Source organism: Aricia agestis, chromosome 11, assembly GCF_905147365.1.
Source record: "Aricia agestis chromosome 11, ilAriAges1.1, whole genome shotgun sequence".
NCBI classification, from domain to species: Eukaryota; Metazoa; Arthropoda; class Insecta; order Lepidoptera; family Lycaenidae; genus Aricia; species Aricia agestis.
In genome coordinates this window covers 13,304,671-13,448,849 of record NC_056416.1, presented here as the reverse complement: position 1 = coordinate 13,448,849, position 144,179 = coordinate 13,304,671, and the positions used below count along the sequence as shown (strand labels likewise).

Sequence of the window (144,179 nt, the reverse complement as noted above, 5' to 3'; positions counted from 1 at the left end):
CGGGGGTCGCGGGTTCGAATTCCGCCGACGGAACAAAAAGTTGTCAAAGTTCCTTGGATGTGTATTAAATATGTGTATCATAATAATATAATAAAAATGTTAAATATATGTATAGTATAAAAGTATTAAATATATTTCTGTTGTCTGGTACCCGTATAACAAGTCCTTCGGGTACTCAGCACGAGGTCAGACTGACGTGGCCTGGTGTGAAGCGTCCATAGATATTATTATCTCTTTTTTCAGTATATTGTAGGCAGAGACAAAACATTTAGAAAAACTGTTCGTTATTTATTAGGCGAATTTATAATAGACTTTCACAGTAACAAAAGAAAGTAAATGATGCATTAAGTTACAATTAAATGCAATCGGTAGTTATTAATTCCGATGCAGAAAATCACTTAGTAGAATCAGAGAACTGAGAGAACTCTTGATTCTTTATAGATACACAAGTTGTTGGGGAGTTCCGGCGTTGTTTTATAAACAGAAATCATATTATGATACTATGTAAAATACATTCATCATCATCATCATCATCACTACCATATAATACCATGCATCGTCCCATGATTATGAGCCTATTATGACCCTGTTATTGGTACTTTTCATAGTCTTTTAGATCGAGACTCGAGTTTGTCAAGCGTATTTAAGAAATCTATACCATAGAGTAATAAATATACTTCGGTCAGTTTTAAAAAAACTTTCAGTGATAGATAGCTCATTTATCGAGGAAGGCTATAGGCTATATATTATTACGTTAAGACTAAAAGGGCCAAAGAAACAGAGGAAAATGTGGGAAAAAAAAGGGAAAATTATTAGAAAGGGTTTATCTCATTAACTACTGGAGCAATTTTATGTTATTTGGCACATATATTAGAGTAGTCCACGTAAAGGGACATAAGCAATTTTTTTGCGGGAAAATGTACGGTTTCCGTAAAATTCCATTTACGCGGGCGAAGTCGCGCGGGACATCTAATACTAATATAAAACATTAAATATTGAATTAAGTAGACGAAACAGTTACAAATTGGTTACATTTTTTGTATCAACTATTACATCAACTATCACTAATGACAGTGACTCAGGACTCAGGAGTCAGGACATTCACAAGTTTTGAACATTACTAAAGTAGTATTTTAACATGCCTATCAGGCTGCAAGTCTTTTCAAGTAAATGCATTATAGGACTTCGAAACTATACGAACAGACATAATATTTGACGACCTCTGCAGCTCAGTTGGTGGGCTCAAGCCGGGGGTCGCGGGTTCGAATCCCGACGACGGAACAAAAAGTTTTCAAAGTTCCTGGATCCTTAAATAATATATTGCATAGTAAGTATAAAAGTATTAAATACAAGATGTTAGTGTAAACACCGTTATCCTTGAAACCATCAAATGAGCCCGTCAAAATGAACAAGTTTTCTATGAGAACAATGCTGGCAACTCAAAAAAATCCGTCTTCATACCCATAAAAATTGCCGATCGGGCAATTTGTATGGGTTTGAAGACGGCTTTTTTTCGGGCTCATTTAATGGTTTTAAGGATTACGGTGTTAAACCTAACAGCCTGTATAACAAATTGCCAAAGAACTTACCTAGTCTTCAAAACCAAAGTGGTTAACAGAAAAAAGTTTTTATATTATCCAAGAATATATGAATTATAATAATTGAAAATGGCTTTATCATTTGATTACTTATCTATATATTAATACGTGAGCGAAAAACTTTGTATCCCTTGTGACGAAAAATGCAGAAACGTAGGTGAATGAAATTTTGCACGGTTATAGTTGTATGGTGAAGGAGTGCATCGAGCTAATATTGTTTTGGAATTATGCTTTTATCATACATTTTTTTAACAAATAAAACATTACACACACTACAACACACACACTAGGAGATTTTGATTGACAAGCCTATACACACGAATTGTACTCTTTTATTTATGGTTGAAGTCTGTTGTCAAATTGAAAATAGATTTAGGGCCTGTTTCACCACTTTCTGATATAGTGCCTAATAGGCTATTCACAACATTTTTGACAGATTCTCCATACTTGATATGTCAAGTTAATTGGTGGATAGCCTTATTAGGAAGTGGTGAAGCAGGCCCTTAGTTTTTTATTGAATCTTAAATACACGACCAGTCTGTCTGTAATTTTGTGATTCTATAAATTAATTCTCAATTATTTTATGTTTTTTTTTACTTTTGCACGCCACCTGGATGGCAGAATGTTTAGAACAGTATTTTATAATTTGAAGACCTATGTTATGTACTATATTCTTGTAATAAATATATTTCATTTCATCATCAGCTTACTGACTGACAATAAATTTAAAAAGCATAATTTTAATGTAATCTTTCAATACGTGCGTTTGGTACAGTACACGCCACCATGAGGTAGCCCGAAGTAACAATATTCACTAAGCATCCTTACAATATAATACTGCTACATCCTAGAGAAATATCCGATACGCTGGCTTTTGTCTGTCACTAAATAATACATTGACCTATCGTTTGTCTCTTTCCCCCATAAAAATGCTCACTCGTTCTATCGCGCGAGGAAACTAGATAGCATCGTGTGAGAAAGGGATAGCTAATAGGCCATTATACATCTTTTTATTCGTGACAGAACTTTAGCCTATGTGAGAGCATTACCTAGTAGTGGGCGGCGGCGACTACTCCCCTTATATTTTACACACTCCTTATAAATAATACGAGTATTCACCTATATCTAAACACGCCACAAACTGACAACTCAGACTTACTGTAAAATAAAAATAGAATATTTTTAATTGATTTAAAAAATCAGAAATTAAAGAAAATTTCTTTCATATCATCTTCAACAAAATTACATAGTAAAATATAAAAAAAATAAAGAAATCTGTAAGTCTGCGTTGTCAATTTCTCCCCATCTAGAGCCTAGACTTATTATACAATCAGTCTTCCAAAAATTTATTTCTAGGCTCGTCAAAAATACAACGAAACAATTCACCGGTCACAGTAACGAAAATCCGTAATCGCAATTTGCGTTAGTGTGGACCGATTAAGGCTGTTTGCACACGAACACCGTGAAACGCAGAAAAATAGAGCGCAATATAAAAAGGAATGAATTTGAATGAATACAGTTTTGATTTGGCGGGCGACGAGAGTGCATCGAATAATGTATGTTATTTTTATGGTACATTCATAAAATGTCAAACCAACGTCAAACACGTTCTGATTGGTCGACTCCAAAGTGAATAAATTTGTTTGAGGGTTAACGCCTCTAGTCCACCGTAGCTGCGAACTGCGAAATCTCTGCGAAACATCAATAGAGCGAGATGCAATATAACGCTCTGTCGTGTGGCAGATGAGACAGTAAATCGGTTCGCCGCTGTTTCGCAGTTCGCAGCGTCGGTGGACTAGAGGCGTTAGAGACTATTTGGTAGAATTCTTAGAATTCTGCTGTTTGGTAGAATTTGACCTGAATCAAAGTTGTATTAACTTTTCCCTGAATCAGGAGGCCTACAATGAAACCGTTTTGAGACACAAACGATCGAATCGGAATGCCGCGTTTCATTCTAACAACGTAATTTCACGTTTGTTAGAGTGGGACGGGGCATTCCAATTCGTTCATTTGAGTCTCAATACGGTTTCGTTTTAGGGCCCCTGGATACTGTTTTTTAAACCCTTTTCTGCGGTTTGCGTCAGTGTGCAAACAGTCTATTATGACATTGAATATGAAACAAAGCAAGTGACAGAACATGGTCGCGCCTCGCGATATCACAGCCGACGGCCGCCGCCGCCCAACGATGACGAATACTCAACGCGAGCCCCATTCACTACCTAGCTCGTTCAGTGACCTAGCAACGAAATTACTCCTAAGTTTCTATCCGCCCGTCTACGTGAGGCATACAGTTGCAATAAATGACGTTTTAGAATCTACAACCGGTCCTACAACTATATTGTTAATTATGATTTCATATGGATTTAATAGATATACGTTATTATATTTTTCTAATAAATATAGTGAATAAACATGTCGAATAAGCTATAAATGTATAATTTGGAATTTCCTCTATATAAATTGATACATAATTTTACAACATGATCGCAAGAACGTTAAACGTTTCATATTAAACCAGTGAGAAATTCAACAAACGGTCACTGTCACATTTCGCTACTTCACACTACACCTTCTACGCACGCACGCTGCACGTATACGCATACGCACTTTGCGTACATTTCAATTACATTTTAATGGTACACAGTTATTTACTTTAGCACTTAAATACGCTAATTAATGTTACTTAAACATGTAAACAACGAGGCACCAACTTCAAGTTTCGCATGTAATTGAAAATCCCAACTTTTGGAAGATACACCGGAAGCGAAGTGACTCATTCAGATAAAGAAAATACATCAATAGCGGTTGGAAGTCACTCTTACTCGCTCATAAAGCGAACGTTACATCTCCCAAACTTATAATAACGAGCGAGAAAACGTTATGACATCGTGCTTTCTTCCTTTTATGCGCGAGGAAGCCAACAAGTAAACATTACACCGTCATGCTTGCTCCCTCACACATATAGCATACTAGCGAGAACAATATACGACCGCCATGTATCTTTATCTGAATTCCACTACGTCTTACAGGGTCTGCGGCGTGTGTTTGGACGGCTGCCTCCGCAGCCGCCGGCTCGGTCACTGTCAGTTATTCTTATCGAAGTTATGGAGAGCCCAGTTGAACGACGCCGTCCAAGAATTCTTCACTGCCTCAATAAATTTGAGACGAAAGTGCTCCATTGCTTTCTCCTCTGATAAATCCATTACCTGGTAATCAATGTATATTGATTAGTGATAATAACAGTTGTAATACACCATATTAAAATATACTTTTGAGTTGTTTTGAGTTAACTTGATTAATGTTTAAAAAATTTCATAATCACTTGAGTCTTGGTAAAACTTTTCCATTAGGGTTATATTACAACAAAATTGAGTTTAAGTATGGCGCAAGATATTTACCAAGGTCTCCCTGAGATACTGCAGGTCCTTCTCGGAGCTGAGCTCGGGCAGGCCGGTGGAGATCATCATGGAGAACAGCGACAGTATCAGGTGCCCGTGCTTGCGGAGTATCTTGAATGCCTGTTGGTACAAATAAACATATTACCAATACAGAAACATCATCAGAGTTTATGTGACTTACGATGTGCCCATACACTAGCTGAAACATTTGGGAAATTTTATATTGTTACTAGCTGACCCGGCAAACGTTGTTTTATAATAATAATAATAATAACGTTTATTTAACATAAGACATCACATTACACTACCAAAAGACAAAACACATTACAATACATAAAGAAAAATAAAAGAAAAATAATTACAAAAATAATAGCATAATAATATCATGAAGAACGGTACAAGTAGTGCATTGTCATGTCTACGGCCAAAAAGGACACCACTCAGGCGTATCACCGTGACGTACACCACAGTGCCTGGTATTATGTGGTTCCTAGTAAACCGTCATCTGAAAACAGGGACGGATAAGCACTCAGCAATACATTGTAACATACATTACATACAAAATATTATTTTATATATAAATATAATATATGGATTTCTATAAAATTATAAGATACTTACAATAATTAATATGAAAATATAATATAAAATAAGTACTATAATATTATGAGTAGTGCGTGTGACTCAGTGCTATGGCATGGTTATGCGGCGGACCCGTCCACCCGGCCTTTTTTGCCATATAAATTACTAGAGGAGGAGGAGGATTATCGCGCGGGAACCGTACATTTTTCCGGGATAAAAACTATCCTATGTCCTTTCTCGGGACTCAAGTATCTCCATGCCAAATTTCTGCAAAATCGGTTAAGCGATTTAAGCGTGAAGAGGTAACAGACAAACAGACAGCCAAACAGACAGACAGACGGACAGACAGACACACTTTCGCATTTGTAATATTAGTATGGAAGTACGGATGATAGTAAAGTTGACTACATAACGCCCGCAACCCCGTTGCGCCTAAATTAATTTATCACATTTACATTCTTCCGGGATAAAATCTATCCTATGGCCTTTCTCGGGACTCAAACTACCTCCATGCCAAATTTCAGCAAAATCGGTTCAGCGATTTAAGCATGAAGCAGTAACAGACAGACAGACAGACAGACAGACAGACGGACAGACAGACACACTTTAACATTTATAATATTAAAGTATATAGTATATATATGAAATAAATTGGGCTTGGGCGTTGGTGCGTAATTATGTGTATGCACGTGCGTGTATGTGACAGCGCTTGCTTGTACGCAAATAAAGACACGCGTACTTGACGTGTTTCGTTCACGCACGTACTACCAGAGAAGTCGATTCATAGGCAGATGACGGACCTGTATAATTTGGTCGCGTTATGTCAAACCCAGCCGACAGACCACAGTTGCCATTGAATTGACAATCTAATCAAATGACGTAGGTCCGTCAACTGCCAATGAATCAAATTTTTCGATTGTACAAAAGAACGTACATGTATGCGTAAATATGCGTACACGTTCATACACGTGCGTGCATGCGTACAAACACTTATTTGTGTATGTAGATTGTAGGTAGGTATATGTAGGCAGTACTGACCGTCTCGCACAGCTCTCGGAAGATCTTAAAGTCGAGCTGCTCGCTGACGCCGCCGCGTTGACCTTTATTGATGACGTGTATGAAGTCGTGGGTCAGAACAAACGGCACGCGCTCGCGCTTAAACCCGTACTTCTGCTTGAAGTGGCCGAGGAAATGACCGAAGTCTATGTGGAATAGCTGCGAAAAAAATATCCAATAATTAATAAATAATCTTCGGCATTGATGGTTCAATTAGACAAAGGGATTGAGCACGACATTTCCGGTGAAATATTATGCTCTGTTAGCCTTAATTTAACACATGTAAAAAGTAACAGAAGCTAGGTTTAAACCCTGTACTCACCTGACCAGTCTTCTTGACCATGATATTGTCGGGATGTCTGTCCGCTATACCCAACACGTAGGTAGCGACGCAGTAGCCCGCACAGCTCATTGTGAACTCCTCCACCGCTTTGTTGAACGCGTCCTCACCCGGGTTCTGTTTGCGCAGCCATTCTGTACAAAGAAACAATATTTTGTAGTGTTAAAACTTCTAGTTTTTTGACCCAATAGTATGTTTGTTTTTTTTTTATTTATTTAATTTAGGGCCGTCTATGGGCTCTGCGCCCATATCCTCTTTTTGCTATCTTTGTATTGTTTTTCGCACCAAGGATAATTGAAATAATATCATTAATAATTGTAATAATTGTAGTCCATCACGCCATGGACATTTTTTTTCTTTCTTTTTTTTATATATAATAGAATATAATAATATAATACTTATATATGTAATAACTAATAACAATAAATATATAATATATATACATACTTATATATATTTTTGTTTTATAAATTGCATAATAATAATAATGTTTTGAACGGTGTGGTTCCGGTGTGGCGGCCAGTAGATCCGACATTTTTAGATTTCCTAAGATATTATGCTGCTCCACTCTTTGTCTTTAGATGTTGTGACATTAGCTTGGTGGAGAGGGGTCACTCAAGCTGGGTGGAGTTTCTAGGGTATTGAAGAGATATCGTTCTGTGTCGAATCTATCAGATGCCAACCAGAGGAATATGTGAAATGCTTGGGAAAGGGCGAGGCTCTGTCGATCCCGCTGACCAGTCCAGGGTCCACACTTAGGTTTTAATAATTTATTTAGGACTTTTATTTCTGCCGATCTATGTAGTATGTTACAACCCGGTCAATACTCAATATATCAGTAGACCGGGTTGTAATATTATCGTCTGTACTAACGCCAATTTTGGTAAACGGACAGTAATATTATTAAAAAACTAGCTATCCCGGCAAACGTTTCTTTGCCATATAAAGTATTTCGCCACTATTATTTTATTGAGGTGACTAAATAAGTATGTCACCATGGCAACGTCCATCGCTATCCCGTCGCACAAACAATGGTCGCCGTCAGTCTCGAGTTGTAATAATTTACGATTATTTATTCAACAAATGCACTTATCAATATTAAAGGTACCCAGTAGCCGATTCTCAGACCCACTGAATATGCATATATAATTTGGTTAAAATCAGTAAAGCCGTTTCGGTATCTAATATTGTGACACGAGAATTTTATATATTAGATTACACGATATAAGTATAATGTTGTGTCCTTGTCTGTCAAGCCACGTTTCTATGATAACGGACAAAACGTCTGTATACTTGGTGTAGTTGATCTTTAACACGCCTTTATTAGCATAGGCTATCTTTGAGCACGATTTATATCTCCAGTTATAGTCCAATTAATTCGAAACTTTGCATACGTATGAGCCAATCTACGAATAATAAAAACTAAGGAAACGTAACCCCCATACGATTACCGTTTTATTTGGTTCCTTTCGAACTGTCATGTAACGTCAGGCTAACCGCTCAAGGCCACATAAATATTGCAAATGTATAGGGACGGTGCAGAGCGATGACACTGCCACTAGTGACGAGTAGCCGAAACTTTTACGAAAATTTTATTGACAAGCTCAAGTCAAGCTACGGAAAATTAAAGGATTTCTTGAGAAATTTGAGTATTTTCAAGCATTGTTGTATTCCCGGATGTTCTAATACATACAAGAAAAATAAAGGCAAATCGAACGATCTAAAATTTTACTATTTTCCTGCCAAAAGTATTCACATGCCATGGCTTATTGAAAAACGAAAGAAATGGATAAAAGCCGGTAAAACATATGTAAGTATTTAAAAATTTCCATGAATGTTATGTGTAGAATAGTAAAAACACTGAATTTTGTAGATTATAACCGTAAATTCATTTAGATGAACACAATATGAACGTAACCTATAACCGTTGCTTCTTTCAGTAAACATCCAAACTGGCTTCCAAGTTCCATCTAAATTTTACGTACCTATGCACCGCTCATTTAATTGGCCAAGATCGGAAAATCCTGTACACCCGGCATATAATATACCTACCTACAATTTTTCCTGGAGAAGAAAATAAAATTAACTCTTTTAAAAAAGAATTTCAAAGACATCAACTAGAATGCAACAAGTTGCATCAAAAGTAAGGATAATTTGGAGAAGTCCTGCCAGGAATTCAACACTGAGGCACAGAATATAATATAAAATAGTACTCCGTAATAGTGTTTATCTTGAACCATCTTGTCAAAGTGTTGGTTCTCAAAAGGATGATTCTTAAAGTAGGAAAACTATTAATAGTGCAGTCTTTGTGTGTTATTTAAAGAATACTTATATAGTGTTTGCACTGAAGAGGTACACTAGTTAAAAATAGTGACAGACAAAAGTTGTAAAGATGGTATCGAGCGAATCGCAGAAGGTTGATGAAATAAAAGCATTTATTTTAGTGCACTTGTTTTATTTTATTAATCCACAAGCATTTTCAGTAATTATTATAAATATTTTGCATCTTCATTATTTTATTGCAATATTTATCAAGTTTTTACTTTCTATGCTGACGGATGCTACTAAGTAATTACTTTTTCAGATATTTTCTTAGATAACTAGATAAGCTTTAAACATTTTTATTCACGCTTTCGTTCTTTGTTTACGGTTAGAAACTCATCCATACTCAATATTATAAATGCGAAAGTGTAGACGTCTGTTAGCACTTCACGCCCAAACCTCTGAACCAATTTTGCTGAAATTTGGTATGGATTTACTTTGAGCCCCGGGAAAGGACATAGGATACTTTTTATTCCGGGAAGATGTACGGTTCTCGCGAGATAAATGATTTTTGGCGCAACGGAGTTGCGGGCGTCATCTAGCCTTTTACTTTAATCCTTCGATCGCGGATTCTTGGAAATCTGTTGTTGGTCTCGCGGCCGCATGTGGCAACTTGGGAGTGTAAGTATTAAATCATTTTATAGTCTAAAACATATAAAAAACACTTATAAACTAGCCGGGGTCAAAGAGAATGCGAAGCCAAAGTCACTCACAAGTTACTTCTTTTACTCGCATCGTGTCGCTGCTGTCGAATTACGACGACCTCTATAGTTTTTGCACGGTCCCTATTGAAATGTATACCTAAGGTACATTTTTTTGAGAAGTATTGTAGAACAATATGTTTTTTGACATAGTTACTTTTCCTTATTTTTTATTATTCATAGGAGCCAATGCAATAATTTATTAAAATATTTACTATTATTATATCACTAAGGTCTTAGGAGTTAGGGTGTTACTCTTAACAATAAGTACATAAATTTACTTACGGAACAAATTGGCCTTCGATATAGTGGATGCGGCGTTGAAGAGCGCGCTCTGCTTCTGTATGTTGGCGACCGTCTCCGCGTCGTCCACAACCTCGATCATGCCCACGGCGTACTCCATAGATATGCAGTTGTACGGGTTCAGTCTGTATGTAATAAGTTTATAATTATTAATAATAATTTAATACTATACATGGTGCCATTAAACCTTGCGGACTCCTAATGATACCTAAGGCCTAAAAAAATAGCAAGATAGGTTTAATTGCACCCTGTATACAGTGCGACACCTTGTTAATAGCCACCGTGTTTAACGTAGTCATAACATAATGAATATGTCTGTATAATTCTACTGTACTTACTATTTCATAAAACGTTTTAAAGATAGGTTTCTTGAATTCAAATCAAAGAAATTATGTAATTTTACAGAACCACACATAATATGTTAGTGTAAGTTATCGGTTATACGTATTATACATTCGTATTTTTTAAAAGCGATCTGTTGAAATCCGTGCGTACCTACGTACTTGTGTACGTACGTGTACGCTTACGTGCGTGTACGCTCGTGTTCGTACGTACGTGAACTGTTCTCTGACCTACCTAAAGTCATATCCAGCGTTCTTCCACAGTCTATCCATGATTCTAAGCATCTGCAACGTGAACATATCCTGTCTCAGATCATCTCCTATCTTCAGTATGATGCGGATGTCAGAGCCGGTCGGGTCTACATTCTCGAACTCCAACAGTAGGGGCCGCATCTTGCTGTCCATCACTCTACACCGCTCCGGTCTGCAAAAAATGGTTATCTTGGTAAAGGCCTACAATGACCTTTTGGTGCTTGGCAAAAACTTTTCAAATGACCACTGTTGTGAACAGATAAAACTCTTGTCATAGGAAGGCAAGTCGTAAATTTGATTGCAACACTTTTAATTTTGCATGCATAGTATTATAAAGACGTTAGGACAAAAAAAATATAGTCTGTCAAGAAAGTGAAGAAATTAAAAAGTAGCAATATCGTAAAATCATCCCTTTCAAATCAATCTAAGAAAAAAGGGATGACACTACGATATTGCTACTTTTTAATTTCTTAAATGTACACAAAGCAAAAATATATTATGTAACTAGATGACACCCGCAACTCCGTTGCGCCAAAATTCGTTTATCGCGCGGGAACCGTACATTTGTCCGGGATAAAAATATCCTATGTCCTTTCTCGGGACTCAAAGTATCTCCATGCCAAATTTCAGCAAAATCGGTTCAGCGATTCGAGCGTGAAGAGGTAACAGACAGACAGACAGACAGACAGACAGACAGACACACTTTCGCATTTATAATATTAGTATGGATATGGATTCATTTGAAACAAAAAATAAATGTGCTCGAAAGAAAAACTATTAACAGTTTTTCTTTCGAGCACATTTATTTTTTTGTTCAAATGACTTATCTAACTAGAAGATGTTATTCTCAAACATATTTACGTTCTTATGGATAACCTCAGTAATTATTAGAAAAAAATTTGACATATTCTTGACGTTTTTTATGCACGTTACTCACTTGATACGTTTACAGAGCAGGCTGGGTATGAGTGGCGAGGCGAAGTCTCTTAACGTCTCAACGCAGTGCTGCTCCTGTAAATGCTGTTGCAGCGCCGCGCGCGCCTTCGATATCTCCTTCTTCTTGCGCACGCATTGACTCGCCCCTGGAGAAACATATTGATAAGCTCTATCATTTTCAAAAAATACTACTAGAAGCTTTGATATGTTGTGTACAGTTCCATCGTCACAGCCTCAATGCTGCGTCACTTTACATTATCGTTTATTATATGAAAAAATGCTCTAATTGGCCGAAACCTTTGTGGCGGCGCATCTCTAGAGGAGCGGTATTGTTTCAGCATGAGCATGGTGCGTTATTGTGTCGACACTGCGTCTTAGATACAGGGATACATACAATAAGTTGTTTCGTCGAGACGAATCGTTCTAATATATTTTAGTAGTAGAGTCGCTGAATGAGTTGCTAAGCGCAAAACTTGAGAACGGTTGAACGGATTGGGCTGATTTTAGTCTTGAAATATTCATAGAAGTCCAGGGAAGGTTTAAAAGTGACCTGTGACACGAAGTTCACCGGGACAGCTAGTTTACAATAAAAGTCAATCGACAAATGCCCTACTTCGTGATTGTACAGTGTTCAAGTCGGTCTACATCGTGAGTCGTGACTGTAGTCTCGAAGTAGGTCTACATCGTGACTGTAGTCTATCTTAGTATTGACTTCATTTATATATTTTTTTAAATGAAATAAGGGGGGCAAACGAGCAAACGGGTAACCTGATAGAAAGCAACTTCCGTCGCCCATGGACACTCGCAGCATCAGAAGAGCTGCAGGTGCGTTGCCGGCCTTTTAAAAGATAATAGGGGAGGGTAGGGAAGGGAATATGGGGAGGGTAGGGAAGGAAATAGGAGAGGGTAGGAAAGGGAAAAGGGTAGGGGATTGGGCCTCCGGTAAATTCACTCACTCGGCGAAACATAGCGCAAGCTTGACGCCGGTTTTCATATTAATTCCGGCCAATACTTACACTTGAGTTTGTCGAGACAGGTGATCTGTCGCATGAGGCTGGTGATGTGGTCCTGGCAGCCGCGGCAGTACGCCTCCAGCACCAGACCGAAACGCACCGACACTGACGGCACGTGCATCTCCGACCTAAGAACAGTAAATATTAATAGATAGTTATACGGTCGACAGACCTATACTCCGCGCTCGACCGCCGATTATTTATTATATTTATTTTTTAGAAATCCTCTTATTATATATTTTTGACAAATCCTCGAGACACGAACAATCTTTAACTGCAGGCTTAGCATGGCCGCTATTGAAAGGACTTACGGTAAAGTAGACAAAGTGATGGAAAAACAAAGGAAAGCTGTCAGTTTGTCAGCATAAACTGTCAGCGTTTCTATGCTTTCGCATTTCAACTGTGGCTGGGATAAGCCTGCTGGAGTGATATGCCTGACAATATAAAATTAAATAACGCATCAAAGCGAGTGTGTCAAAGTACGAGGGGTGGAATGTGCTTTTTTAAGAAGACTTTACTCAACCGTAAGACAGAAAAATTTAGTCAATAAGTTATAGAGGGAAAGAGAGGTTAGAGGGAAAGAGAAAGAAATAGAGAAAACATTTCTCTATTTCTTTCTCTTTCCCTCTCTAGCATTGACACTCACCTGAGATGCCAGAACAGGTAGTGTCCGATGGTCATGTTGTTGAATGCGCGTTGCAGCAGGAACACGGAGAGATCACACATGAGGTAGGACTCGTGTTTCAACGCCTGGACTAGCTGCAGCAAATATAGTAGGAGGTCCTCGTCACTGGAATAACATGTTTTGTTAGCAAAAATACGTTACACTCGGCTTCCTATCCACACATATAGTTAAAAACGTATTTAGGACGATTAGTAACAAAACCACACAGATAACAACTATTACTAGTCATACAACTTCATATATTGTCTCTTTCAATCAGAGTGTCGCACTTTTTCAGTGGAAATGAGTAAGCAAAATATTAGTGTGCAAGTGAAGCAACAGTCTTTTACATTTATTATCATTTAGACATTACTTTAGCCCCCAGATTAGTAAGGTTGACACGTGTTAAAGACAAATGACAAAAATCCACAGAATATCAATAAACATACCTGATAGTAGACAGACAGTCTACTGCGAAGCTTCTCACTGCGGCGTCGGCGTACGCGTAGTCGAGGAGCTCGAGCGCCGCCTCCACACGTAGGCGTGGCCACAGCGCGAGCGTGCGGGCGACGCGCGCCGCGTCCGCGCGCTCCGTCCACTCCACGCACGAGAGTAGTTTGGGTAGCAGGTGGGGGGCGCGCGTGCGGAAGAATTCTCTGGGAAAATAAATACATAAATAAATAAAGTTTTTGCTAAGTAACAATATTAAACCTCCTTACTTAAAAGGATATTTACACAGCCTATTCAAGGTACACTGTCTTCGTCTGTGAAGCTACTTTTTATTACCCGACTGCCAGGAGGGTTATGTGTTTGGCGCGTATCTTGTATGTTTGTAATATTCTTTATTACCTTGTATCTCCAGAACCGCTAAACGGATTTTCGCAATTGAGGTATCGTTAGATTTGTCTTAATGACCCAAGTGTTCTTAGATAGGTGACATTTAAAAAAACCAAAATGGCAGATGTTTGACGCCATATTGTGAGATAAAAAAAAATCTACCAAGCATATCGAGTGGGGTATCAAAATAAAGGATTTTAAACACTGATTCTAAATATGCATATAACTTGCAGTTTTAATATTAAATGGAACGATAAATCTACACTAATATTATAAAGTGGAAAGATTTGATTTTTTGTTTGTTTGGCTCCGAAACTACTGGACCGATTTGAAAAATTCTTTTACCATTGGAATTCTACATTATTTTTGCTGAACATAGGCTGAATTTTATTTTGGAAAAAATAGGGTAAGATATTTGGATTCTTCGGACGCAAGGTGTAAAAATCAACCAGAAAAGTTACTTATTTTACATACGCTGCCTAAACTATAAAGGATAGAACCATAAAATGTTCTAAGTATTTGTAGAACTTATAAATATCTACAAAAAAGTTCGCGACACACTATACGTATCTATGTCGAGTAAGGCACAATAACCATTTTTTTATTTAAAAATCTTGAATATTTTTGCACTACATTTAAACGCGTTTATTTTACTCATTCTTTTCATTATTACCAAAAATAATTATTCCATCACTAATTACAGTTTATGTACTATCAGAGAAGTTGATTCCTATGCAAATCGGGGACCTAAGTAGTTTGGTTGCGTTACGTCAAACCCAGCTGACAGATCACAATTAACATTGAATTGACATAATCGACCAAATAACGTTGGTCTGTAAATTGCATAGGGATCAACTTCCTCGATGGTACATAATATTTGGTCTTTGAATGAATAAAATTAGACATTTGGTTTTGAAATTATGGCGAAATTAAAATATTACGATAGTTGGCGTCACCAAGGCGGGAGCGCGTGCGGGAGGAAGACAATCTGTGCAGGGTGCAAGCCTGCGTATATTAACTGCGTCGTCGATGTCAGTGTTGGAGTCTGTGAATTGACCTGGGAATAATTTTGCTGACCGAGTCTTTCCTGGGTATGCTTTTTGCAGCGCTCACCGACATCCACGCGGGCGGAGCCGCGGCCAACCGCTAGTAATAAAATAAGAAAAAACCAAAATCCGCCTGCATGGATAAATACATACTTAATTAAAAATTAACTTACATTACTGAAACAAGATGAAAATTCAATGACAAAGTTTTAAAAAAACAATGATTTGGTACTTAAAACTAGAAACATACATTGAAACAGTACCAAACCTATGTACCTACGAGGGCTGCTATTTATGTATCCGGAATTAAAAAAAGAAACAAACATATATCATTTAATATGGTTTTATTGCTTTTCAAAATATTCGCCGCGATGATCGACACACTTTTGCATACGCTGGAACCAATTTTCATAGCACTTTTTCCATTCTGATTGAGGTATCTCCAAAACGTGCATTTTGAACGCATCAACAGCCTCTTCGCGGCTCGAAAAACGTTGACCACGTAATTTGTTCTTCGCGTATGGAAATAAAAAGAAATCGTTAGGTGCCAAATCAGGGCTGTACGGCGGATGACCAGTCAATTCGATCTTTTGACCCTCCAAAAACTCAGTTGTTTCAGCTGAGGTGTGACAGCTAGCATTGTCGTGATGTAATATGATTCTGCGTTGTCGGTTGTCCTTTCTTATTTCTTCAAAGACTTCTGGTAAACAAATGGTCGTATACCATTCAGAATTAACCGTTTTACGATTCTCTAATGGCACTGTAGCCACATGTCCATTAATTCCAAAAAAACAGGCGACCATTTGCTTCAAAGTACTTTTTGCACGAGTAACTTTTGTTGGTTTCGGCTCATCTTGGAACACCCACACCGTTGACTGTTGTTTAGTTTCGGGGTCATATGCATAGATCCAAGATTCATCACCTGTGTAGATATTATAAACGGCTTTTGACGTACCACGGTTGTATTTTTTTATCATTTTTTTGCACCAATCGACACGAGCCCGTTTTTGATCGATTGTCAAGTTGTGCGGAATCCAACGCGAACATATTTTTTTTACAGCCAAATGTTCGTGTAATATCTTATGTATGCTCGTCATACTTATGCCTAAGGACGCCTCTATCTCGCGATATGTAACATGACGATCACGCATTAGTAGTTCCCGCACAGCATCTATATTTTGTGGGACAACAGCTGTTTTTGGGCGACCTTCTTTATTTTCATCCGTGAGCATAGACCGCCCACGATTAAACTCACTGTACCAGTGATAAACAGTGGTTTTTGATGGTGCTTCATCTCCAAAAGTTGCGGTGAGCTGAATAAAGCACTGTTGTTGATTTAGCCCACGCCGAAAATCGTAGTAAATCATTGCACGAAAATGTTCACGCGTTAAATCCATGGCAAATGAAGACACGCAATTTTCAAAATGACGCCACAATGGAAAAATAATTGACAGTCACATGAAACAAAATGTATTCTTCAACCAAAGAGTTCTATTTTCAAATGTTGTAATTACTTTTTAAATATTGTTCTTGTAAGTGGCCAGTTCCGGATACATAAATAGCAGCCCTCGTATTATAACGTATTGTAGGTACACTTAGAAATATCAGCACGGTAGTTTTTCAATTTTGTATTAGATTGATTGTCGAAATAGTTAAGATGGCTACAACTAAAAAGTCGAAAATAAATTAATTAAAAATCAAAAAACCCCGACTGCAAAAAATGTTACTTAACTATAAAGAACTAAACAAGACCTAATTCTGCCGGAGGCATCGAATCCATGTTTTAATTGATACTACTCTTGCTTACGAGTTTCATGCCAGGATAAATAGAAGGTTACATAGAAAAATGTAGAAGAAGAAAGTGGATTATAAAATCAGTCGGAGGCATGTCGCACCAAGTTTAACATTAATTCATAAATCATAAAATATTATGCCTCCAACTGCGTTTTATAATCCACTTTCTTCTTCTACATTTTTCTATGTAACCTTCTATTTATCCTGACATGAAACTCGTAAGCAGTCGGAGGCATGTCGCACCAAGTTTAACATTAATTCATAAATCATAAAATATTATGCCTGCCATTTTTTTCCGTCGGGGTTTTTTAATTTTTAATTAATTTATTACATGTGTGCATAAAAAGACAAGCGCAAATTTCATCAAAATAAGTTAAATGTGAAGAAATAAATTGATAAAGACCTTCTTCTTTTTAGGATACACGATAAAGGAAGAGAGTCAATACAGTTTGTAATTTGAGTTAAAAAAATCATGTCAATGCTGTAGTATTTAAACTTGTAAAAAATGTTGTACACACCTGGAAGCCCATATATCCTTCTTCTCCTGTTCGTGCATCTCATACATGGGGTCCTTCTCCGCAGTGATGCACAGTTTCTCAAAGTCCTCGCTGAGTCGCGACATGGCTTCCGATGTCCCGTTCTCTAGCTGCTCGCCGTAAGCCTTCACTAGCTCTTGGTTTGGAAATAGGATCGGGTACTGACAGTCATAGCTGTGAAAAAATGTATTATTATTTAAGTAACAGCTACTACAAGTTGTGATTTAAAACAACTCTAGAATTGCATAATATAGTGCGAGCGTACGCAATGCGTACCGTACGCACTTTTACGTGCTCAGAGCTGAATTCAAACCGAAGAAAACTTCGAAAGTGTTTGTTCCTACTCACAATACCTAATGTTTGTTTGTTAATCTGATATTATGAAAAGCAAATATTTGTTTCATTGCATTGGATAGGTTCCGGAACCATTGTTCTAACTTCGATAATATTTGGCTCTATGCCGAAACAAAATTACATATTAACGCGGGAAAACGCACGATTCACACGGACTTATCTTCTACGTAAAGCAACTACTCTTAGGGGCTGCTTCACCACTTACGGATAGGTGCTAGATAACCTATCCACAACTTATCTAGCTCTTCACAATCCACAACTTATCTACAACTCTATCTGAGTCTATCTTGTGGATAGCCTAGCCTATCCGATGCTTATCAGTAAATGGTGAAGCAGCCCCATAAAGTATTGTCTACTCACTTTGAAAACCGCACTTGCAGCGCCGCACACTCATCCGAGTTGGGGTTAGAGACGACCGTTCCTAACGGATGTAGCAGCAAGTCGTCGCCCTGCGTGCCATCCGCGACGTGCGTCCACATGAATAGAGTGACACCGTCCGTACGCAACTGCTCCTTGTAGTCGAATATCATGGTGTTCGCCCACGCTAGACGGTTTATTGCATCCTGAATTACGAGAAAATGTTTAAAATCACTGGTATTATATTATGTTCTTCCTAAACTATTATTATTGAATAATTAAATCCGGTCGCTAAGTTTTGTAGTTTTGTAACAGTGGGACTGTATCGAATCAATATCGAAAATTAATAATTAATGTAAGATTATTTAGCAAAATCAACAGACAGATATAATTTTCGCATTATTTAAATGCATTTTTCATAAAATTTATCAGCTCCTAATATCCGGTCGCGAAGTACAGCGGGGCTAAAATGGTCACATTTAGCAATTCCTCTCAATCAATTCAGCAAATGAATTGTCAAAACTGTCAAACTGACAAATGTCAAATTAGTACTAATTACTAAATATGAATTGTAAGCGAACTTGCATTTTGCGATTTTCAAACAATGAATCATAACATGATTCATAATATGATTCTTCAAAGCGACCATTTTAGCCCCGCCGTACGTAACATACGTAACGTATTTAACGTTCATTGATTTCCTATCTCTTTCACTCGAAAACATTGCTATTGTTTATACAAGATAGCAATATTGTAGTGCACAAATGAAGCCAACTAGCGATAAAAATAATAATGAGAGATATTTAAATGTAAGCTGTATTTTATATTTATACTTGGGAGTAACAGATAGAATTATAAAACTTACCTTACTATCCTTCCCTCTTCTCTTGTTCTTGGCTTTAGATATCTCGTATATAACGAAACAGAGTCGTGCCATTCGCGGCACGTTACACACTTTGATGGGAAACGTTAGCTCCTCGTCCCACTGTGCCTCGCCTTCTTTAGACACAGTGGTGACTTTTGTTTTTTGCGGCTCACATAGTGATTTGCCCCCATGGTAGATACCGGCCTGACAGACCACCTGAAATAAAACGAATAAATGAATTATTAAAATTTAGAATGTGTTTAAATTTTTTATAATATGAAACAATAATTAATATTAGGATTTTGGGATATTATGTGTCAATCTTTACTTAACATTATGTGTCATCATATCTTGATACGATAGCTTACGCCAAAACTCGAAGTGGCTATTTATATTTAAGATAAAACTATATTGCATATTATCTAAAAATGCAGAGCCGATGCTCTTACATCGTCGCGCCACGCAACCCAGTGCAGCAGCAATTCGAACGCAAATCAATGTTTTTTTTTATGTAATAAGGGGTAAACGAGCAAACGGGTCACCTGATGGAAAGCAACTTCCGTCGCCCATGGACACTCGCAGCATCAGAAGAGCTGCAGGTGCGTTGCCGGCCTTTTAAGAGGGAATAGGGTAATAGGGAAGGGTAGGGAAGGGAAGGGTATAGGGTAGGGAAGGGAATAGGGTAGGGGATTGGGCCTCCGGTAAACTCACTCACTCGGCGAAACACAGCGCAAGCGCTGTTTCACGCCGGTTTTCTGTGAGAACGTGGTATTTCTCCGGTCGAGCCGGCGTGCCAAAGCGTCAGCTCCCACGTCAAAAATCGCATCTACATCGCATACAATCGTATCGCATCTATACATCCATACTAATATTATAAATGAAAAAATATATTATGTCTGTTTTACTGTTACCTCTTCACGCCCAAAACTCCGAACCGATTTTGCTGAAATTTAGTATAAAGATAGTTTGAGCCAAGTTAAAGGACTTATACTTTTTATCCCGGTAAACACCGGGAGAAAAAGTAAACCCGGTTATCGCGCGGTAAAAGTCATCTAGCCGTAAATAAAAATCAATTTTAAAGTCCTCCTGTTGCCGTGAAATTGCTTGCCTTAAACTTTATATGTAATAAGTACAGTAAAATATTTACCTCAACCAGTCTTCCTGGATCCACGTTCAGTCCACCCACAGTTCGAACTGTACATGAGTAATTCTTCTCTATATTCCATGACGACTCGTTATTCTTCTTCTTTCTTATAGTATTTGACTGTTCTGATGTAAGTCTTCTTCTCTCAGGTAATAGGTAGTTTTGAGTTTCGCTGGTTACTGCAAAAAAAAAAACATTGTAACTTTAATTTTAAACCATTGTAACTAAAATTTTTGCCTAGTATAAATACGTGAAATACTTAGGAAACAGTACAGTATTCAGTACTTACATAGTTTAAAACATTATTCTATATTATTTTCTGTGACTTTAATAATTTATAACAAACTTCATGTTAATCACTTCAGTGATTTAGACGTGAATTATTCATTGTCTTTTATACAAGATATGCAAGTTTCATTCTGTATTATACAGACAGTAAACTTGCATATCTTGAATAGAAGTATGAATATTAGATAACTTACGTGATACTTTATCCATGCTGACAGTCATGACTTGCGGGACTAGATCCTTAGCCAGTATCTCCTGGATATATAGGTACTGTATTAGAGGATGGTCGCCCAGCAAGTATTCCTCCCTGCCGCACACTTTGAGCACATAGTTGCGAGGGTTTTCCCCGCGCATGTTCAGCGAGTTGGCTTTCTTCCGTAGAATAGTCTCGATGTGCTGCTGCGGCGTTATATTCACGTGCACGTTTGACGAGAATGTAAACTGAAAAAAAAAATGTTCTATTTTCAAATATTTACTTTTTTTACAACGATAGGCGAACGAATTTTATGAAAAATAAATAAGACAATGCCAACCAGTATATTATAAGTTTATGATGCCAACTATTGTCACTCAAAACATTGTCATTCCAATTGTGAATGACAAAAATTCCACAATGTTGAAATCTAATATTGATCTACATAATATTGACGATAATACAATCGAGCCTCAAATTGAGCCTATAATAGAAGAGGATGAGAAAAAATCTGAAGAAACATTGAAGGAAGAAGACAGTGAGGTTTCGGAGCAAAGTGTAAAGTTAGAGTATCCAGAAAGAAAGTTGCATGGGTCTGAAGTCAGTGTCCGTCTTAGTTTACTAGGGAAAACAGCAGATGGAGATGGGTATTATAGCTAGAACTACACCTTATCGACACACCACCAAACGACACCACCAAACGACACCACCGGTGGTGTCATATGGAATCTCTAACCAAATGACACCACCGGTGGTGTCATATGGAATCTCTAGTCTATATGACACCACCAACTATTAGTGTTGTTACATAGTTGCTTAGTTGTTGATATGAAGACCCCAATTAAGTTCAAGCCATCCGGTGGTGTCATATGGAATCTCTAGTCTATATGACACCACCAACTATTAGTGATGTTACATAGTTTCTTAGTTAGCCGTCCGGTGGTGTCGTTTTGGTAGTGTCAAGTAGAAAGAAGGGACCTTATTCCATGATTAGTGCTAGATGCAGAATGCAGGTATTACACAAAATAACAAATAAAGTCATATCCAACATTATAAGTAACAGAGACCTTAAAACAGTGAATTTAGGTTTGAATTAACAGCTAATTTTTGTTGCTGGACAAATGTATTTAGAATAAATGTGTGTAATTTCCTATGACCAATCAGGCTATTCCCCTAATATAAAGATATGTTCACAGGTACACTTATTTGAAAGCTAAATGCACAGGAATGAAATTAACCGATATTTCAGCAATATGCGCATTTAAACATCTGCTTTACGTGGACGTTTCTGACAACTTTCTAACTTTAGACAGCTTGCAAGTAATAACTACTCTACCATATCTTGTTCTCATACATGCAGATAAAAATTTGCTACAATCTGCTGCATTAAAACCTATGAAGTACATGCAAGTGATGATACTAAATAACAATGAAATAACATCAGTAAATGATGTTTATCAACCTGAACTATGCACCTTGGAGGCTGGTTATAATAAAATTGAAAAAATTGAATTTAACAAAAGAATGGAGACAATAAAAGTATTAGATTTCAGATACAACTTCATCAGTGATCTATCTGACTTAGATTTTGTAAACATGGACAGCCTATACCTGGCTGGAAACAAAATAAGAAGCCTTGAAGGTATAGGAAAATTAGTGAATCTAAGAATACTCCATGTGAGAGATAATCCAATAAAACTTTTAAATGGTTTTGAGCCGGACATGAAAAAACTACAGTATGTGAACCTTCGTGACTGTAAAGTGATGACACATAAACAAATTAAGAAATTGAGAGTAGGTAACATTATTTTATGTGCTTGCACCATCTGAGTTGTATTATATACTATTAGTATTATATATAATACATAAACTATTGTAATAAAATGAATAGAAATTGTACAAAAGATCACTAATAATCCAGATTTGTGCAAGAAAGTCTGAATTTTATATTCAATTTAAGCATATTCAATCATAATTTTAGGTATTGGAAAGCCTAGATACAATAATATTGAGAGGTTGTCCAATCATGGGGGCCATAGATGATGATGCCGAGGTTGAAGAAGACGGTGAATTGAGGGTAGAGATCCTAGCTACTCTTCCTCGACTGAAGAGAATTAATAAGGGCATAGTTACCGCAGAAGAAAGGTAACATTCTTATATGACATTAATATATTATAGTTTACTTTAGTTTTGTTATTGAAGTAAAATGGGTGTGGTGTGTCACTTATCTTATGTAATAAACTTTAAATTGTTACACAAGTGACAAGCTATAACCATCATCACCTTCCATAAAAAGATGTCTACAATTTTGGTGACCAATGTTTTAATCTTTATCTCACAAAACTTTTAGAACTGAAGCAAACAATTTACTGAAAGAATGGATTGAAGAGGAAGAAGTGAATGAAGAGGAATCAGAGGGTGAAGAAGAACTAACAAGTGAAGAAAAGTCTCTAAACATGCCTTAAATTCTTAAAAATATGGTTCCCACACATAACTGCAAATTAGCATCACATCATAATGTTAATTTTTATATGAGTTTTGTAGCAGATATTTGCGATATGTGTGTCGCAGATATGTGTGGGAGCCCATAGTAAAAAATGTAAAAAATAAATATTTACCTCAGTATTTGGAACTTTAGTATTTAATATAAAATTATTATTATTATTTAGATGACTAATAAGTGTCTTGGGTACAGTGGGACGATCGGCAAGTCTCGGTGGGCAGTGGTAACGTAGCTTTTCCAGTCTAGTGCTCTGCATGCGCTTTATCAAACTCTCCTCTGCTAAATACCTCATTCTCACACGAAAGTCATTCACCTCTGAACTCCGTAAACTGTCAAATTCATTTAAACCTAAAACAAAAAAAACAGATTTTAAAAATACACAAAAGCTCTAGTTCAAATAAATTATTTGTAATGAAGGTGAATTATACTCTTTTGAATATTTTCTAAGTGCCTATAAGGCTAGTTAACAAATACTGACCTTTTCCAATTAAATGACTAATTTGGTTGTTCAGTAAATGCTCCCCCGGCCTCTCTATAGATCTTTCTATTATGATCAGCACTCCGAACACCGGTCTGATGTCTCTCACACGCTTATTCTCATCATCAACCTCTTCTGGTACAGCCAATGAGTTTATAAATTGGAATACATATCCAGACATCTCATGCAGCATACCAAATAGAGGTAGTTTGGCTGCAAGATCCCATAGCTCCTAAAAAAAAGAACATTGTTGAACATTTATTTATTTTTCCTCATTTTTTTCCACTCTCATTCTAAACACAATTCATATTATATATCAATGTCATTGTTTGTATCACTGTAAGTGCATGTGATTGTCACAATAAACAGTTTAGTGAGTTTCTATAACAAACCCCTTATCTGTTGGTATGTTACACAATAGTCTGACCCAGTTCTCTTGAGCAAAACAATGTCTTGATGGGTGACTCACAGCCTGAACGAGTATTAACTAATACTAACCTCTTTTACATCCTGTAGTGTTGCATCCCAACTCACAGTGAGTGGGAGATATATGGAGTTGGGCATCAGGCACGTCAGCTCCACATAGTCTGACGGCGTGGCCGTCCAATAGTCCCATGTATTGGGACAGCTCGGAGCAGGAACCATTGTTTAGATTTTTTTGACACTCTATGTAAATATTGTGATTACGATCATCCTAAATCATTATTTGCGAACGTCCAACACACACTGAGTGAAGCATTATTGCCGCCTGCAAATAAATTCGATAAACATCATCGATTAGGCAAAGCCGCGATGTTGAATCACTGCATTTCCTGGTATTTTGATGGGGTAAATCGCCATTCGAACTAAAACTGTCACTGTACACAACTGTTTAGTAATTCTCAGAAAACCGTAGCATTTTACCTTTTTGATAGCAGCTTACATTTCTAGTGTTATTGCTTTATTTAATTCAAATAAATGATTTATTTTGTAATAGTAAATAGAAAGATTACGTGCAATAATTGAGGCAAGTGAATGAATTGTCTATGACTATTGACTATTGGCCTCTTTGGCCTGACTTTGGCCTATGGCATTTTATTGGTTAATTTGTCTATGCTTATTGCTAGTGATGTCCTAGATTAAATTCGACTTGTTGCTTCACGCTTGTGGGCTGTACTACCGTCCTTACGATAAGTGCAATAAGTTGAATTTTTGGCAAATTTAATTTAGACCTTATGAATTCAATCGTGAGGTCTAAATTAAATTTGCCAAAAATGTACACTGCCGCAGTATAGCTTGCTTGTGCTGTTGTGGCATCATGGCATGTGTGATGTGGGCAAATGGCAATGGTATTAGCCGCCTTACGGCTTAAGGGGTTCATAGACGATCAGACAGCTTGGCGGCAAGCACGTATAGTCCGTCAAGAAAGTGAAGAAATTAAAAATTCATTATCATCATCCCATTTTTCTTAGATTGATTTGAAAGGGATGACACTACGATGTTGCCACTTTTTAATTTCTTCACTTTCTTGACAGACTATAGACTTTTGATACTGGGCGTTTTGTTTGCTAGATGCTTGTAGCTTGAGTGACTTGACTCTTGGCTACTCTTGAGTCTTGATTCAAGCATTTAGGTACGTGCTTGCTCCGCGCTTGATGTGTTTTTATATTTTTTTCTTGACGAGACGGCTCGACGCGGCGTTTTAACGATGTTGAGTGTTGACACTTGACAGTGCTATGCTGGATCAAGTTGCTTGACGGGCGATGCCGACAGCGGCGCGAAGAGGCGCGGCGAGGCGCGGCGAGGCCGGCAGAGGCGGCTCGCGTCGCCGCGGGTGGTCGCTTGTGGACGCTCGCGGCCGCTGGCGGCCGCACGCATCCTTCACAGCGCCGCACAGTGGATCGAAAATCGAGTTTCATAGACATAGGAACTTGAATTTCCAGATGTCATTTTTTTGGGCTGAAATATGTTTTCCTAGTTGTTATTACATAATAAAATATTGTAAAAATAATAAAATGTAAAATAATATAAAAAATAATATCTCTGGAATCGCATGGTTGGCCGTTATATCCTCACACACTATTATAGTACTAATTATTACTCACATTTTGGCATATTTTGTATTACGGCACCATTTGTACTTCATTTTGGTTAATTAAAAACTGTCCATTGGTACTTTATTTTGGTTAATTAAAAACTTAATTCAAATAGAAAGAAGAAAGAAATTATTATGGCGATATAATGTATCAACCCTCTCTTTTTCCAGTGTCCCCAGTAACAATTTAAAACTTCCAACTGAATTAAATTAAATTGTCTGGAACTACTTGACACATTATATTGTTTTTTTGTTAAATAATTCGTGTTCTTTACTATCATAAAAAAATTGTAACTCTCTTATTATTACACGTAGCTGCGTCTTTTTACATTTTATTATGTAATAACAACTAGGAGACCATATTTCAGCCCAAAAAAATGGCATCTGGAAATTCAAAATCTTATGTCTATGATACTCGATTTTCGATCCACTGTGCACCGCACGTCCGTCGGCGGAAAGTGCTCGCGGCACCTCGCGATGCCTCGAGTCGCGACGGCGCGCGCGGTCGCGGGAAGCCGCGAGCACTTTCCGCCGACGGTCGCGCGGCGCCTCGAGCACTTTTGAAGTTTTCAAGCGATACTAGTAGTTATAAATATGTAAATAAAGTTTAAAATTATTTCACACTAAAAGTGCTCTTCGCGCCGCTGCCGGCCGCTGCCGATCCGGTGCGAATTGGGCCTTATTTTAGAGCGCCTTCTGTTGTCAACTTGTCACATATTATATTAGAAATGCAGTAGGAGTTCTAAAAGATAAGATAGATTGATTATTATTTTACCAAGTGATAATATTATTAAACATAATATTCTAACGTATTAAAAACTATAAACAAAAACATAATAACTAATAAGTATGATTAGTTCTATGTTACAATGAAGTAAAAAATAAAACGCCATCTGTTGAATCGTATTAGAACTAAATTGTTCATTGCATCGATATATTTCTGGATTTTTTATAATAATATTATACTTACATAAAATATATTTAAGATTTTTGAAATATTATTTTAATACACATCCAAGACCCAGGAACATTGAAAACTTTTTGTTCCGCCTGCGGGACTCGAACCCAGGACCCCCGGGATGAGCGCTGGCCACGCGCAATGCGAATTAATTTTCATCGATATTTTCATGGAAATAAGATATTTTCCCACATCAAAATGTAGCCTATATCCTTTCTCAGACTCTAGAATAACTGTGTACAATGTTTAAAATTATGTCGCCTCCATCTGTTTCCTTATTCATTGGTCATGTTCTAACAATTTCTGCATTATTTATTGTTATTTGCATTATTATTTTATAAGAATAAACCCTCATTTTTGTCAGATTTTTAGAACATGACACTCACACTGACACAAATTTTTAACTTTGCGCATGCGCAATGTACATTGAAAAACCAAACTTGTTTATGATATGTTTTTACGTTTGTGTTCGCATATCTCTGGAACTACCATTCCGAATTTAGTAATTCTTTTTTCGTTATACTAAGTATTGTTCAACTTAGGGAATAGTGCAAGTTTCATTAAAATCGGTTCAGCAGTTTTGGAGATACATATGATACATATTTTAAAAATTATTCATTCCAATTTCCACTAGACAACGCCCGCAACTCCGTTATGCCAAAATTCGTTTATCACGCGGGGACCGTACGTTATTCTGGGATAAAAAGTATCCTATGTCCTTTCCCGGGACTCAAAGTATCTCCATACCAAAATTTCAGCAAAATTGGTTTAGTGGTTTGGGCGTGAGACGTAACAGAACGACAGACACACTTTCGCTTTTTTAATATTACTGGATATACACTTTTTAGTCTGTAAATCATCGACAAAAGACTTTTATTGGCTATTGTGATTGTCAAATGTCAAATTTTAAAAATGACATTTATCTCGTGACGCGATTTGACATATGACTTTTGAGCTATTGTGTAATTTTTTAAGGTTATAAACAAAAAAATGTTGAGGACACTATAAAATGTTCAATCATTCGATAAAAGTTCCACGACATTATAAAATAGCAGCAAACATATTCAAAAAAGTCGCAACGGAAGGTGGAAGCGTAAAAACATTGCTATACGACGATAAACTTCGACACTTTGTAAGTCTAACTTAATATTATCATGTCTTTTATTTGTTGAAATCAAAGTAATTGCAAAGAATTGAAATTCGTTATGTAACTTAAATAAAAATAAATAGGCTACTTAATTTTTATGACATGCAATTTAACTAAACTTGTACAAATAATAAGTTTATATACCTATCAAAAATTTACAGAGAACCAATGTGCTTTTCGCACTAATTACTGAAACTATCAAACATGCTACCCAAATAGACAAAATATTAGAGAGTTCTGGAATGCTAGAAGCTGAAACTCGGTTTGATCCGTGGTTGGCTAAAGTTCTCACTGCTGAGCTTTTGTATGGCAAAAAGTCACTACCGGGAAAGAGCAAACCAGAACAGACTATACTATCTTATAAAGATAAATTCGAAAAGTATATTAGTGAAAATGGCGATGACACGGAGACTAAAGGTAATTATTTTCTTTTTCAGATATAATTCAAATTGTCATACTAACAATGGCAGATAACGATGGTCCACTAGTACCGAGTCACACCAAATTCGCTGCATTCGCTTTAGCAACCTTATTTTTGTACAGTGTGGCAATGTTCACCCTACCATTTGTAGCATTCTTTGGAGTGCGGCATCTTTTAACTGATTATTATCCGGTAGAACCTTTTACAAGAACAGTTTGGTCTGTAATTGCAGCGGTAGTTGTAGTTAATGCTATAATATGTGTTTATGCATACAAAGCATACCATGAGAAGGAATATGACGAAGACGGCAAAGAAATAGACCAACATCAGTACAAACCAGCAGAGTCTGAAAAGAGCTCTTTAAACTTAAAACAAGATTAGCAATTTATACAAACATTCCAGTATTATAAATAGGTCTATAGTGTTAAGTTCAATACAAGGATTGTAATTTCTTATTTGAATTGCATTTATTGAATTCAGTATGAAATAAATTATTTTGTGACCTTATTTATACACTTTGAATGATGCTGTATAGAAACAGGCAGCATTGTAAATTCTTAAAAATTTTCAAGTTTTATTTTTTAACTACAATGAGCTCAAAATAGTTCTTAAATTGATTCTTACATATTGTATTGTAAATTAATGCTTAAAAACAATAAAATACTTAAAAATATTAGAATTTGTTTATATTTCTTTTTTATCACTCACACAGAATTTATTGTAAGTACATCCTATTATGTCAGCTGGTAATCAGCATTACTTTTTGCATTTAAAAAGAGATATTCAACAAATAAATGTACAACAATAATGAAACATAAGTTAACTTTAATTATTATTATCATATTTTGAGGTCCACTAAATCTTAAGATGATGATGATTTGAGCTTTAAATATAGAGAAAAAAAACATTGTGTACAAAGAAAATTACAATTATTTGATTTCAATTAATATGTTCTATAATTATTGTATTATGTATCATTTCAGTTGTTAGCCGACCACGCTATGTGCGTATAAACACTAACTTGCTGACAACATCTGATGCCATTAGAGCATTCCAAGATGAAGGCTATAAATTCATCCGCTGTACCTCTGGCTCCTACGATGATTACCTGCAACAGATACAGAATCTCACAGAATATGATTTTACACAAGACTACCATGTCAAAACAATATTTGTTTTCTCTTCCGGCACAAAATTTCATGAACATGAACTGTACTATGAGAATAAAATTATTTTACAAGATAAGGTAAGGCTATAAAGCTTTAAAAAGTGTGATAATGAGAAATAAAATTTAATCATATTATTAGATACAGTTAGATATATACCTTAGTATGAAACCGCCATAGACGACGCGCACCTGGCCGCAACGCGACCAGTGGCCAGACCATACTTTCGATGGCTGCCGAGACCTGGCCGCTAGTGCGCACCCGGGTTTACTCCTCATTTAAAGATAGGCAGAGATATTTTAAATGTTGCACAATTAACTTCAGTACAGAGGTTTATTGATTTCATAAAATTTGTAGTGAGAAAATATTTTAAAATCAGCTGTGCTAAGGCTAAGTCGTTTGATTGGAAGGTTGAAATCCTCAATGCTTTAGTTTGCTATTTATTGTACTAGACAAGCTTAGAGTTAAACTCATAATAGAAGTTTTACCTTCCAGGCAACAGCTATGGCTGTCCACCTGCTGGCTCCACCGGCTGACAGTGTGATTCTCGACATGTGTGCCGCGCCAGGTATGAAGACTACACAGCTTGCAGCTTACATCAGAAATCAAGTAAGAAGAAATTTCATAAAACATTATTGTTATAAATAAACATACCTGACATCTTTGAAAAGTACATGAAACAAAATACATTATTATGTTTCAGGGGAAAATATATGCAGTTGAAAGGAATAAGGAAAGATTTGACACACTTTGTGATTTTGTTGAGAAAACAGGATCGAAATGTGTTCAAACACTTCATCAAGATGCTTTGGAACTAAAACGTGGCGATTACGACGACGTGGAGTATATCCTTCTTGACCCCAGTTGTTCGGGATCTGGTAATTCATTCAATAATCTCAATTTTAAATTGACAATAGAATTTTATAAGGAATTGCATAGAAGTCTCTTTCTTCTTTATTTCCTGAAATGTATTTTACACTAATATAGTTATGGAAGGGCGAGTCCACCTGACACAAGTGTCTCAAGACACTCACTAGGTGGATCTCATCTCTTTTGTGTATCATGTACTTAACAAAATTGTGAAATAAGGAAATAAATTATTTATTAAAAAAATTGCATAGAAGTTTATTAGTTATCACATTGGTCTCTAGTCTGGGTTAAAGTTAATCTTGGTTTAAACACAATGTTATATCTGTTGCTATTTGAATTTATTAAGAAGGCATGATGTTTTTAAAAACTTAACTAGAGCTCAGATTGTCACAAGACACAGGTTTACTTAAATGATTGTATTTATTCTAGGTATGCAGTTCAGTGTTCACAATTACGTCGAAGATACAAGAATGGCTCGACTTACTTCACTCCAGGAGAAATTTTTAAAGCACACCATGAATGCATTTCCAAAGGCAAAGAGGATAGTATACAGCACCTGTTCTCTTTATCCCGAGGAGAATGAAAGAGTTGTTACAAACGTTGTAAAGACATCTAGGGCCAGATGGAGAGTCCAAGATGTTAAAGAGTTACTCAAAGGGCAATGGAATAATTTTGGCTCGGGAATGTATGGAACCATGGGTGCGAGATGCCTTTACGCGAAGCCTGAAACAGACTTCACGACTGGATTCTTTTTAGCTGTGCTTGATAGAGATCAGAGCGATATAGACAGAAATCAAGGAAGCAAAGTGAATGATAATGTAGAAGCCAAAAATAGTACAAAAGAATTTAATAAAGCGGGACATGATGATTCAAAGGAGGCAGCAAATAATCAAATAGAAGAACCACAGAAAGAAAAGAAAAATAAGAAAAAGAAAGAAAAAAGTGATGATGTATCAGAAACAAATTTAGGTATGAATATCGAAGAAGGGGAGAGTGAAGTAAATAATGATATCACAAAAGAATCAAAGAAGAAGAAGAAGAATAAAAGTATTACTAAAGAAGAAAATGGTATTCTTGAATCAGTCTGCTCAGATGAGTCTAACGACATAAAACGAAAGAAAAAGAAAAAAGATAAGAATGAGATCACTAAAACCAATGGTTTTGTTAATACACCAGATAGTGATATAAGTGACGTGCCAAAGAAGAAAAAGAAAAAAAATAAAGAGCCAGTACTCTTAGAGGAAAGCCAAGACAGTCAAGTTCATGAGTCAACTGAAGTGCCAAAAAAGAAAAAGAAGAAAAGAAAAAATAACGATGAATCTGTAGCAACAGAAGACACAGAATTTATAGAAACAACCGAAAATTACGACTTGAATGAAGTGCCTAAAAAGAAAAAGAAAAAAGATAAATCAGAAAAACCTGATAATATTGCTACAAATGAAGATGATAATTTAAATGTATCAGTAAAGAAAAAGGTAAAGAATAAGACCTTTGTAGAACTACACTTTGATCATGTTGTGGGTGTCAATGATTTGCCTAAAAACATTCAGCTGAGACGCAAACACGTTAATTAAGTTTTTTTTATTTGTAAAATTGTTTCTTATTTTTTATTTATGAAACTTCATTTTATTATTTCAGAAAGCGCCATCGATCGGGGAGTAGCGCAGCGGTGGGAAACTTTTATCTGAATCCTTCCCACAAATTTAAAGATGCTGGTTTGGAATGACCGTTTTGAAAATCAATAAATTTTACATGTTTCGTAAAAATATTTTCATTCACCTTAAATGTTACCCACCTCTGATCTATCTGAAAAAATAAATTGATAAAAAAGTGTAAGTATTTAGTTTTTATGGATGGTTTTGAAAATGCACAAAGCCTGAATATTTTTTGACTATGTGTTTTTAAAGACTGATATGGTTTAATATTGTATTTTAGGGCTATATGCTTATATATTGTTCTTATGATATCGCGAAAGTTGCAATATAGAAGATAAATGATAGCTTAAGTATTTGAATGTTCTATAATAATAATATAATACTCCCCACACCGGTTTCGGTGACGGTGGCCGGTTTCATTGAAACCAGACCAGGTACGCAGGAGTAATTTTATAGTGCCCAAGTGTGTGCGCAGTACACAAGAGCACTCTCTATTCCTTTACTCTCATAACCCAGTGGGACGGAAGACCAACACGACCGGCGAGAGATCAGGCGCAGGACCGACTTTTTTACATGCCCATCCGACGCATGGATCATCTTACTTGTCAGACAATCAGGTGATCAGCCTGCATTGTCCTAACCAAACTTGGAAATAACATGTTTCCAATGCGGGAATCGAACCCACGACGGTATAGAGCGCGGCTCTTGACTCGGAGGTCGTCATGTAAAAAAGTCGGTCCTGCGCCTGATCTCTCGCCGGTCGTGTTGGTCTTCCGTCCCACTGGGTTATGAGAGTAAAGGAATAGAGACTGCTCTTGTGTACTGCGCACACACTTGGCCACTATAAAAATTACTCCTGCGTAGCTGGCCTGGTTTCAATGAAACCGGCCACCGTCACCGAAACCGGTGTGGGAGCTATTAATGTTCTATACAACACTAATAAGTGGCATTTAAAAGCTATGAGTTCTTAACCCATTTCGATGGGGTCGTAGATTTTAGTTTTCCACATAATAAGTAGTAGTATCGTGGTAGAACTAGGAAAGCTACTTTAGCGCTGCTTGTGTGAAAGCCATGGTCCAGGACCGTTGACGTCCGCCCTTTTTGGTAAGTATAGGTATTATCAGAGAAGTTCATTCATAGGCAGATGGCGGACCTATGGCTGTTTACACATACGTCGCAGCGTGTGTGTAAACAGCGTATCACCTACGTAATTTGGTCGCGATATGTCAAACCGGTCCGACAGATCACAGATAAGATAACATTGAATTGTCATAATCCGACCAAATGATGTAAGTCCGTCAACTGCCTATGAAACAATTTATTCGATGGTAGATACTATATTTTACCAGACGACGCCCGCAACTCCGTTGCGCCAAAACTCGTTTATCGCGCAGGAACCGTACATTTTTCCGGGATAAAAGTATCCTATGTCCTTTCCCGGGACTCAAAGTATCTCCATGCCAAATTGCAGCAAAATCGGTTCAGCGGTTCGCGCGTGAAGAGGTAACAGACAGACAGACACACTTTCGCATTTATAATATTAGTATGGATAGTTGCTCTTTAATTTCTTGTAATTTCTAAAAATATAGCTCCCTTAGTAATAATTTATATTCCATCATTACGTAGCATAACAATATTAATCTTATATCTAACTAGCTGTTGCCCGCGACTTCGTCGGCGTGGACTTCAGTTTATAAAGCGCGATGTCAACAAAATTGGTGTCAAAAGCTTTTATAAAAAAACCCTGGTACCCCTTAAATCAATACAGCTGTGCAGTGTGCACACAATAAGTATTTCATTTTTTATATTAAACTTTATATTTTATGGCAAATTTTAAAGCTTATTTAGCCCCCCAATTACATAACTTTACCCATAAACTATTTATCATTGATAGGTTTAAGGTTACGTCACTGCACAGATAAAGTACTGAGTTTTTTAATACCGTAGAATAAATATAAAAAAGTAGCCTATGCCCTTTCTCAGGCTTTAGACTATCTGTATACAAAATTTCATTACAGTCGGTTCGGTAGTTTTGGCGTTTGGCGTGAAAGCGAGACTGACAGACAGACAGACAGAGATACTTTCGCATTTATAATATTAGTATAGATTATGTGCACACTGAACAGCTGTTTTTGGGTATTTTGATTAATTAAGGGCTGCGCTACACCGGAATGGCAGCGGCGAGGCGAGCACTTTCAGCGCTGCCATTCCGGTGTAGCGCGGCCCTAAGAGGGGTACCACTTACCAGGGTTTTAAAAAGTTTTTAATTTGACACAAATTTTGTTGACACCGCACGCTATAAACTAAAGTCCACGCGGACGAAGTCGCGGGCAACAGCTAGTAATTAATAAGTATGATTAGTTCTATGCATAAGCATAATATTGTATCATGACTACAGGGTGTAACAAAACTAAGTGATAATACTATAGGGTGTGTATGAGTTCAATGTATAGAGTTCACTGTAAAAGTAGCAGCACTGAAAGAGTATTTTTTTTTACTTTTGTATGGGAAAATTCCTGACGCTGGGGCGCTTGCCCATACAAATCACAATAAAATTTTTGCTTTTCAACGCTGCTACTTTCACAGTGTACTCTATGGTAGGTATTACACGCATCAATATTATCACGATTCCGTGATATGGATGGTGTAATAGGCCGAATTCGCAGTTTCACAGTACACTTGTGAATCGCGTGATACTAGAATCAGGATAATATTTCAATGCCTATAGGTAATATAAGGAACACGTACACACCCTAAAGTATTATCACTAATTAGTTTTGTTACACCGTGTATTTTATACAATTTATAATAGTACAGACAGCAGACTACAAAGATTTTCTTTCGATTCGCCGCTGCCGACCCTGCAATTTTAGGGCCGCGCTACACCGGAATTGCAGCGGCGAGGCGAGCACTTTCAGCGTCATAATTATGATTTTAAACTTTATCTTAATTATTGTAATACATATAGAATCGCTTGAGAAATCGCGGCCGCCGGCGGCCACCAGCGGCCACGTGCGGCCACGAGCGGCCGTAGACTTCTCAAGCGATACTATGTATTACAATAATAAAGATAAAGTTTAAAATCATATGACGTTGAAAGTGCTCGCCTCGCCGCTGCCATTCCTGGTGTAGCGCGGCCCTTACTCTATCAAACACATGTGCTGTTACTTTGTTTTTCGAAGCTTAAAGTGATTATACTTATTATTATGGGATATGGGCGAGTGGCGATCAAAACAAGGACGCACGACACAGTTCGTGACGGAATAGCGTGACGAAGGTGCCGGAATCAATATTTTTCTAATCTATGCCTTATGTTCAAAACCATAAGGGTTATATTATAAACCGATGATTTTCCTTTAACAGATGGCCAGACTTTGACTAAATACAGTTATAATATTTGCCCTACTTATCGTTCACTTTCTTAGAAAGAAAATCGCCTAAGTTTTGCGAATTTTTCAGTTCGTTTACGACGATCTTTTCGTAGTTTAGTGTTTGGTACATTGACACAAAAATGTAACATTTTAAGTGGCTACTTAAAATGTTACACGCGATTCACAAGTGTACTGTGAAACTGGGATTCGGCCTATTACACCGTCTATATCACGGAATCGTGATAATATTGATGCGTGTAATACCTGCCATAGAGTACACTGTGAAAGTAGCAGCGTTGAAAAGCAAAATTTTTATTGTGATTTGTATGGGCATGCGCCCCAGCGTCAGGAATTTTCCCATACAAAAGTAAAAAAAATACTCTTTCAGTGCTGCTACTTTTACAGTGAACTCATACACACCCCATAGTATTATCACTTAGTTTTGTTACACCCTGTAGTCATGATACAATATTGTGCTTATGCATTGCATCTTTCTTTCAAGTTGCAACACAAAGGCTACTATTTAACCTGAAATGGTAATCCGTTCCGTTGGGCCTGCCGCGTGTGGGTCGTGGGATGCTACCAAAACTCCTCTTGGCCTCCCTTACTATTGGTAAAAAACCTGCCAAGTGCCACGCGAAATATAGGGTTCCGTAGTATCACTAGTTTTTGTTATTGTTTATATGGTCAATGAATGCACATTTATATCGTGTTTTACACTACTAACAACATCATTTCAGTTACGTTCAAATAGAATTTTTAACGAAAAGTTCCTTTGTACTTCTACGAATACATTTTTTTTTAGTTGATCGACTATTACTCAATAATTTATGAAGTCTTCTTAGCCGCGATAGTTTTCCTTTTAAATTCAGCATATTTTCTACTCCTGTGAATTTTTTCACATTTCCAGAAGCGACCATTTAGTTGGTAGAAGGAAGGAACACTGGACTCTAACGATTTTTTCCACTTTAAAACTTAATATTTCACAAACGGAACCCTAAATCGGAAAATGATTAATGAATACTCATAATATTTTTTAAAAACCTATCCAACAACACCCCACACGATGGGGTGGACGCGAAAAAAAATATCATCCCCGCTTGATGAGTAGGGAAGGTACCTACTATAAAAAAATATTTTTTTAAGATTTCATGTACCATTTTGTCGGCATCGTATATGTGCATTCATGCCAAATTACAGCTTTGTAGGTCCTATAATCTCCGAGCAAAACCGCGGACAGACAGACAGACCGAAACTATAAGGGTTCCTTGTTCACTACGGAACCCTAAAAACCGGAATAAGGTGAGTTGTTAAATATATTTTAAAAATATTCAAGAATATCTTATGAAGTGTGCTTCTAAATTAACAATTTACATAGACTTATATTAGTGTAACCTATCTTGGTACAGACTTTTTAACACCTTTTGATGTTTCTTAGAAAGAGTAGAAGTACAGTATACTTAGTAACTATTCAAAGTAGAATTTAAATCTTGTATTAGTATATTTACAAGTTAGGTAAACATTATATTATGTATGATTGTTAGAAATTAGTCATTTTTGCAATATTATGCATAATATATTATCTTGGGCAGCTATTACATAGCCTTATAGCCTTTTTATTGATAAAATAAGAGTTCTATTTGAAAACTTTAATTATACTTAGGTACGTGAAAAATTATCCATTAACGATGCTTTAAAAATATAATTGTGGAAGTCAAAAGTGGGTTGTGATCATGTGATGAAATAAATCGAAAGCGCTAACTGAGGGGTGAGCTTGATGTGAGATGAGTAACTATTTTATGTGCCTATTCTGTCCCATTACTGGGCAAAGGCCACCCCCAAGGTGGCCCACCCCCTTCCATTTCTCCCGTTCTAGCGTCATTGTAGGCCAGCCTGGTAACCGTAAACCAGCCTGGGAACCATAGGCAATATTGGTGTAACGGGTAGCGTTACTGAAAATAATTTGTATTAAAATTTTAATAGCTATACATTTGATTTTCGATAACGTGACGATAAGTGATAACGTAGCCTCAAGCCTGTCTAAAAGAATTCTTGCTCTCCCCTCCGGTGTCATTGTAGCCATAATCCAACCACTATCCGATGTATGATTAATGATTATATTACTCTATGTCAACCACAAAACACTTAAATTGTAGTTTGTCTAAAGAATTGGCAAAAAATAAAGATTATGTCTACTTTAAAAAACTCTTTTCGGCTATGATGTTCCGCCTAATATATTTGAAGGTTTTAAGGTTGTAGACCACTATTTTAACGTGAGAGTGATGTTTAGTAACTAAAAAGAAATAAACGGTTGTATTCGAATATGTTTTTGATATTTTAAAAGTTCCAACGTAAATAAAACACTTGTGCCATCGTTAAATACCTACAGGTTGTCAACAAAATCCGTTGCTAGGCAACGCTCTCATCTGGAAGGGCGTGTCCTAGGGCGGCGCTTCTCCATACAAAACCGTCAACCAATCGGAAGCAGATGCGCAATTATTATGACAGTGTCACTCAGGGCCTGTCACAACTCAAATTAATGATACACACAAAACTACACCCTGTTGTAATCCCACAGAGCTTATAATCGCTTGTGCGTGTCGTAAAGCCATTAGCCTATTTATTGTACCTACTGTTATCTAGAGGAAAATTATTTTATTATACCCACATAGCTTTCAGTGATATTAATTTATGGAGATTAATCATGAAAGAATTAATGAGTAGTGAGTACTATGGAGGTTTACCGTAGTGCTACGATGTGCTACGCGGCGTAGCGGCTCCGTAGCATATATTTTTTTGCGTTGAATAGGTTTACTCTTTACAAACTACTGGGTTGATTTATATTATGTAACTAGGCACAAATTTAGAATAGACCAGGGAATTTTAGCGCGAGTGTTCTTTCCCGGTACTCAAAGTATCTCCATACAATATTTTAATGCAGCGGTTAGACATACAGAGGGCAAAATACAGACACACTTTCGCATTTTTAATATTAGTATTTATCGTTTACCTACATACTATTTGATCTTTGTATTACATACAATCTGGTGGTCCAAACAAATTGATAATAAACCCTTATAAACTGGATCCCCTTGCGCACTGAACCCTAGAATTATCCATCTACTTTTATCGAAGTTCTAAATAACTTTAATTATTTTAACTAAGTGTGTGTCGTGCACCGTGCCACGCTAAATCTTTTATGCAAATTCCGTTATAAAATGAGCGCAATCATGGAGGTACGTATTTAAATAAAATGTGTATAATTACCGTGTAATAGAACCTATGCACATGTAACACTTGAAGAAAACTTCAGGGTGTTTTTTCTCGAAGAAATTACCATATGACCGACATTTTATTAGTTATTTAAGTGGGTAAAGGTAATTACTTATTATAAATAGGTCGTAAAATATAGTCGTTAGTTCAATTTTTTTAATCAGCATTATAAATGGAATTATTTTATATTCATACCTTTGCGTTTTATACAAATGGAAAAAAAATCGCACTATCCTTTCTATGTTGTTAACTAGTTGTTACTCGTAACTTCGTTCGTGCGGAAATTCGTTTGGAAGCCTTAATTTTTTTTTTCACATTCAAAATGTTGATTTTATATAATCCCGAGCCCATAATACATACCATCAAAAAACTTTATCAAAATTGGGTTAGCGGCTAAGCGGGAAAAAGTAATAGATAGAGACAATTTTGCATTTATAACATGCATATATTTATAGTATATAGATGACACCTTCTAATTACTTAGGTATTTTATTTGAGTAATAACTTAGCCAACCTTGGGTCTGACCTCTGAGCTACCCAAACAAAGCCAATTATTTCTTGATAGAGATTGATAAAATCGTTTTTCCGAGAAAACTGCTTGCGTCCAATTATGTAACTTATTGAATTTCGCTGTAAATGTGCCTAACGTGATTGGGAAAACGCTATTTTCATATCAATCTTGCCTATTAAACGGTTTGGTGAATTTTATTTTAGGTCAATTAGCGAATGGCCCAAAGTAGGGGTGCCATCACCTTTATTGCCGTCGCCGGTCTAGCACGACAAAAATCCCGGACATTTGGCCGAAATATGGCTGTTTCCCCGGACACCCATTAAAAACTACTTACTATTACGTCCCAATTTTTTCAACAAAAATTTGTAAAAATTTGATTAACTTAAGTATCTTAAATCGTACCTACTTGATTTTGATCAAAGAAGAAAGAAAGTGTGTATGCTTAGCGAGTTTTTATCTTTCGTTTATTGCTGCCTGGCTAAAACGTTGGATTTCTCTCAACAAAAGTCTCCGGATTTCACCCGGACACTTTTCAAAAACCCGGCCGAACGGTCCCCGGGCGCCTTTTAAACTAGGACAAATCCGGGGAAATCCGGACGGATGGCAACCCTAGCCCATCATCAGACGAAAGAAAGTCTAAACTTGAAACTAAACTCTAATGATTTGTAAAATGTTTTACCAAATGTGACATTTTCAATGTACGAATTTCACTACATTCTAGATATATAATTAGAAAGAAGAAATTGAAAACCACAGTGGTAAGTTTTGAAGTAACAAGGGATATAAATATTATAAAATCATCGCAAAGGACACGCTAGAATACATTGCTACTGCTTCTAATTAAGAGGATACACCAGGGGCTAGAAAAATGAATAAAAAGTACGTGTAATATCTATAGCTGTCTGTCTTCCTTACCTATACCGCAGAACGCGATAGAGACAACTGCAGAAAATCCAGAAAATCAACGATTCCTTGTCCCCTGATTCCTTCTCCAAAACTTAACCGATTTAAATACTTTTTTCACTAAAGATTAAAGATAGGCTTGAGCTATGTTCCTATGTTTTGCTTTTTTTGTATAATCTAGCCAAATCTGTTTTCTAGACGTTTGAACACAGCGGAAAATCTGGCCATTTTTTGGGTTTTTTAACGTTCATATCTTATTTAATAATTAAATTATAAAAAAAAAAAAGAAAACATAGGGACATTGTATTAGTGGCCGTAGATATTCAGGAAAAAAATTATAACTTTACTAGCATTATCCAGGGAGGAAACAGGGGACAACGTTTGTATGGAAAAAAGGGCGGTGTGGATTCCTCTTAAGAAAAACTAAAGTAAAACGGTAGGTAGTTTTGAGCTCTGATGCTACACTGTACACAGTACCTACCTAGGTACACGCGTAGGTATACCCGTACAAAACAAACTTTTCGTTTGTTCGTTAAAAAGAATAGCGCATGCCAAATTTATTAAAATTTAATTGTTAGTCGTTTATTTACAGATCTAGTGTATTTAACCTCATTTTACCAATGTAGGTAATTTGGTTCATAATGAAGTACTAACTAGTACCTAACTACATTCTAACAAACTAGGCACTAAGCAAGTAGTAAAACCTAGGGTTATTAGGTGTGCGACTAATGATTAATAGCATTTTGAATAAGTTGAACAATGCTATTTACGTGTAAGCTGCGGAACAGATTTAAATTAAAGGTACCAAAATAATTTGGGTCCTTCTGTAAGTTTAAAACAAAGAGGATGTAAACTACTTTAAAATTGAAATTAAATAATAATAATTATTATTAAATATTACAAATGGTCATTTAAAATATATTTTTGCAACGCGGTAAAACCACGTTATAAGATAATATAATATCATTCAAGTTTTTGTACGGAATACCACACATGTATTTTGGTAGAGCGTTGCATGTCCTGAGCACGCCACCACACATTCCAAAAGTATAGAAAATATGTGACCACTTATTTAACCCGTACCTAATTATGAAAATGTTTATTCCTAATACAAATTACCTACATTGCATATTTGATTAAAGCTGATTGTTTCCTTTAAAAAACGCTTAGCGAAAATATCGCGAAAGGTTTAACGTGGGTTTAACCCAAATACTTAATATAATTTGTGGGTATATTTTTTTATTATTGAAAAAGTTTATCAGGAATTAGATTTATTAACCCTTTTTGTCTAGATTTTTATCATTTAGTCCTACATGCGTATGTTAGTCCTTTCGTGTAAGACCTACATTTTGAAATGAGAACGCTCGCGAGGGAGCCGCGCCGCCATTCCACGCCTCTCTCAAAACAAAACCGGACGGCTATACGACTACAAAGAAAACTTATTACAGTAATAGTGATTACTTTTGTGACTACCGTGATCGATTTAATATGAGTAATGGTGATGCTGCTGCACCCCAGGTTAGTTGTTTTTGCATATTAGCAATCCATTAATTAAAAAAAAATGAAGTTTTAAAAATAGAACGGAGAATTTCGGCAATTTCTCGGAGTTTTTCTGAATGAAAAAAATGTGTTAAAAATTAAGCAAATTGTTTAGAATTAAACATTATTATAGCCAGGAGTTCGTTATTTTAACTGGATTAAATTATTTTTATGTTAAAATTTGCATGAAAACCATTATAGAAAAATAATTTTGAATAAATACGTACTTACCTAATTGAAAATCATTAACTATTTTAACTGTATCAGCCTGGTAACATAATTTTCATTTAAAATGTCATTATAGGTAAGTACCTAATTTTTATTCATTTTCATATTTTTATATTGATTACTTACAAAAAGAAATCGAATTATTCGAAACTAAATATGGCTATTGATACGACTTTTTAAATTCAACTTTGTTAAAGTATTCTGAATTGCACATAAGTAGGTACGTGATGTTTTTTTCAGTTTGTCAGAATAAGTTCTTCAACATTTTCTACATTAGACTAGGCATTATTCACCCTAGTCATTTTTCATCGTATACAATTTGTAGTAAATAGGTATGACGATATATATTAAGCTAGTTAAGCTTTTGTTTATGCTATTGAGCGAGTGATTCATATTGAACTGACCCTTGAAGGGTCACCCGATCGTGACTCAGGTCATTAAGTTATGCGATAAATAACGTAACTACAGCCCTATCTCATGTGCTATCCTATATCTATGTTCATTATTAACAGAGAGCGGTCGATGACCTCAAGCTTGGAGAATCGTTGGCTCGAGTCTTGAACTCTGGCAAGGTTTTACTAGACCTACCGATTATTCTGTACTACAGCGAAGTGGTAGAAAACAATTTTTAAGCCGAATTTTCAGTAGCACAAAAATAGTGAAGAAAACTTAATAGCAATCTATTGTTGTATAAAGTCACAAGACAAATCCGCTTTATCACTTTGCGAGAGTTTTTTGGCAAAAATATTTGAAACTTTAACTGTTTTTATGTTTTTTAATTTTTTGTCCACCCAAGCTAAGTAATTAGTAGATATTGATTAATGATTTAAACTGTTGATTATAGCAGATTTTGTACCACTAAATTACACAATTATCTATGTATATAAAACTCAAAGGACTGACTGATTGACATAGTGATCTATCAACGCACAGCCCAAGCCACTGGACGGATCGGGCTGAAATTTGGCATGCAGGTTGATGTTATGACGTAGGCATCCGCTAAGAAAGGATTTTGATAAATTCCAACCCCAAGGGGTTCAAATAGGGGATGAAAGTTTGTATATAAAAATACTTCTTAACGCGAGCGAAGCCGCGGACAAAAGCTCGTTATTGGTATAAAATTATTCAAATAAGATTATTCCTTAGAATGATTAATGCTTACAGGATTTCTGTAACCATCAATCATAATTTTCCCTAGTGAGTTTCTGAGTGTAGGTGTAATGTAAAAGTTTATAATGCTTGGTACTACTAATATATATTCTGTGATAATGCAGTAGTTTCATTTAGAGCAGTATACTCGTACGCACTCACTTACAATCTATATATTATAATTAATATTATAAAGTGGAAGAGTTTGATTGTTTGAACGCGCTAATCTCAAGAACTTTTTTTAATATGTAATAAAGGGGCGAACGAGCAAACCGGTCATGGAAAGCAACTTCCGTCGCCCATGGACACTTGCAACATCAGAAGAGCTGCAGGTGCGTTGCCGGCTTTTTAAGAGGGAATAGGGAAGGGTAAGGAAGGGAATAGGGTATAGGGAAGGGTAGGGAAGGGAATAGGGTAGGGGATTGGGCCTCCGGTAAACTCACTCACTCGGCGAAACACAGCGCAAGCGCTGTTTTACGCCGGTTTTCTGTGAGCCCGTGGTATTATTCCGGTCGAGCCGGCCCATTCGTGTCGAAGCATGGCTCTACCACGTTAAAATTGGTCCGGTTTGAAAAATTATTTCGTTGTTAGATGGCTCATTTATCGAGGAAGGCTAATGGCTATAAATTATCACTCTAAGACTAATAGAAGCGAAGAAACAGCGGAAAATGCGGTAAAAACCGAGAAAATTATTTTAAGGTGCTTATCTCGTGAACTACTTGATGAATTTTTAAGTTATTTGGCACAGATGTAGAGTAGACCATGACGTGAAGGAACATAGGCTATTATTGCGCGAAATTGTACGGTTTCCGTAAAATTTCTCATTTATGCGGGCGAGGTCGCGTGGAACGTCTAGTTAAGTTATATTAGTTGTATAATATATAAGAGTTCAATGTACTCTTGCTTCGTAAATAATGGTAGTACTGTTCCATATTCCATAACACCTTAGCCTAATTCCATAAAAATACTTACGGAATTAAGTAATATTAATCATGAATGGAATCTAAGCTACGTATCTATTGATGGGCGGGCGGCGCGGCGGGCAGTCGCGTGCGGCAGACCCATGCGTTATGTCGCGTCGAGTGCCAAGTAAACGCCTGCAACCTCTCCGTTCGCAGGTTGCGCCGGAACCCCCGCCGCCAGAACCCGCGCAACCGCCGGAACCGGAGCCGCAACCGCCGTCCGACGACGAGAAGGACCACGAATGGCGACCGTCACGAGCCGCCTCTCCTCACCGACCTGATGATATATCGGAGGGCTCCGAAGTCAACGCTCGACCTGTGAGAGCGGAACCGACCAGTAGATACGCGAACCTCAACTACTGGAAGGCCCGAAGAGTTGTCTTCTACAGAAATGGGGATCCGTTCCACCCGGGAGTTGAGTTCCGGTTCAAGCTGGGGAGAGACCTGGTTTCCATGGATGCTCTGCTCGACCGCCTGTCGGAGAGGCTGGAGCTGCCGAGAGGAGCAAGATTCATCTTCGGCATGGACGGAGACAGGAAATACCGGCTGGAGGAACTCGAAGACGGCGCCTCCTACGTCGTGTCCTCCTACAAAACGTTTAAGGTAAGAATTTGTAATTTTACAAGTTTGTTTGTGTAATTAAAAGTAATGTGCCACGCAACGTTTTTAACCGGCCTAGATTCGAATGGGTTGTAGCGTTTTTACAAATCATAAATATTTTTTTATTAATTAAAAATCACACTTGTTGTGACATGAAATTTTGTGTAAATTAAATTATGTATAGTTTATGAAGGCGCCCTTAATTGTAGGTTATTTCTAAAATATGATCAAAGGGTGGACAAAATATGATTAATTTCTAGGCAGTAGGTACAAATCCAGGTTATATTGTGTTATATGGAACTTTTAATACTGTCTTATCATAAACCCATTTCTTGTTTATCAGAATGTAGAATTACTTTATTACTTACTAACGGTTACGAAATTATAATTTATACGACTTATATCTTTAGCATTATTATTTTTACTGCCATTTTGTATAATTTGACGTAACGTTACACAAGGTCGTGTCCTTGGCTAGATGTAGGTCGGAGGATAAGACCCCTAGATTTACCCCAACCCCATACCCTTTACCCCCATCTACCCCCAAACGCATTTACATTTTGATTACACCAAAATTCGGCATCCCGATAAAGCGACTAATTGCCACAATTCCAAATAACCATTCCGCGCAGGAAATTAGAAAAAAAAACTAGTGATTCAAGATTTTATTTAACGAAACAAAATAACTAGCTAACTTGTTATTTTTGATAGACATGGAAGCTTCTATATTACTTGGATTTTAAATCATTTAACAGGAATTTGTCTTTTATTTTTAACGCGATTAAGCGTTCAAAAATAACTAAAGAGTTTAATTTTTTCACATTGTTTTTCGTTACCACATCCACTACATCTGTGTCAAGCACTTCAAATCCAATTAAATATGCATTTATGATACTTATTTGTCATATATTAATTTCTTCCACATAATATTTACATGTTTACAGTACATAGAGTTGGCAGTTGGCACTGGGCGCGCGGGGGCAATGCACTACCTTGCACTTAGTATGCATGAAGGCAACGTATTAACCCAACGTATAATCTTTCGCAGTAATAAATGGAGTAAACAAAACGTTGGGATATAATTATATGAAATTTTAAGGTGAAAAATGATATCTAATATCAGATGATAGCATAGGAAGAGTTTTGTAAGGTGCAGTGTGTAATGTGTTATAATATCCTAAGACCCGACCGTAAAATCCTGCAGGAATCGTTTTTTTCGATCAAATATATTTTAAAATAATCTTTAGAACGTATAGAATGGATTAATGTTGGGTTGCCTTGTCAAAAGTAGCCGCAAGTACCTCTAATTAAGTTTAATGTTCATGAGATAAATGCATAAATTTGCATGTATATTTTTTTTCAATAAATTTTATATCATCTGAAAGAAAATGACGAGACAAAATAAGGTATAAATGGCCGCAACCTAGGGTTGCCAGCCTGTAAACAGACAGTTGTTCATCAAAATTGAAGCATCGTTTTTTTTAATAATTTTGATAGAGAATTAAATTTTTATGCATTTTGTACATGGATATCCATGGTTGCCAGTTCCACGATAGCCGCAAACTCGGGTTGCCATCACTTTCGTATACGACATCGCGTGAGGTTAGGAAGCGCAAGAGAAAAGAAGCACGCATTGTTACTTGCGACTTTAAACAATAAAGGTCCTGTAGACCTTTATTGTTTAAAGTCGCAGTTTGGCGTAATATGCGCATATTATTGATGCCGACAAAATTGTAAATCTTTAAAAAATATAATATGGTAAAAGAAAAACTATCACGGCTAAGAATACTTCATGATTGAGTAAATAGATGAAACCCGCAACTCGTGCGTTTATCGCGAATGAACCGTATATTGTTCGGGGATAAAAAGTATTTTGTCCTTTCCCGGGACTCAAAGCATCTATAGATATACCAATATTCAACAAAATCAGTTCAATGGTTTGGGCTTGAATAAGCAACAGATAGTCAGACACACTTTCGCTTTTATAATATTATAGTAAAAGTGTATAGTATGGATACTCGTTCGTTTAACACAAAAAAGTAGGAAGTATAAAGGAACTTTTCGCTCAAATTCCAAGTCAATTTCTGTTTTGGACTTTTCCATCCACAAATATTTGTTGACTAGGCTATCAGTGTCGCAGCTGCTATGCAATATCCTCATTATCGCAAGTAACAATGCGTGCTTCTTTTCTCTTGCGCTTCCTAACCTCACGCGATGTCGTATACAAAAATGATGGCAACCCGAGTTTGCGGCTATCGTGGAACTGGCAACCATGGATATCCATGTACAAAATGCATAAAACTTTAATTCTCTATCAAAATTATTAAAAAAAAACGTTGCTTCAATTTTGATGAACAACTATGTCTGTTTACGGGCTGGCAACCCTAGGTTGCGGCCGACTTAGAGCTGGCAACAATTTATACCTTATTTTGTCTCGTCATTTTCTTTCAGATTATGTAAAATTTATTGAAAAAAAATATACATGCAAATTTATGCATGTATCTCATTAACATTAAACTTAATTAGAGGTACTTGCGGCTACTTTTGACAAGGCAACCCAACATTAATCCATTCTATATGTTCTAAAGATTATTTATTTGATCGAAAAAACGATTCCTGCAGGATTTTACGGTCGGATCCAATACTATAAGTATTCGCATTTCTAGTTACCGTATTTAATATACTGCTAAATAAAAATCAGAATTTAGGACACAGTAAAGCTATATATATAAAGCATAACAATTATGTGAAAAAGATAAAATACTCAGATTAATCATTATTATCACTCCTAGCTTACATAATAATATTAGGACTATTGAGCATCGACGGCTATAATTTTATGTTTTCAATGTTTATTTAGATGATGTAATTGATATAAACAGGTACAAGACCAAACAAATTATTTTATGCCAAATAATATGCGACTGAAACAAAAGTCATAAAGTATTAGTCACAATTTCTAGATGAATACAGTCATTACTATAATAAATAATCACAACTGTGAATGTATGAATAATAAGTAAACAGACTTGGGGCGTTCACATTTTGTTTTTTACATTGAGCAATCGTCGACTTGACACGCGAACCTTAGCAATATTTATTCTCTGAATCTGATTCACAAAACGAATTTACAATATGAAAATGTAAGACTTTTTTCAAATACTAATTAGTAATTAGTATCTACTACCTTGAAGCGGAACAAAAATAATATATTTTTGATTATTTTACAACATTTGATAACATTTCATTTGCACTGTCGTGCTCAAAGACTTTTAATGGTTCCATTAACTTTAATAAAGATTTTGACACAAGCTCCACACATCTTATGAAACTTTTCTTTAAATTAAAGTTATGTAAACATAAACAATCTCTGAGTGTGGCCGTAAGTTACATTCAGTTTGAGCTTAGCTCTAGGCTAGACGAGCAATTTTATTGCGCAATATCAAGTAGGTATTGTCTAATATTATTGACCGTCTTTGGTTGACATTGAACATCACGCACCTTCAATCTAATTGTCAAATAAACTGTTCAATAAAATTGAAGCGTGATATTGACAATACAATTGATCGTCTAGGGGACGGCTAAAATCTTATTCGTAGCTGTTCGTAGCAGCGCGTAGCCCTGCGTAGCGCTTGCGTAGCGCCTTCTTTTCGTGCACAATGCACATATTTTTACATAAAATGATGGAAAAGGCTCACTTGCTAGACTAAGGGCCTGTTCCACCACTTTCTGATAAAGTGCCTAGTTATAGGCTATTCACAACTTTTTTGACAGATTCTCAATACTTGATCTGTCAAGTTAATTGGTGGATAGCCTTATCAGGAAGTGGTGAAACAGGCCCTAATTGTTAAAAAAAGTAGATTATATCTAGTATGAAAATACAAGTGTATTTTCCACACTAGATAATATATTCTACTAATTCAATAATAGTATACAATACTAGATTTTAATTATTGCCAAGGCAATATAAACGCATGAAGTACACCATTAAAACAATAACTTCATTATAATAAACATTATAAACTCTATACCTGCAGTTTTATTGGTCTCGTGTTTACGACCGATATTATTTTCTTGTTTATGTGTATATATATTTCTCAGTATACGCCGCGTCACGCTAATCGCAATCTCATACCGCTAATACAATAATGCGGCACCTTAATGACTTCTCAACTATGTTACATGACCTTATGACCCTAAGGGCTAGTTCACATTGCAAGGTAGGCGGTCGTGCGGTGCATTTATAAACAATTTGAAATTTGGAACAAGCAGACAAGCACCTCGAGTAGCAAGTATCTTGTGTAGTAAAGTTCAGTTTTTAGTGGATCATTTAAAATTGAGTTCATCACATTTATACGTGGGAGAGCCATGCTTTGGCACGAATGGGCCGGCTCGACCGGAGAAATTCCACGTTCTCACAGAAAACCGGCGTGAAACAGCGCTTGCGCTGTGTTTCGTCGAGTGAGTGAGCTTACCGGAGGCCCAATCCTATTCCCTTCCTTACCCTCCCCTATTCCCTTCCCTTCCCATCCCTACCCTCCCCTATTACCCTATTCCCTCTTAAAAGGCCGGCAACGCGCCTGCAGCTCTTCTGATGCTGCGAGTGTCCATGGGCGACGGAAGTTGCTTTCCATCAGGTTATCCGTTTGCTCGTTTGCCCCCTTATTTCATAAAAAAAATTACGTCATACATCATCGACGCGCCATGTTGCTATTCTTAGAGTCTGTCAAAACACAATAATATGAACATTTATTATACACATACAAATATTTTGTATCTCAACTCTCAAGACTCAAAAGTCTTGTATCTCAAGGGTGTTTTGTATCTCAAGAGACTACCGTATTCTTACTTTCAAGTGAAACCGCACCCTGCGGGTTTTAAACATTACGATATAAAAAAAACAGATATTGAAAAAATGCTATTAGGTTCAAAGCATAAGGGTGTTTATCGTATCGGGTACCGTACTGTGTAAAAGTCCTAAGAGCCGGTTTCACAATCGTGCATAGTGACGCATAGTCTAGAACAGCCATACTCAACCTGCGGCCCGCGGCCCGCTGGGATTTTATCAGTGGCCCAAATGAAGTTAAGCCATTTTAAATATCATGTCCACCGGCAAAATATGTTATTTGTACCTGAAATTTTTCCAAAATTTTTGTTGCGGCCCGCAACACCAAGACCAAAGCGTGTTTTTGGCCCGTATAAAAAAAAGTTGAGTAAAACTGGTCTAGAAATTTTGTCTCTACGAATGTGATTATATATTTATAAAATATTTCTCATTTCAATGGTATTTAAAAGCAAAGGTTTAGATACAAAGTCGTATGAAATAAAGTCTATACACTTTCTATTAATGTCTTCATTTAATAACTATAAACAATCGTTAAATATGAGTGCTGTCGTAAAACTTTTTTAATTTCATACCCTTTTTTTAATGTAACGTGACTGTGAAATCGTATTTGCCGGAAGTGTTTATTAGGTTTTATTGGCGCTGTGCATAAACTGCATAAATGGCCGTTTGGGCGGGGTCAGGCGATCACCCGATCGAATTGGGTCAAGACGTACCCAATTCATCATCATCATATTGCCTGCGAGAGTCGGTTAGCAGATAAAAAAATATTCATTACAAAACGGAACACTTATTGGATCACTTTCTTATCCGTCTGTAAGTTGTCACGCGTTGAAATTCATAATATTATCAAAATGCAAAGCCGACGCAATGAAATAATACAGCCGAAAAACTTGTACGAAGTTTTGAACAAAAATGAAAAATCGAAAAGCGTTTAAGTTACGATAGTGAAAATATTTTTTATATTTTGTGCGAAACCCTCGGTGAGCGAGTCCAACTCGCCCCTGAGCAGCTTCTTTTATTGCTCAAATTTTAAAACAATGTTATTTACAATTCTTTATTTTAAATTATTTTATATTCTTTATGTTTTTATCACGAACAACAAGATTTTTTATTGATATAAAAGGTGTAAATAACGCTTATTAGGCCCAAGGTCGCCGTTGCCTTCGCCCAATTTAATCCCGAACGTGCGTGTCGTCGGGCTAAATTGTTTTTAGTCATAATTACGAAGCCAGGTCGACCGATGAGTATCGGCCTGACGTTTGTAACGCTAGGGTCGCGTGGCCTGACTGAGACTGACCTTGGGGGACACTAAACGCCGTTTTCGAATTCAAATCGTGTCCAACTCACAAACGTGCTATACGCCAGCCGCGTACACCTTAAACGCTGCTGTTAGAGTCAATTTTTGGTTAACATGCGGCGGTTAAGTCTTTTCTATTTGTGTGTTGACGACTTTGTTTTGCTGGTGCGGCTTTATCAGCTGTTAGGGGTGTAGTGGCTCATATAGCGTGTTGGAACCACCACGTATCTGTTCTAACTTCTATCTTGTCGTAGTGCACAGTGTGATCCAGAAAGTTCGGTTAGAGTTCGAAAACTTTGTGCGACGATTTTGGTAGTTTCTAATTTTTTTAATTATGTTCTTGTTTTAAAACCTATAACACCAACGCAAAAGTTACAAATTTGTATTTGGAACCTCAAAAAATAATTATTTTATGTTTCATTGATTACTTTCAATGTTTTATTTTTAAATATTTGAAATTATTATTACGTACCTAATTATTAAATGTAGCTGTATTTAATTTAATTTATTCATTATAAATGCGCTTAAACAGTAAATATCACAACTTTAAAATATTTTAAAACTTTTCATCCTCACCAATCCATCTATAAAATAAACGGCAATCTTAACTCTAATTTTTAATCTAAGAGAGAAAAATCTCTACTAAAACAAATACAAACAAAGGAAAGCTAAACGTAATTTAAGTGAAAAGTATTGTGAATATTGTGATGTTCAGTCATTTGGTAGTGTATTCCCTGGTCTTGTAATAGCATTATCTAATACAACTTGTAAATCAAATCATATGATTTTAAAAGCCTAGTTACAAATCAAAGATGTATGGGATTTGACGAGCGTTAAAAGAGGAATTCGCGATGTGTTATACCAAATCCCATACATTTTTTATTTCTATTTTTTACATTGCAAATTGCATACGATAATGCAATTCGAATCAGCTACGAAATAAATTGCGCACTCAAAAGGAACCCGTACATTTTGCCGCGATTAATAAAATTCATATTGCATTCTGTGTCTTTTCTATAATCTGAGGCCGTACCGCCCGTAGCCAAAGCCCCTTTCGTTAAAAACGATGACGAAATTCTTTATCAAAATGTATGGGATTTGACATTAATCTTCGCAAGCAAAATTTCATTTAGCGATGACTTATTTCAAACCGCATACATTTTGATAACGAATTTCGTTATCGTTTTTAACGAAAGATACTTTGTCCAAGGGGCTTTCTATAAGTGTGTGTATAAAATCGGGGAAGAAGTTTTGAAATCAATTTGGGACAAATACTTTATCTTCTTTCATCGCTTCACAGCAATTTGATTACGCGCGGGCGTACATTTTTTCGAATAAAAACTATCTAAGTATGTATTCCCGAGACTCATTAACTATATCTCTTTACCTAGCAAAATCAGTTCAGTTATTAAGCGTGAAGAAAGAAAAAGCGTGGAGCACATAGACTGACAGCATTTTTGCATTTGTATCGTATAAAATGTGTTTAATTATAGATGACGCCCGCAATTCTTGCGCCAAAATTCTTTTATCGCTCGGGAACCTCCCGTTCCGGGAAATGTCCTTTCCCGGGACTCAAAGTATCTCCATACCAAATTTCAGCAAAATCGGTTCGGCGGTTTGGGCGTGAAGAGGTAACAGACAGACAGACTTTCGCATTTATAATATTAGTTAATATTACAGTTTATACAAGTCGTGTAAATTTCACATATATTATGTAACGGTTATATACAAGGTTTACATATTATAACGTGACGGTGTCGCGTGCTACGTCGACAGCAACGCACACCAATCGCAGACCTCATATATTTTGTGATATATAGCCATTACCCAACAATCAACATTGTATGCCCACACCTGATTCTAAGGCTCAGTTTGCACCGCGCGGAATGGAATGGAAGCGACTTTTTACAACGAAACTGCAAACGCACAACGAACTTCTATCAACAGTATATAACACAAATTAAACACGAGCCAAAAAATTGGACGCGCCTCTTCTGCGGAATTCTAGAGAATTCTACGGTGCCAATTCTCTCGTATGATGAATTGAAGCTTTTTTTTTATGAAATAAGGGGGCAAACGAGCAAACGGGTCACCTGATGGAAAGCAACTTCCGTCGCCCATGGACACTCGCAGCATCAGAAGAGCTGCAGGTGCGTTGCCGGCCTTTTAAGAGGGAATCGGGTAATAGGGGAGGGTAGGGATGGGACGGAAAGGGAATAGGGGAGGGTAGATAAGGGAAAAGGGTAGGGGATTGGGCCCCCGGTAAACTCACTCACTCGGCGAAACACATTGCAAGCGCTGTTTCACGCCGGTTTTCTGTGAGAACGTAGTATTTCTCCGGTCGAGCCGGCCCATTCGTGTCGAAGCATGGCTCTCCCACGTATAAATTCGCTTCCATTCCGTTCCATTCCACGGCGGTGTAAATTGAGCGTAATAGGGTCGAATATTACATTAATGGCATAGATGTAATTTATAAAGCGGTCTTTATTTATGACTCGATGACGCCCGCTCTCCATTGCACCGAAATTAATTTATCGCGCTGGAACCTTACAACCTTGCCGTAACCGTTGTTTACCCTTTAATTAATTTTTTAAATTGTTTTTCATATTTTATTCACATAGTGCAGTTTATACAGGTGTGATCTTATTAGACCTGGATCCCAGAAGGATAAGACATAACTTACTTTCTGATGGATGAAACCATAGGTTCTTAGTAGTGCCTCGTGTACTTAGAATACCTGCGAATTTGTGTAACTCTACGTGTGACACCTGGTCAGGTACCAGGTAACAAAGTGGACTAAAAATTAGTGTGTACACGTAGAGCTACACAAATTCGCAGGTATACTAAGTACACGAGGCACTACTAAGAACCTATGGTTTCATCCATCAGAAAGTAAGTTATGTCTTATCCTTCTGGGAGCGAAAGATTAAACTTTTATTTTATAAAATTAATCATATTATAATATCTAAATACCATTCTTACTAGATACCCTGTAAGAACAGTATTCTAAACTTTATTCTTAACAAAATTGATCAACGTTCAACCTTCAATGTTTTCAGGCAAACATACTAAACAATAGCCCAAAAACAAAGAAAACCGTTGAGTAGGCGTTCGTAATTACAGAAACAAGGTCACACGTGATACACCATACTGTAACTGCAGATTAATATCATCATCATCATAATATGTTGTTAATCAACACCCTACGACGGGTTTACAACTGTACATGTATATTGTATACAAGTAATAATTTTTTGTGTCTCCGAATGATTGTTTCGCCTGAGCATTGATTCTGAATATGTTGTTACATTGAATAGTTTTCTTTAAAAAAATTGCGGTTACGGAATTGATGAAACTATTGTGTAACCAAAATTTAAGGGGTACGGATTTCTCTATGATCTACATTCTACACCAAATTTCGTCAAAATCATTTGAGTCCCGAGACTAATAATAATATTATAATCATGCCAAAACCTACGATTCCTACGTGAATACACGAATCTCAGAGTAACAAAATTACGGACAGTCTCTAGTATTAAACATTTTATTCTCGACAGAGACAAAATTTCTAAAATATCTAACACCGCATTCAACGTTGCCATATCATTACCGTACATTATCGTGTATCGCAATTTAAAAATGCACTATACAATTTGATTCAACCATACATTTTGATTCAACCTTCTAACAAACAGTACACGAGGCCATAGAATCAAACCATAATTTAGCACAAATCATATATCTCCCCGGGCGTATGCAAATCGCTGACGTCGTATGCAGTCGATGCGACAGCTAGGTAGAGCTAGTGTTGTTTTACCTTGAGTTTACACGAAAATGGTCCTTATGGCGTTGGCATAAAGTCCTGTTAAAGGTATTTTAGTTCTGAATGCAACAATGCATATGCAACTAGCTACAAGGCTAGGGTACTTGAACTTGTGAACGCTTCTGACATTAAACTAAGGAATGTTGAAAAGTTTTTTTTGTGTTACTATGGACAATTGAACAAAATCTAAAAACGTAGTAAATCTATGCAGAAATTAAGTAATTTTTTGTTGTTATTAGTAAGGTTTAGCTTAAGAAAATTGGTAGACTTTTTATCACTTGTAAATAGGAGCAAAATGTATGAATATAATATGTTTTATAAAAGCCGCCTTTAAACATTTTAAAACACAGCATTTCTCACTGGCACTATTCAAATTTCAAATAATTTTACGCACTTTTAACATCGTAACAAAGAGTTTTATCAACTTACAAAAGTCGACGAGTTGCTCAACAAGTTGACAAGTCGACAAGTTGCCCAATGTGTTAAAGAGACTATACAAAAGTGTGGCGCACCAAGAGATTCTTTAACTCAACAACAACAACAAAAACTCTATTACCGAACAGTCAAGTAGTTGCTCAACAAGTTGACAAGTCCACGGGTTGGCCAACGCGTTGAAGAGACAAAACACAAAAGTGTTGCGCACCAAGACATTATTTACCCGCAAACTCGAGTTACCGAACAGTCGACGAGTTGCTCAACAAGTTGACAAGTCAACTGGTTGCTCAACGAGTTGATAAGCTCAACGAATTCACAAGTGGGTTGCCCAACGAGTTGAAGAGACACCAAAGTGTGGCGCCCAAGCCGAAGACGGTGGCTGTCGTCGGCTCGCAGCAGCATGGACAGCGACGAGGAGTCCTTCACCGTGATCTCGCTGCCAGTCAACACTCCCGAGCCGCCTGTGAGTACCTGACATACCTATCATATAGCCAGTTACCAGAACTAAGGAGTACCTCGACTTCAAACAAACGGGTGAATATATTATACGCGAGTTGGGCGCGATTGTCACTTTCAACATGTTGCACAATGCTGAGTGCATTATTAATGCCCGCGCAGGCCGATATGACATATACTAGGTCAAACGTATTTTCGAGATCTCTTCTGAGTCGGCCTACTTGTTAGTTCTGTGTCCTTTGATGTAGCTGGGGAAGTCGCACTTACATTATGTATCATCGAAGAAATTGATTCATAGACATCTGTCTACCTACGTAATTTGGTCGAGCTATGGCAATTCAAAAAAGACAGATCACGATCTGTCTTTGACGTTACGAAATCAATTATATAAGTCTACCATCTGCTTGTAAATCAAATTCTTTGATAGTACAAAATATATTGTATCTGATTAATTATGGTAGTGTTCGTAAAGGTTGGGCTAAAACAGCAAAATATTCTGTCGGTCAGGGCTAGTGGTGGCTTAGTATAAATTGCGAAGTCCTGCTATGCAGTGTGTATATCAACGGAATGCATAGTAAACTTTTCTTACTGGATTTAGGCAGACATTGTTCACTGTTGTGTAATATTAGGTAAATAAAGTACCTGTAGTAATTTCATGAAGTAATAATAATAATATTATTTATTATGATTTTTGTTAAAAAAATACACACAATTTTACCACGTTTACAACGTTTGCCTAAATCTGTTGAAGAATAGGAGAACTACTTGTGTTAGAAAAAAATAGGCTGTATCAACATTAGGTCATAAGTCACTGCACATAATAACCTGCTTATAGATTTCACAATTAAACAGCTTAAGCCCGGCCGCACATTATCCGAAATTTCTGATGAGATAAATTCGGACGCCCGCCGGAACGCACTCTGTTCATTTTGTTGAAGTCCCCGCATACTATCGGAATTCGGATGAGTCAAATTGTATGAGCGGGGCGGGGCGTCCGAATTTTTCTGATTAGAAATTCGGGTAATGTGCGGCCGAGCTAAAACTTAGGCCTAGACTATCGTATACCATTATAATTTTGCGTCCTCATTTCATACTTAAAAAGTAGGTAAACCACAATTTCTTTTACATGTAAAGCATCTCGTGTGAAGTCCACTTAAGTGTTATTACAGTCAATTATTATTTAATATCACACAACAGTTCTTTGTATTTGTTTTGCTCATGAATATTCATGAGGCGTACTCAGATAGCCCTAACACAGTCCCAAGGAAACGTATTTCGCATGAAATATAACAATTATGATGAATTGTCGTGGTATTTTTCATGTTACTTCGAAGTGGGACTTGTTCAAATATTTAAATATGCTAAATGAATTGGATAGCTAGAAATAATATTAGTAGTATTCTTGTGTAGGCTGAAATTAGTAGACATTTTGTTGGTTTAATTGTTTGAGCGAGTTACCACTATCATGGTCTCTGCCATTATATAAGTTTATATACTGGTACTTCATATTCCTATTTTCTTCTGATTAATTTAGTTCGGGGCCTAGGACAGCTTTAGCATGCCCCTCGGGCTCCCTGAGATCATGTCAAAGAGTTGTTGGATATCGCTGTCAATCCTGGCGACACAGGAGATAGTGGTGGGAATGTGTGGCGGGCCAAAGCCCGTTTAAAAATATATACATTTATTCAAACAAACACCAAACTGAACATTTATAATTCAAACAAAATTAGAGTGACTGATTGGTCAAAACTTCAAAAGGAACTTTTGGAGTTTTGACCAATCAGAACGCGTTTGAAATTAGCTTAATATTTCATTACAATAACTCCGTAATTTAATAGAAAGCAGACTGGATCGAACAAAGAACGAAGTAAAATAGTAGAATTGGAGTACAGAAATCAGAACCCATTAAACTGCGTGAATGCCAAACTAGAAAACTCTAGAACTAACAATTAAATTGAGGAATGTAAAGAACGAAGCCTTGACCGTAAACGATGTACATTGTACCATTCAAAAAGCGTTTGGCAGAACAACAAAACACCGCAGTTCACTTGCTATGCAGCAATGTCCGCCGCGGCCTCGCCCGCGACACACTCGTACACACTTGCACACACTCGTACACACTTGTGCACACCTGTACACACTTGCACGTCCTAAACCTCCCCCGAATATTGGTCACCTGTCAGGCCGAGGTCACAGTATCGCACGCACGCGACCTTGAGGTGGTATCAGCCAAGGCCGCGTTCGCCGACGCCCGCCAGTGATTTCCCGACGCTTGTTGTAGCCGGAACTCAAAATATCGCGAATCAGGATCCGGGTTTACGCGAAAAGCGCGGAGAATTTGCGCATCACCGACAACCTGGTGAGTGCTTTGGATGTTTAGATATAGATGTATTGTCAATTAAAAATATGTAAGTGAAAAAAATAATAAATTCATAAGTTACACTAGTTGTGAATTAATTATTTTTATCACTCGAGGAGTGCTACGCTGTAGATTGCTTTCGTAGCAACCATTCGTAGCGCTGCGTCTACGCCCGTAGCATGCGCCTACGTCGTAGCTTCTCTACGATGATAGTTCATTTTTTTTTTTTATAATCTTTAGACTTTATCCATTAATAATAATTTAATGTTTACATGTTTTTTTTTAAATATTTAGCGACATTTGTACAGGATAAAATTCGTGATAGACGAAAGTAAACAAAAATTTTGTAAGATTTTCGTCAAGATAAAACTAACACGTTCGACCTGGATTTGTAACCTATTTACGCATTAATTGTACCTTATGTGGGTCAATTATTGTTTATTTACTTGCCCAAGTCTAAAAGTAAAAGGGTAACTTTATTGTGCAATAAATGTCCGACAATAATTATTTTACATGTTTTTCCAGGGGTTTAAGAACATTAATGAAACGCAAAGTCGGAATGGGGTCGAAATAACTGGGTCAAAAATACCGTCGGTGGTAAGAAATAACAAAAAGTGGTGGTGGTCTGAATTCCAGTAGTAAAATTGTGGCGATAAAACTTACGTCAGCGTCGCACGCATGTGTGGAACTTGCATTTGCATAAGTCCCAATATACTTAGTTTTTTAATCCTCGAAATGTGGTAAAAGGAGTTTCTTCGAAAGTTGCGTGTCAGTTTAGTTCTAATTTAACTTAGTCGTTATACTAGTTTTTTCATACTCGAAATGTATGTAGAGATGAATATTTCTTCGCAAGTTGCGTGTCACTTTAATGCTAATGTAGCTGTAGATTACAGCTATAGAAAGATGGAGATAAAGTCTGTTCTTAACAAAGATTACAATCAAATCTAGTACTTTAGCCTTCTGCGCATTGCTCCAGATTAAATGTTATGTGTATAGAAATTTTGTCTATTAGAGCTGTAGTTTGACCTCAATTAAATATTTTTTTTATCGAATTTAGTAATTCAAGGCTTTCAAATTACAACCGCTATTATACTAAACTCTCATAGTGGCCGTACTTACAGCAACCTTACAGGTTTAATAGCATTTTGGATTCTCTAGGTCTTCGGTAATATCATGCAGGTGCAGATAGTAAATCATATACAGCCTTCGAGTGGCCGGCTCGATTTACTGTTGACTGAGTTTTGTACACGAAATCGTGTCAGGGGCAGACTATACTGTTGCCAAATTGTAATGATTAATGAATATAATATATCATAGATTCTTTATTGCCAAATTCTTTTAAAAAAGACCTGCTTAATAAGTGTCTTATTAATAGCTATGAAACTTATTCTACGTCACTTGTAATTGATCGAAAAATAATCGTTGATGGAATATCAAACACACTTTTGTAAATTTTTAAATAAGGCAAAGATACTATGAGTACTATAACATTACGAACTGTAGCCTGTAGGTGAAGTTTTAGTAACATTGTGATTCTTATTTTGTCTTTTGTCAGTCAATCTTAGACCATTAAACCAACTGGTAACTTGACTTACGCACGCGCTAACGGTCTGACCCTCGCCACAATGGATATTAACTAGACTAACTAGAGTTAGTGTGTGGCATCTCTGCTGCTTCACACTTCTATAAACTCTAAACACCTCTACGTTCACACTGCTAAAACCTTCACCCCAAATACCTCCATATCCCCAGGCCGCCAGCTACGGCAAGAAGAACGGCATGTGGTACGGCGGCGGCGCGACGGGCGGCGGGTGGTCGCGCGGCGTGTCGCGCAAGCAGTCGGTCGCCGAGTCCGACGCACCCCCACCCGGCGGCGGCAAGGCCAGCGGCAGGGTCATCCGCATCGTCAACAACATGGACCACTCCATACAGGTGAGTATCAGATGAGGAGGTCGATGTCAAGCCCAATCCACAAGATTACAATGTATATATCAAACTCAGAGTAGGTTCACACGGCACAATCCTGCACGTTTTTTTGCAGTCTTAACATTCTTAACATTCATACGCCGATTGTACTGTAACAAATCGTGCAGTACAATCGACGTGTGAATGGTTCTATAACTATATGCTCCAGAGGTTAACTTAGAGCGAAGACCATGTCAGTCATGGGCGGCAGCGTTTTCGTGATAGAGAACAAAGACTTAGGGTGTGTCATTTTTTCATTTTTTGCACGTAAGGTAAAAGCACCTATTACCGTGGTAAATCGCCGAATTTGACTTTAGAGTGAAATATTTCGTAATCAAGACGGTTCTCCGCAAATTAGGATTTTTTTAAACGTTTAATAGACATTTTGTATGGTACCCTGTTAACTTCTTTTTATTTATTTTAAAGCGTTGTATTTATTATTATATTTTTTTGTCAGGAATACGATTTCCCCTATTACCGAGGCATGCCCTATGACTTTATCTATTACCGCGGTATGCGCCTCCTAATACCGAGTGTAGAAAAATAAAATACTATTTTATCCTGATGGTTCTGTATAAAATTAAATAGGTATATTAAAATTAAATTTAATAAAATTAAAACAATACATAAAACATTGAGATCGACTTTATTTCAAAAACATGATTAATTAATTAAGTAAACTATTTACTCACAGAAACAAAATTGGCGGCAATATAGTAACTTTCAACCTACCTTAAAAACGATTTTCGGGTATCATTTCGCATAAACAGATTTAAATTTTCATGGAAAATTGTATTTTTAATCACAAGATATGCCGCATTTTCAATCTTTTGTCAATTCAATATTGCAAATGTTTTTATGACGTTTTTGGCACCCAGTACAAAACCTATACTTTAAGTAGCTGTTGTTTTTCAAAAAATTAATGACTTTTAATGGATTTTGAATACATCGGAAATTGATTTTTTGTTTTTAGAATTCATAAGGACAGGCAGATTTTTCAACTTTTACTACAACGACAGTTAATTATCATAAATATATATAACAAAATAGAACCCTCAATATATCCATTACCGAGGGTACCCTCGGTATTAGATGCTACTCCCAATTTTAAGCATCTATTACCGCGAATTGTATTTCTCAATGTAACTAAGTATTTATACTAAATTTCACCATGAAAAGTACGAGATAATACTCCCATAAAAACACAAAAACCAGTAAACAATATCCATAGTCAGTTATAAAGTGTATTACTTTTAAATAACGTAACAAAAATGTGTATGCATTTACATGAATTGGCACGTGATTGTATGCACACAACCTGCTCCTGCGCTGCCGTCGCACAAACTAATTATTTTTGATCCGTTCATAGAGTGATATGCCAACTAGCGCTCATCAGTTCGATGTAAAATACTACAAGTTAAAACATGTCCGAAATAATATTGTGCTAAAGTTATTGCTATTCAATTAAAATACGAAAATACGAATACATCGGTAATTGATGCCAATTTTGCATACCGCGTTAATAGGTGCCTTTACCTTAATAGTTTTTATACCTATAATACATTGTATGCGCCACTATTTATTCGTTAAGACGTATACTGCAAAAAAAAACGTGCAGGATAGTGCCGTGTGAACCTAGACTCAGCTCATAGATTAGATTACATTGACCAAAAATTGTGAGTAGAGCCACCGTAATATCATGGCTAATCAATGATTGAAAATAAAGGTAAAATTGTTACCTTTATTTCAAACTAACCTAACCTAAAAATAATTCACCTTTCCTTGGCGGCATAAGCATTAAGCGTGCCGTCTGGCCCATCTTACTGCTAAAAAAAACAATTGGGTTAGGCCAAAGTGAGATCCTTAAAGCTTGTTACATTTAGCAGTTGAACAAACCATTTAAGTGGAAAAATGGCGCCTGTTCTAGATATCGTAATAATTCGATAAAAATCCGTAATGTAACAAATCAAAATGTAGGGATCTGTAGCAATTAAAAAGTCGTTTAAAATGCAATTAAAGTGTTTTGAATGTTGAAATCTGTATCGGCAATCAGCAAAGTGGTAGTAATTGCATTTAGTGAAATCGCTCCGTTATTTGGTGTAATGGTGCTGTTCCGATGGAAATCCTTGGCTGGATCGCATGCTCTCGATACTTTACACGGTAATTGTTGGACGTTTTTAATACTTGTAATGCTATTACTTCTTAGAATTTTTCATGAGCTGCGCAGTGCACTGTGATTTGTATAGTTTCAAACGCTTGAAATATTCTGAGACATTTGTGGCGGTACTCCCACATATTTGTTTTCATAAATAAAGGTAGCTCTTTTGTATGAACTTAGCATGAACTCTACAAATGATTATTATCCATTATAGATAATACCTTAGTAAAAGATTATAATATTATTTATCTTGTTCTTCAATATAAAAGAGACGTAGCCCTGGATAAACTAACGGAGGGAAAAAATAAACAACGTAAATAATATAATACACCTTTTCACAGTGTCGAGTTCTACTGAACTTACGAACAACGCAGCCTTTCGAAGAGGTTTTAGAAGATTTGGGGCAGGTTTTGAAAATGAGTGGGGCCAAACGAATGTACACGATCACTGGACAAGAGGTAAGTTTGAGTTTTGAGGTGTTTTGGTGAGGTGAGAGTTTTTAAGTTTGAGGTAAGTTGATACTTGTAATATTACCATAAAACAATATTTGTTACGTTTTATGGCAATATTAACAAGTATCATATTAATCAAGTGCTGTATTTGTACTTGTTGATTTTTACTTTTGACTCTATATTTCGAGAGTTCTAAAATTGAACACCTGCGTAATAATAATAATATCTATGGACGCTTCACACCATGTCAGTCTGGCCCCGTGGTAAATACCTGATGGACTTGTGTTACGGGTAGTAGACACCGGAAATATATTAAATACTTTTATACTATACGAGTACATATTATATTTAAGATTTTTACTATAATATGATACACATATTTAATACACATCCATGACCCAGGAACTTTGAAAACTTTTTGTTCCGTCGGCGCACTGATCTCCATTATACAAGTACGCTGGATCTATGATACCCACTTTTTTTTGTGCCATTTGAAGCGGAATCAGCGCTCCCATTATTAGGGTAGAGAACTAAATTTGACGTAACCATTATTAACCATGTATGTATTTTAATTCTCTATGCTTAATCGTTCGAATTGTTTTCGTGTTTTTAAAGTTCGAACTCGCGACCCCCGGCTTGAGCTACCAACAGCCTACCAACTGAGCCACAGAGGTTGTCGTAATGTTTATCTATATTTTGGAAGTTACTTCTTTATTCTATTCTCATATATTCCTTTCACAGGTGCGAAGTTTCTCCCAACTTCGGAATGAGTTTTCTGACGTGGAGACCTTCTACCTGGGCACTGTGTTAGCTGCGCCGGCCATCAGTCCGCGCGTCAGCGCACCGCTGCCCATAGACTCACCTATCAGAAGGTAATATTTATACCTACACTATAATTGAGGAGAATATTCCAATTTAACGAAGACATAACGGAATTGTGTAATTTTCTGACCGGAGAAATGATCCACGAGTTGGATTGGCAGGTAAAAAGTCTATCCAGTGCATTATTATGTTCTACAACTTTTGTCAGTTACTCACCCATTGCTTATGGTTAATTCACATTGGAACATGCCTCATCGATGCAATGAGCTATTTAAAACCGAACTCTATTTACTAAATAAGAAGATACACATTGAAATGACAGACTTGACATCCGCGTTCAGCTGTCTGTTCCGAATGGCCTTAAAAATGCATCCCGACCTCTAGCGACGATCAATCAGAATTGACCTTTACTACACTACATAATATGGTTTAATCTCACAGATCAAGATCACGAGGCACCTTAGCAGCCATCCCAATATCGGACGACACTCGCGGCCGAGCGCGAGCGCGCAGCAAGAGCCGCCCGAGAGTGTTGTACGCGCCTGAAGGAGAAATTGTACGGAATTCGGGTAAGATTTAAAATTCATACATGACGTACTACGATTTATCAACGAAATGCCGCTAAGGTTTAGATAACTAAATGAAAATTCGTTTATCTCGCGGGAACCAAACCAAAAAAAAGAATCCTATAGATGTCCTTTTCCGGGACTCAAAGTGTCTCCATACCCAGCAAAATCGGTTCCGCATTTTGGACGTGAAAAGGTGACAGACAGACAGACACACTTTTAACAAAATTAGTATGGTTAACATTATTTGAAGGTCTCTGGATGTTATTTATCATCAGGGAAATTAATTCATGGTGGACTTACGTTATTAATTATTATGTGGTCGGATTATGTACAGTCCAATTGGCAGATCACGACTTTTATTAACTTGACATAACGCAATCAAATGACGTAGGATAGGTCAATAATTTGCCTACGAATCAACGTCACTGATACTATTTGCTACATACATCATAACTCTTTAAACCTCACACAAACACCCAAATTCACATCTGTCTCTCAACAGACTACACCCTCCTAGAGGTACTCAAGGAGGAGCCGATCCGCGTGACGATCCGCGGTCTGCGGCGCACGTTCTACCCGCCCATACACCACGCGCCCATAGACAACTCGCCGCCGGATAAGAAGATGCAGCTGGACTGGGTGTAAGTATTGATGCTCTTAAATTCAGGATTTGTAGTCACACTGGTGTCATATGCTGCTAAAACCCAAAATAATTAAAATTGTATGATAAATATAATTTTAGAAACGACTTAATGTACGCAATGTATGCATTCGAAACGTTGATTCGAAAGCAAAACACAACAGTTTTCGCGTCTTCTGGACGAAAGTCACGTCCATTTCATTCAGTGATGATTATGGTGACTTTCTGAATCTGATGTCTAGACTATTGTGAGTAGATTTGAAATCACTACAACAGCTGTTAACACACTGAGACTGTAACTTGTCAAAAAGTGATAGAGCTAAACCGAACATAACATACATATTGCCCTTTGACGTGTGAGAGTAGATGCTCCTCTAGTTATTTCGCCCTTCGTGGGCTTCGCGGTATCACTGTGCTACTATCAGAGGAGTTGATTTACAGGCAGGTGGTGGACCTACGTATTTTGGTCACGTCTTGTCAAACCCAGCCGACAGATGATGATTTACATTAAATTGACATAATCCGACCAATTGACGTAGGTCCGTCAACTGCCTATGAATCAATTTCTTGATTGTCATTTGATCGGATCCTGTCACTTCAATGTTTGGCTGGGTTTGACGTAACGCGACCAAACTACGTAGGTCCCCATCTGCCTAGGTATCAATTTCTCTGATAGTACAATCGTTAAACACCTAATGCCCAGGTACGGTTACCGCGGCGTGGACGCGCGTCGCAACCTGTGGGTGCTGCCGACGGGCGAGCTGCTGTACTACGTGGCCGCCGTCGCCGTCATGTTCGACCGCGACGAGGACGCCCAGCGACACTACACCGGACACACCGAGGACATACAGTGGTGTGTAGTAGTCTGTATAGTGTATAGTGTAGCGACATACTTGTTGTACTGTAGGGAGGACGCGCCGTCTTGATCAAAATTACACCTAATCAAGTTTATATAAAAAGGGTATCAGACGTGCGAGTAAGTACGCGGACTTATGGCTCGACGATCTTAATCGCCTGTGTGTCAGCAAAGAGCCGCGAGCCGCGAGCCTGGGGCATGGTAATATAGAATAGAATCCAAGAAATTTGTTACAAGGTAGTGTTTGAAGGTGGTACAAGTTTACTGTGGTTCAAAATTTCTGCCTATCAGGCGTGGAAATAGTGTCAGGGTGAGCGATTCTCGTGTGTTACCGACGCGAGCCGAGTAAGTTCGCGAACTTAAAACTCGAGTTCGTACGCGGTACGTCTATCAGGCCTTTAAAAGCGAAGATAACGAACATAAAATTGTGATATCGCGGTTTCGTAGCACTCCGCTACGTGTAGTACTGCCACGGACGTTGTAGCGTATGTGCTACGCATACAAAATATCCAATCCTGAAGTAAATGCACAAACACAATGCAAAAACAGCTTAATGGAGTATACCGAGTTGCTTCGCTTCATTCTTCGCTGCATATCTACCTTCGCAGCATCATTAGGAATATTCTATATTTAAACAATAAAGTTAATATACCTAGCGGAATAGAGAAACAAAGGCCAAGCGAGATGTCACCATCAGTAACACTGCATGGTAAAAAGAGACGTGTGATACATGACAGCAGAACCAATATTTTTCATCTGTTTGACGTCCAGTCGGCACTTATGTCTGTTTGACGTATAGTCGGCACGTTGACAATCTAATTTCTTAGAAAGATGCTTGTGCAAGTGTATACGTAAACAAATTTTTACACACAGATGTAAATCAATTTCGGTCTCGTTTGACAGCTCGAGATTGTTGCTCTTTTCCGCTAGGTATTATTAACTTTATGATTTAAACCGACTCTCAATTATCAGCATGGAGCTCCACCCGTCCCGCGAGCTAGTGGCGAGCGGTCAGCGCGCGGGGCGGGGGCGGCGCGCGCAGGCGCACGTGCGCATCTGGAGCACGGACACGCTGCAGACGTTGCACGTGTTCGGCATGGCGGAGTTTGAAGCTGGAGTGTCGGCGGTGGCTTTCTCGCAGCTGGTCAGTACTTTTTGGGGGTTAAATAGAATGGGGGTAGGGGTATTTTAGAGTGATAAATGCGTAAGAAAGATTTGATAGAGCGAAGTCATGCACGTTCATTGCCAAAGCATCAAAGTAAACTAGAAGATTGACGACTGTAATTGACAAATTGAAATGGATTGTAAGGGACAAAGATATTATTAGTCGTCTTTTAAGAAGCAAATGCCACACTTCTTTAATACCATTCCAAATTAGGAGTTTTCTACGACAACTTACAGATGATAATAATCGTCTACCTTAAATTGCCCTATTCAACTTTTATTTGACCAAAGTGAAGCCAGAAGAAAAGTCTAGTCCGATTTTAACATCTCTAGTCTAATATGTTCTTATATTGTAGAATGGTGGCAGCTACGTGCTGGCGGTGGACGCGGGGCGGGAGAGCATCCTGTCCGTGTGGCAGTGGCAGTGGGGACACCTGCTGGGGAAGGTCGCGGTGAGTATCATACACACATACTATTAGAGAAGTTGCTTCATAGGCAGATGGTAGGCCTTCGTAATTTAGTCGCGTTATGTCAAACCCAGCCGACAAATCACTAACATTGGATTGACATGATCCGAACAAATGACGCAGTTCCGTCAACTGTCTATGAATCAATTTCTTCGATGGTACATCGCTACATTAAACACATGTAACAATTTACGTCCTATAGTTTGAGTGGTTCGAACAAGAAAACAAAAATTTCCGGGACAAAAAATACCGCTCTCTGAGCCTCAAAGTGTATAAGCGTTGAGGGAAATAAAGATGAATTGCAATATTTCCACGTTTTTTGTACGAAGTACAAAGAAATTTAACCACGTTGATATCTAAACTTTTATCTCAACTATCACTTATGTAAAATAATGTTAACATAAGGCACCCCAATCTCAAGGTCCGTCTGGCACACGTCGTCGCCGCCGGCGCTGTCAAATATATCTGCACATCGCGATACGATACACGAAACCAGTTCATAATTAAGGTGACGCCGCGTTAAAGTAAAAAACCCTGTTGGATATGTTTCAGATTGCTTGTTTTCTATGAAAGGCCGGTCCTCCGGCCTCTCATAGCAAACAAGCAATGGAACAGCAAAAATGGAAAGGGCGCGACAAAATGGTCTTTGTCGCGTAATTACAAATCATAAATACATTTCATATAAGCTATGGGCAAATTAAAGTGTATGCTTGAACCAATTTATGTACAAATTTTGGAAGCTTAAATCACTCTCTAATGGCAAAATAGGAATCCCTTTTTTACAGAGGTCTTTTTGATTGATTATTCTGTGTTATAAAAGTTGACCAATCGTGTTATGCTATGGGTAATTCAAAGACAACGACACGATGAATACTGACAATGAACTATAATTTCTTAGCTTTAGTCATTGCTAAGAAAAATCGATATCGCTACAGCCAAATTATCAAGGCGTCGCCTTAAATCACAAGGTTCCAGGGTAAACGAACGAAGATGTAATGATAAGAGTTGAAAACGTGTAGATTTTGATGCATTATTAAGAAATAATCACGCAAAGAACGTTAAATCAATGTCGTTTTCTCGTAAAACGTGAAAAAATTACATAGAGTAGAGTAGCCTTGTTTCTATGACCTTACGAATATTGTAAGATCTATGCGAAATTCTATGTCTGTCTGTCTCCGTCTCATTATGTCTGTTCGTTTAGACTCTCGAGCTGTCAAACGAAACCGAAATTGGTTTTCATCTGTGGGTAAAAATGTGTGTACGTATACACTTACACAAGCATCTTTCTATGAGATTAAATTGTCAAAGTGCCGACTGGACGGCAAAAAAAGAGTTCTGCTGTCATGTATCACACTTCTCTTTTTACCACGCAGTGACTGATAGTGACATCTCGCTTGCCCAGGCCTTTGTTTGTCTATTCCGCTAGGTATATTAACTTTATGTTTTAAACTTAGTTTAAACTAAATACTTACTTACATAGTTTTATATAAGAGATTCGGAGAAAAATTTTGACTCTACAGAAAAGAAGATACGATAGTTTTATTTCAGCAAAACGTATGAAAAGTTGCGGATAATATTATTATCTATGTTATGGATGCCTACATGGTAAAATAATTGAGGTTGTCATGCTATGAGAACCCTCCCACATATTTTGTCAACCACACGTAATATTCACTCTTACAACTATGCTAATAGGGTTTAAACTTGAATTGATAAGTTTGTCCGTCTGTATTTGTTTCCAACATCGCTAGGCAACCAGCCAAGCTATGTAAATCACATTAAGCCCCTCGATTCATTATATTCCATTCAATGTTAGTAAATAAATGCGCAGACGGAATGCCTATGATATTCAGTATTCTTATAAAAGCAATTTACCTAATTATTATATTCCTACAAATTAATATTTTTATTTTTATTGAGACCTATTTTCGTACAATCATAAAATTGACAATCTTTGGAATTCTTTTGTTTAGATAGCTTTTCTCTAGCATCTAACAACCCTAGACTTGGTGTTAAATAATGTTTCCAGGAGAAAAAATGTAGTATCTAATATCTAAAAAATATCCATGATGTTTCTATAAAGGTTCCTCTCTTGATTTGACCCTGGATAATCATGCACAATAGACGTCTAACATGGTCGGTTTACAGACAAACACCTAAATGTTATCAACCACTTATCTATACTTAGGGTCTGTTTCACCACTTCCTGATAAGGCTATCCACCAATTAATTTGTCAGATCAAGTATGGAGAATATATCAAAAAAGTTGTGAACAGCCTATTAGGCACTTTATCAGAAAGTGGTGAATTTATTTAATATTATAAAGCTGAAGAGTTTGTTTGTTTGTTTAACCCGATAATCTCAGGAACTACTGGACCGATTTCAAAAATTCTTACACTGATGTATAGCTAAGATGTCCCTGAGTGCTATGAATGTACCAAGGGCGGCGCCGGGGCGGGCCACTAGTCATGAATATTTACAGATCATTCGTTGTTTTGTAAAACAATAAAATATTAAATATTGATTTCTTAATTTTATGTGCAGACGCTTCAAGAAGAACTGACTGGAGCGGCGTTTCACCCCCTAGACGACAACCTACTCATCACACACGGGAAAGGACATCTAGCTTTCTGGAATCGACGAAAAGACGGCTTCTTCGAAAGGACGGATATAATTAAACCGGTAATTATTATCCAAACCAAAGTTACGAGGGTGCAAAAATACGACGAAACGTTAATTCGAGAAAAGGTAGAGTGCTCTTGCGCGCTTCGCTTGGCTCATCTTGGCGGGGGCACTCCCGTGCCCCCAGATTATGATTGTGTTTTGAATATTGACCATTAGCTGTTATTAAATTATAGTTGGTACTACTTAATATTTACAGAATTTTGCACACGAGCGAAGTAGACTTTACTCACAGTCTACTTCGCATCTCGATTCGCCTGTTTGTATAGCCCGATCACAGAGCACTTAGAAATCGTTAACCCTCAGTCCTCATTATCTCTTACGCTATTGTCACAGTATAGCAATATGACAATATTGCTATACTGTGCTATTGTCTTTTTCATACGCACACAAACATATTGCTGTCCTTGTCCCAGCGCTTATCTATATAAATGAGAAAGCAATAATTATGACTAATTCTGTTCGCGAGTGAAAAAGACAAGTGATATTGATCAACGTACAATCTAAGTGCTCCGCGGCCATACTTCCCATCTCTATCTGCTATCTCCATTTACATCTGCTATCTCTTTCCAGCCGGCGCGCACGCACGTGACGGCTCTGCAGTTCGAAGCTGACGGTGACGTGGTGACGGCGGACAGCGACGGGTTCATCACCGTGTATAGTGTCGACAGCGACGGTGCTTACTTCGTGAGGCTCGAGTTTGAGGTGAGAGTTGAATTTTGAGCTCTATGTTGACGACATAAGGTGTGGTTTGGTGACGGCGGACAGTGACGGGTTCTGTTTGAAATTTGATATTTATGCCGATCAAATAATACTGACAATTTTAGGAATCTCGTAATCAAAGCTTTTTGTAAATCTTATTTACTTCTTTACTAAAGTCTAAAGGCTATACAATATAAAATGTAGGGAATTTTCCAAAGCCTTAGCAAGCAGCCTGTGACGTTAAGATCAAAGTCCAATAGACATTAATTCCATATTTAAATTTCTCACATTATACGTGTTATTAATATACTGACCATATAATTATTATTTTTAACAAAAAATTAAAACCGACTTCCAGGGTAAAACACTATAATAATTTATGATGAACAAAAAAGTATTAAATAATAATTATTCTTACTCTTTGAAGTGCCTTAGGCATAATTCTCCTAAACCTCAACTATTTCTGTACACAATATCTTCATTATTTTGAAGACGGTACCAGCTAAGATTACTGAGTTCTATGACAAAATATTTTTAATATTTAAAACTGGTACCGACTTCAAAATAATGAAGATATTGTGTACAGAAATAGTTGAGGTTTAGGAGAATTATGCCTAAGGCACTTCAAAGAGTACGAATAATTATTATTTAATACTTTTTTGTTCATTTTAAATTATTATAGTGTTTTACCCTGGAAGTCGGTTTTAATTTTTTGTTAAAAATAATAATTTCACTCTTTTTAGTCCTTTATAAGGTTTCCTGTACAGACTAATGCTTAGTGACAAATAATAATTTCACTCTTTTTAGTCCTTTATAAGGTTTCCTGTACAGACCAATGCTTAGTGACTTTGGATCCAGGATACACTTTCATGATGTGAGAACTCATTGTCTGAGATCACTACCACTTCAGAATTGCTTAAGGAACTCCAAGGATATACCACTGTATAATATGCTTGGCGTTAATCAAGCAATGATAAAATTAATGTTCATACGCCTGTCTTTAAAGGCTCTAAAGTTCTGTTCAGTGACTTTCTTTCTATCATTACACTAATGAAAACTCATCAGCTCAACATAATATAATATTATGCTCAAATATAACTATAATCGTCCGTATAAATTTTAAGGAGATAAGCATACCTCAAAGATCTCACGATCAAATTGCTAACTTGGTAACCTAAACACCAAGGTCGAATCATTTACATTGAAATAACATTATAATTTTTTAAATCGTTCGACAAATTCGGGGTTTCGATCTTAAAGACGATTAAAAGTACCAATAATAGGGTTATAACTAGATAATTCATGGTCTGGTGACTGGTGGTAGTGATGATGATGATGATGATGAATGTAACTTGCATAGTAGCATATGCTTTCAGTTCTTAAACCAACTCCGAAAGCCGCAAACTTGTATTTATAAGGAATCCGGAGTTCTCTTAGCACCATCGGAACCATGGTATATTATCTAATTGCAAAATCTTGCTTTTTGGTAGCATATGCTTAGGATACTTCTCATATAATCGAAATCACTATATGTTTCCATATAAATTTTGAGGAGTTCCCTCGATTACTCATGGATGTATGGTGGAAGAGTGGTGATGATGATGATGATTAATTAAATTTGCATAGTAGTATATGCTTTCAGTTCTTAAGACAACGCCGAAATCCCAAAATATGTATCTATAAGGAGTAAGGAGTTCTGTTCACCACCTTCGAACCATGGTGTATCCTGGTGCAAAATCCTACTTTTTGGTAGCATATGCCTGAAACACTTCATATGAAACCAAAAAAAACATATGTTTCCATTTGAATTTTGAGGAGTTCCCTCGATTACTCATGGATCCCATCATCAGGTCACCACTTTTGTGGAAATGGGACCAAATTGGAGTAACACCTAATATAACAAAACAAAAATTTTGAAAATCGGTTCACAAACGGCGGAGTAATCGTTGAACATACATAAAAAAAAACATATCCACAGCCGAATGTATAACCTCCTCGTTTTTGGAAGTCGGTTAAAAATTGATTGTACACTTCGTTATTATATCAGGCACACACGAAAGGCATCAGCTCTCTCATCATGCTGTCAGAAGGCACCCTCATATCTGGTGGGGAGAAGGATCGCAAAATATCAGCGTGGGATACTTTGCAAAACTACAAGAAAATCACGGAGACAAAGGTAAAAACTAAAATGGCTTCTAATATTTTCATTTTAATATTCATTTATCACGCAGGGACCATACATTTTCCAGGATAAAAAGTATCATAGGATACTTCTATCCTATGTCCTTTCTCGGGACTCAAAATATACCAAATTTCAGCAAAATCAGTTCAGCGGTTTGGGCGTGAACAGATGACAGATAGTACATGTATTTAAATAACTTCATGTCAACAAGACGAATGGCCTTGAACCTAAAGTCTTGCCTCTTTGTCAAGATGGTAAAAAAACAAAGCAAACATTTAACAAATGGCTTTCAGGTTTTTCGCCATTTTAAACCTAGTTTTACTTTGCGGGGGAAGCGATTACGACATGCTTAGAGGGATGGATTCCTGGATGGTCAATATGAAAAATTCCTTAAGGGATTCTGGTACTAATGCCCATATACCCAAGGATTATATTCCCCCAGCTGCCGGAGCCGGCGGGCGGCGTGCGCAGCATCTACCCGCAGCGGCCGGGTCGCAACGACGGCAACCTGTACGTCGGCACCACACGCAACAACATCATGGAGGGCTCGCTGCAGAGACGGTTCAACCAGGTATTAAGTTGCTCTAATAACTCTCTACAGACCTCATTCCCTCCTAAGTAGGCTCCACACTCGCAGCTTCGCGTTCGCGCTTCACAGCTTTCCCCGTCCGGTGTCGGTTTTTTGGCCCGCAACATAGGGCTCGCGAAGCGTGAACGCGATCATCATCCACACTCGCTTTTATTCGCTGTCGCACACAATGTCAGATCAGCGGCAACAGTGACTTCAACGTTCATTTTACTCAAATGCGCGAACGTAAATGCGAAGATTGTGAGTGTAGAGGGCCATATTTGTTCGCGTTGTGTTCACGGCGCGTTGCATCCGTGAACCGCGGCCGCAATTCGTGCCGCGAGTGTGGAGCCCGCATTATATTTAAAAAAAAATATTCTGTAGAACTTCATCTACCTCAGTCGTAATAATAAAATCAAAATCATCTACAAACAAGTTTCAACGTGTGCAGTTTGATCATTACATTTTTCTTAGCCACTCACCTGAGTGAGTGGACCTATGTGTACTAGTTGTACTACACCAACTGCAAAATCAACTACAAGTTGACCTTGACCATCTCCCAGGTGGTGTTCGGTCACTACAAGCATCTGACCGGCGTGGCGGTCCACCCCGACGACGAGGTGTTCGCCACCGCCGGACACGACAAGAACATCGCGCTGTGGAAGGGACACAAGCACATATTCGCCACGCAGGTAATAATGTACCATCGGGGAAATTGATTCCTCCCCTAGGCAGTTGACGACGATCGACGACCGACGTCGTTTGGTTGGCTAATGTCAATTCAATGTTAGCTGTGATCGGTCAGATGGGTTTGACTTAACGCGACCAAATTACTTAGATCCGCCATCTGCCTAGGAATCAACTTCTCTGATAGTACCTACATATTGGTATGAGACATCGGAAGCCATTACTACAGCTAGTACTTTTGTACACTCACCGGCAAGTTTAAGCGCGTGATCCACAATCATGCTGGTTTGGGTTTGATTCCCGATGTGTAAACCAAGTTTTTCCATGCCATTCCGGTTGATTTAGTTTTCAATTTTCCTACCTCGTGATGGGGTCAGCAGGAGAATTAAACAGCGATTCGAGTAACGATAATGATTTGGATTTTTTTTAATCTGGTATATTTTGCCGGTGTTGTCGCACCTTTGGCTTGACTATGGCTCAGCCGTATTTATCTCTGTTGGACACTTTGACAAAAAATTTATCGGTCGGATCGGCGGATTCGAGTTACGACAATGTGGGTTTCTATCATAAAGTTAATATACCTAGCTTAATTCCGCTAGGTATATTAACTTTATGGTTTTTATAGTTTCTTATGTCAATGGTTTCCATTTGTCATAATGTGTCACTATATAGCTGCCGTATTGAGCCCATGGCAATCTTCTACGGGTCATTATGCAAGTGCACAGCTCACGGTTCAACCGTCTCATTGTAGTGTAATGTCCTATTGGGTCAAATAAATGTTTATTTATTTCAGGTGGGCTACGAGTGCGTGTCCTTGGCGTGGCACCCGGGCGGCGGCGCGCTGGCGGCGGGCAGTGCGGAAGGCCACCTGGTGGTGCTGAACGCGGACGCCGGCGCACACGTCGCCACCGTCCGCGTATGCGGCTCGCCGCTCACCTGCCTGCAATACAACACAGGTAGTGTACAGTGCAACGCTGCGGCGGCTCAAGCCCACGCATGCTGCTGGTCCAGACGGTATACCGCCTTATATATTTAAAGACTGCTGCTTCGTTTTAACGGAACCACTTTGCCACATATATAATTTAATCTTGGAGTCATCGAGGTTTCCTTCTAGGTGGAAAACTACGAGAATGGTCCCGGTACCGAAGGGAAACTTAGGATCCCAGATAGAAGGGTATAGACCGATAGCGGTCCTATCTACCGCATCTAAGGCGTTCGAGTCGGTGTTGTACAACCTCATCTTCGCTCAGGTTAGCGCGCAACTAGCTGATGAGCAGCACGGATTTCGTCCGTCGAGGGGCGTTACGAGCAACCTGCTAGGTTATATGTTGGACATCGTACCGGCGTTAGACAGTGGCATGCAAGTTGACGCCGTATACTTTGATTTTAAAAAAGCCTTTGACCTAGTCGATCATGACGTGTTGCTCACTAAGTTAGCGGCGATAGGTTTCACACCGAAGCTCCTGAAGCTTTTTGTCAGCTACTTGCGTGATCGAAAGCAGTACGTCCAATATGATGGCCATATATCCTTGCCATATGACACGAATTCGGGCGTTAGTCAGGGAAGTAATCTAGGGCCCCTTCAGTTTTTGATTACGATTAACGATTTGCCTAAAGTGATCAAATACTGCAAGGGTAAACTGTTCGCAGACGATTTTAAAATATATTTACTCGTTAAATCTATCGAGGACTACCTAAAATTACAGGAAGACATTGATAGAATAGTTGCATGGAGTGTGGAAAATAACTTACAATTTAATAGTTCCAAATGTCTCGCTATTTCTTTTACGAAGACGCACAATTATCTCCGACATAACTATACCGTAGATTCCCTGCCGTTGACTAGAGTGACGTCTGTTAAAGACCTCGGAATTCATATCGGCAACGAAGTTACGTTTAAAGAGCACATTGCAGTCTGCTGCAAAAAAGCTTTTCGGAACCTGGGCTTTGTGCTACGGATGAGTCGGGGCTTCTCTAACGTGAAGGCTATCACTGGTCTTTACAACAGCCTCGTTAGGAGCCATTTGGAATACGGCGCGATCATCTGGTCGCCTTACGAACAGAAATATTCCCTAATGTTGGAGCGAATCCAAAACAAATTCCTCCGTTATATATATCAGCGGCTGTACGGCGTCTACCCGTTCTACCCTCTGAGCTATCCGTCGCTATTCGTGCTGGGTATGGTGGGATACGACAGTCTCGCGGTGCGGAGGGAGCTGTCGGTGGTGCGGTACGTGTTCAGCGTGCTGCGGGGCCGGACGAGCGACGCTGCCGTGCTGGGGGAGGTGTCGCTCAGCGTGCCCGACCAGTACGTGTGGCGCCGCCGCCGCCCGCCGCTGCTACACGTTCCGTGCTGCAGTTCCTCTCGCCAGTGGCTCCGAGTCCTCTCGCCAGTGGCTCCGAGTAGCTGCCATCACACAGCGGTCACACCCTGGTACACCACGTCGACTCGTGGGCTAAACCTGGTTGAGGGGACTCCAGTATTGAAACACATGATGCTATCTAAGCGGAATCGTGTGTTTCAGAACTGGAGGTTGTACGGTTTGTCCCCGTACTTTTAGTGCTGTTGTCTCGGTGGTAACGCAATCCACTATCTGTGGCGAGATAACCAGGCAGTTGTTGAGGGCCTGAAGGTAACGATAGGACAAATAGTGTCGTGACCAGAAACTGCATCTACTCGTTCACTAATCGTAGCGGTTTACCGTTCCATTAGAGTAAGAATGAGGAGACGAGAGAGTGCACCTGTGTATTGCGCGCGCACTTATGCACTTAAATATTTCCTGCGTATCTGACTTGGTTACGTTTCACGGACTCCGAGAAAGTAAAGTCCTGTGGCGATGGGTAGAGGTAGAAAGGTCTGGCATTGATGTAAGCTGGGCTTTGTCTGATACCTGCACACTGGCGGCTGAAGGAGAGTGGTCGTTTTTGCACTGCATGGGAGTGACATTGTAGCTCGGCAGCACCCTCAGCGACAAAGCAGCTCTATTTAGAGGGGCACTGCTTTCCTCGCGCAGTCGAGGAGGGGACTAGAAAAGGTGTCCCAAACAAATGCTCACTCCAACAATTTTTTTTGGGAGGTGGTAACCACGACTGCCTGTGCATCCCAGCTAGACGTGGTCGAAGTACTAAGAATAAACAAATGACATTTGGTGCTTGGAATGTCCGCACTCTTTTGGATCGACCAAATAATATCTGTCCAGAGCGTAAAACCGCTATTGTAGCCCGGGAGCTAGGGCGATACAATATAGACGTAGCTGCTCTCAGCAAAACCCATCTACCTGAAGAGGGAGAGCTTGTCGAACATAGAGGAGGCTACACGTTCTATTGGAAAGGTACATCAACATCTGAACCAAGACGATCTGGAGTAGGTTTCGCTATAAAGAACAGCATTGCCTCTAGGCTAGTAGAACGACCGATTGGAATTTCTGATCGTGTCATGTCCCTTCGTCTACACCTAAATAATCACAGGCACTTAAATATTATTAGCGTATATTCCCCAACCCTAGATAAAACTGATGACGAAAAAGAAAAATTTTACGAGGAACTCTCCCAAGTCCTAACTAAAATCCGCCCAAGTGAAAAAAATCCTACTCCTTGGAGACTTCAATGCTCGCGTGGGTCGGGATTTTGATGCCTGGCCTGGTACATTGGGACGGCATGGTATTGGAAATATGAACAGCAACGGACTATTATTATTAACTTTCTGTTCCCAATTTCATCTGGCAATAACCAATACCATGTTTCGTCAACCAGCTAAATATAAAACCACCTGGATGCATCAAAGATCGAAACATTGGCATCTCATAGATTATGTTATTGTTAGGCAGCAAGATATTTCTGATGTCACGATAACGCGAGTGATGCGCGGTGCTAACTGTTGGTCTGATCACCGTCTTATTGTCACCAAAATGAATCTACGTCTCAAACCATTACATAGATCTTGCAGAATCAAACCAAATAGTCTTCACCTTAAAAAATTGGAGAGTAAAGAAACTCTTTCCAAGTACATTGACTCTATTTATATCTTAATACAGTAAACATAAATATTCAGGCTGGAAGTACTGACGAGAACTGGAAACTTTTATCTGGTAACATTTTAAATGCTGCCACAGATACCTTAGGTACCAAGCCTCGTGTATGTGATGACTGGTTTGATGATAACAATGAGCTGCTTACTAAAGCTTTAACGGAGCATCGCAAACTGTTAAGACGGAAGGATCAAGCAACCAATAGTCAAGAAATTAAAGAAAGTACAGCGCAAGTCAGGAAACTAACTCGTATTGCAAAGGATGAATGGTGGCAGGAAAAAGTTCGTCACATCCAAAATCTTGCAGACACGAACCAGCTAGGGGAATTTTTCAGAGAAATGAGAAGGTTGATAGGCAGTAAATATAAAGCAAATGTGCCAATAAGATCTTTAAGCGGTAATCTCTTAGTCAATAAAGATGAAGCACTTAACCGCTGGGCACAACACTTCAATACCTTGCTTAACGTAAATCGATCAGCTGATCTAGAGTATTTAAGAACTCTGCCAACTTTATCCCCAAAGGAAGAACTGATAATCCCTCCTAGCCAGCAAGAAGTAACGAATGCCATAAAAGCTTTGAAGAACAAGAAGGCAATCGGAGTTGATAATGTTCCAGGGGAACTATTAAAGTATGGAGGTGATGAATTGCACAATAAGATGTGGCAACTTTTTTGCAAAATATGGGAAACCGAAGAAGTTCCCGCGGACTTTAAGGTTTCAATTATTTGTGCTCTATATAAAAACAAAGGCGACAGATCTGAATGCGACTCCTACAGAGGAATCTCCCTTCTTTCCACCGCTGGAAAAGCGCTCGCAAGGGTAATTCTAGATCGCTTGATGGAGTTGTCTGAGGAGCTGTTACCAGAGACCCAGTTTGGCTTTAGACCAAATAGAAGCACCTGTGAGGCTATTTTCTCACTGAGACAAATTCAAGAGAAAAGTAGAGAACAGCACCAGCCTCTTTGTATATGTTTCGTTGACCTTGAGAAAGCCTTCGACAGTATCCCTAGGGAGGCTCTTTGGATAGTCTTATCAAAATTAGGATGTCCCGACAAATTAATTCGCTTGATAAGACTCCTGCATGACAGCATGACATGTTGTGTAGCCGTCAGTGGTGAACGCTCAGAACAATTCCCAGTAACATGTGGCGTTAAGCAAGGGTGCGTCCTAGCGCCCACTTTATTTGCTCTTTATTTCTCTGTTGTCGTGAAGGAGACTTTGAAATGCAATACCGAGGGCATCCGCATACGTTATCGCACAGATGGTAGTATTTTTAATCTCGCAAGGTTAAAATCTCGTCGAAAGGTATCATATGATCTTATTACCGAGCTAATGTACGCTGATGATCTATGCTTTGTTGCGAACACTCACGAAGGACTACAAAGGCTGATTACTAGACTGAACAGCGTCTGCATTAGGTTTGGTCTGAAAATCAACATATCTAAAACAGAGGTAATGCTTATGGACACCGTGAACCGAGCTTCTTTAAATATGTGCATTGAAGGCCAAGCCCTAAAAGAAGTCAACAAATTTAAATACTTGGGAAACACTGTAACAGCCAAAGGCGACCTCGACTCTGAGATAAACAGCAGAATTGGTGCAGCAATGTCTGCTTTTGGCAAACTCCGAGACCAGGTTTTCCGCTCTCACAATATCAAACTGAGTACTAAAATACAGGTGTATATGGCGATTGTCCTGCCTAACATTCTGTACTCATCAGAGACGTGGTGCCCCTACCGAAGACACATACGCATGCTAGACAGATTCCATCTGAAATGCTTACGTGACATCATGAATATCAAGTGGTCGGATCGTATTCGCAACACTGATGTTCTCCGACGAGCTAATGTCTGTGGCATAGAAGCATACTTGATGAGGCGGCAGTTGCGTTGGTGTGGACACCTTGTAAGAATGCCGGATCAGAGAAAGGTAAAGCGCATCTTCTTTTCTGAGTTGGAACACGGCAAACGGTGGTCAATTTCTACGCTACAAGGACGTACAGAAAAGACACATGAAGAGATGCAATATTGATCCCTCTAGCTGGGAATCTCGGGCGGAGGAGCGGCTAGAGTGGAGGCAACTTATAAATCACAAAACATACTCTTTTGAGGAAGAACGAAGGCGGGAACTAGATCTCAAACGTGACCAGCTAAAAGCAAGACCGCCTGCTAATATACGATATAATTATGTAAATGGTGCCCTAACTTGCGAATCCTGCTCTCGCACCTTTACTGCTAAGATTGGGTATATTAGCCATATAAGAGCAAAACATAATGTTATGAACAATTAAACATAACCAAGTCACTGAAGCCGAAAACGGCTAGGTAGATTATATAGTGCTGCAGGACCAACCTGCTTAAATACTCCCCGTTTGTTCGTGCACTACGTACCCTTAACGAAGTTGCACAGCGGGTGGACCTGTTCCATTGCACTCTCGGTGAATTCACACTTAACTGCCTGTTTGTCATTTGTTATGGGAAGACAAATGATTACATGATACATAGGTAATAATAACTTGTTTTTTGTATTATTTTATTAATTGATTTATTTTTAATCATGGATAGAATTTATTTACAATTTTAAACTATATTTATTGAACGATTGGGTATATTTACTATTTATGGTTTTATAATTTATTGTTATTAATTTTATTGTTATAATAATTGTGGATAGTTATGAAATTATTATTTTAGCACTTTGTTATACAATTTTATGTACACTACTATCGCATTAGGTAAACCCTGTAATGATAGTTTAAGTGTGGGATGATAAATAAATAAATAAATAAAGTTTGGGGACTGCCGGACTAAGATGGCAAGTATATGCAGCATCGTTGAGATCCGAATCGAACTGTACAGTCGTCAGTCGCAACTACATATTCTGTGACGGACATCTGTATAATATACAGTCGTGTCGCGCTGAAACAGGTCTTATCCACATTGTGGCTTCATCACATTGCCCCGTCACCCGTGCCCCGTGCCGCGCGTCGTCGCAGCGTCATAGCTCCGATATTATGCCACATTGATTTGTTGTTTTGACGGGACGTTGTATAGGAAATGTGACTGACTATGGTAACAGCATTTTGTGTTATGACGCTTTAACGTACCGCAAATGAGGGATACCCTAACAGTTTTAACTCATCAACATGACATACTGTAGTTTCTGTAACTTTATTAATTCGATACATACAGTATACTGAAGCATCTAACATTTCCAGCGGGCGACATGCTGGCCATCGGTTCTCAGAACGGCAGCATCTATTTATTCCGCGTGTCGCGCGACGGCTTCTCGTACAAGAAGTCCAACAAGATCCGCGGCACGCAGCCGTTAGCGCAGCTCGACTGGAGCCTCGACGGCTGCTACTTGCAAACCGTCACACAGGACTACGACCTGTGCTTCTGTGAGTACATAGTCAAGCCTGACTGCACGTTCCAGCGGGCTGATTCACGATTTGTTTTCACAAGCCTCAGGGTCTGTTTCACCACTTTCAGATAAAGTGCCAAATAGGCTATTCACAGATTTTTTGACAGATTCTCCATACTTTATGTGTCAAGGTAAGTGGTTAGTGGTGGATAGCCTATTCGGCACTTATCAGGAAGTGATGAAACAGACCGTAAGTAGGCTCAAGCAAGCACATGTAGGTACACGAAAAAGTACGTACAAAGCCAAGGTAGACTGCACGAGCGGGCTGATTCACGATTTCTTTTCACAAGCCTAAATAGCGTAGCACAAGCAAGCATAAAATATAATTACGAAGCCAAGGCTGCTGACTGCACGTTCCAACGATTCACGATTTCTTTTCGACTCGGATTCGAAAACTTTACGTGAGATTATTGGATGTCGCGCGTTGAAGTTTCCGAATCCGAGTCGAATTGCGCATTGTGAATCAGGGCCCGAGAGGCACTTTAACAGGCCAAAACAGAGACAAGCGGAGAGCCCTATCCCGGAAAGCGAATTTTAGTGGTAAAGTCCATCAGCCTTAATCCTTCGATCATGGACTCTTGGAAATCTATTGTTATTCTATTGTGTCTCGCTCACCGGTGAGCTTATGGGGCTTGATGGGTTAATGATAGGAGGGAAGGAGTGTAATTAGAAGATTAACAAGAATAGTTGGCCCATCTGTACAGGTCTATACAATATAGCTAACTTACACGTTGGCATTCGGAGGCCCACGTCAGAAAATTCCTAATATAACTACTAGGCACCAAAATTCATACAAATATTGCACATTTAATATGAAGTTTTGTGTCTCGATTCACTGTTTAAACACTGCCCACATCAGAAATGAGAAAATAGCTTCTGAAGTCTGTAAATGTGGGCTTACCTAATACCTTGTACCTAATACATTTGGCGTTAAAACTGAAACACATTGTTTTAAAATTACAGGGGATATCAAGGCCTTATCGCCAGAGAAGAGCCCGATAGCCATGAAGGACGTAAAGTGGTCGACCTACAACGCGACTGTTGGATTCCTCGTGTCAGGTACGTTCGACGAGATGAGTTTTGGACTACGAGCAAGTCCTATATTATTCAATGCTAAACTTATAAGAAAGCCAAACTTAACTTAGAATATTTTTAGACGATGTAATTTACCAGGTTATGTCAATTTATACGTAGCTGTGTAAATATGCTTTGTAAACTACGAGTTACGACTTGCTGAAGTAGTATTATTCATGTGTAAAATATAAAATATAGTGTAAACTACACCTAAGAAAATGTGGCGCAACGAACTGGTTGCGTTTGACAAAGAGTGCCTATGGAACGTGAACTATGGAAAGAAAGAGGGGAAGCCTTTTCCAGCAATCATGGGACACCGTAGGCTGCTATAATAATAAACAATACTACCTTATAATCAGTGACTGATGAATTCTTAATCCAAGTCTGAGGGGGCACCAGAAGAGTAAAGGTTCAAAGACCGTTTCTAGTTAACATACAGATAGGGGGGTGGGCATAAATTGTATGGAGCATCAAGTACAATGCGACAAGGCTTTAAATGAACCCACCGGGGACGCTGCTGGTAAAGGAGAACTGTCAAAAATAGCGTCTTTGTATGGTGGCGGTGTTATTTCCTTTTTTCGCCACGTTCATTTAAAGCCTTGTCGGTTGTCGGACTATAGTCTTAATCCTGCAACGTGTTTCAGGCATGTGGAACAACCGGTTCTACCCGATGACGTCGCTGATCACGACCTCCAGCCGCTCCTCCGCGCACGACCTGCTCGTCTCCGGGGACTCCGACGGCTACCTGAGACTGTTCAGGTTTGTTCAATACTTGCTACTTTTGATAACAAGTACAAACCAAATTGAGGTTAAAAAGGTGGTGGTGTGTGAGTTTAAAACTTAAAAGCTGTGAAACACTGAACTGACAAATAAACTAGCTTGGATCTTGATGCTGTCGGTGTTCAAACAAAAAACGGTTTCCGTCGATCGCGAATGCGGAATGCGTATATCATTGAATTCATTTGTTTGCTTCCTTAACCTCCACCACCACCACCGATTTATGGCAGTTAATTTGTGACCATCGTAAGCCTGCGGGAGGCTGCCTCACCTTAGATGAATAATAACATTTTTAACAGGGCGTTCTTTTATATTTGAGGGTTCGGCTATGCCTCCACTATTCTCACACACGGTACCAATGCCCATTCACCTCATTTTCCAGGTACCCCTGCGCGAGTCCGAAGGCGGAATACAACGAGAGCAAAGTGTACACGGGGTCTGTGTACGCGGCGCGGTTCATGTTCAACGACCGGTGTGTCGTGACGTCGGGCGGCACCGACGCCGGCCTCATGCTGTGGGAACTCGTCGACGACTAGCAGAGCGCGCCGGGGCCGAACCCCGCGCGCCTGACCCCCAGGTGAGGAAACAACGAGCGTCGTGTGTCGTGACGTCAGGCGGCACCGACGCCGCACGCGCCGGTCTGATGCTGCGGGAGCTCGTCGACCGCGCGCGCCTGACCCCCAGTTAGACAAAAAGAGGGCTTAAAAACGCTGTTCAGGGCCTGTTTCACCACTACCTGATAAGTGCCGGAAAGGCTATCCACAACTTAACTTGACAAATAGAGTATGGAGAATCTGTCAAATAAGTTGTGTGTTGTGGATAGCCTATCCGGTGCTTTATCAGAAAGTGGTAAAACAGATCCTTAAAAATAATAACCTGATAAAATGTCAACTTAACCACGTATAAGACGTTCTAACTTCTAAGACGTAGACCGTTAAAAGTGAAAATGTTTATTTCGTAATTTTGATTACCTATAGGACTGTTATGTATCCGCAATTCATTTATTAATTCCGCAGGGAGCCCGTTACCGCCCTGGCCCTGGCCCCCAGGGTGCCGCAGCTCCGCGTCGCCCCCCCGACCCCGTCCCCGCCGCACGCGAGGACATTCCACGTGCTGGATTTCGACGAGCTCGACTGAGAACAGCTGGGTAGTTTTGATACTTGTGTAAAAACAGCTGAATGTAGGTCGATTGACAAGTTTTGATACTTTAGTCGTGACAGCTGAATGGAGGTCGATTGACTAGTTTTGATACTTTAGTCGTGACAGCTGAATGGAGGTCGATTGACTAGTTTTGATACTTTAGTCGTGTTCGACCGTCGACGAGCTCGATTGACTAGTTTTGATACTTTAGTCGAGTAGCACACTGCATAACACTGCGAAATTGTATTGTATGTACGTTGCATTGGAATTATGTGGAGTTTGATGGGGATAAAAAAGTAATTATTGTAAAACTCGACTCGACTATGATAATTTGCCGTTGTGAAGTCAACTGAGTCATTTTGACTCTTGATACGTTCAGACCTTGTTCCCTCGGCGAGGGTGGTTTACTTTGACTATCGACGTTCCTACCGTCGGTTTTTAAAGCCTATTGGCGTAGGATGGGGATATCTAATAGCTGAGTATTATTAGCCATTAAAATAATGTTTTTGCCCAGTAACTCCTAAGCTGCAGGAGATAGTGAGGACTGAGGGCAAAAGAAATCAAGTATTACTGAGTCTCGAACACTTTGATGATCTTATAGATTTTTTTATATAGAATTTGACTCTGTGTAGAGTTACATTTTAAACAAAAATAATATCTGCGCGGGCGCATATTAATATTGTGAAGCAAACAATTTTCGGCGCGTTTGCTCTCCTCCGCTTTATAAAAGATTATAGGTAGAGATGGGTTAGGAACCCTTGACGACCCCCAGATATGTAGAGACACTTTTAAAATCATAGAGTCTTTATAATCTTTATCAAATATTTATATAACTTCTATTATTATAAGTAGATACTCTATGGAGATGACGGTCTACGTAGCAGAGCTACAACTCGCGTTATTGTTGTTTTAAAAATTTTTAAAGATAAGTATTAAAAATCTTCCTAAATTAAAATTCTAATTCCTAAAATTCACTGCCACCTATGCATAAATTATTAATCATACTCGTATATCATGAAAAAAATCGTTTTGAATAATAATAATTAGGAATTCAATTACATAAGTGTTGAAAGAAAAAAAACAATGCTAAGACATTTAATAATTTAATAGGCTACTTGACAAATATTCAATATCATTGAACAAATGCATATTTCTAATAGAACTTGGCCTAGGAAACTCAGTAAGTATTTCATCCTTATCATCAAATAAAAGCTTATGATTGATAAATAAAGTCGATTTGGAAGTATGATTTTATATTTTTTAATTTGTACTGACGAAAACGCTTTTACGGTACTTCCGATTTGGATGATCTTTTTTTAACGCGCTCTTTATAATATGTAGGTAAGTTTATCTGTAGGTACATAAATAATAAGCCTAGAAAGATTATTAAAATATATTTTCTCGAATAATTCAAATAAATAACCTCCTCGTTTTTTTGGAAGTCGGTTAAAAATCAGTTTTATATTAATATAATATTATCTCCATTTACTGTAGTTGGGAAATGAAATGGCCAAATCTTTTCTCTCAAAGTTTACAACATTATACAAATGATTTCTAATTTCTTATTTAGGTACCTAATTATTTTCTATTTTTTTTTGCACGTTTAGACTCGTACGTTTAGCACATAAAAAAATTTCAATAAAGAAAGTATAAAATACAAAAAATATGACGTCACACTATGGCTGACAGTGTCACCCCTAATAGCACATTTACATTGGTCCATGGTTGGGCCTCGGTTATTGGCTCGGTTGGCCAACAGTTAGATTTGGCACACCTGATTGCAAAGCAGCCAACGATGGCGGCCAACGATGGCCTAATGGTTGGCCCATCATTGTTTTCTTTTGTTGGGCCTACGTAGCATTTTATGAAGGTAGTTTGTTGGGCCTGCCGCATGGTTGGCCAACAGTTAGATTTGGCACACCTGATTGCAAAGCAGCCAACGATGCTGGCCAACAATGGGCCAACATAAAGGCCGTCAAAAGGCCTACGGTTGGTATATTTCATGCTTACTTGTGTAGGACCAACATTGTTAGGTTAACGTAGGGCCTACTGGATAGTCCCACGTAGGGCCTACTAGATAATATGGTTCGTTGGGCCTACTAGATATGGTTCTACGTTGGGCCTACTGGACAGTCCCACGTAGGGCCTACTAGATATGGTTCTACGTTGGGCCTACTAGATATGGTTCTACGTTGGGCCTACTAGATATGGTTCTACGTTGGGCCTACTAGATATGGTTCTACGTTGGGCCTACTAGATATGGTTCTACGTTGGGCCTACTAGATATGGTTCTACGTTGGGCCTACTAGATATGGTTCTACGTTGGGCCTACTAGATATGGTTCTACGTTGGGCCTACTAGATATGGTTCTACGTTGGGCCTACTAGATATGGTTCTACGTTGGGCCTACTGGATAGTCCCACGTAGGGCCTACTAGATATGGTTCTACGTTGGGCCTACTGGATAGTCCCACGTAGGGCCTACTAGATATGGTTCCACGTTGGGCCTACTGGATAGTCCCACGTAGGGCCTACTAGATATGGTTCCACGTTGGGCTTACTCTGCATAGTCCCACGTAGGGCCTACTAGATATGGTTTAACGAAGGGCCAACTGAAAATTAATATGTGTAAGGCCAACATTGTTCATTGACGTAGGGCCTATCGAAGAAATTGTATGTAGGGCTAACGTAATGCTCATAATGTGGGGCCAACTTTATGTTCAGAACCATATTCCCACTGCAGGTTAAGGGTTGGATCATAATACCGGACATTGCTGTCATCCCATACAAAATGCTGTGGTCCGGTATTGTGCTCTGTATTGTAACCCAACCTTTAACCTGCAGTGAGGCTATGGTTCTGAAAATAAAGTTGGCCCCACATTATAAGCATTACGTTAGTCCTACATACATAAAAGAGAAAGTAAATAAATTGACAAAATGCTTCATTACGAATTAAATTAATAGTCGATTGACAATACAACTTGGCCTCACACATAAACAAATGTATTTAAAAAAAAAAAAACAAAAAATATAATGGTTACAGTAATTTATTTGAAGTATAAAAACTTCGAAGTCATAAACTACAATTAAACCAAGTAGACATACTAAACAAATAGTGGCCAAAGGAATAATTTCCTCTGACGCCTAGAGATATAAAGGCACTGAAGATAGGACAGGCATAAACAAAATATTATCTCTTATTTGCAACTGGTCAATGAAAGTGACCCTAGCATAATACCTTTTTAGCCAGACAGGAGACAAATGAACAAATTGATACAGCAGAAAGTAAGCAAGAGATTGTAATGTTGATGCATTACAATCTCTTGCTGCATGGTGTTGCACCACTAACCGTATTGTTAGTGGTGCAACACCATACTAACGAAAGGGAAACAGATGAATTGTTCGTCATTATTGAAACTGGGCAGTAGTAAACATTTTCTACTTATATCAGAAGGACTAAGATTCACGCTTTGTACGCAATTACTGACCATATATATACCCAACTTGCTGCTATGAATGGGTTCTTTGTAAAAGTCAGTTTTGTTTACAAAGCAGTTGCACCTCAAAGTATAGGAACTTACATCAGTTTCCACAATAGATTTAACAATAACAATATCACCATTTGAAGTAACAAAACAGGAATCTCTTTGTGAGGTACCAATAACGTAATCATTGTAATGTATTTTTCTTATCTGTCCATTTTGTTCTTTAATAGGTTTTCTTTTAGTAATATTCTTTTTTTCAGAGTTACAATTCTCACCCATTCTTTAAGCAACCTGCTCTAATGGCATGTTATGACCACGAACCATGTTCTTTATTTTAGACATAAAATTCTCAAAGGGAAATGCCGAAAAGTTATCAAGATGGCCAAAGTTATATGCGTCATCTGCCAAATGGAGCAGATTGTGGACGTTATATACAAGAAATTCGTTGCTGTACAAATCTGACATGTATAGAACAAAACAATGTAGCAAGTCGCCGGCGTACTGTCGCCATTCATCATGTTTACAAATATTTGCAGTGCATAATATGTAAATTGCACAGTGCAATAAAAGAAAATGCGCGTACAGTGTTTTGCTTAACACACCACGTAAAACAACAGGGCCTAAATACAAAATGAAAGCTCTGAACTCCGTAGCTTTCCAATATTTGAACATATTGATAGGTCTAGGACGTCTGGAAAATTCAGTGGGATATTTATCCCGTATCACCCGTAAACGTTCTGATATTTCGCCTATTTTCGAAGCAGGCATTCTGCATTTTTTTGGTCCATTTTCTAAGCAACACCTTATCAGTTTTTTTACAACCCCCAGACACACCAAGTGCATGTAATCTAAAGGTACTTGGGTTATTAACCCTACATCAAGTTCAGATAGTATACTTTTTGATTGCTGGTGCTCGTCGCCATACAATTGATTTGAAAATCCAGCATCAGTTCTAAGGCGCATATCTGATGTGTATAACCAAACAGTCCTCCCCAGATATGTACCTTCTTGCTCGCATTTCTCACACCCATACAGTGAATTGAATGACTTAATACTTTTCAAAAAAGATCGCGCTGGTGCATCTGCTATTATGCAACTCACTCGGAAGTTATAATGTTGTCCATTAACAACCAACCCATGCTTTTCTAAATGGAGACATTCATCGACAAAAGGTCTAAGATAATCATTGGCATCGTTAGGTTTTGAAGAGCCATAATAAATTCCTACAATAATTGGTTCTTTATCAATGGACTGATCTAAAATGCTTAAAATAGGCCAAAATGAATTGCTGCTACTGGAATGCATTGGTAAACCATCAACATTAAGAGTTATAGTTATGTAAAAAGTACTTCCAAATTGTGACAGTTTTCTTTGCATCAGAGGATAGTAATTTGAACATAAACCAGCAGAAGCTCTTTTTTTAACTGATTTTCAAGCCCAAAATACACATACGAGCCTCCTGCACATTGGACAACATTAATACTCCTTGGTGTCTGTAACAAAACGCGAGCATCTTTTGGCAAACTTGGATGGTATACTTGCAATCCTTCCAGTAGATGATTGAGTGCGGAGTGTGAAATATTGTACCGTTTAGACCAAGAAACTAGAAATGATTTTAAAACACTGTCATTTGTGTCAAACAGAAGGGGACTGTTTGGCAAATTAACATTGATAGTGATGTCATTGTCACTGTCACCGAGCATATTATTTGTATAGTTTGATTCACGAGTAAAATTACTGTTACCGACATCTACAGTATATGGTTGATTAGGTGGACTAGTTTCCCCACTGAGCCCGTTTAACTCTACAGATATTTCTTGTATCTTTAAGGCTAAATGTCTTTTCTTATTTCTAGTTGACAGCCCTGTGTAACGTTGATTATTGCTGGATAGAAGTTGGCTCAATTGTCCTGCGTCTGCTTTCTCGACCTCCATCTCTATCTTTGCAGAAGCGGAACCAGTTGCTGACCACGGTCTTTATCTCGTTTTCTGTAGCCGTTTCGGCGACTTTGTGCCGACGGAGAGCTTCTAAAATAACAAATTTATCGATTTTAGACGCGCTTTTATCCTACTATACCCTATTTTATTTAACATTAGAGAGTTACAAACTTAAATAATTAACTGTAAAAACAAGTTAGCTCTACAACCTTGCTTTTTGCAAATACTGTCGACGTCACCGCGATTGAATACCTCTTTTAAGGAAAGCAAATAAAGTTTGTATAACTTTTCTAATGTTAAAAAAAAACGAAGTTTAGATAACATTACAAAATGTGACTTTAGTCGCATTTGGTCCACTTCTCATTTGGTTAACTTTTGTTTAATATTTTTTATAAGACCTGTCATGGCATTCAAGGATGCAAAGAAAAGAAATTGAAATTAAAGACAAACGGTATTGCGGGTTGTACAGATGTGGACTCACAGGTGCAAATACAAGAAATTTATATTAGAGAAATTACACGGTTACATACACAACAGACCAACCGCAACCAGATAAGTCACAAGAGAATTTTCATTAAAACAAATATTTTTATTTGTGATTATCATAATCATAGTTAGAATTAAAATATTTTTGTAGTTATACATATAAATAGAATAACTAAAAAATATACTTATTTTTAGCTGTTACTCTTTCACAGATTGTCATGAGTCATTACAAATCAACCAAAACCAAATGTCCTTCAAATAAAAAAATTATACATACAATATTTAACCAAAAAATTAATACATATATGTTAGCAGAGTTAGAAAGGTAACCTGTTATTTAAACTTTATATAGGTAGTTATATTACTTACGTTTTTAGAAGAGGCTTACTTACCAGTAACAACTTTAATTAAAAGGTGATCTTGTAGCTTATGTTTTCCATTTTTGCCTGACCAATTACAGATTTCCGCAAGTTTGTTTGAAAACAGTTTTTCAAGAATCCTCCTTAATATTGCTGATGTTTTGTTACCGCCTACATAGCTCAAGTGGTTAACCTACAACAAAATATTTTGCACATAGTGCTTGTACATACATACATTCCAGACAGCCAAAAGATAAATAGCGTAATAGGTACTGCCTAGTGTAGTCAGTCATTATAAAAATAATTAAAAAGCTTACAAGTAGCATGTAATTTTCGTCCACTGTTAGCCAGACATCAATCTTTTTAATCTCTTCGATCTGGGTGCATGGTAAATTGACTCCTTCTGATGCAATATGAATGAACTGGTACTGTGTCATCATCCAACCACTAATATAAATTATCAATGCTTGCCTGTGTTATCCATCTCTGCCTTAGTCTCCTCCGCTATTTGTTTTCTGCCGGGCTCTGTAACAAATAAACATGTACTTAACTAGTTTTCCCAATCAGTGCTTCATTATGTAGATGGGGCACAATAGGGGAAATTAATGTTCCCTCTATTGAACACTGATATACTAGATATCAACAAAAATACTTGCCTTTTGGTGGTTTTGGAAAATTCATTCCATGGCCATCATCTTCTTCTTCACTGGATACTGACAGATATCTTGTAGTTTTTTTGTGTTTTCTTTTTAGCTCAATGTCTAGTTCTACTTCGGAATTAAGTTCGGCTTCTTTACATTTCTTTCTAGCACTGAGAAGGTCATCTAAAATCATACGAATAAAACATATTTTATTTCATGGAAAATCTATAATAGAAATGGAAGCAGAGCTAGGTACCTACTGTGTCTGTTTGCCTGCTTACTTATCCAAAGGTAGGTATTTGGGACTTTAGAAAACTCCCTTACATACCTAGTATCATAACATTACTGACTTACCAGTTACATAAAAAATGCGTCGAATTCCAAAAACATTCCACGTGTCATCATCTAAAATTGTGCCCGTAAGACATTTCTTGATCTTTTCGGAATTTTTAAATGGAGGCCAAGCACTATGTTTCTTAGTGGGTGAAATCCAAGACGAGCGCACAATAGCGACGCTGTCATCCTCACTAAATTCAACGACGCTATACATTTCTGAAATGAGTAAACCAATTACCTAACCTAGTAGGTACCTATCTATCTTGGGAAATGAACGTAAATCGGGCTATTACAATGATTAATATGATATATTATATAATATTATTGTATTGACTACCCCGTAAGTATAATACTTATTTCAGTTAGGTCCTTACATAAGTTTTTGAGGTTTTGTCATGATTTTGTTAGAAAATTTTAAAGAACATGGCGGTTCGGCGTCCCCCGCCTTAGCGTCTCTCTTTCACTACCTACTTTCTTTCCTAGTACAATAATCTCTCTTTGTTTGATACACACTGTAAACGTAGCTAATCTTAAAAATATTACTCTCTACTTACTTTAGGAATAGATATTCCGTTTTTTATCCTCTTGAAACCATGAAATTACAGGTATTTTCTTTTCTGCATCCAAACACTACGAGCACAAAATAGAAAGAACACGTAGTGATTATATTCTCTTTGAGAAAGAATGCTAACGCTAGGCTTGGGTAAAAAAAAATATATATATCAAAATATCGATATTTTTTCAGAAAATAATCGATATATTATATCGGCGATTTTTTATTCTTTTATATATCGATTTTCGATATTTATTTTCGGATATCAAAAACGATATTATTTCGCTTCGAATTTTCATTTTTTATTATATAATTTTTGAGATTGCCAACTATACAGGGTGCAATTAAACCTTCCTGCCAAATTTTTTCCAGGGCTTAGGTATCATTAGGAGAATCCATTTAACCAAAAAAAATTGGGTGTTATTTTTTTGTTAATGACATATTTTATCCCATTTAAAATCGTTGCAGAATGCTCACTCGCGGCGGTGGGTGTGATCGGGGGTGACGCGGGGCGAGGCGCGCGCGCGGGGGCACGTCACGCGCGGGCGACTCGTAGGCCGGTATAAATAGTCAGTACTTAAGATGCGACCCGGTCTCAAGACGCGGTTCGGCTCTGTGATTGGCCCAAATTTTGACAGCCAACCAATCACAGAGCCTGAACCGTGTCTTGAGACCGTGATGCATCTTGAGTACTGACTATTTATACCGGCCGTAGTGTCCGTTGTAGTGTTTTTTAGGATAACTTTCGGAAGCCATTTCTCAACATTTTAGTACTGAGTGATTATAAAAGAAAAAATACGTGTATTTTTATTTTTGACAAGGATCAATAAATATATCAAAATTTGGCAGGAAGGTTTAATTGCAGCTTGTATTAGTGAGGGAGCCCTAGAACAATTTTTTTTGTGATTACTAACAAGCTAATTTTTTGTGAATAGCTAGAACAACATTTTTATTTTAGGTCAAGGACAAGGACAAGGTTACTTTTAATTTATATAACTATTAACCTACAAATATTATACAAAAAATCTGCTGGTCAGGGTTCCGTTTTAGGGTACAGTAGTCAACCAAGTTTTGTTGATTACAGAACCCTAAAACCTTGTCTTACAAATAAAACAATCCATATTTTAGGACCATCAAGTCAAAGTATGAAATACTTTCTATCTCTGTTAGCTACCACTTTCGAGATTTTTCGAAAATAAAAATGTTGTTCGTCAATATCAAAATGTAGCTACTCACAAAAAATTTGCTTGTTAGTAATCACAAAAAAATTTGTTCTAGGGCTTCCGTAATACGAGTATTTCTAATTAGTCTGTGCTTCCGTACTATATAGATAACCTTCTCGAGGCTCGAGGCTTAAGCAAAAAATATCGATATATCGGAATATCGATATTTTTAAAAAATATATATCGCTACATTTGAAAAGTATCGATACGATATATATCGATATATTTTTTCCATTTGCCCATCCCTAGCTAACGCATCAGACAGCTCACAGCGCTCTTCCATAGTGAAAAGATGTGCTTGTGCCATATAACCGCACATGTTGATTTTGAAATTTTGTTTTTTTTATAATGGGACTAAAATTATTCACGGAGATTCTTTCATAACCTTAATGGCATGAATTACACCATCAATATAATCACGATTCCGTGATAATATTGATGGTGTAAGCGGCCGAATCGCAGAATTTATTTATTTATTTTTATTAGGAACAACAACAGCCATCATTCTTATATCACTAATGACACTTGTAGGTATATCTAATATTATTTTGTAAGCTATAATACATTTTAGGCAATTATAAGCTATACTTAACAATAGGAAGTAGGGCCAATAATAGTTGTTCACTTATTACAATCTTATATAGATGTTATTAAAAACTTAATATAACAACTTGTGTAAGAATTTTTTTTTTATTAATCATGATTTTTTATCAGAGATTCTTGAAATCCACGCGATACTGGGGGGCGTGGCTTCCACAGATTATGCGATCTCGTTGGGCCTATGTTGGGTATTTGTACATATTATGTGTTGTAGGCTACACAACCAAAAACACTTAAAGGGCCTTCGTTGGCAGATTGTTGAATTTCACTGTTGGCAGCAGAACGTAAAATCAATGTTGGGCCTATGTTGGGTATTTGTACATATGTGTTGTAGGCTACACAACAGAAAGCCACAGTAGGGCCTTCGTTGGCCGGTTGTCACCAATCACTGTTGGAAAACTATAACAAAATATATGTTGGGCCTACGTTGGGTATTTGTACAGATGTCCTGTAGGCTAGACAACCAAAAGCCACAGTAGGGCCTTCGTTGGCAGGTTATCACCAATCACAGTTGGGAAAATAAAACAAAATATATGTTGGGCCTATGTTGGGTATTTGTACATATGTGTTGTAGGCTACACAACCAAAAACACTTAAAGGGCCTTCGTTGGCAGATTGTTGAATTTCACTGTTGGCAGCAGAACGTAAAATCAATGTTGGGCCTATGTTGAGTACTTGTATAGATGTTCTGTAGACTACACAACCAAAAGCCACTGTAGGGCCTTCGTTGGCAGGTTATCACCAATCACTGTTGGGAAAATAAAACAAAATATTTGTTGGGCCTATGTTGGGTATTTGTACATATGTGTTGTAGGCTACACAACCAAAAACACTTAAAGGGCCTTCGTTGGCAGATTGTTGAATTTCACTGTTGGCAGCAGAACGTAAAATCAATGTTGGGTCTATGTTGAGTATTTGTATAGATGTCCTGTAGGCTACACAACAAAAAGCCGCAGTAGGGCCTTCGTTGGCAGGTTATCACCAATCACAGTTGGGAAAATAAAATAAAATATATGTTGGGCCTATGTTGGGTATTTGTACATATATGTTGTAGGCTACACAACAGAAAGCCACAGTAGGGCCTTCGTTGACTGGTTGTCACCAATCACTGTTGGAAAACTATAACAAAATATATGTTGGGCCTACGTTGGGTATTTGTACAGATGTCCTGTAGGCTAGACAACCAAAAGCCACAGTAGGGCCTTCGTTGGCAGGTTATCACCAATCACAGTTGGGAAAATAAAACAAAATATATGTTGGGCCTATGTTGGGTATTTGTACATATGTGTTGTAGGCTACACAACCAAAAACACTTAAAGGGCCTTCGTTGGCAGATTGTTGAATTTCACTGTTGGCAGCAGAACGTAAAATCAATGTTGGGCCTATGTTGAGTACTTGTATAGATGTTCTGTAGACTACACAACCAAAAGCCACTGTAGGGCCTTCGTTGGCAGGTTATCACCAATCACTGTTGGGAAAATAAAACAAAATATTTGTTGGGCCTATGTTGGGTATTTGTACATATGTGTTGTAGGCTACACAACCAAAAACACTTAAAGGGCCTTCGTTGGCAGATTGTTGAATTTGACTGTTGGCAGCAGAACGTAAAATCAATGTAGGGCATATGTTGAGTACTTGTATAGATGTTCTGTAGACTACACAACCAAAAGCCACTGTAGGGCCTTCGTTGGCAGGTTATCACCAATCACTATTGGGAAAATAAAACAAAATATTTGTTGGGCCTATGTTGGGTATTTGTACATATGTGTTGTAGGCTACACAACCAAAAACACTTAAAGGGCCTTCGTTGGCAGATTGTTGAATTTCACTGTTGGCAGCAGAACGTAAAATCAATGTTGGGTCTATGTTGAGTATTTGTATAGATGTCCTGTAGGCTACACAACAAAAAGCCGCAGTAGGGCCTTCGTTGGCAGGTTATCACCAATCACAGTTGGGAAAATAAAATAAAATATATGTTGGGCCTATGTTGGGTATTTGTACAGATGTCCTGTAGGCTACACAACCAAAAGCCACAGTAGGGCCTTCGTTGGCCTGTTGTCACCAATCACTGTTGGAAAACTATAACAAAATATATGTTGGGCCTATGTTGGGTATTTGTACATATGTATTGTAGGCTACACAACCAAAAAGACTTAAAGGGCCTTCGTTGGCAGATTGTTGAATTTCACTGTTGGCAGCAGAACGTAAAATCAATGTTGGGCCTATGTTGAGTACTTGTATAGATGTTCTGTAGACTACACAACCAAAAGCCACTGTAGGGCCTTCGTTGGCAGGTTATCACCAATCACTGTTGGGAAAATAAAACAAAATATTTGTTGGGCCTATGTTGGGTATTTGTACATATGTGTTGTAGGCTACACAACCAAAAACACTTAAAGGGCCTTCGTTGGCAGATTGTTGAATTTCACTGTTGGCAGCAGAACGTAAAATCAATGTTGGGCCTATGTTGAGTATTTGTACAGATGTCCTGTAGGCTACACAACCAAAAGCCACAGTAGGGCCTTCGTTGGCCTGTTGTCACCAATCACTGTTGGAAAACTATAACAAAATATATGTTGGGCCTATGTTGGGTATTTGTACATATGTGTTGTAGGCTACACAACAGAAAGCCACAGTAGGGCCTTCGTTGACTGGTTGTCACCAATCACTGTTGGAAAACTATAACAAAATATATGTTGGGCCTATGTTGGGTATTTGTACAGATGTCCTGTAGGCTACACAACCAAAAGCCACAGTAGGGCCTTCGTTGGCAGGTTATCACCAATCACTGTTGGGAAAATAATACAAAATATATGTTGGGCCTATGTTGGGTATTTGTACATATGTGTTGTAGGCTACACAACCAAAAAGACTTAAAGGGCCTTCGTTGGCAGATTGTTGAATTTCACTGTTGGCAGCAGAACGTAAAATCAATGTTGGGCCTATGTTGAGTACTTGTATAGATGTTCTGTAGACTACACAACCAAAAGCCACTGTAGGGCCTTCGTTGGCAGGTTATCACCAATCACTGTTGGGAAAATAAAACAAAATATTTGTTGGGCCTATGTTGGGTATTTGTACATATGTGTTGTAGGCTACACAACCAAAAACACTTAAAGGGCCTTCGTTGGCAGATTGTTGAATTTCACTGTTGGCAGCAGAACGTAAAATCAATGTTGGGTCTATGTTGAGTATTTGTATAGATGTTCTGTAGGCTACACAACAAAAAGCCGCAGTAGGGCCTTCGTTGGCATTTTACTGTTGGCGGCGGAACGTAAAATTTATGTTGGGCCATTGTTGGCTCTTCGTTCGGAATTTTAGTGTAGGAATTTACGATTGGCTTTTTGTAGGCCCTTTGTTGGGATTTTCTCACACCATTCCCCGACAGTTTACCAACCGTTGGCAATCGTTGGCCAACGGAGTGTGCTACTAGGGACAGTATTACAATATTTATAATTGTAATACTGTGACAGTGTTTTTGGCGCCATTTAAAAGGCATATTTTTCAATCAACATTTTATGGGTTTCTATTGTTTAAAATATTAAATAAATATATTTTTTTTTGGTGAAAACGAATGATTAAGAAGCGATTAGCATGAAGAAAAAAAGTAGGTCAAGTAGCCTATTATTATTTTAAAGTTAAGGGAGCATTGTAAATTTTAAGTCTAATGATCTAGAACAGGGCTCCCCAAACTTTAAATGTGTGAGTAGGTAAGATTGAAATATTTAATTTTTAAATAAGTAATTTTATACTCATTACTTAAAGAAGCAGATATTGGGAACTTTATAGCAATATCTGTCTGCCGCGAGTCACATTAATGTACAGTTTGGGAAGACCTAGCCGAAATTTTTTCCTGCAGTATTTGAAAGAAATACTACAGTAGATTTTTACGAATTCCGGATTGATTACTAGAGCAAGTGGGTATAATAATAATACAATTATTATAAGTTAAGGGTGGCCGCAATGTGGTCATCTCTTTGTGTCACGACTCACGAAACTCTTATCTGTCCACAAAAACTATATCAATAAAAGTCGTGTTTTTGCAAAAAAACCTAACTAATAGTAGTAGGTACGTAGTGTTGTACCGCAGTCGCAATATTATATCGATAATCAGGATTAATACTAAGTTAAAAAAAATACAGAATACAGAATATGAGTAAGAAAACCGTAAGAAATCTTTCATTGGAATGAATAATGATAAACTGTATTAGTTGGAAATTTATTGGAATGAATAATGATAACTGTATTATACAGTTTAAAGAGAGACTTTTTATCGCGTTTGGATGAGCTTATTAGCAAATTCTACTACATACCTACTACATAAGAAAAAGCGTAATGTAACTACTCACTTACCTATTCTCGTAAAAGTTGATGTTTGCATTTGTTTAGAACAGAAATATTATAAAAAAATCCATTTTTATTATGTGGCGATATTATTGGAAATGAGAAAAGTATTGTATAGATAGATAGATTGTAATTTGTAATGAAATGCTTCCCTACAATTATGGCTTAAAGTTGGTAATGTTATAATATTCACTTAAAGCACGATTTTGAATTGATTTCACGACGGTGAATAAAAATGACTTTTGAAAGAAAAATATTTACTTACATGAGACACGGTAGTTAGCTCTAATATAATGTAATAGGTAAATATTTTTACAACACTACCACAAATCTTTTATACTTTGTAGATGGTAAAGTTATACTAATTATTAATTAATAATGTATGTTGTAAGTTACATGTGACATTTCCACACATAAATAATTAAGTTCGAAGGAAAATATTATTTAGATATTATTATTACTTACTGCCTAAAAGATAGTTAAAATATTATGTTTGTATTAATTGATTTATTAGTTATTTTATACGGGTGAATGTTACGTCGTTAATTGTTATCTATGTGGACATAAGTATTCTAAAATAATATTAATATACCTACTTAATAAGTTTCAGGAATTCAATCACATTGATCATACATTTATGAAATCACTGTTATTTAATATCACTTTAATGGGTCGCAGAGTCATTTTAAATTTGGTTAAGTATATTAAGTACAAACAATTATAAGTGCAACATTATTATTATTATTATTATTATTATTATAGATTTAAGTGAAAATTTAACTCATTATACCTATTATTATATTATAATCATATTTATCTAGTTCCAATAAAATTACTAATTATTTTAAGCCTTTCATTTTTAACCAAAATCAAGATTAAACCCAAAAATACCGATGTTTTGCGCTTTGCACATCCCTATGTATATGTCGCATACATACGCGGATTGTATATTACGCTGTTCATAACGGCTAGCCGTAATGTAAAACGGCGTATTTGTATAATACGCCGTTTTACATTACATCAGCCTGTGACAATATATACCGTACTAAAATATGTGTGGTGTTCGTGGTGTTATAGTTTGTGGTGTTCGAAACGAAACTCCTGTGCCAGTGCCAGTACTCTGAATATTATGACTAAAGGGCATATTATGAGTTATGACATCTCCAAAGTACGTAGACGTTAGCTATATAATATAGGATGTTGACCTCTATAGTTAGCTATATAAAAAAACAATATATTATAGCTTGGTTTATTCTTTATTGTAGGCCTGTATACTGCTTAGAGCTTAGGAACGCATTTGACACACGCTTCGCACGACATTGACAATTGACAAATGACATTTAACATTGTTCGTAAAGAAGTAGAAGAATAGAAAAAGTTCCTAACCTAATTTATTTCATAATTTATAAAAGTTTACGTTTTGTGTTTCACCACGATGAAACCGCGCCCCTGTGGTTGTAAAGGATGCAGAACGTGTCTCATATGCGAGACACAGTACGGTGCAAGTGCCCTGAAACCGGCAATAAACTTAGATAAAGAAAAGGGTTATGTTTACTGCCCTTTGTGCAACAAAGCCTGGCCTGGATGGGATATCAACCTCTATAAAGACCATCCTAACCATCAAGGCACACCCATAGAATACTCAGGTGTTTATATTCAATTGGACTTTATATCAAAAGACGAGGAAAATGAGTTAATGAAAAACATCGATGAAGTACCCTGGGATATATCACAGAGTGGCCGCAGGAAACAAAATTTCGGACCCAAAACAAACTTTAAGAAAAAGAAAATTGTTCCAGGCAAGTTCGATGGTTTCCCGGCATTTTCTAAATATTTGCAGGATAGATTTCTTTCGGTACCTCTTTTAGAAGGGTATGAAGTTATCGAACAATGTTCCTTGGAGTATGATCCGGACAAAGGCGCGTCGATTGATCCTCATATTGATGATTGTTGGATATGGGGAGAGAGAATAGTGACGGTCAACTGTTTATCAGACTCTGTCCTTACTATGACTCCGTACAAAGGTGATAGTAAAAAATTTAACCTATACTGTGCTGAGGAGTATCCACCAGTTGTTATGAGTGATGGCAGTATTAACAGTGACTTGGTTACAAACGGCTGTAGCATGTTAGATGTGTGTAAGCCGGCTAAGGACATGGATGTGATTGTTAGGCTGCCAATGCCCAGGTAATCAAATTTACTCATGTTTTTTATTTATTTTATATTTAATATTCAGATTGTGTTATAAATAAACCTTTAATCCTTCTATCGTGGATTCTTGGAAATCTATTGTTATTCTATTGTGTCTCGCTCACCGGTGAGCTTATGGGGCTTGACGGGTTAAAGTACTAAATATAACTGCTACAATAATTATTGGCACTGCACTCAAGACTGAAAAAAATATTTCTCTTACCAACTTATAGTATAGTAGCATAGCAAGTTTTCTGCTAATATATGTTTAAATTGCTTGAAATATGTTAAGTTCACATAAAATATGTATTATTTAGGTGAGAATAAAAATTAATACTTTCTTTTAAATAACTTACAGGCGCTCACTTATGGTGCTGTACGGAGAACCGAGGTATCACTGGGAACACTGTGTTCTACGAGAAGATATCATGGCAAGAAGAGTCTGTATAGCATACAGAGAGTTTACACCACCTTATATGAATAATGGTGCTCATGAGGACATAGGATTGGAGATAAGGAATAGAGGTAAACAATTCTGGAATCACTATGAAAGGTATAAGGAAGTAGAGATTAGTCCATAGAATAATTTGCCAACTCATCTATAAGGCATTGCATAAAGAATTTACTCGGGAATGCAAAAAGCGCTGAGGTTAGCCAATAATGTTAATGCTATGTTTACATTCTCTAGTTAAATTAAACAATTTTGATGTCAGTGACGAACCACTTGAATTGGTACATTTTATAAAGCCTGTTTTGAGTGTATGCAGACATGGAAATTTTAAATTTAGAATATTTTGATATTATAATGGCTATGGAAGCGTGCAACACTAACTTTGCTATATATGCTAGGTGTTTGTACAAATAGTGTTGTTAGGACCCTATTACTGTTTCTTAAATCTCGTGAAACAACTGCCCACGGTTCGTTTGATTCGAAATTTTGGTACATTCCGTGAACTTAAGTTGTGTATTTGTGATATCAAAACCAATATCTAGTAATATTGCTTAAATTTCACTACAATTAAACACCAGAAAACTATTGAAGAAAATGCTAACCTTTTACATGTGACATTGTAAAATTCAATAGTTCGAAAGGCTAAGCAACAAAGTAATGATGTATGAAAACAGCTATATTCACTCACTGATCGGAAACTTGCAAATGAGCATTTCTTCTCGTTCTGTCTCTATCTTCAAAATGTGTATTAGGAAAACTGTTTTCGTTAATAGTAAACCATTTTAAAATTAATTAAGTAAGAATAAAACAAATGTTATAGTATTTTATTATCATTTTATTGAAAACCCTTACTGAAACTAAGTTCACTGCTCACTTTTTATACTTTAAAATACATTTTTAATTTTTATATGGTCTTTTTTATGTAACATAATATTTAATAACTTACATTATTTTTTGGGATACACAGATAGACTATATATTTAAATAATTACATCTGAGTATGAATACTGAACAAATAATGAAATGCTGAAAAATTAGAGCCATCCAAAAACGCAGCCCGATATTGTCTATTAGTATCATAATAACAAGGACAGCATTAATTATACCTAAATCCGCTAAATTCTGAATTTGGTTGTAAGGCAAAAACAGTTCTGCTGTCTGATATAGTGAAAATCGCTAGACGAGGCCCAAAACTTCAAGTTGAGGGTTTATTGAACACTATGATATGCCGTGTCTTATCCTACGGTTTTGACTATATTAATACATTTAATAACTGTATGCCGTATCGTTACATAAAGTGCTACAAGGCTTTAAATGAACGTGGGCAGGGCGGGTTTTTGTATGATGGCGGCGTTAGTCCCTTTTTTCGCCACGTTCATTTAAAGCCTTGTCGAGCTCTAGTTGTGTGATGTGTCCTTGAATTCAAACTCGCTCACCAGTCACTACAGAGACGAGTTTAGTGCATCGGAAGTTATCTGAAATCACGCTTAAGTGTGCGTGCACCTGATTCAGGCGGTCTTGTTGAAAAGTACTGTATATTATTGTAAACCTTTAAAGACACCAATTAAAGTGAGACCGCACTAGGCGTAACTACACTGCTGCGGCGACGCGACACTTCATATTCTAATATTGGAGAGTTGTCGCATAGTTTTCTGCCGTAGTACACTGTACAGCATACATTCAATTTTCAAAGAATGTTTGGTCACCTCGTGAGTCGTGCCGCATCTCTACACAGCATTATAGTTGCGCCTAATGTAGCTCCACCTAATAGCACCAGAGTTATGCAGTGCTAGATTCAGTCGGCGCGATGTAGACTTTGTCGTCTGGCGTCTTGGCCTTGGCGGCTTCCCGCGCCATCACCATCTGTTCCTTGATAGTCCACGCCATTAACCCGCGTTGACTCTTTAGTTTCCTGATGCAACGCGCCAGCAGCAGAGCGAATATGATGCCGAGCAACTGAAAGATAAATAAGGGCTCTTAGAAAAACTAGAAGAGATGAGGATCAAAAATATAACGGATGTTAGAGGTTTTCTATAAAACGATTGTGAAAAAAAATTAGACCTATACTAGAATTAAATGATAGTAATGCCCAAGATGTTGTCTGAATGTTCAAACCCGTATTTTTTTCTGGATAAAAACTATTAAATATACCTCTCTCAGGAACACATAGTAAAACCATACGTGTTTTTTTCTACCTATATAATAAGTGATAAATTTCACTATAGCTTAAAAATAGAACATTTAAGCCACGACTAAATAACATTGACTACCACACCTGGATAAACATCACCGACACTCCCAGCACGCCGATAACACTCGCGTTTTGCACCACCAGCGAAATAACCGCAGACTTGCAGCCCACGGCTCTCATCTTATTACAGTACACCTCGCCGACGGTCATGCAGCAGGATTCCGGGACGACCACCGTCACGTGGTCACCGTCCACCTGGGTGGATACGACCACCGTGGACTGGTTGGCTGTGAACTCCATGCCCACGTAGTCCAAGTAGGAGTCGCTGCCGCAGCAGCTCAACTGAAAACGTTTGTTTAGTTCAAATTTTAGCAAGGGTCATGGCTCGAATCTAGTTGTATTCGCATTACGTGAACTTTGTACAGTGCCCGATTTATATTTTTTATGAGTGTGGGCCACTTTATGCCCCCCGCCCCATTTACGAAACCTGTCGCCCCAAGGCCGCGGCCTATACAGCCTATTTATAAATCCAGGGTTGTTTGTAAATATAATATTTTAATTACGATAAATGACTAGTTCGTTTTGTAAAAAGAGCCATGGTCTTTTCCCTACCTTAAAAAACTATCACTGTATCACAAAGCCACGCGTTCGTGCTTTCAAAATAAAATGAAAATCATATATACCATCATTATAATACCATACTATACCATCATCCAACAACGCATTTGCGTATCATCATGGTATTGACAGGTTAACAGGCGGCGTTAACCGCCAATTAAAAAGCGATGGGAAGACTATCAGGCATGACGCTCTTTTCCCGAAGTCTTCAATATATTGGTGCCAACGACCAACGTGAACCCTTTTTAACTGCTTTATCCTCATCTATCTTCATCATCATCTCTATCTATACTCAGTTTACTCACACAGCGCTGCAGCTGGTCAATTTCGGCCTGTATCTCGGGGTCGGTGGTGTAGTCCCACACGGGAACCGACACGTAGCTGTACAGCGTCTGGGCGTCCAGCGCAAACGCCAGGATCACCACGATCAACTTCAGCAGCAGGATGATGCTTAACAGGAATGCGTACTGGAAAATGGGTAGGGACTTTATTTGTAGTGAAATGTAGACAACGTATATTCGGCATTCGCTTAGATATTTTAACCGTTTGTGTAGTTTTAATGCAGTTTAAACAAATTATTCATCTTCTGGTTAAACTAATACAGAATTTTCAAGAAGAATCCTAAGTTATATTAAAAGTTAAAGTCTGAAGCGTATTAAATATTTTTGTAAGTATGAGCATTTCGTCTATGGTATGAGTACCCATGAGTAAGAAAGAGTACGGAAATAAAAGTTAGTACCTATAGAAATGTCTACGTAATGTTTTCAAATATTGTAATTTACTTCCAAATCCATTGTAAGAGTAAAACAATACCTGCAGCTATACATAAACGTCTATAGTTTCATAGTTCCTGTTAATATGCATATATTTATTCAGTTTTGTTACCGATTGATATTAATAGAAAAAAATACTAAACCCTTAGATAAATGATTGGTCTCGCGCGCGCGCTCGACCGCACGCGCGAGACCAATCATTCATCTAAGACTAAACCAATAGGTACTTACCAAATTAACCATGCATGTGCTCTGCTTCAAACTGCCGAAGAATCCTACCAGTGTGACGATAAGAAGCACCATGCCCAGAATAATACTGAGCACTGAAGGCGTAAAGAACCGGCCACTCTTAGCGCTCTCGAAGAAAAAGGAGAAGTTGTGGAAATGGCCGTACACGGAGAAACCTAAAACTATCATCAGCCCTGCGATTACCTGAAAAAAGACGTTTGTTTTTTTTAGCTGAGGAGGGATTATCCATGTATGCTTACACGGATAATCCCTCCTCAGTCCACCACTTGTTTTGACCTAAAACTATCGTCATATAAGGCTACGCCAGTTTTTTGTGTGGATATGTTTATCATTCCAGCGAAACACATCTCGATCAAAGTTGCAAATAAGGGCGAGCGCTCACTTGAGACACGCATTTTCACGTCTTTGGATATTAATCACATAGTAATAGTCTGCCTTAGGGCCGGCACACAAAAACACGATACCACGACGTGACGTCGTGTCGTGGGAATCTACGACGCGTGTCGTAAAAAACTACGACACGACATCGTATGACGTCGCGTCGTAGAAAATCACGTAGAAATTCAATGATGACTGATGAGTTTCTACGACGCGACGTCGTACGATATCGTGTCGTAGTTTTTTACGACGTGCGTCGTAGATTCCCACGACACGACGTCGCGTCGTGTTTTTGTGTCCCGGCCCTTAAGAGGAGTCCACACCGCTGTTTTTCCATACAAACGTTGTCCCCTGTTTCCTCCCTGGATAATGCCGGTAGAGTTATGATTTTTTTCTCAATATCTATGGCCACTATTAGCATGTCCCTATGTTTTCTTTTTTTTCATAATTTTATTATTAAAAAAGATAAAAACGTCCAAAAACCCAAAAAAATGGCCAGATTTTCCTCTGTGTTCAAACACCCAGAAAACAAAACTGGCTAAAATATACAAAAAAGTAAAACATAGGAACACAGCTCTTGAGCTGCTTTAATTTTTAATGAAAAAAGTACTTAAATCGGTTAAGTTTTGGAGAAGGAATCAGCGGCCGGACAACGAATCGAAGATTTTCTGTTCTTTTATTAGAACTTTTGTTGTGTTATCTCTATCGCGCTCTGCGGTGGGCGACTTGAGATTTGTGTGACAGCAATACATTTTCAAATACCTATTTTCAATTTCTCTCGCCCCTGGTGTATCCTCTTAAGCAAGTGCTCGCCTTTTTAGTGATTTACAAGGATTCGAAATTTCGAATGCAATGTCATGGTTGTTAAAGATAACAAACGAAGTTATTTCGCAATTTAAAAGTTCGTTTGGTGTTATTTTACTTCAGAATTTCATTAAGAGTGATCTTTACGTTGTTAGCATAAGAGGCAGTTAGAGGAAAGATAATTCTGAATGGAGTGTGGAGTGTTTTGCATGACTAAGATCATTGACAACGTGATTGTACTCAGTAAACAAGTGTTTTACAATAGTAATTAATCTACCGAGTGGTATTTTGTTATTTATTTTAAAGTGATCTACAATAATCATCTTATTTAATTAGAATATCTTATAAATAAGATTTCGAAAATCTTGAAAAAATTATGCAGTGGATATAATGTGTCTCTAAATAAGCAAGCTATTGAGATAGTATTATCAACTTTTAGAGATATGTACCTACAACAAAGACAAGTAGGTGTACACACTTAACTTTAGAGAAAATACATTTCCATAATAGCCAGTGCGCTACAATAGTTTACAAATTGAGTACTTGAAAGTGATTTATCACTACCAATGCCAAAATGAAAAACCTTCGTTAATAAAAAGCAGTATAGTTGGTTAATTGCATTGAATATTTGCAGTGAGAATCCACTGCTAACAGCAGTATGCAACACATCGCGCAAGCCATGCAGAATTGCAGCAATTTATGAATGTTGCATCAAACCAGGGCCCGTACCACGAAACGGGTTTGAGACTCAAACAATCTAACGAGAATGCCGCATCCTACTCTAACAAAGTGGAATGACGTTGTTAGAGCAGGACGCGGTATTCTCGTCCGATTGTTTTGAGTCTCAAAACGGTTTCGTAGTAGGTCTACTGAAGCGTAGCGTGCCTTGAGTCCTCGTATACTAATATTTTGTTTGAAGGCTCTTGGAAAAGGGTAAAAATTTCTTATAAACAAAAAAAAAGGTGTAAAATAACTCAGGGGCCTCGTATAATTGATACGGCAGACACGGCGGTTGCTACGCCTCTCCATTAAACCCTAACTATTAAGCCACAAAATTTAAAAATCTGTACTCACAATAAACATAGCCGTGATGGTCAACAATAGAAATCGTATGGACTTCATATTGTACTCCAATTCCGTCTTCAAAAACTTCATTTTGTTAGTGTTTGGCACCGACATTGTATCAGCACGATATATTGTTGTCCTCTGAAGGCAATTTCCCCGCTCGTATCTGATAACGTGTGTGCTATGACGCTGCCACAGTATTCTTAAACAGTAGAATAACTCAGGCTTATCCTTGAAATTACTCGCACAATACAGACTACAACGCGCGTGCTTTGAAGTCTTCGTTGAGCGAGTACTGCGTCGTTTGTTACTTCAAGTTGTTTGAAATCACGTTTAAGTGCGCGTGCGCTGATTCGAGAGGTCTAAGAATGTAGCCTACTTTATACTATTATATTATGACGCTACGTATAACAATAAGTTTCATTATCCATTTCTAATCACCGTTGCAATTATTTGTTTGCTTTATCTATATTGTATGGGCATTCCTCTTGTAGGAAGAATAAATACAAGAAAGTACGTGTATAATGTATTCATTGTTATACAGTATACTTACTATACTATACTCCTTCTTTCTTTCATCCTTCAATTTCTCATGAGGCGTGCAGGATTTTGTCTGACTAAAAAGAAACCAAATGTTTATTTAATTATTATCTATTATCGCGTCTAATTTGCTAATCTGATCTTAATTTATTGGGAAATCATTAAGATTTCTGAAAAAAATCTTCTGGTCTGACCACGTAACATTTTCGTAGTGAGGTTTAAGTGCATTAATATGTTTAATTTATATACTTTTTTAAAAGCTATGCTGTCGTAAAATCGATTTATTTCAATCGTTACTACGAATAATAAAAACTATTATTATTCGTAGAATCGATACTTCTAAATACGTAAACACGTTAAACCTTTTACTATAATAATTGTGTTGCTGAATATATATTTTATAAAATAGCATCATACTTATGCATAAATTAATATCATAGGGACGCGGACGTACAAAAAACATAGGGAATATTTATCCCGTAGCGCTACGTAGAGGGTCTACGCGGGGTCTACGTAGACGCACAACTACTTTTTAAAGGAGATTTGAGTGTCATTTGTGATCAGTGATCATTGATCATTAATTATAACATTCAAATTCAAATTCTTTATTAAGCATACAATAATATACAATAGTATAAAAGCTAGGTAGCGTACATCACGTCGTCTAATCCCATGCTAAGTAAAAACTTGTGTTATGGCAATCAGACAACGCGCAACAGATGTACGCCGAACAGTTTTATCCTTATATATATTTTATACATTAACACACATAATCACACTACACTTTATCACGATTCACGTAAAGTCTCTTTCGGCGACGTGATGCGCGCTTCGTTCGGGAGCCTCCCCCGGAGAGATCATTATAGATAACTTAAATCTGTAATTGTCTCTCTTGTTCTTTGGATTAATGTTAGAGACAATCACGATACTTAAGCTGGATTTATATACATTCGCGCGAACGAGCTGTTCGGTCGCCACACCGTGAGATTGCAAGCTATAGTATGCAACGACTTATATAAATAGCTACGTACAGTACTCCCAAATTAATAATGCGCATGGAAATCTTCGCTAATTGTCGTACTCACGAAAACACCCGAATCTATGAAACTTGCATTTTGCACCTTGTTCAAAGGAAATAGAAGTAAATATTATATAGCCGGTGGCTGTCCGTTGTCGCGAACTCACCGGGAAGCCATCGCGGCGTTACCATGGTAACCGTCCAAGCAATGTCAGGCGCCTCTACGGCGCTGCAAAGCTCTGTTTTTCTTAAAGTTAAGTTTAAAACAGCGCTTGCAGCGACGTCTTCCGACGCTCGGGAAATAGATCGTTGCCGAAGAATTACGAAAATTTCTATTCGCATTATCACTTCGTTAGCACTGTATATTAAATTACATTCTTAGCCCGGCCGCACATTTTCCGAATTCTGATCAGAAACAGTTGAATTTCGCCGGATCGCCACCCCGCACACTATCCGAAATATCCTTCCGGCGAGTTCGAACTCACTCGGCTCAGTACAAAATGTAAGAGACTGCGCGGACGTTCAACTGTTTCTGATCAGAAATTTCGGACAATGTGCGGCCGGGCTTATGATCTCACGCTGTAGCCGCCAAACTACGAGTTCAGTCGGACGCAAATAAATCTAGCCCTAGAGCAGCTTTTCCCAAAGTTGGCGATAACGCCCCCCTGTGGGCGCTGAAGGTCTAAAGGTGTGGGACCCAGAAAAAAATTTGAGAGGTGTCAAGGGATACCCGAATGGAACGAAGTTATTTCTTATGTTCAAAAAACTATACATATAAACTGTGTACACTCGAAAAAAATATTTAAAAAAAACGCCATCTAGTTGACGCACAGGAATACTATCAGCGCCCTCTACTATGCAGGTACTAATAAAAAAGTGTTGAGGTCAAATCAAGGTCAAATATCGTTCTGATTTAGCCTTCAGATTTACGCCGAACGCGCGATAAGGAACTTCGTTCCAAAAATGGGGCCGTTTTTTCATCTGGTTGCATTTTAAATTGAAACAAAGGGGGCGCTAAAACATAATTTGTTCTTTAAGTGGGCAGTAGACAAAATAAGTTTGGGAACCTCTACACTAAAGCAATAACTATATCACGACTAAAACCTCATGTAAACCCAACCCGTTAGCTCATTGTCGATCCAATATTGTTTTATTAATAATCGTGTGGATTGATAAGTGCTATCAGTCTGATAACGTGGCTCTACTGATAAGGCGTGGCATGGATTAAGAGATTCCTTAATGTTGTGTATGCATATTAGGTGGCCAAATGTTGTTTATATGTTGTCCTAAATTATTGTCTGACGAAATAAGAAAGCGGACAATGTTTTATGTAAAACTGTAGCTCTAGTATTTATAATATCGATGTTTCTTTGTCGAGTCTTCGTCGATTATATTATATATTAATCGACATTTATATTTCTCAAACCATATTATATTTACAATGTTAATTAACTGTACAGAAAGCATACAGGGTTTGTTTATTTTATTTTACCAAATACAGTTTTGTATCAATAAATCCATAAATTCTTAAGTTTAATTTAAATGGGTGTTTATTCTTTATACGGTATTGTCTGATTCTTACATGTCGTAGATATTTGAATTAATCCAAGATTGGACTTAAATATAAATTTTTCCTTAACTGGAAAATAAAAATAAACAACCACATTTTTTAAACATTTTATTTAAAAACACTTGATTCAAGAATAAAATATACATTAATTATTAAAAATATATAATGTAACGTGATATAAACTATATAAGACACTTTGCCTTAACTTTATAATTCTTAAAATATGTCCTTATTTTATCGTGTGTTAATCTTAATAATAAAACTTTGATATGGAATGTACTAGATTTTAGATAGCAACGCTTTTAATTTCTCGATAATAATACACAACATTATAATTAATACTGAAAATGACTAATAATTATTAATTATACCAATGACTACTTTTTTAACTTTCTATATTTGGTATCAAAAGGGTATAAGCGATTTCTAAGTACTAAAACTTTTAAATTTCAAATCTAACCAGAAGTAGAATGATCATGATAGACTTAGTGGTTTTGTGAAACAGTATGAAAGTGAAATATCTTAATAGATAATAAAGCAAACTAAAAATAAAATTTCGTTTCACCATTTTTAAGTTCTTCTGGTCAGTACACGTTTACGTTGATTGAGTGAAAAACTTGAAGTCTACAGCGTTTAGATTGCATTGTTCAGACCACGGTTGAGACCACAGACATAGGTCATGATAGATACCTCTATAGAGACTTATTTTACCTCAGACGATAAGTTAAGCCAACGGATTTAGAATCACTGTCACACAAATAACGTTCTCGGTAAAATAAATTTTTAACGTTTTGCCTGTAGATTTCGTTCATCTCTGCTTAATTTCATTTTCTTTATTTTTTTTTCTTTTATCTTAATTCTTCTATATTATTTAGTCCCGGTTCAGACACAACGGGAACCGCATTAAAACCGTTTAAACCGCACAAAACTTGTTACAACGCGTTTGTTATAAGTTTTGTGCGGTTAAATCCACTGACCTCCATTATATAAGTACGCTGGACTTATGATCAAAGCTTATGATACCCAACTGCTTTTTGTGCCTATTTGAAGCGGAATCAGCGTCCCCAATGCGGTAAGAGAACTAAATCTGACGTAACTTGCAAATGGCCGCTTAATCGTTATTGGTTGTCATCACTAGTATTAGTTCCAAGTACCCTCACTACTGCTATCAGCGCCAATATGGCGACTTTCAAACGTCATTTTTACGTCAGATTTAGTTCTCTTCCCCCGCATTGGGGGCGCTGATTCCGCTTCAAATAGGCACAAAAAATAACTGTCATTTCAAAGGGTATCATAGGTCCAGCGTACTTGTATAATGGAGGTTAGTGGGTTAAAACGGTTTTTAAAGCACTAAACCGCAACGTTTAAGGATAGATCAGCGCGGTTTTCGCTTTATCTGAAGCTCTCATACTAGTCTAAGCTACAGTCTGTCCGTGGAACGGAACGTAGACTACAGGTGCGTTCTTCTCATTATCGGGGTTCAGGGAGGTGTAGGCGTTAATCATACGCTCCTGAATCTCCCAGCGGCGGCGTTCGCGCTCCGACTTAGCCTTGCGGATGGAGCTGGCCAGCGAGAAGGAGAACACTATGCCGATTATCTGGAAAAATTAATAGGAAATAGGATAAGAAATGCTGAAGAAGAACGGATAAATTAGTATATAGCTGTAACCATCCAGTGTATAGAAAACTTGGAACTAATTAGAAATGTTGATAAGAACTAAAGATAAACTTCAGTTTCTAGTTTAGAATGCTGTTACATTAAAAATTAACTTGGACGGTATTACACTTTACTGTTTGTTTTAAATTGATAAAATCGCATTTAAACCCAAATAAGAGCATAATAAAATTATCTAATCCTCCCAATGAGAAAAACAACTATAGTTTGAATTCTTTTCAACTTCGTCGCACGGCGATATTTAATAAAATATGGAATTCGTTTCGTATTTAACTTGTAAAACAATTTTTTAACTGTTTTGCACGAATCCTACGCGCGAGTCGGGTTCTTACCTAACTGTTGTCATTACCTGAATAAACGCGATGGTCATGGCTCCAGCGACCAGCAGCCCCGCGCTCTGGTATATCAGATACGTGATGCGGGGCAGGCAGCCGTTGGCGTACTGGGTTCTTACCTAACTGTTGTCATTACCTGAATAAACGCGATGGTCATGGCTCCAGCGCCCAGCAGCCCCGCGCTCTGGTATATCAGATACGTGATGCGGGGCAGGCAGCCGTTGGCGTACAGCTTCACGCACTGGTCCAACTCTACTCCATCGTCAGCGGTGGACATGGCCTGCGCGCAGCAGGAATACGGCACTGTGATGTTGTTAACGCTGATGCCGGGGCTGGCGGTGGGCACGTTATCCCAGTCCTCGTAGCCGTCCACGCCGCAGCAGTTCAACTGGAAATAATGAGGCACCATCATTTCATCAGGTCATCAGTTGTTAACGGGGGTCTATAAAAATGTCTTAGGTGACCCGACTTGACCTTCTCCTAATGAATATAGGCAGCCAATGTCATCGTGTCTGAACTACATCGTGTCTGGGCTACAGGAGGTCCGCAGTACCAACACCTTAAAAGTGGGCTACGATTTACGAAACAAAGGAGTTAGGGAACCTCTGCTTTAGAGGATTGTAATCTAATAAGTGGCTGAGACGTACCCTGCTCTGTATGAAGTCGAAGCCGTCAGTGACTTCACTGTTGGTGTAGTAGTAGGGCAGGCTGTCACGTAGCTTGCTGTCCAGCATGTCGGAAACCTGCGCGCGCAGGCTGTACGCCACTATGGCCGCCGTTAGCTCCAACACGAACACCAGGCTGAGGATTACTGCGAACTGAAAAAAAATTTAAGTACAGTACATGTGGCACTCGGGGATTGCAGCGGTAAAGCTATGCAGCAATAGCTAGTCCACACGCATAAGTCTAGTCGCACGCACAACACCGTGTCGAAGTCTACAGAACTGAAACGACGTTCGACGATGTGTTAGGTTCATTTTCGTTACGGACTTTACATTAGAGGCTACTATGAATTCCTCATCTCCATAACAACGAATAGATCCACGGTCCGTGATTTAAAAATACAGAAGCTCGAGTAATAATCCTTCAGGATATTGGAAAATCAGCATGAAAATATGTTACTATCATTGGCCGCCGGATGTCGATTTTAGCGACTGCACTTCTTATGTACCTAGTACCTACATACGACAAGTAATGTTATCAAAACTGAATCATTTGTCGCGATTTCTGTTATCAGTAACAAATAAATAAATCGCTATGACCGGAATACCAAGAATTCTAAATACATACTTAGATAGAAAACTCTTTACATTTAGAAAACACTAGACGCTTCGACGATGACGATTTAAATTAAAATCCCAGCTACGCATTTTTACTTTAAAAAAAAAAAACGACGCCAATACTCACAATATTGACAAGGCAGGTGCTCTCCTTCAGGGCCCCGATGCAGCCGAACAGCGACACGAACAGCATGGTGACTCCGATGACGATGATGAAGGTCGCCGGCGAGAACAGCTGGTCGTCCAGGAAGAACGACACATCGTAGTAGATCGCGTAGATCGTCGTGCCCACCGAGATGATCAGCGCTGACGTCAGCTGGAAGTTAGTAAGTCATACTTTAAAATATATGAGACGGTCTTGATGTACCATCGAGGAAGTTGATTCCTATGCAATTGACAGACCAACGTTATTTAGTCGAATATGTCAATTCTATGTTAATTGTGATCTGTCAGCTAAGTTTGACGTAACGCGACCAAACTACTTAGGTCCCCGATTTGCATAGGAATCAACTTCTCTGATAGTACTATCAGCTACATATTAGCTACCTACGTAAGTGGCGTGTCAAACCCAGCCGACAGATCTCGATTGTGGGACACGGGTGACACACGGTCACCGCACGGTCGCCGTGCCATGTGAAAGCTGTCTGACATAAGCCGACCAAATTACGTAGGTCCGCCAACTGCCTATTATGAATCAATTTCGATCATTAAACGACAGATTGTAATTCTGGGGGTATTATCATTGGGTTTTATACACACAAGAAAGTCACTACTTTTTGGTTTGTGTTTTAATTTCTTTTCAAGCAAAGTTCTATAATAATTATGGCAGGTAATTTATTGTGACCCTGGTTTTAACTTAATAAGGATCAAAGTGGGTAATGGTTCCTTTGTAACTTAAGTTAAATGTAAGAGCTGCTTGTGAAAAAGATTTTAGCTTACTTGTTTTGCCGTTCCTACCGGATATTGTATCGAACTTAAAGCAATCGCTTAAGATTTCTGCTAGAAATGCCATTATTCTCTGGTGCTAAAATATGGAATTTAAATAGTAGAGACTAAAAAACAATCTATGACTTTAAAATTATTTTTAAAACAAAATGGCTGATACCTAATAGTATCTTATCATGATTCATGACTCATGAAACTTTACAATGTAAATTATAATAAAAAAACTAAAAGATAATGTTATAGCAAATGAGTCGTTAGTGCCTCGCGTGTTGTAAGTCCTACATAATTTAAGATACTTTTTTGAGCCTTTAAAAATACATGTCGCAATAAAATGTATCATAATATTATGGACATTTTTGTATAAATTATCTAACTTAACTTTACACTACTTTTAATACTTAAAATGAACCATACCGTAGATGCACCCAGTGCTAATAGGGCTTGATTACATCTTTTTTTTTATTAAATAAGGGGGGCAAGCGAGGAAACGGGTCACCTGATGGTAAGCAACTACCGTCGCCCATGGACACTCGTAACATCAGAAGAGCTGCAGGTGCGTTGCCGGCCTTTTAAGAGGGAATACGCTCTTTTCTTGAAGGTTTGCAGGTCGTATCGGTCTGGAAATACTGCTGGTGACAGTTCATTCCAGAGTTCTACCGAGTAGTAGTACATCTACCGAGTAGTGGCATAACAGTGGCAAAACAGTGCTCTCGGCCACTCAAATTGGTCACCGAGTGGAGCGGCCGAAGGCACTCTCTCGCATGGTCTCGCCTTACATAGACATAATTCAAAAGGTACAGCTTCATTAGTTTTAGCAATACGGTAACCGGTTTTACAAAATATGTACTGTAATACGTTGACGCTAATAGGCATGATGACTATTTTTTTTTCATATTGGTAATTGAAAGGCCCTTAAAAATAGAAACATCGCTGAAAGAATTACTCTGATAGCTTAAAAATTCACCAAGATTTGACAATTCAAACATCTCATAAAATAGACCTGCCCGACACGCTCCATACAAAATGCTTCGAAAGACTGACGTCACTCTTTCGTAGTTTGTACGCATCGGGAGAGAACTTTGTTCGATAGGTATATTAAATATTGCGTTTATGAAAGTAGTTTCTTAACAAAAGTAACTTTTAATTGCATAAGTTATCGAATGGTATACAAATATTAAGAAATTTAATTGAAAAAAAAATCGACTTGATTATCCAACTTTGAAGGCGCATAACAAAAAAAATACAAATGCTATCGAACTGAAATTTTGGGAGCACTTATTTTTTAACGTGATTTCTTTATTTTATTAACAAAATTCGCTAATCTTTGACCTTGTCATCATCCCTATTGTTATGTATATAACATTATGTATATTTACCTACCTCTGAATAAGGAAACTAAATATTTACACTAAAATTCGGCCTACACTAAAATATTTAATTCACTTACGTCACCTGCCAGGTGATTGTTAACAAAATTCTGTAAAATATATATTTGGTGGAAATGTAGTTTATTTTACTTTTAGCAAAGGGCAAAGCAATTTTCGAGGGTCTTCGGCAAATCGATTTATTACGTCTTCTGTGAAAGAATCGCCTACTTTTATAGAAAACTCAATAAGCTTTGAGTTTTCTATAAAAGTAGGTAAGTACTAGATATTTTTTCTATGAAAGTACTAGATTTTCGATAAAAGTACTAGATAAGATACTTAGTAGGGACGTCAACATGATCATGATATTATGTACAATTTTATTGTTATCGCTATACACAAGCGTGTATCTAATCGATCGGTCCACTCGCCCGCTATCAGCGATGTCCATAATGCTAACATACAGCGTTTACTCATAAATAACCTTCAATATTTACCCGATTGCGCCAAAACGAAGGTTATGTTTTGTGATTTTGTGTAGGGGAAGGTCCGTCAGGAAAATATTTTATACCACTTTTCAGTTTTATCGAAATATCTATATATATAGATCTCAAAGGTGACTGACATGGTGATCTATCAACGCACAGCCCAAACCACTAGCCGATCGGGCTAAAATTTGGCATGCAGGTAGATATTATGACGTAGGCATCCGCTAAGAAAGGATTTTGATCAATTCCACCTCCAAGGGGTTAAAATAGGGGATGAAAGTTTGTATATAATAATACTTCTCAACGCGAGCGAAGCCGCTGGCAAAAGCTCGTCATATAATAAATCTATACTAATATTATAAAGCGGAAGAGTTTGTTTGTTTGAACGCGCTAATCTCAGGAACTACTGGTCCGATTTGAAAAATTATTTGAGTGTTAGATAGCCCATTTATCGCGGAAGGCTATAGGCTATATTTTATCACGCTAATACTAATAGGAGCGAAGAAATAGAGGAAAGTGTGGAAAAAACGGGGGGAAATTATTTGAAAGGTCTTATTTGAACGTGCTAATCTCAGGAACTACTGGTCTGATTTGAAAAATTATTTTAATGTTAGATAGCCCATTTATCGAGAAAGGCTATAGGCTATATTTTATCATGCTAAGACTTATGGGAGCGAAGAAATAGAGAAAAATGGGGGAAATAATTTGAAAGGGCTTATTTGAAAGGGCTTATTTGAACGCGCTAATCTCAGGAACTAATCTCAGGAACTACTGGTCTGATTTGAAAAATTCTTTCAATGTTAGATAGCCCATTTATCGAGAAAGGCTACAGGCTATATTTTATCACGCTACGATTAAAAGGAGCGAAGAAATAGAGGAAAATGTGGAAAAATGGGGAAAATTATTTTAAAGGGCTTATCTCACGAACTACTGGAGCAATTTTTCTGTTATTTGGCACAGATAAGAAGTAGACCACGTGAAGGATCTATTCTTTGTGGACTAATTTGTCTGTGAAATATGTAATTTGCGCGGGCGAAGCTGCGCGGAACGTTATATTTCGCGTGGTCATGACTCACGACATCACGCGTAAACGGCTGGACCCATTTTGCTGAAATTTGGTATAAAGATACTTCGAGTCCCGAAAAAGAAAATAGGATACATTTTGTCCCGGAAAATGTACGGTTCCCGCACAATAAACTTTTATGATTATCGCCTAAACTATTCAATCTATTTGATGTTTGTAATACTTTGAGTCTCGGGAAAGGACAAGGAATACTAATTTTGTCCCGGAAAATGTACGGTTCCCGCACAATAAACTTTTATGATTCTCGCCTAAACTATTTAATCTATTTTGATGAAATTTGGCATGGAGATTGGAGATACTAATTTGAATCTGGGACAAGGAATGCTTTTTGTCCCGGAAAAATGTGCGGTTCCCACACAATATACTTTTCTGATTTGCGCGTAAACGACTCAATCGATGTAAGGGAACCTATAAACTAAAGTCCACGCGGATGAAGTCGCGGGCAACAGCTAGTTTTTCTATATCACCTACACCAATTTTAACCTTTTAAAGTTTTAACCCATTTAATCTTTTATCTCAATTTTAACGAATTTTGCGGATAATATCTAGTTATGTACTACTCTGGAACGCTACGTCACAGTCTATTGTCTACACCAGCTATTATCAAAATCTCAAAGGCTTTGCTCCGCAATAGCCTTAGAGGGGCTCCACAAAGCGATATATAAATTGTTTTTAGAAACGTCATCTCATCAGCATGAAGACAATTCATTATCTTTTAGGGGTCCGTCAAAAATATAACTTTCTAAAAGGGTTCCGCCGCCAAAAATTTTGAGAAAAAGACCGCTGGTTTAAAAGACTCTAGTTATTGTAGAACACTGCACACTTGAAAAATATAACACATACTCAGATAAAAAATATGAAAATACGAGTACATGCTACTATTTGTGGCCTACTAATTATACGTGGCAATGACCTATTTCGTAATATAATTAGCTGATCTATTTATAACTAATGGCGCTCGAATTCTTAGCTCTAATAGTTTTTTAGAAAATATTTTATAGATTATGTAAAATGTGTAATAATTAACTACTAATGCACCAATATTCTCTTATGAGTCAGATATTACTTATTATTTTACTGCTAATGTTTATTGTTTATGAAGCTATTAAAGACTTATATTATGTAGATGTTTTAATCTTTAATTCTCTATTATCGAATACTAAATGACACCCGCAACCATGGGCGTACCGAGGGGGGCAGGGGGAGGGCACTGCCCCCCCCTGGATCATGTTGATCATGTACTAAGTATATTATATCAATAAAAATTAAAAATTAAGAAAACGAATTTTTGTCATTTGTTTGCAATACTTACTATATTTTTACAACTAAAAAAAAACCGGCCAAGTGCGAGTTGGACTCGCCCATGAAGGGTTCCGCAGCAACAATAAGGTTTATTTTTTATGAAATTAAAAGGTTTTTGATTTATTTTTATGTTTCAGTTGATTTAATGAAAGTTAATTTAAGGTTAACCATTTATGACGTATAAAAGAAAAACTACTTGCTAGATCTCGTTCAAACCAATTTTCGTTGGTAGTTTTTATAGTTATGTACATCATATATTTTTTTTAGACTTATCATGCCCCTACTTTAGAAATTAGAGGGGGGGTGACACACATTTTACCACTTTGGAAGAGTCTCTCTCGCCAACTATTCAGGTTAGAAAAAAATGATATTAGAAACCTCAATATGATAGCTTGGACGAAAATTTTTTTTTTTGATTCAGTTGTAACTTGTACCTATGGGGACCCCTAAAATTTTTAATAATTTTTCCATTTTTGTATCAAAATCTTAATGCGGTTCACAGACTACATCTACTTACCAAGTTTCAATAGTATAGCTTTATAATTTCGGACAAAAGTGGCTGTGACATACGGTCGGACAGACAGACAGACATGACGTTTTGCCATTTGGCTACGGAACCCTAATTATTAATTTTTTATTCTTTATAAACACCTAGCTTATAAAAAAATCTGATTTGCCCCCCCCCCCCCCCCCCCTGGCTCAGAACCTGGGTAATTTGCCCCCCCCCCCCCCCTGGCCCAGAACCTGGGTACGCCCATGCCCGCAACGGAGAAAAAACGGAAAATTTGTTTACCGCGCGGAAACCAGGCGCGGTCGCAGCCTGTTGGAGGGGGTCACTCACTATACCGTACTAAAAATTTATTGGCAAAAATTTCCTTTTATTATTTGGCAAGATTTTGAGATTTTTCAATTTGACCTTAGATTTGGTGGGGGGATCATGTCCCCTGTGACCCTCCTCCCCCTTCGGCCCGCGCTTGGCGGAAACCGTACATTTTTCCGGAATAAAATTTATTCAACTTTCCCTCAACTCAAAGTATCATACCAAACAGTTCAACGGTTTGGGCGTGATTCGTGACGAGCCAACAAACAGACAGACACACTTTCGCATTTATAATATTAGTACGGATGTAATCTTAGGCAGTACAAAATTTTAAGGCTTCTCCTCTACACAAATAATTCAAAAAGTACAAACCATTTAGCAGCGATACGTTATCTCTAACTGAAGTCTGAAGGTCGGTGAAACCAATTAACATGGTGTAATTATTGTAACGCGCGTAAACAAAGTCTAGATTTGTTGAGGTAATGTCCTCCATACTCTTCTACGGCCGTATCACATTTAATTATTACTTAACTTTAATTTAATGAAGAGTTTATGAAGAAAAGTATGTTTATGTAAAAATGTACATTGAATTAACAGAAAATTAAACGTCCCTAAGTCCGTCAGACATTTAAAACACCCAAAATGGCGTGGATTTTCTATCCATTCCTTTCGGGTCCTTTTCTTTTACATTTCGGAGATCATCATCCAAATCCTACCAAGCAAAAGTTACGAAGAAGGGTCAGCCTTCGACACTGCTGAGAGCTACGGTATATACAGTGTGTAACAAAAATAAGTGATAATACTTTAGGGTGTGTACGTGTTCCTTGTAGAGAGTTCACTGTGAAAGTAGCAGCGCTGAAAGACGAAAATTTTTTTTCACTTTTGTATGGGCAAGGGCCCGAGCGTCACGAGTTTCCCCATACAAAAGTGAAAAAAAAATTTGGTCTTTCGGTGCTGCTACTTTCACAGTGAACTCTCTACAAGGAACACGTACACATCCTAAAGTATTATCACTTATTTTTATTACACCCTGTAGATAAAGACTATATTTAATATTATACAATATTGTTTCGTATGAGCTTTCCTTTTATCCATCTATTACATTTCAATAGATCGTCATACAAATCCCTATACAATATACATACTAGCTAGGGCTTCCCTAAGAAAAACAGCCAGCCTTTGCCATAGCCATAAAAACAGTAATAACTTGTAAGCCGTGTTTATACGTGGGAGAGCCATGCTTCGGCACGAATGGGCCGGCGCGAACGGATAAATACTACGTTCTCACAGAAAACCGGCGTGAAACAGCGCTTGCGCTGTGTTTCGCCGAGTGAGTGAGTTTACCGGAGGCCCAATCCCCTAACCCCTACCCTATTCCCTTCCCTACCCTCAACTATTCCCTTCCCTTCCCTTCCCTACCCTCCCCTATTACCCTATTCCCTCTTAAAAGGCCGGCAACGCACTTGCAGCTCTTCTGATGCTGCGAGTGTCCATGGGCGACGGAAGTTGCTTTCCATCAGGTGACCCGTTTGCTCGTTTGCCCCCTTATTTCATAAAAAAAAAAAGCCAAGGTGTAAACATTTCATACAAAAGATGAATTATTAATTAAGTTTTTGTGATTCTTGTCTATGGTAGGTATAGAGTAGTTTAGACTACAGTCACAGAATAGATAATAGTACAAGTACTACAGTGTCTGATACTTCAAGTCACTCGTGCCTAAACATAATTCTCCCTCATAATATGCATATGGTGAAAATGTATATGCATAATGCATATGCTGTAAATATGCATATGCAATGGTTCAGGCGGGTCCGGCAGCCTTGACCTCGGGCGCTGCGGTCGCGCTATCGATCCAAACGCCTTGCATTATTTAACTAATGTTCTAGCGTTTAATATACTTTTAAAGACCAGGCGCCGTCTTAGGAAAAGAGAGGGGGGGACATGATCCCCCCAAAATGTAGGTAGGTAGTTGATTTTTAGGGTTCCATACCTAAAGGGTAAAAACCGGGATCCTATTCATGAGACTTCGATGGCTGTCTGTCCGTCTGACTGTCCATCTGTCTGTCTCCAGGCTGTATCTCAAGAACCGCTATAGCTAGAGTTCTGAAATTTCCACAGATTGTGTACATATCTGTTGCCGCTATAACAAGAAATACTAAAAACAAAATAAAATTAATATTTAAAGAGGGCTCCCATACAACTGATACAACAAACGTGATTTTTTTGGCCTTTTTTGGTCGATATCAATAATAGCAACAGGTAGGCACTTGATATTTTTACAAATGCCTTAATTACTTATATGTCTACTTCAATATTTAAGAATAATATTAAAGTAAAATAAAAAATTAAGGGTTAAACACAATTTTTGGTCTATGTTTGCTCTTTAACAGTACGGAACCCTTCGTGCGCGAGTCCGACTCGCACTTGGCCGATTTTTTATTTCGACACTACACCTTTCGCGCGGCTCCGCCCCACGGAGTAAAAACAAAGCTCCACCAGTATAAATAAGGAAATTTGCGGGAAGCGCACATTTTCCCGCAAAAAAGTAGGTAGCCTATATGTCTTTCCTCGTGGTCTGTAAACCCTCGACTTACTGATCTCCAGGATTTAATGTCGATAGCTTGCATGAATTTTACTCCAAACAAGCAACAAAAAACTGACATTTTTCTCATTGATATGTAACTAAATACATTTGTAATTACATTGTTTATTTTTTATGTGCGGACTGTGAAGGTCATTTTATTTCTTAAAATGGACCCCGAGCGAAACTAATTGGTGAACCCTGTTATAGAGTTCTCTTTAAATATAGATTAGGCATGTTAATGCATATTAATATTTAAATTTAATTTTTGCTGTCCTAATCATATTAACATAAATAAATTTAATTATAAATGCGGATGAAACTCTTATTTCTTGGATTTCCAGACAATGACTAATATTCTCTGGCCTTTTGATTTCATTAAAATCTAATTAAATAATAATTTCTACACAAAACCGGTTCTCATGTTATTTAATGGTTACATTGACGTATAATCCATTGTTCTGAGGCTCTCAGAGACGAAATTCAGAAGATTTAAGAATATGAATTGTTAAACATTTCTCTTATCTGATAGCGGGCGTGAAATTGTTACAAGCAAATTCTTGGTAAGTTTGTTCGATCCGATTTCTATGAAAGTATATAAGTATAATTCTTCATAGTTCTTCAAATTAAATGAGCATACAAAAGTACTATTCTGTTATCTGCTGATGACAGAAAATAAAAATGTTTCTAGAACTTGAATAATATTATTGATTCAGGGAAAACTAGAATTTTGTGAATCATTTATGAAATTATTTTGACTCATTCATATCATTAGCGAAGGAACACGAACAAGTCAATAGATAAGAAAAGGTAGACAATAGTTATTAAGGAGAGCCACATCATTGTATACCTTATTTACTTTGTGTTAAAGAACATATTTGCTTCACAGAGATTTAATTGCGTCTCAGCCTTGTCAATTTGTCTCAAAACAAAGTGCATGAAACTTTATACGTGAGACTAACGACTGTTGGTTCCTGTAGCGCCATCTACTGGGTCTAGTTGATAATTTCACATCATCTTTATCATCATCTTCATCATCATCATTATCAACCTCATCATCAAACCAAATCCCAAAACAAAATTTCGTAGAGCCTCTACGAGCTACGTAGCCACGAAATTATAATGTATTTTCAATTACCGCTACAGCACTAAATAAACTACTTACAAGTCTTGTATATTATGTAGGTTCAGTAAATAACACTATTTCATGTTTCGAACAGGTGCAAAAGACGTAGAAAGATAAGCAATTCCACGTAAACGTTTACCTTAAAATGTTTTTATTCCGTGTAAAACGTACATCATTTTAAAGAAAAACAAAGAAACCAACACATTATAATATAAAAATTACAATCTTCAATTTCAACATAATACCTTCCATATAAGTACTTATTTTGATATATTGGAAATATTTCTATAACCGTGCAAATATTTCACAAGCATTGTTGTCCTTATCAGATAACTCACCACGAAAATCGCCGTCACACACAACAGCATGTACTTTATACACCGCATGCCCACTTCTAGATTATTCGACGCCATGGTCACAACTACACTCGACGGAAGGTAGCGTTACACTGAATTTCAGAAGGTGATAACGTATCGCGCGTCGTATAATGACTGCGGGGGAAAACAAGCCGAGTTTTCCTCGGCAATTAGCATGGTAAATATAGAATTACCTTGCAACACTGAGCGTTTTTCGAATGTTGGCGACCTTGTCGTAAGATTTTTTTATCATGGTCGAAGAAAATATGTAAACTATGGGTAATCTTTTGTAGATTTTTGTGATTGGTCGTTATTATTGGCCTTTACTAATTAACAGATTTAAACCTTTTTTACAACACTGCGTTATTTTTAGAGTTACATAAATTACTTAGTTATTTTACTTGTTATATCGTCATAGGTGATGTTGTAGCTTCCTAGTTTAAACTCAAAGTTTTGAAACTAATCGAACAGGAATCTTGTCGATCTTCTAGTTACATATAGACATGCATAGTGGCTGTTATAGTCTTCATTTTATGATGGTCACGACTCATGATATTAAAATGAACCAGGTTAATGCGGTTACAGGCTGACCTTCGGGCGAATGACCTCACACTGCAGATTCTCTGTCAAGTGCAATGAGGGGGAGAGGGGATATTAAATAGGAAGTGACACGTTCCCTCTGTATTATTTTAAATTTTTTAAATAAATTCCTATTATAACTTTTTAAATATGGAATCAAACTAAAGTGAGCTTATTATAATCTCACAAGTGAATAAATAAATAAATAAAATATTTTTGTTTCAGGCTAACGGCCCATAAAAAATATTAGTAATAGGCCAAAAATTGTGTTTTTTGTATGGGATCACCCCTTAATTATTTATTTTATTTTAATATTATTATTAATTATTAAAGTAAACATATATTTAAGGTCTTTGTGAAAATTTCAAGTGCCTCTTATCATTATTGATTACGAGCAAAGAAGGCCAAAAAAATCACGTTTGTTATATGGGAGCCCCCCTTAAATATTAATATTATTTTGTTTTTAATATTTATTGTTATAGCGGCAACAGATATACACAATCTGTGAAAATTTTAGAACTCTAGCTATAGCGGTTCTTGAGATACAGCCTGGAGACAGACAGACGGACAGACAGACATCGAAATCTCATGAATAGGGTCCCGTTTTCACCCTTTGGGTACGGAATCCTAAAAACAAAATAACTATAAGTATTAGGTCCTTACATAATATGAAATTGGCGTTTTGTATGGGTGGAATCTAAAGTCGATTTTTTGTATAATATAATTTAATTAATCAAAGTATGTACAGTGGTACATACTTTGATTAATTAAATTATATTATACAAAAAAATCGACTATCGATGCATTTTTGCCATCTTTAAAGGGTAGTTCGTTGATCCCTGTACTAAAAAAACGGAGGGACGAGACTCAATTAATTCTTTGAATGCGGTTTGGACTGCCACATCAGAGTTGAATTTTTTTCCTTGTAGGAAGTTATCCAAATTCCGAAAAAATGGTAATCTCTTAGGGCAAGGTCCGGGGAGTACGGTGGACAGACATTCCAATTGCAGCTCCTCCAGTTTTGCTTCCGTCTGTTGTGCAGTGTGTGTGTGTGGCCAGCCTTGGTTGCTTAGCAGCTAGTTCTTCCATCATGGTTTGCAGTTGCAACGACTTGACGCAGCCCCAAAGAAAAAAATCTAGAGACGAAATTTCAAAATTGTCAAGTCCCTATTGGAAAACCCTTTAAATATTCGAAGACGAATACTTTCTAGTTTCATGTTATCCTTATTATACCTCTACTATTGGTAAAAATATTTCCTATGTATGTATAATAATATTATCAAGAGCAAAGGTTCCTCTTTTCAACACAGAGTATTATCAAGGATACCTGTTGCAGAAAAATTAATGTTTTCCACTGAAATTATTTTATTGCGCAAAAAACACCTATTAGCCTGTATAAAAAATAAAACATAACAATAAATAACACATTCATAAAATTTAATTCATACTCTCGATGTATTATATACAAACTAAATCAACACAAGAATGTTACATTGTTAAATAACAAATAATTTAATAAACAAAATTAATAATATTAGGTAACTATAGTGTTCTACGGGAACTCCTGTTCTCTTCTTGTGATGTTGGCTAGCCACACGGCGCCCGCTACTGCCAACGCCTGAAAACGTTAAATAGCAATCATTTTACCAGCAATTTACACGTTTATTAACATCTTATTTCTAAGATGTTTTATGAAATAAACAAGAAAACGAGCATCCAATTGATGACAAGCTATTGCTACCGCCCATAGACCCGCTGAGGATATTACTACATTTGTACAGTTTCCTCTGGGGTCGGACTTTTATTTTAATCTCGATGATGCCCGCATCTTCGTTGCGCCAAAATTTATTTAGGGCGCCAAAAGTACGAATAATAATAATAAAAACTAGCCGAAACCATACATCTTTCCGGGACAAAAGTATCCTACGTCCTTTCTCGGGACTGATGTATCCCCATAACAAATTTTAACAAAATCGGTTCAGCGGTTTGGGCGTGAAAAGGTAACAGACAGAAAGACAGACGGACAGACAGACACACTATCGCATTTATAATATTACCTACTAGATATTTTTGCCATGTTAGGTATACGTACAATGGCGAACACTCAACGTGAGCGTCACTGGCTGCAAGGCCGACTGTTATTAACCGACTTCCAATAAGGAGGAGGTTATTTATGTTCGGCTGTGGATATATTTTTTTGTTCCGATATCTAGTCACTGGCGTCAAAACAGTATAACCTTTCTTGTTTACAAATCACTAACTGATAACAGATGTATCACAATTTCACAAAACGTATCTCCATACCAAATTTCAGCAAAATCGGTTAAGCGGTTTGGGCGTGAATAGGTAACAGACACACTTTCGCATTTATAATATTAGTATGGCTGTATGGATCATAAAGTTAATATACCTACCGGAATAGAGCAACAATCTCGAGCTGTCAAACGAAACCAAAATTGGTTTTCATCTGTGTGAAAAATATGTGTACGTATACACTTACACAAGCATGATTGAACATGAATTCTATGAGATTAAATTGTCAACGTGCGGCACGTGCCGACTGGACGTCAAAAAAAGAGTGCTGCTGTCATGTATCACACGTCTCTTTTTACCACGCAGTGTTACTGATAGTGACATCTCTCTTGATCAGACCTTTGTTTCTCTATTCCGCTAGGTATATTAACTTTATAGTATGTATATAATAATTTTACATTAATTTTATAACTTCAATTTAATAAAAACAACAAATTACCTGCATAATAACCAGAAACACTCCAGTAATGCCGATGGTCCCCGCATGCGACTGGACCCAGTCGCCAAACGCAACCGAGCATCCGGTACTGTATCCCATGGTGGTGTTGCAGACGAAACTGGTGACGGTACCAGGGATGTGGCTGCAGCAGCTGACCGGGAGACCCAGGGTGTCCGTGGTGTTGAGTGGCACCAGCCAGTCGCTGGAGTTGACCACGCCGCAGCAGGTGAACTGGAATTGTGGGTAAGACAAGTTGGGTTAAAGATTTGAATCTTTTTACACGTGCCATCGAAAAAATTGATCCATAGGCAGATGACGGACTTCCGTCATTTGGTCGGGTTATTTCAATTTAATATTAGTCGTGATCTAGTTGGGTTTAACATGACGCTACCAAATTACGTAGACCCGCCATCTGCCTATGCATCTTCTCTGATCTGGGTGCACGGTAGTGCCCCCGCCAAGGCGAGCCATAGTACTTTTAAAAATAAGTAGAATCACAGAATAGATAATAGTACAAGTACTAGAATGCAATTTTAAACATAGCAACGTTTGTACACGCAATTTCTTGCTTTCTTAATCAATTTATTCGAGTCAGCAATCTTGCTATGCATCTTTAAATTATTTATGGTCAGGACATTCGGCAATTTCGGACCATCAGCTCCTAAGGCAATAACAAGAATTCTTGTTCCAATAAAAAATACCTATTCGAGGACATAATATTATTTCTTAAGGATATTATGGATATATTTTTTCAGGTTTAGCACATTCAAAAGGAATTTTTGTGACTCGTCTCGCTGGTTAGACAAGGCCCTACCTAATAAAGTCTAATCTACTGCCGGTGCATTAAATTTCATCTCTATATTCGCTATATCCAAATTCGCTACTAAAAAAATATGTATTTTTACGTATTTCATCACCATTTCGCCACACCAAGCGCCAACAGTCGAAGTAATAAAAAAATGTGCAAAGGAATTAATTTAAATATGTATTTCATGCTTGTGGTTTCTGTTGGCCTAGTTCAAGACTGTGTATTTTCTTATAAATTAATATAGCTATAGCCTTTTGCCAAACCAAGTTTTTAGTGTTTTTAATATTGTGTAATGTAGTACCTATTTGAATATAATTTACTTTACAGGATGAGATAGGTATCGCACTTGACAGATAAATTTATATTATAATATATTAACTAATTATGGTTTAATGCACTAATGAGTAACAAAGAAAAATTAATTTCTAAACAGATGTTATAATTATGTGATAAGGATTTTTTAGAAATACTTAATTATCATTTTAGAGAACGAGTATAGCTCATTTCAAATCGGGATGATAGCATACTAGAATGCAACTCTATTTTATTTTTATGGCGATATATTAAATATTTATAATAAACAATATGACATTATAAGGACTTAGGACATCTACATTGCAATTTTAGTTTACTTTGTTGCATAGAACTAAGATTAGGTTCACACGGCATTGTCCTGCATGTTTCCTGCAGGTTTTTTTTTGTAGCATAGTGTATACGTCTTGTACACTATACGTCTAATTGTGCAATAGTGCAATAGTACAACAAATCGTGCAGTACAATCGACGTGTGAATGGTTCTATATACATTGTATGCGCCACTGTTTATTCGTTAAGACGTATAAGTACCTACTGCAAAAAAACGTGCAGGAAACGAGCAGGATTGTGCCGTGTGAACCTCACCAACTCTGAAGCTACTTAGTTTTATTATATTTGGCACGGACGTGAACTTTATCACGCTATGTTTATGGTTCTCCTTTGTTCTGACTTCTGGATAATTGTTAATTCAGTGCTAAATTCTCCTGCCTTGTATAACAATGTAATAAACGAATTTTTGAAATTCTAGTTAGGTTCCCTAATTTTTAACATACGAAAACCACCACAGATAATTATTACAAAGAAATTTTTTGGAATACCACCGGGAGAGGTTGAACTCTGCATACCCCGCGCTCTCTCTCTCTCTCTCTCTCTCTCTCTCTCTCTCTCTCTCTCTCTCTCTCTCTCTCTCTCTCTCTCTCTCTCTCTCTCTCTCTCTCTCTCTCTCTCTCCTCTTTTATACGAAATAAGGGGACAAAACTCGCAACATCAGAAGAGCTGCAGGTGCGTTGCCAGCCTTTTAAGAGGAAAAAGGGGAGGGTAAGGAAGGGAATAGGGAAGGGTAGGGAAGGGTAGGGCCTCCGGTAAACTCACTCACTCGGCGAAACATAGCGCAAGCGCTGTTTCACGCCGGTTTTCTGTGAGCCCGTGGTATTTCTCCGGTCGAGCCGGCCCATTCGTGCCAAAGCATGGCTCTACCACTCGGTACTATTGGATGTACTACTCACGTCAGTCTGCACCTCATCCCACAGCTTGGTGACCTCCACGCTCTTGTGAATCCCGTACAGGTCCATGGTGCTGAGCAGCTGCTTCTGCACCAGCGCCACCGTGTTCCCGCGCAGTGCGTACCCCGCTATACACGCCGATAGTTGGAACACGAACATCAGGATCATGGAGCCGGCGAACTGGAATTGTCGGGGTATTTGTTAGTGAATGCTCCTCTAAAGTGGGGTCAAAGGAACTACAAATAATCGACAAACTGTCATAATGAAAGTTTCAGTCATTTCACAACGGAACAAACAGAGACTTTCTCATCTATATAAATAAAAATGAATTTCAATTTTGTTAGTATCGTTATAGCTCAAGAACGGCTGAACCGATTTACGAAATATTCGTGGGTAGGGTAGGTTTTAGGGTGAGAAAATGTAGGAGCTAAGTGTTACGAAGTTCACGGGTAATCCAGTTTATATTAGTGTTTTAGAATGTTCTTTTGGTTTAACGACATTATTCACGTAGGACAATGATTGCCATTATGATTGCTCATGGTGTCTACAGATGCACAATCGTCGTCGATCATAGCCCATAGCTAAAAATATGCCCAAATAGTTAATAGGCTACAAAGCATTACACTTTGTTCCTTGTAGTTGTACCCATCATGAAATATTTTCCTGGCGATTTTTCTTTTTCATCCTCGTTATTCGCGCTTATGATTATACGAGTAGTCGTGACGATATCCGTTAAAAGGTAATAAAGTAAAACCTTTGAACATTATTATTATGACAGCCATCTGTTTTCATTACTTGTTCGCCGGCTTAGCTGAAATTAGCCTGTGTATTAGCAATTTTATTGTTAGACGCCGACCCATTTCTTGCCGGTACATCAGCTATTTTGAATACGCGACAGTTCAGACTAATAGCACAATATAAATAATGTACAGTAGACTATGCTAGCGAAGGCTGTTTTTTTACAATCTATACATATTATTATAAAAAAGCGACTTTGTTTATTTTATCACGCTAAGACTTATAGGAGCGAAGAAATAGAGGAAAATGTGAAAAAAACGGGGAAAGTTATTTGAAAGGGCTAACTTGAACGCGCTAATCTCAGGAACTACTGGTCCGATTTGAAAAATTCTTTCAGTGTTAGATAGCCCATTTATTGAGGAAGGCTATAAGCTATATTTTATCACGCTAAGACTAATAGGAGAATGTGGAAAAAAACGGGGGAAATTATTTGAAAGGGCTTATCTCGCGAACTACTGGAGCAATTTTCATGTTATTTGGCACAGATAAGAAGTAGACCACGTGAAGGATCATAGGCTATCGATTTTAATCATTTTTTCAGTGGCTATATATTTTATACCCGTGCGACGCCGGGGCGGGTCGCTAGTTGTGTAATAAATAGGTAAGGGTTTGAATGAAGGTCTGCAAAACCTGTGCTAAAAGATATAACAAATAGATAAAGAGTTGAAAAACCCCACGACGCGGCGCCTATTTATCACACAGCGTACCGAAGTAGCCTTCGCGCCGACGTAGAGTTGTATACTGTAGTAGACTACAGATCCAAAGTAGACAGAGTAGTTATGTCTATTGTGACAGATCGTACTAGACCCCTCGAATCGGGTGAACTTAAAACTGGAAGTAACAAAAGGAACGAGGTAGAAAAGATGGTCGATGTCGTGATCATTAGTTACATATTAACGTTATTATTTCATCTTCTGTTATGTCTGATACTTTCACTTGTCTCTGTGTTGAGCAATAATGATTAGGGATATGCCTGAGTTACTCTACTGAGTGATACTTACACTGTGCTAGTAGTACTAGTATTTGGTACGATTAATCACTATTATAGAGCAGCTCACTGACCTGCTATGCGGAAGACGTCATTGATTCTAGAGTACTACTTTTTTTCTATCACCATAGTTAATGGATATTGTTTAGCTATTTTTGTTATTTGTAATAGACGTTTCAAGGGTATCTCTTTGTGATTTAGTATGTCTCAATAATAACTATCAAACGATTAAATCAAAGAAATAGAATGATAAAACCCGTTTCTTTTAAAATAGAGCATTTTGATTGGTAACTTAAGAGCAATTACTCATTTCTCCCCTTATCTTCACTTTATCCACTTTATCTTCAATAACGGATAAGCTATTTCCAGTACCGGATTTTATGAGTGTAGGCCACTTTATTTCCGTCGCCCCATGTACGAAATCTGCCGAGCCCCTACGACGCCGCCGCCCCTAGGCCGCGGCCTATACGGCCTTTTTTATATTTATAAATCCAGGGCTGGCTATAAGCTATTTCTTCGACTTATGCGACACAAATCCACTCACCGCCATGGTCACATAATAGTTCTCCATATAAGCTCCATAGAAGCCAGCGAAGGCTATGAGGAAGACGATGACTCCAGTCGCAATGCAGAAAGCCGGCAGAGAGAAGAATCTCTCCGACAGGAACTCGTGGTAGCCATTGTATGCTGATTGCACCGAACTACCCACCGATAGGATTATTATCCCTGTTATCTGAAAATGAGTCATTGTGTGAGTCACTTGACTGACACTTACTTACTTAAGTACTTACTTACTTACTTAAGTACTTACTTACTACGCGACGTAGTGAATTGTAGTACAACAAGCAAAGAATGACAACTTCTGTAGAGGTTGCTCGCAACTTTATGCAGAAATTCGTTAATTGCGCGGGAACCGTTAGTGTCTAAACACACTAGGCCGAAAATACGCGGCCGAAGTTCGGCATGATTACACTTGTCGCTTGCAATGCGATATAACGCGACATAATTTCGGCATGGTGTGTCATCAACAATTTAAAATACATTGCAGGTGTAATCATGCCGAACTTCGGCCGCGTTTTTTCGGCCTAGTGTGATTAGACTTTAGAGTTTAGACACTTAAACGTGGTACGAAGACGTGTTGGTGAAGAAGGAACAGAGAACCAAGCATTAATTATTGTCATATTAGTTTGTAAGAAATTGTAGCATTCCTTTTTTATTACTTTTTCATAGTTTCAAGGCTACAGAAACTCTATTACAGGTTTTAATTTATCCAATATTTAGTCCTATGACATCACCGATCAAATCCATAGCTTATGTGTTTAAAAACTGCTGCAGTGTCCCGGACATACCAAAATTACAATACATATTCCGGGGCATATTTTTGGTCGTAAATGAGACATTATCCATTCGAAATACCACGTTTCATGTTTTATATAACCACTAAAACCGCGGGTGTCTCATATCGAGACTCACCATGAAACACAATACGTCCGTACTCGCATAATCAGTAATAAACTTATCATAGACACGTATTTTTTCTTTTCTTAGCAAAAAAAAAACTCACGTTACACTTACCAGGAAGAGAAAATTAACAGTCACCAAAGTGTATTTGACTGTTGTGAATATTTTGGACAGCATTTCGCCTGCGCGCGTGATACACTACCGACGTTCAGATATTTTTATCACAATTATAATCTTGATAAGGTAAAACAAGCGGATTTATCTCAACGACGCTCCCGTGTTTGACTTTCCATAATTATTACGAAACGTTACACATTTAATTCTAATTATTTTACACTAAAATCTAAACTAACTCTCTTTAAAGTTAAATTAAATTTAAATACCATAACACAATTTTGACTATCACGTAATATTTAAGGTGAACCTATGGCTTTGGCAGGAGGCACTCGTCAAATTAGCACTGAACAAGGCGTTCTTATCACATGGGCGTGCAGTTTACACTAAGAACTCATGGCCAAGCGTACGTACGAGTTTTATTTCTTTCGCAAGTTCGGTAGGAAAACGACGCGACATTGAAAATATGTAGGTAATTTAGATATAGACAAGTAATACTTAAAAGTGTTAAATCCTATTCCTATTATACCAGACTACAACGGAATAAATCTCTTACCGGTACTTGAATTAAATTATTATTTTCACGGACGTCATTAATTCGTCATCATCTTTACTATACTACATCTACTTTTTTTGGGAGACGAAGGAACATAATAATTGAGAAAGGGAAGAATGCAGAAATTATAGCATGTAGAGTTCCCACTCTATATTTCAGACTAGATGACGCCCGCAATTCCGTCGTGCCAAAATTCGTTTATCGCGCGGGAACCATACATTTTTCCAGGATAAAAAGTGTCATATGTCCTTTCCCGGGGCTCAAAGTATCTCCATACCAAATTTTAGCAAAATCTGTGCAGCGGTTCGGGCGTGAAGAGCTAACAGACAGACAGACAGACAGAAACACTTTCGCATTTATTAAATTAGTAATAATAATACTATAAATACAATATAATATGTTTTTTTAAGTTGACAACTATTTCTGTTTATCAGTTCTGTTCCTACTGTGCGCTATATTTTAATGTTTTTTTTCTATTTAAATTCATGAATAATTGAGTCGGCCATTACCATTAGATTACATTAGTACATAAGAGAAAGTTTAAAGTATCCCTTGAGGATTTCGAGTGAAAACGAGCTCGATAATAACACGGTTTTCACCAACGAGGGTTACGTACACGGTACACCGAGCATTACTTTTAATCAAAATTTCAATTTGTAGAGTTTCAATTTGTTTGTAGTGTAGAGTGTAGAGTTTTTCAGTCATTTTCTATACTATACCTGTGACTATACTAGACGACGTCTGGAACTCCGTTGCGCCAATCGTTTATCGCGCGGGAACAGTACATTTTTCCGGGATAAAAAGAGTCTTAAAAACGGTATAGACATTAGGGCGTGAAGGTGAGGAACAGACAGATAGACAGACACATTTTTGCTTTAATAATGTTAGTGTAGTATCATGGATTAGATGCTTTGTCATAACTCATAATATTATGTGAGACAAAAACTAGCGATATTGTCCTGAAACGTTCACGGTTCAGAAAATAAAAAATTGAAATAGAGACATATTATGTTTACCGTGGATAATAAAAAGGCTATGAAATATGATCAAATACGATCTAGCAGTACAATTTAAAACATTTAGATAATATGTTGTATAAAAATGTACTTAGGAAACCATTACACCAAACTAAGCAACAAAAACCACTTAAGATTATTAGGTAGAGTACAGAAATTAAGGTACTTTAATATACCAGCTACCTTGAACCTTCATATTGTTATTTTATATTATGTAGATGTTACGATCTATCTATATGTAATTTCTAGGTTCTTACATAAAATAAAAATATACCTAATAACTCATCCACGGGTAGATTTTCGTCGTGCTTTGTGTCTATAACTAAATTTTTTGTTGCGCCGTCTTCTCCCAATAGAAAATACAAAGAAAATAAAACACAAAGTAAACATAACAATTTATTAGGACTATATCTATGACTCCAGTTCCACCTCCTCGAACTTGGACCGGTACGCCTGCCACGACGCTGCAGCCACCAGCAAAATCTGGAAACAATCAGCTTTGGTGAGAATTTCAAGGAGTTTCCTATATTGCTTATCAGTTATCATCCATCATTAGGTTCACAACCACTTTTGTGAACATGCTACTATAATAATTAATCAGCGTATACGGGGGTGCCCTGTTTGTGCCATTATTTTCGTCGATCGTCCGATAAACGAATATTGCGCCAAAACTCGTTTATTGTACGGGAACCGTAAATTTTTCCGGGATAAAAAGTGTCCTATGTCCTTTCCCGGGACTCAAAGTATCTTCATACCCTGCATAATCGGTTCAGTGCATTGGGAAACACACTTTCGCATTTATAATATTAGTTATGGATTGAAGATTGAAGATCTAATTGATTCTAAAGACAGATGACGGACCTACGTCACTTGGTCGGATTATGTCAATCGAATATTGAAGATCTATCGGCTGAGCTGACATAACGCGATCAAATACGCGCTTATACGTGGGAGAGCCATGCTTCGGCACGAATGGGCCGGCTCGACCGGAGAAATACCACGTTCTCACAGAAAACCGCGCTTGCGCTGTGTTTCGCCGAGTGAGTGAGTTTACCGGAGGCCCAATTCCCTTCCCTATCCTCCCCTATTCCCTTCCCTTCCCTTCCCTATCCTCCCCTATTCCCTTCCCTTCCCATACCTTCCCTCCCCTATTTCCCTATTCCATCTTAAAAGGCCGGCAACGCACCTGCAACTCTTCTGATGCTGCCAGTGTCCATGGGCGACGGAACTTGCTTTCCATCAGGTGACCCGTTTGCTCGTTTGCCCCCCTTCTTTCATAAAAAAAAAATACGTAGGTCCGTCATCGGCCTATGAATCAACTTCCCTTTGTACAAACGTACCTGTAAGCAAGTAACAGTAGCGCCCGTGACGCCAACCGCAAAGGCCTTCCTTCCCAACCACTCTCCCAGCGCCGCCGCGCAGCCGCTGGTATACGCGTTGCCGGTGCCGCACTCGAACGGCGATATCGTGCCGTAGTCGATGTAGCAGCACGACACCGGTAGTCGGTTCGACACCCAGTCGTTCCGACCGGTGACGCCGCAGCATTGGAACTGAAATATAGGGACGAGTGAGAGCCCTGTCCTTATGCAGATTTTATGCCTTGATCACACCAACCGAGTAGAGTGGTGAGACAGTGCCCTCAGTCGAGCGCATCCATACAAAACGTACCGAGCGCTTGGCCGAGAGCACTGTCTCGCTTACTCTATAGTCTATACTCGGTAGGTGATCAAGGCATTCGTTGGCCGATGGTCCAGACCAGGAGTCACCAAATGGCGGACCGCGGTCCGCATCCGGACCGCCGACCCATTGTGTGCGGACCGAGCATTTTCGAAGATGTCGAAGTTCGAACTTCGTTAATAATGACTTTCCAATAATTAGGCTCTTAACTTCAAACAGATAATTAGCAATGAAAATTGACACTTTTCATATTGATATGTAAATAAATACCTTTGTAATTTCCGTGATTACCTTTGTAAAATAAACATCTTTTTATTAATGTGTGGACCGCGAAGGTCATTTCATTTCTTAAAATGGACCCCGAGTGAAACTAATTGGTGATCTCTGGTCTAGACTAGTCGGTCTAGTCGATACCTAACTCTCATAAGTTATAACTACTAGATGATGCCCGCAACTCCGTTGCGCCAAAATTCGATTATTGCGCGGATATCGTAAATTTTCCGCGATATAATATATCACTCAAAGTATCTCCATACCAAATTTCAGCTAAATCGACACAGCGGTTTAGGCGTGAGGAGGTAACAAACAGACATTAACGTGGGAGAGCCATGTTTCGGCACGAATGGGCCGTCTCGACCGGAGAAATACCACGTTCCCACAGAAAACCGGCGTGAAACAGCGCTTGCGCTGTGTTTCGCCGAGTGAGTGAGTTTACCGGAGGCCCAATCCCCTACCCTATTCCCTTCTCTACCCTCCCCTATTACCCTATTCCCTCTTAAAAGGCCGGCAACGCACCTGCAGCTCTTCTGATGCTGCGAGTGTCCATGGGCGACGGAAGTTGCTTTCCATCAGGGGACCCGTTTGTTCGTTTGCCCCCTTATTTCATAAAAAAAACATACTTTCGCATTTACAATATTAGTATGGATTACACTTACGCCCATCTGCAGCTCATCCCATATAACAGCGACGTCACTCCTGGTCTCGTACTGCTGGAGACTGGTGGCCATGGTTGACCTGATCTCCGACACGCCGTCCTCCCGCAGCGTGAACCCCATTATCGTGATGGATATCTCGAAGAGTAGTATCACGAGCAGTAGACCCACGTACTGGAGTAAGAAGAACATTTGAAACACTCGTGATCACGTAGAGTGTAGACAATAGCCAAGAAGAAACCTTGTGTTCCAGCCATTCATTCATTCATTCCGATCGGCTCGTCGGGATTATTTCGCCGTTTTCGCGTCATAGCTTGTACTTTATTGTTGTAATTAATACATATAAGTAGGTTTTATTAAAATTTGGGATAAAAAGTTTTCTCATAAGGTAAATGTGTTGCCCAAAATGCTAAACCACTTTGACTTTTTAGTTTTTAGTCTGTCGCTATCAGGGGCGTCTTTCCCTTAGGTGCAGGGTGTGCGTTGCACACGGGCGCCGCGGTCCTAGGGGTGCCGGGCGCCTCGGTTCTAGGGGCGCCGGGCGCCGCGGTCCTAGAGGCGCCGAGCGCCGCTCGGGAAAGGCCTTATGTAATAACAGTATTTCTCTACTATTTAATGAATGTTATTATACCTATAACCCTTCTCTTGAATCACTCTTTCTATTAAAGAAAACCGCATCAAAATCTGTAGCGTTGTTAAAGATTGTTAAAGATTAAAGGGAACAAAGGGACATGAGGGCAAAAAAGCTACTTTGTTTAATACGAGGGCTGCTATTTATGTATCCGGAACTGGCCACTTACAAGAACAATATTTAAAAAGTAATTACAACATTTGAAAATAGAACTCTTTGGTTGAAGAATACATTTTGTTTCATGTGACTGTCAATTATTTTTCCATTGTGGCGTCATTTTGAAAATTGCGTGTCTTCATTTGCCATGGATTTAACGCGTGAACATTTTCGTGCAATGATTTACTACGATTTTCGGCGTGGGCTAAATCAACAACAGTGCTTTATTCAACTCACCGCAACTTTTGGAGATGAAGCACCATCAAAAACCACTGTTTATCACTGGTACAGTGAGTTTAATCGTGAGCGGTCTATGCTCACGGATGAAAATAAAGAAGGTCGCCCAAAAACAGCTGTTGTCCCACAAAATATAGATGCTGTGCGGGAACTAATAATGCGTGATCGTCATGTTACATATCGCGAGATAGAGGCGTCTTTAGGCATAAGTATGACGAGCATACATAAGATATTACACGAACATTTGGCTGTAAAAAAAATATGTTCGCGTTGGATTCCGCGCAACTTGACAATCGATCAAAAGCGGGCTCGTGTCGATTGGTGCAAAAAAAAATGATAAAAAAATACAACCGTGGTACGTCAAAAGCCGTTTATAATATCTACACAGGTGATGAATCTTGGATCTATGCATATGACCCCGAAACTAAACAACAGTCAACGGTGTGGGTGTTCCAAGATGAGCCGAAACCAACAAAAGTTACTCGTGCAAAAAGTACTTTGAAGCAAATGGTCGCCTGTTTTTTTGGAATTAATGGACATGTGGCTACAGTGCCATTAGAGAATCGTAAAACGGTTAATTCTGAATGGTATACGACCATTTGTTTACCAGAAGTCTTTGAAGAAATAAGGACAACCGACAACGCAGAATCATATTACATCACGACAATGCTAGCTGTCACACCTCAGCTGAAACAACTCAGTTTTTGGAGGGTCAAAAGATCGAATTGACTGGTCATCCGCCGTACAGCCCTGATTTGGCACCTAACGATTTCTTTTTATTTCCATACGCGAAGAACAAATTACGTGGTCAACGTTTTTCGAGCCGCGAAGAGGCTGTTGATGCGTTCAAAATGCACGTTTTGGAGATACCTCAATCAGAATGGAAAAAGTGCTATGAAAATTGGTTCCAGCGTATGCAAAAGTATGTCGATCATCGCGGCGAATATTTTGAAAAGCAATAAAACCATATTAAATGATATATGTTTGTTTCTTTTTTTAATTCCGGATACATAAATAGCAGCCCTCGTAATATGTATAGATAGATATAGATATTTTGCAGATACTTAACTAAACATTTAAGGGGCTCCCATAAAAAACATAATTTTTTGTCTATCTTTGCTCTATAATTGCTTTATAATCGTACGGAACCCTTCGTGCGCGAGTCCGACTAGCACTTGGCCGATTTTTTTTGACCGCGCGCTTGCTAGGGGGGACCTAGGGTAATATTTGCACACGGGCGCCACATGGGCTAGAGACGGCCCTGGTCGCTATTGTACAAGAATGTTATTCGTCTTTATAATAATTTAAAGATATTTACGCAGCACATAATTCAATATTTTCTGTCCTGTCTTTGTCGTTCATGTAAGGTTTCCAATGTGCCTGACAAGAAGTGACAGACATTGTAAAGTTATTCACTAAATAAACAATAGCAAAGGAGTGTTATCGTGTGGCGTCAGTGCGAAAGATGTGACTGAAATTAACACAATCAAAGGCCGGCAACGCACCTGCAGCTCTTCTAATGTTACGATTGTCTATGTCTCTATGGGCGATGGTAGTTGCTTTCCATCAATTGACCCGTTTGCTCGTTTGCCCCCTTGTTTTATAAAATCTTATAAATCAGCTGAAAAGACATAAAAGCCCAACTTACCCCGGCTATAAAATAGAAGTGTTCCGATATAGCTCCATAGAAGCCGAGAAGCGCCGCAAAGAATATGATCACCCCCGTGGCTATCACCAGGCCAGGGAGAATGAAGAACCGGTTGGTGATAAGCAGCTCATACTCCCGGTAGGCGGTAAGGGATATCACTCCCGTGATGAGCAGCACCGCTCCTGTTAGCTGCAAGAAGAGGACAGAACTAGAGAGAAGAGGACACAAATTGAGAGAAGGGGACACATTCAAGATAGTAAACTTATTGTTTATGTTTTAAAATGACACTGTAATGCTTAGTTTTAATTTCGTTATTTTATTTTCATAATTAGGCGCTGACACATGCCACAATAGACATAATTCTGTCTACTCTGCACATGCTGAGTAAGCACCTATTTGGTAAAGGTGTTGAAATGTTTTTAATTGTTTAGTTTGTTTGTATTGTTTACCAAACAAAGGTTGTTTCTTTCTTTCTAAACTTACCTACTATAGCAAAAAGGTAAGGAAAATAAGTTACATATTTTTTTAAAGATGACGCTGCATGTTTACTGGAGTGATCTCAGTAGGCAATCTTTTGTACACGACAACACCCTCGAAAATACAGTGTTGGTACCATGGAAATAGTCTTTTGAGGAAAGTACTTTAAGTACATAATAACTATATACATAATTTTTTTCATTAATAATTTATCAAACGAAAACGGATACTATAACATACCTCATCAAAATCTTGTTAATAGTCTCCGCGTGAAAAAGTGACAAACATACACACAAAAGTTTTCTCTATATAATATTAATGTGAAATTCAAACCTTCAGACATAATATAACGACCACGGGCTCACAGATAACCAGCGTAAAATAACGCGTCTTCTCGTTCAGTATATTAACATACAGCAATCTTCAAGCGTGTCGACGAGGTTTAACACACCCTTATTTACTTAATCTATAGAAGCCTCACCAAAAACAGACAGTTCACAGCGAACAGGGAATATCTCACGGATTTTATTAACTTTGGCACTTTCATGTTTGTTCATTGAAACGCAAATCGGCACGAAGTCACTAAAGATCTCACTGAAACTGTGATCTTTTATCGATCTATATCTTTATCTTGACAAGCCCATCCAGTTTTTATCAAACTCGACCGTAGCTTGCTACTATTGTTAGAAAATTTCCAACACCTCGCCAATAAATCAAATCTTTGATAAGTAATATTATTATGATTTGAAAATATATAATATATATTTTCAAATTTTTACCCATTAATATATAATATTAATAAATAATAAATAATCTGTCGCAAGTCAATTTTTACCCATTTTAACCGACTTCCAAAAATGAGGAGGTATACGTTCGGCTGTATATTATATATTATCAAATCATAATAATATTACTTATCAAAGATTTGATTTCAAATTTAGTATATAGGGGGTTTCGGGGGCGATAAATCAATCTAGCCAGGAATTATTTTCAGAAAATGTCTTTTTACTCGTGTTTTATCGATAATCGATAAACTGAAAAATGTGGCTCTTCCTGACATCTATTGGCGAATAATAATACTATTTGTGAGCAACTAATTGTTTTAACTACCAGCAGATCGCGTTATTAAGTAACACGAAGTCAATGAGTGTTTGCTATACCGAGCAAAGCTCGGTCATCCAGGTACTTTATTATTAACTTTTAACGCAGATGCCATGCATAAAATAAAATGGTTAGCCACCATTACGTATCGTTAACTATACTTAATTAAATGTCTACTAGCATTGTAAAGAGGTTTGTTTGTTTGCATCAATTAGCTCTGAGCCTCTGAAACTATTTAAATATGGCTGATTTTTTAGGCTTCCATACCCAAAGGGTAAAAACGGGACCCTATTACTAAGACTTCGTTGTCTGTCCGTCTGTCTGTCCGTCTGTCTGGCTCCAGGCTGTATCTCAAGAACCGCTATAGCTAGACTTCTGAAATTTTCACATATTGTGTATATCTGTTGCCGCTATAACAACAAATACTGAAAATAAAATAAAATAAATATTTAAGGGGGCTCCTACAACAAACGTGATTTTTCCGGCCTTTTTTGCTCTATATCAATAATGGCAAGAGAGGCACTTGAATTTTTCATACCGTCGCGTCGTTGCAAGAATAAAACCTCTTATGTGCAGTTTTACCCAAAATGCGTTTTTTTGCATTTTTGTATTCAGAATTTCAAGAGCTATCGACTACAAAAACTCTTTAAATGTTCATATATAGACAATGCCTTAGCTAGAACTCTTTTTTAAAATATCCTATGTGTGAGCGTGCATAATATGTATAGCAAAATCTCTCATGTGCCTGAGATGACACATAAGAGGATATTCACTGACCAATATTATTCAAATTGTTCAAAACTTGCAAAACAAAATCTCTTATGTGCTTCAGACGACACTGAGGTTTCACTCACCATTTTTATTTAAATATCTGGTTTCTGTTATTACGCATAGATTTCGCGTCTTTTTTGGGTTCCCGCGTAGCCAAATGGCAAAAAAACGGAAACCTTATTTAGACAGAGAGCGAAATAATTAATCGACGCATCGGAAGTGAGACGGAACGAAAACACATGCATCATGCCACTACTAGTTCGAGGCCACCTTCAGTGCAGTTTTAAACTGTCGCATGGATTTTTTTTATGAGCCTGTGCTATCCCTAATCCCACTGCTAAGCAAAGGCCTCCCCCAAGGTCTGCCATCTGTCTTGCTCAAACGCCACCGCAGGCCAGCCTGGTTTGTAGGCATCCAGTTCATCTCGCCATTTCCGTCCTCTAAAACCATTTCAGTTCCACTTAAAGTTTGCAGCTTTCATGCCGACGCGACGTCTTTAACACCTGTTTTGGAGCGCAGCGTGCTGTTTTTAATTCGGTCAGCTAGTCTTACACCTAACATGCTGCGCTCCATTGCTCTTTGACAAACCCCGTGCTGGAACCTTTGCGACTCAGTCAATGACCAGGTCTGAGCACCGTAGGTTAGGATGGGCAGAATACACGTCATGTTGACGAGTCTGCGTTTCAGGGAGATTGGCAAATCTCCCTTTATCAGCGTCTTCAAGGACCAGTAGCTCTTCCAGGCGTTTTAAATTCGACGATTGACTTCCTTTCCAAGTCTTTTGTTAAAGGAGACCTGGCCCAAGTAGATATTATACTCAGTGACATATTTTAATTCTTGCCCGCGTGGGCAAGAATTAAAATAGGTCGCTACCGTTATTTCTTTCATTGTAATTGAGCAGTTATATTTAGAAAAAGGTCATACGATGATGGAAGTAGACTGTGTCCATTCAACTACCGAACTGTACATCAAACCTCCTATTTACGCGCCTAGTGATTATGTGTATCGAATGCAGCAAGCTCGACCAAAATACCCGTTCGATGTTAAAATTTAACATCCTCTTCCTCACTGTAGTGGCACCTAGGCGATGGTTTCCTCCTGCCCGTTCCTCGGTGCAGGTAATGACCAAAGGTAAGAGCGTCCCTCGAATGTGTGATCCCCTGTTGTAGTATCGACCAGATCGCTTTCACAGTTCGGCGGCTGGCAGTTGGGAAGGCCATGTGGTCTTGCCAGGTACTTAATGTAATGACAAGCACCTGTTGGCGCCATTGGGTTAGCACACTCTCCTCCATATCCCTGCGATGCGCAGTAATTCTGCCGCAAAGGCGGCGCTTCGGGGGTCAAAATAAAAACTTGGCCTACGTCGTTTCGACTGCGACCCGCAGCCCTAACGTTTCTATAAGCAGCACCACCTTTGACCTAAGCCACCTGAGACACCCAATTTTTTTTATTTAGAAGGGCGCCACTTTTGGTTTTCGCATCGCCTGAAAATTTGGTTAGGACCGGCACTGTGTTAAATCAGTGAGTTCTTTCTTAATAACGAAGAACTCGAAACAAACTTCAAATCTATACGTCCCGGCAAAAAGGGAGATCCAGTCGTGGTAGACATAAGAGGGCTGAAATATACGCCAGATGGTTCTGTGCTTTATAAGTCGCGCCATAATGATTATTGGACCACCTAATTACCATAGCGAAAAGCTACTAGGGTCAGGATCGCGATTCCAGAAAAATATATTCGCAGTCACCAAATTATTTGTAAGTCCGTCTATTTGTCCGTCTCTCTGTCTGTCTCCAGGCTGTAACGCAATAACGCCTATAGCCAGACTTCTGAAACTTCACAGATTGTGTATATCTGTTACCGCTATAACAACTAATACCTACTAAATCCAAAATAAAATTAATATTTCCCATACAATAAACTAGATTTTTAGGCATTTTTTGCTCTATATCAATAATGGCAATAAATAGGCACTTGAAATTATCACAGAGTAAGTACTTAAATATATATTGTGTACTTTAATAATTAATAATAATATTTAAATGAAAATTAAAGGGGGGCCATATCCCATACAAAAAACACAAAATTTGGCAAATTTTGCTCTATAGCGTTACGTAACCCTTCGCGCGTAAGTCCAACACATACTTGGCCGATTATTTTTATTTTAATAAGTTCTGTGAATGGTTAAAATATCCTAGTCGCAAGAAGAAAACACAAAAATATTATGCACAATATCTCTTATGTAACAAAATTTTGCAGCTAAAATCTCTTATGTGCAGCGGAATCGTTAAAAAAATACTTTTCAGGCTTTTCTAAACATTTATTACTGATAATTATATACACAAATATCCATTAGTAAACGCTAAATGTATCTGCATTAAAAAATTACAAATCTTCTAACATTTTTTTTCAGTAGACAGTTTTTATCGTTTTTCTCGGAAACTTAAAAATGTCACATGAGAGATTTTCTTTGCAAC

At 37.9% G+C, this 144,179-nt stretch overlaps 10 protein-coding genes across 12 annotated transcripts; 4 read left to right on the top strand and 6 right to left on the bottom strand.

Moving 5' to 3' along the window:
• Window positions 1-3,481: 3,481 nt before the first annotated feature.
• On the bottom strand, window positions 3,482-24,915 carry LOC121732034 (phosphatidylinositol 4,5-bisphosphate 3-kinase catalytic subunit delta isoform). 2 transcript variants are annotated; one of them, XM_042121787.1, is made up of 19 exons: window positions 24,805-24,915; window positions 24,400-24,649; window positions 23,902-24,133; window positions 23,539-23,771; window positions 20,922-21,168; window positions 20,443-20,618; window positions 19,296-19,511; window positions 18,434-18,636; window positions 17,702-17,893; window positions 13,956-14,162; window positions 13,489-13,632; window positions 12,846-12,970; window positions 11,831-11,975; window positions 10,877-11,065; window positions 10,283-10,425; window positions 6,957-7,108; window positions 6,617-6,793; window positions 4,997-5,116; window positions 3,482-4,804 (listed from the first exon to the last, which is right to left on the bottom strand). In XM_042121787.1, exons 2-19 carry the CDS (start codon window positions 24,544-24,546, stop codon window positions 4,682-4,684), a joined length of 3,171 nt encoding a protein of 1,056 aa, XP_041977721.1. In that variant the 5' UTR covers window positions 24,547-24,649; window positions 24,805-24,915; the 3' UTR covers window positions 3,482-4,681. The 2 variants fall into 2 exon arrangements, with proteins under 2 accessions (XP_041977721.1, XP_041977720.1); XM_042121786.1 differs by having other exon boundaries at window positions 24,400-24,915.
• On the top strand, window positions 21,335-23,539 carry LOC121732044 (leucine-rich repeat-containing protein 23-like). Its single transcript, XM_042121809.1, has 4 exons — window positions 21,335-21,567; window positions 22,117-22,714; window positions 22,902-23,065; window positions 23,271-23,539. The coding sequence occupies exons 1-4, from the start codon at window positions 21,341-21,343 to the stop codon at window positions 23,383-23,385; spliced, it is 1,104 nt and encodes a 367-aa protein (XP_041977743.1). The 5' UTR covers window positions 21,335-21,340; the 3' UTR covers window positions 23,386-23,539.
• Window positions 24,916-27,869: 2,954 nt separating the features above from the next.
• LOC121732039 (28S rRNA (cytosine-C(5))-methyltransferase) lies at window positions 27,870-32,301 on the top strand. 2 transcript variants are annotated; one of them, XM_042121799.1, is made up of 7 exons: window positions 27,870-28,065; window positions 28,242-28,497; window positions 29,485-29,747; window positions 30,163-30,276; window positions 30,371-30,545; window positions 30,967-32,012; window positions 32,176-32,301. In XM_042121799.1, the coding sequence occupies exons 1-7, from the start codon at window positions 27,943-27,945 to the stop codon at window positions 32,197-32,199; spliced, it is 2,001 nt and encodes a 666-aa protein (XP_041977733.1). In that variant the 5' UTR covers window positions 27,870-27,942; the 3' UTR covers window positions 32,200-32,301. The 2 variants fall into 2 exon arrangements, with proteins under 2 accessions (XP_041977733.1, XP_041977732.1); XM_042121798.1 differs by lacking the exon at window positions 32,176-32,301 and having other exon boundaries at window positions 30,967-32,133.
• An 11,935-nt stretch (window positions 32,302-44,236) lies between these two features.
• Window positions 44,237-83,698, top strand: LOC121732057 (echinoderm microtubule-associated protein-like CG42247). The gene is made up of 19 exons (XM_042121826.1): window positions 44,237-44,731; window positions 59,697-59,876; window positions 62,409-62,525; window positions 63,261-63,391; window positions 63,783-63,910; window positions 64,413-64,551; window positions 65,254-65,403; window positions 66,379-66,550; window positions 66,927-67,022; window positions 69,582-69,719; window positions 70,293-70,424; window positions 72,469-72,597; window positions 73,046-73,174; window positions 73,735-73,863; window positions 74,652-74,814; window positions 81,103-81,285; window positions 82,272-82,367; window positions 83,027-83,141; window positions 83,542-83,698. The coding sequence occupies exons 1-19, from the start codon at window positions 44,237-44,239 to the stop codon at window positions 83,693-83,695; spliced, it is 2,976 nt and encodes a 991-aa protein (XP_041977760.1). The 3' UTR covers window positions 83,696-83,698.
• A 5,776-nt stretch (window positions 83,699-89,474) lies between these two features.
• Window positions 89,475-91,041, bottom strand: LOC121732056. Its single transcript, XM_042121825.1, has 3 exons — window positions 90,883-91,041; window positions 90,599-90,758; window positions 89,475-89,810 (listed from the first exon to the last, which is right to left on the bottom strand). The coding sequence occupies exons 1-3, from the start codon at window positions 91,003-91,005 to the stop codon at window positions 89,662-89,664; spliced, it is 432 nt and encodes a 143-aa protein (XP_041977759.1). The 5' UTR covers window positions 91,006-91,041; the 3' UTR covers window positions 89,475-89,661.
• On the bottom strand, window positions 91,026-92,185 carry LOC121731881. Its single transcript, XM_042121556.1, has 4 exons — window positions 92,097-92,185; window positions 91,561-91,758; window positions 91,222-91,389; window positions 91,026-91,090 (listed from the first exon to the last, which is right to left on the bottom strand). Exons 2-4 carry the CDS (start codon window positions 91,754-91,756, stop codon window positions 91,026-91,028), a joined length of 429 nt encoding a protein of 142 aa, XP_041977490.1. The 5' UTR covers window positions 91,757-91,758; window positions 92,097-92,185.
• Window positions 92,186-99,639: 7,454 nt separating this feature from the next.
• LOC121732047 (alpha-ketoglutarate-dependent dioxygenase alkB homolog 4) lies at window positions 99,640-101,549 on the top strand. The gene is made up of 2 exons (XM_042121811.1): window positions 99,640-100,449; window positions 100,811-101,549. Exons 1-2 carry the CDS (start codon window positions 99,698-99,700, stop codon window positions 101,031-101,033), a joined length of 975 nt encoding a protein of 324 aa, XP_041977745.1. The 5' UTR covers window positions 99,640-99,697; the 3' UTR covers window positions 101,034-101,549.
• An 857-nt stretch (window positions 101,550-102,406) lies between these two features.
• LOC121732048 (CD63 antigen-like) lies at window positions 102,407-107,164 on the bottom strand. Its single transcript, XM_042121812.1, has 5 exons — window positions 106,991-107,164; window positions 104,717-104,917; window positions 104,018-104,179; window positions 103,179-103,436; window positions 102,407-102,859 (listed from the first exon to the last, which is right to left on the bottom strand). The coding sequence occupies exons 1-5, from the start codon at window positions 107,093-107,095 to the stop codon at window positions 102,683-102,685; spliced, it is 903 nt and encodes a 300-aa protein (XP_041977746.1). The 5' UTR covers window positions 107,096-107,164; the 3' UTR covers window positions 102,407-102,682.
• Window positions 107,165-111,524: 4,360 nt separating this feature from the next.
• LOC121732049 (CD63 antigen-like) lies at window positions 111,525-123,613 on the bottom strand. The gene is made up of 5 exons (XM_042121813.1): window positions 123,448-123,613; window positions 113,527-113,715; window positions 112,767-112,937; window positions 112,256-112,507; window positions 111,525-111,707 (listed from the first exon to the last, which is right to left on the bottom strand). The coding sequence occupies exons 1-5, from the start codon at window positions 123,520-123,522 to the stop codon at window positions 111,525-111,527; spliced, it is 870 nt and encodes a 289-aa protein (XP_041977747.1). The 5' UTR covers window positions 123,523-123,613.
• Window positions 123,614-125,464: 1,851 nt separating this feature from the next.
• On the bottom strand, window positions 125,465-140,414 carry LOC121732058 (CD63 antigen-like). Its single transcript, XM_042121827.1, has 8 exons — window positions 140,314-140,414; window positions 139,356-139,544; window positions 136,687-136,857; window positions 135,415-135,624; window positions 131,472-131,660; window positions 129,145-129,321; window positions 126,797-127,027; window positions 125,465-125,662 (listed from the first exon to the last, which is right to left on the bottom strand). The coding sequence occupies exons 1-8, from the start codon at window positions 140,377-140,379 to the stop codon at window positions 125,597-125,599; spliced, it is 1,299 nt and encodes a 432-aa protein (XP_041977761.1). The 5' UTR covers window positions 140,380-140,414; the 3' UTR covers window positions 125,465-125,596.
• Between the last annotated feature and the right edge of the window lie 3,765 nt (window positions 140,415-144,179).

Bases quoted from the DNA above. Each gene is read 5' to 3' on its own strand.
- LOC121732057 (XM_042121826.1), top strand. From the start codon at position 44,237: ATGTCGCGTCGAGTGCCAAGTAAACGCCTGCAACCTCTCCGTTCGCAG. The intron at 70,425-72,468 runs GTGAGAGTTGAA...TTATTATATCAG, and splicing joins TCGTGAGGCTCGAGTTTGAG to GCACACACGAAAGGCATCAG. The intron at 81,286-82,271 runs GTGAGTACATAG...TTAAAATTACAG, and splicing joins GGACTACGACCTGTGCTTCT to GGGATATCAAGGCCTTATCG.
- LOC121732049 (XM_042121813.1), bottom strand. From the start codon at position 123,522: ATGGCGTCGAATAATCTAGAAGTGGGCATGCGGTGTATAAAGTACATG. The intron at 112,938-113,526 runs GTGAGTATTGGC...ATTTTTTTTCAG, and splicing joins GCACCTGCCTTGTCAATATT to TTCGCAGTAATCCTCAGCCT. The intron at 111,708-112,255 runs GTAATGACAACA...TAATTTTTCCAG, and splicing joins TGACCATCGCGTTTATTCAG to ATAATCGGCATAGTGTTCTC.
- LOC121731881 (XM_042121556.1), bottom strand. From the start codon at position 91,756: ATGTATAGCGTCGTTGAATTTAGTGAGGATGACAGCGTCGCTATTGTG. The intron at 91,390-91,560 runs GTAAGTCAGTAA...GTATGATTTTAG, and splicing joins ACGCATTTTTTATGTAACTG to ATGACCTTCTCAGTGCTAGA. The intron at 91,091-91,221 runs GCAAGTATTTTT...TATTTGTTACAG, and splicing joins TTTTCCAAAACCACCAAAAG to AGCCCGGCAGAAAACAAATA.
- LOC121732047 (XM_042121811.1), top strand. From the start codon at position 99,698: ATGAAACCGCGCCCCTGTGGTTGTAAAGGATGCAGAACGTGTCTCATA. The intron at 100,450-100,810 runs GTAATCAAATTT...AATAACTTACAG, and splicing joins GTTAGGCTGCCAATGCCCAG to GCGCTCACTTATGGTGCTGT.
- LOC121732058 (XM_042121827.1), bottom strand. From the start codon at position 140,379: ATGAAAGTGCCAAAGTTAATAAAATCCGTGAGATATTCCCTGTTCGCT. The intron at 136,858-139,355 runs GTAAGTTGGGCT...TTCTTACTCCAG, and splicing joins ACTTCTATTTTATAGCCGGG to TACGTGGGTCTACTGCTCGT. The intron at 125,663-126,796 runs GTAATTTGTTGT...TAACGTTTTCAG, and splicing joins TGTTTCTGGTTATTATGCAG to GCGTTGGCAGTAGCGGGCGC.
- LOC121732044 (XM_042121809.1), top strand. From the start codon at position 21,341: ATGTTGAAATCTAATATTGATCTACATAATATTGACGATAATACAATC. The intron at 21,568-22,116 runs GTATTATAGCTA...ATATGTTCACAG, and splicing joins AAAACAGCAGATGGAGATGG to GTACACTTATTTGAAAGCTA. The intron at 23,066-23,270 runs GTAACATTCTTA...CAAAACTTTTAG, and splicing joins ATAGTTACCGCAGAAGAAAG to AACTGAAGCAAACAATTTAC.
- LOC121732039 (XM_042121798.1), top strand. From the start codon at position 27,943: ATGTTCAATCATTCGATAAAAGTTCCACGACATTATAAAATAGCAGCA. The intron at 28,066-28,241 runs GTAAGTCTAACT...AAAAATTTACAG, and splicing joins ACGATAAACTTCGACACTTT to AGAACCAATGTGCTTTTCGC. The intron at 28,498-29,484 runs GTAATTATTTTC...GTATCATTTCAG, and splicing joins CGATGACACGGAGACTAAAG to TTGTTAGCCGACCACGCTAT.
- LOC121732034 (XM_042121786.1), bottom strand. From the start codon at position 24,546: ATGGTTCCTGCTCCGAGCTGTCCCAATACATGGGACTATTGGACGGCC. The intron at 23,772-23,901 runs GTCAGTATTTGT...TTTTTGTTTTAG, and splicing joins TAGTCATTTAATTGGAAAAG to GTTTAAATGAATTTGACAGT. The intron at 7,109-10,282 runs GTAAGTAAATTT...TTCTTTGTACAG, and splicing joins ATCGAAGGCCAATTTGTTCC to AATGGCTGCGCAAACAGAAC.
- LOC121732056 (XM_042121825.1), bottom strand. From the start codon at position 91,005: ATGATGACACAGTACCAGTTCATTCATATTGCATCAGAAGGAGTCAAT. The intron at 90,759-90,882 runs GTAAGCTTTTTA...ATTTTGTTGTAG, and splicing joins ACGAAAATTACATGCTACTT to GTTAACCACTTGAGCTATGT. The intron at 89,811-90,598 runs GTAAGTAAGCCT...TTGTTATTTTAG, and splicing joins TTTAATTAAAGTTGTTACTG to AAGCTCTCCGTCGGCACAAA.
- LOC121732048 (XM_042121812.1), bottom strand. From the start codon at position 107,095: ATGTCGGTGCCAAACACTAACAAAATGAAGTTTTTGAAGACGGAATTG. The intron at 103,437-104,017 runs GTGAGTAAACTG...AAACGTTTTCAG, and splicing joins TTGACCAGCTGCAGCGCTGT to TTGAGCTGCTGCGGCAGCGA. The intron at 102,860-103,178 runs GTGTGGTAGTCA...TTTATCTTTCAG, and splicing joins TGTCGGTGATGTTTATCCAG to TTGCTCGGCATCATATTCGC.